Source organism: Anopheles moucheti, chromosome 2, assembly GCF_943734755.1.
Source record: "Anopheles moucheti chromosome 2, idAnoMoucSN_F20_07, whole genome shotgun sequence".
In the NCBI taxonomy this organism is placed as follows: domain Eukaryota; kingdom Metazoa; phylum Arthropoda; class Insecta; order Diptera; family Culicidae; genus Anopheles; species Anopheles moucheti.
The window spans coordinates 35,579,349-35,714,583 of record NC_069140.1 but is presented as its reverse complement, the minus strand read 5'-3'; the positions used below and the strand labels follow the sequence as shown (position 1 = coordinate 35,714,583).

General features: G+C 43.8%; 27 protein-coding genes and 1 pseudogene across 34 annotated transcripts; 15 read left to right on the top strand and 13 right to left on the bottom strand.

Moving 5' to 3' along the window:
• The first annotated feature begins 21,417 nt into the window (after positions 1–21,417).
• Positions 21,418–22,005, top strand: LOC128299533 (general odorant-binding protein 83a-like). The gene is made up of 3 exons (XM_053035527.1): positions 21,418–21,519; positions 21,584–21,659; positions 21,731–22,005. The coding sequence occupies exons 1-3, from the start codon at positions 21,418–21,420 to the stop codon at positions 22,003–22,005; spliced, it is 453 nt and encodes a 150-aa protein (XP_052891487.1).
• Positions 22,006–23,740: 1,735 nt separating this feature from the next.
• On the top strand, positions 23,741–26,627 carry LOC128309428 (uncharacterized). The gene is made up of 3 exons (XM_053045815.1): positions 23,741–23,795; positions 24,194–25,659; positions 26,286–26,627. The coding sequence occupies exons 1-3, from the start codon at positions 23,741–23,743 to the stop codon at positions 26,625–26,627; spliced, it is 1,863 nt and encodes a 620-aa protein (XP_052901775.1).
• Positions 26,628–27,000: 373 nt separating this feature from the next.
• On the bottom strand, positions 27,001–28,241 carry LOC128309420 (deoxyribonuclease-2-alpha-like; annotated as a pseudogene).
• Positions 28,242–30,612: 2,371 nt separating this feature from the next.
• On the bottom strand, positions 30,613–31,235 carry LOC128303644 (60S ribosomal protein L35). The gene has a single exon (XM_053040685.1). The coding sequence runs from the start codon at positions 31,142–31,144 to the stop codon at positions 30,773–30,775; it is 372 nt and encodes a 123-aa protein (XP_052896645.1). The 5' UTR covers positions 31,145–31,235; the 3' UTR covers positions 30,613–30,772.
• A 322-nt stretch (positions 31,236–31,557) lies between these two features.
• Positions 31,558–33,168, top strand: LOC128303636 (26S proteasome regulatory subunit 10B). The gene is made up of 3 exons (XM_053040658.1): positions 31,558–31,741; positions 31,860–31,979; positions 32,059–33,168. The coding sequence occupies exons 1-3, from the start codon at positions 31,648–31,650 to the stop codon at positions 33,021–33,023; spliced, it is 1,179 nt and encodes a 392-aa protein (XP_052896618.1). The 5' UTR covers positions 31,558–31,647; the 3' UTR covers positions 33,024–33,168.
• LOC128303637 (tRNA (guanine-N(7)-)-methyltransferase non-catalytic subunit wuho) lies at positions 33,166–34,437 on the bottom strand. The gene is made up of 2 exons (XM_053040674.1): positions 33,914–34,437; positions 33,166–33,846 (listed from the first exon to the last, which is right to left on the bottom strand). Exons 1-2 carry the CDS (start codon positions 34,387–34,389, stop codon positions 33,189–33,191), a joined length of 1,134 nt encoding a protein of 377 aa, XP_052896634.1. The 5' UTR covers positions 34,390–34,437; the 3' UTR covers positions 33,166–33,188.
• A 460-nt stretch (positions 34,438–34,897) lies between these two features.
• On the top strand, positions 34,898–36,145 carry LOC128307861 (uncharacterized). The gene is made up of 2 exons (XM_053045439.1): positions 34,898–34,970; positions 35,061–36,145. The coding sequence occupies exons 1-2, from the start codon at positions 34,909–34,911 to the stop codon at positions 36,013–36,015; spliced, it is 1,017 nt and encodes a 338-aa protein (XP_052901399.1). The 5' UTR covers positions 34,898–34,908; the 3' UTR covers positions 36,016–36,145.
• Positions 36,015–36,851, top strand: LOC128309412 (uncharacterized). Its single transcript, XM_053045792.1, has one exon. The coding sequence runs from the start codon at positions 36,015–36,017 to the stop codon at positions 36,849–36,851; it is 837 nt and encodes a 278-aa protein (XP_052901752.1).
• Positions 36,852–36,886: 35 nt separating this feature from the next.
• On the bottom strand, positions 36,887–39,748 carry LOC128307848 (DNA polymerase eta). Its single transcript, XM_053045438.1, has 3 exons — positions 39,692–39,748; positions 39,527–39,630; positions 36,887–39,463 (listed from the first exon to the last, which is right to left on the bottom strand). Exons 1-3 carry the CDS (start codon positions 39,746–39,748, stop codon positions 36,943–36,945), a joined length of 2,682 nt encoding a protein of 893 aa, XP_052901398.1. The 3' UTR covers positions 36,887–36,942.
• A 354-nt stretch (positions 39,749–40,102) lies between these two features.
• Positions 40,103–40,891, top strand: LOC128307256 (mpv17-like protein 2). Its single transcript, XM_053045020.1, has one exon. It carries the CDS (start codon positions 40,246–40,248, stop codon positions 40,840–40,842), a length of 597 nt encoding a protein of 198 aa, XP_052900980.1. The 5' UTR covers positions 40,103–40,245; the 3' UTR covers positions 40,843–40,891.
• A 7-nt stretch (positions 40,892–40,898) lies between these two features.
• Positions 40,899–43,648, bottom strand: LOC128307248 (N-acetylneuraminate 9-O-acetyltransferase). The gene is made up of 4 exons (XM_053045010.1): positions 43,470–43,648; positions 43,304–43,400; positions 42,477–43,235; positions 40,899–42,406 (listed from the first exon to the last, which is right to left on the bottom strand). The coding sequence occupies exons 1-4, from the start codon at positions 43,600–43,602 to the stop codon at positions 41,023–41,025; spliced, it is 2,373 nt and encodes a 790-aa protein (XP_052900970.1). The 5' UTR covers positions 43,603–43,648; the 3' UTR covers positions 40,899–41,022.
• A 2,511-nt stretch (positions 43,649–46,159) lies between these two features.
• LOC128310076 (putative OPA3-like protein CG13603) lies at positions 46,160–47,875 on the top strand. 2 transcript variants are annotated; one of them, XM_053046620.1, is made up of 4 exons: positions 46,160–46,521; positions 46,593–46,735; positions 46,799–46,927; positions 46,986–47,875. In XM_053046620.1, the coding sequence occupies exons 1-4, from the start codon at positions 46,211–46,213 to the stop codon at positions 47,042–47,044; spliced, it is 642 nt and encodes a 213-aa protein (XP_052902580.1). In that variant the 5' UTR covers positions 46,160–46,210; the 3' UTR covers positions 47,045–47,875. The 2 variants fall into 2 exon arrangements, with proteins under 2 accessions (XP_052902580.1, XP_052902579.1); XM_053046619.1 differs by having other exon boundaries at positions 46,799–47,875.
• On the bottom strand, positions 47,849–49,005 carry LOC128310077 (protein P54-like). Its single transcript, XM_053046621.1, has 2 exons — positions 48,772–49,005; positions 47,849–48,672 (listed from the first exon to the last, which is right to left on the bottom strand). Exons 1-2 carry the CDS (start codon positions 48,913–48,915, stop codon positions 48,127–48,129), a joined length of 690 nt encoding a protein of 229 aa, XP_052902581.1. The 5' UTR covers positions 48,916–49,005; the 3' UTR covers positions 47,849–48,126.
• Positions 49,006–49,604: 599 nt separating this feature from the next.
• On the top strand, positions 49,605–53,554 carry LOC128309323 (coatomer subunit beta). The gene is made up of 6 exons (XM_053045676.1): positions 49,605–49,882; positions 49,960–51,469; positions 51,534–52,354; positions 52,434–52,707; positions 52,802–52,907; positions 52,983–53,554. Exons 1-6 carry the CDS (start codon positions 49,789–49,791, stop codon positions 53,055–53,057), a joined length of 2,880 nt encoding a protein of 959 aa, XP_052901636.1. The 5' UTR covers positions 49,605–49,788; the 3' UTR covers positions 53,058–53,554.
• Positions 53,555–53,801: 247 nt separating this feature from the next.
• LOC128309402 (transmembrane protein 17-like) lies at positions 53,802–54,541 on the top strand. The gene is given in 3 exon segments (XM_053045779.1): positions 53,802–54,008; positions 54,101–54,214; positions 54,284–54,541. Coding segments are annotated over 3 exon segments (579 nt in total).
• On the bottom strand, positions 54,047–55,719 carry LOC128309391 (uncharacterized). Its single transcript, XM_053045768.1, has 5 exons — positions 55,575–55,719; positions 55,375–55,430; positions 55,186–55,313; positions 54,970–55,111; positions 54,047–54,817 (listed from the first exon to the last, which is right to left on the bottom strand). The coding sequence occupies exons 1-5, from the start codon at positions 55,717–55,719 to the stop codon at positions 54,659–54,661; spliced, it is 630 nt and encodes a 209-aa protein (XP_052901728.1). The 3' UTR covers positions 54,047–54,658.
• Positions 55,720–57,155: 1,436 nt separating this feature from the next.
• Positions 57,156–58,580, bottom strand: LOC128298279 (uncharacterized). Its single transcript, XM_053034024.1, has 5 exons — positions 58,163–58,580; positions 58,015–58,070; positions 57,808–57,935; positions 57,595–57,736; positions 57,156–57,323 (listed from the first exon to the last, which is right to left on the bottom strand). The coding sequence occupies exons 1-5, from the start codon at positions 58,326–58,328 to the stop codon at positions 57,156–57,158; spliced, it is 660 nt and encodes a 219-aa protein (XP_052889984.1). The 5' UTR covers positions 58,329–58,580.
• A 467-nt stretch (positions 58,581–59,047) lies between these two features.
• On the bottom strand, positions 59,048–60,616 carry LOC128297891 (uncharacterized). The gene is made up of 2 exons (XM_053033604.1): positions 59,739–60,616; positions 59,048–59,657 (listed from the first exon to the last, which is right to left on the bottom strand). Exons 1-2 carry the CDS (start codon positions 60,614–60,616, stop codon positions 59,048–59,050), a joined length of 1,488 nt encoding a protein of 495 aa, XP_052889564.1.
• Positions 60,617–60,987: 371 nt separating this feature from the next.
• Positions 60,988–62,711, top strand: LOC128296939 (putative inositol monophosphatase 3). The gene is made up of 3 exons (XM_053032470.1): positions 60,988–61,653; positions 61,709–61,975; positions 62,046–62,711. Exons 1-3 carry the CDS (start codon positions 61,140–61,142, stop codon positions 62,303–62,305), a joined length of 1,041 nt encoding a protein of 346 aa, XP_052888430.1. The 5' UTR covers positions 60,988–61,139; the 3' UTR covers positions 62,306–62,711.
• A 332-nt stretch (positions 62,712–63,043) lies between these two features.
• Positions 63,044–64,103, bottom strand: LOC128297614 (trypsin-1-like). The gene is made up of 3 exons (XM_053033292.1): positions 64,016–64,103; positions 63,752–63,920; positions 63,044–63,686 (listed from the first exon to the last, which is right to left on the bottom strand). The coding sequence occupies exons 1-3, from the start codon at positions 64,101–64,103 to the stop codon at positions 63,044–63,046; spliced, it is 900 nt and encodes a 299-aa protein (XP_052889252.1).
• Positions 64,104–71,897: 7,794 nt separating this feature from the next.
• On the bottom strand, positions 71,898–87,715 carry LOC128298964 (synaptosomal-associated protein 25). Of its 6 annotated transcripts, none has more exons than XR_008287285.1 (9): positions 87,573–87,715; positions 86,041–86,134; positions 85,854–85,895; positions 83,144–83,192; positions 79,498–79,615; positions 79,282–79,410; positions 79,068–79,212; positions 75,600–75,808; positions 71,898–74,768 (listed from the first exon to the last, which is right to left on the bottom strand). XR_008287285.1 is itself a non-coding variant. In XM_053034782.1 (8 exons), exons 2-8 carry the CDS (start codon positions 86,131–86,133, stop codon positions 74,706–74,708), a joined length of 639 nt encoding a protein of 212 aa, XP_052890742.1. In that variant the 5' UTR covers position 86,134; positions 87,573–87,715; the 3' UTR covers positions 71,898–74,705. The 6 variants fall into 6 exon arrangements, 4 of the variants coding, with proteins under 4 accessions (XP_052890742.1, XP_052890744.1, XP_052890741.1 ...); XR_008287284.1 differs by lacking the exon at positions 83,144–83,192 and adding an exon at positions 81,605–81,653; XM_053034782.1 differs by lacking the exon at positions 75,600–75,808.
• A 685-nt stretch (positions 87,716–88,400) lies between these two features.
• On the top strand, positions 88,401–89,193 carry LOC128297551 (SAGA-associated factor 11 homolog). Its single transcript, XM_053033220.1, has 2 exons — positions 88,401–88,829; positions 88,910–89,193. The coding sequence occupies exons 1-2, from the start codon at positions 88,469–88,471 to the stop codon at positions 89,095–89,097; spliced, it is 549 nt and encodes a 182-aa protein (XP_052889180.1). The 5' UTR covers positions 88,401–88,468; the 3' UTR covers positions 89,098–89,193.
• A 960-nt stretch (positions 89,194–90,153) lies between these two features.
• On the top strand, positions 90,154–92,046 carry LOC128297171 (uncharacterized). 2 transcript variants are annotated; one of them, XM_053032766.1, is made up of 6 exons: positions 90,154–90,450; positions 90,637–90,762; positions 90,854–91,033; positions 91,108–91,237; positions 91,332–91,699; positions 91,779–92,046. In XM_053032766.1, the coding sequence occupies exons 2-6, from the start codon at positions 90,693–90,695 to the stop codon at positions 91,832–91,834; spliced, it is 804 nt and encodes a 267-aa protein (XP_052888726.1). In that variant the 5' UTR covers positions 90,154–90,450; positions 90,637–90,692; the 3' UTR covers positions 91,835–92,046. The 2 variants fall into 2 exon arrangements, with proteins under 2 accessions (XP_052888726.1, XP_052888725.1); XM_053032765.1 differs by having other exon boundaries at positions 90,569–90,762.
• A 717-nt stretch (positions 92,047–92,763) lies between these two features.
• On the top strand, positions 92,764–95,849 carry LOC128297167 (major facilitator superfamily domain-containing protein 10). Its single transcript, XM_053032758.1, has 5 exons — positions 92,764–92,902; positions 93,802–94,257; positions 94,327–94,918; positions 95,000–95,167; positions 95,238–95,849. The coding sequence occupies exons 2-5, from the start codon at positions 93,814–93,816 to the stop codon at positions 95,465–95,467; spliced, it is 1,434 nt and encodes a 477-aa protein (XP_052888718.1). The 5' UTR covers positions 92,764–92,902; positions 93,802–93,813; the 3' UTR covers positions 95,468–95,849.
• Positions 95,850–95,956: 107 nt separating this feature from the next.
• On the bottom strand, positions 95,957–100,556 carry LOC128309383 (prion-like-(Q/N-rich) domain-bearing protein 25). The gene is made up of 6 exons (XM_053045756.1): positions 100,481–100,556; positions 99,575–99,853; positions 97,236–97,385; positions 96,709–97,110; positions 96,454–96,599; positions 95,957–96,382 (listed from the first exon to the last, which is right to left on the bottom strand). The coding sequence occupies exons 1-6, from the start codon at positions 100,554–100,556 to the stop codon at positions 96,167–96,169; spliced, it is 1,269 nt and encodes a 422-aa protein (XP_052901716.1). The 3' UTR covers positions 95,957–96,166.
• A 3,557-nt stretch (positions 100,557–104,113) lies between these two features.
• LOC128298476 (hematopoietically-expressed homeobox protein hhex) lies at positions 104,114–110,573 on the bottom strand. Its single transcript, XM_053034226.1, has 3 exons — positions 110,090–110,573; positions 104,552–104,751; positions 104,114–104,464 (listed from the first exon to the last, which is right to left on the bottom strand). The coding sequence occupies exons 1-3, from the start codon at positions 110,553–110,555 to the stop codon at positions 104,114–104,116; spliced, it is 1,017 nt and encodes a 338-aa protein (XP_052890186.1). The 5' UTR covers positions 110,556–110,573.
• Positions 110,574–119,025: 8,452 nt separating this feature from the next.
• On the top strand, positions 119,026–121,001 carry LOC128309372 (doublesex- and mab-3-related transcription factor A2). Its single transcript, XM_053045744.1, has 4 exons — positions 119,026–119,259; positions 120,245–120,488; positions 120,555–120,772; positions 120,840–121,001. Exons 1-4 carry the CDS (start codon positions 119,026–119,028, stop codon positions 120,999–121,001), a joined length of 858 nt encoding a protein of 285 aa, XP_052901704.1.
• Positions 121,002–131,169: 10,168 nt separating this feature from the next.
• On the top strand, positions 131,170–132,251 carry LOC128297387 (uncharacterized). The gene is made up of 2 exons (XM_053033018.1): positions 131,170–131,366; positions 131,689–132,251. Exons 1-2 carry the CDS (start codon positions 131,344–131,346, stop codon positions 132,134–132,136), a joined length of 471 nt encoding a protein of 156 aa, XP_052888978.1. The 5' UTR covers positions 131,170–131,343; the 3' UTR covers positions 132,137–132,251.
• The last annotated feature ends 2,984 nt before the right edge of the window (positions 132,252–135,235 follow it).

The following is a 135,235-nucleotide window of genomic DNA, read 5'->3' as shown; positions in this document are numbered from 1 at the left end:
GACTTCTGTCCGATGATCTGGACATTCTTAGGAAGGAGATAGTAGTATGAATAGTAAACACGAAGTGACTTCTAGTCACGATGTGGACATTCTTTCTTTCGCTTCTTCGCGGATTGCCAACAAATTCCGGTACATCAGCGTGCTTAAAAGATTGGAATGTCTCCCATAACATGTGAAGAGTTGATTTACTCTAACTTTTCCTATAAAATGTAGACCACTAAATGAAGATTACCAATTGACAGGTTGCAACACATTAAATGTTGCTTATTGCTTCACATGTACATTGTTTGTGCTCTGCCACACTTCAACACACTTAAGGCCGACAAAGAATATGGAATCACTACCATTCAACTCAAAACTCGCAATACAAATTAACAGCAGATTCATAATAATCCCAATCAAATTTAAAATTTAGTAAACAAAGATACAAACAATGCTCTAGACAAAATGTGTATCGTTTACATAAAATGGAAAGCAGCATTTACGCTCATTATTATCTCTCATGTTGGATGATTCAGTGCACCGCATTCGCTATTTTTCATATCCACCGACCATAGGTTTACCTTTCCAGCACACGGTACGATAAGAGCCGTTCGGAAGTAATACCAAAAATCCATCACATACATCATTTAAATTCCATTTAAACTTGAAATTTGTCGCAATCTTGCGCATCACTCACGGTGCAAAAGATTTCCACCCGAAAGCACCGCAGAAACGAGAAAAAAAAACCAACAACGCAACATGACCAAACTCACATACACAAGGTGGATAAGCAGGGCAAAAAAATGGGTAAAGTTATCTTCTTGGTCTCTTGGCCAAAGTTGGACAAGTGCCATTTGCCGTAGCGTAGAGCACACACTGCAAAGTTCCAACGCTTACACTTACGTGTAGAATGTCCTCCAGCAGCACACACAGAAAAAAAAAATGTGAACAACTAAAACAACCAAAAAATACCGATGGAATCCTCCAAACGTTCCGGAATGTGCGAAACTGGGAATGCGTTACCTCCCTACCAAAACAGACAACCAAAGCGTGAATCTGTTTTCGGGGGTGCCAGTTAGGCAACAACTTTCAAATTAAAAAGTTTTACCTCACGCTCGAATGTGCTCACTTCACTTACAGCCACTCGGAAAAGCGTACCCTCTGGTGGGGCTTGCTGCTGGTAGCGGAAGCTTTTTAGCACACACACACACACACACACACACACACCAGTAGTACGCTTTCAAGATGTACTACTCGAGAATGAAAAAAAATGGATTGTCAAGGTGCGTAGTTTGTTTCAAACATCTTTTTCAACCACTTACCGACCGTGTGTCAGGTTCGCGTTACAGTGCCGGGGTTTATGTTTTTGTTTTATTCGAACGTGCAACAGCGGGACGTGCGCTGAATTTTTGGCTCTGCGCTGGGAGCAAAATCATTGCCGACTCGATTCCATTTCGCGCGCAAACAATAACAGCACCGCAAAAAAAACCCGCTACACGCACCCATCGTAAGTACATTAGGCGGTGAAAGTTCGACTGTAATTTCTGTGCCTATTTATGGATGGTTTTGCTATCAGCGACGAAAGTTTGAACGATGTTCGACGGCATGCGTCGCGTTCCCACACCCACACCCCAACGGTCGCGAAAGGAGTACGCGAAGTACCCATCATTATCCTTTTTTTTTTACTTGCCCACAGAACGCGTGCTCGACACGTGTTTACGGGGGGTGCTGATTACTCACATTCGGCTGATCCGAGCGCTGGAAACATTTTATGATTCCGTATCAAACGGCCAAACGGAATCTCTTTTACCGGGTGAAACGCGGCATGACGCGGCAATACTCATTAACGTATGGATTTTTCCTGTACGAGTGCACCTTGATAGGAAAAGTTGCATCGTAAAGCCGGATTTACGAGCCGGCCCTGATATGGTGGCTATGATGGTTGTATGTTAAATTTTATTTCACTCGTTTATTGCTTCTTTTCCAATCCGGGTTAGAAACCACGAGTGTGGATATATTTTTACTTTACCAAAACAAGTGAGCAAAAACAAATGTGTGCAATAATCTACCGCAAATTTAAAAAAAAATGCTTTTTTTTAACAAATTTTTCTTAAGCTTCGGAGTATGGAAAGAATAACTTATGTGTTTACGCAAGTTTTTGTTAAAAAATCCTTTTCATTTTCATTTCATGGGCTTTAAGACTTAGATGCACTTTACTTAACAAATTTATTGTATAAACCAACAAATTTTTTGTTACTAGGCTAAATATAACCTTCAATATACTCTAAGGGACCCCCCGCGGCCGCGTAGTCCGCTTGCAGGAAAATCCGCTTCTAAATAAGTTGCAAATAAAAATTGCTTTTTGTTAAGGTAATCCTTATTTTTCTTACGACACAAAGAGATCATTAGTTTATTTCTTATTGTATGTTTGGGACACCCAACACTAACCCTTACTGATGGAATCATCAAATTTTCTTCTTTCTTTGTAACATAAATGTCAAATCTAGTGAAAAATTGGAGCCATGTCTAGATGAAACATTTGTATTCTCGTTCTCTGCTATTTACCATACTTTCCCGAATAGACTAATCTTTCCAAATTTTTCATTCTTGTCCCGACAGTAAATGCATGCTGGACCAAGCATGCTGGAATGACACAACCTTTAAGTCAACGAAAGCTTTGCAGATTGTAAATGACAATAGAGAAAGCTTTGCATAGGACCATTTTCATAGAAAGACATATCTCTCACATCACAGGAACTCGAAACCCCTGTGTCAACATAAAGTGATAAAAAGCTAGTTATATGGGTCGATATTATCGAGATCAGTCAGTACTTTTTATGTTTCGGAATCCTTTTTTAATTAGAATGAAATATGACGTGGTTGATGTAGGATCCTTACCACATTCTGGACCTTGAACAAGTTGAATTTGACGAAGCATGAAGCATTCTCGACTGGCTATCGACTGACTCGCCTTCTTATCATGTACACCTTGCAACGTTGTACACGGTGTTTGAAAAAAAAAACATGTTAAAGATGGAATCATCACTAATTTTTTCTCAGTTGCAATACTTTGCCAAATGCCACATAAGACGAAAGAGTCCTACAAATTCCAGATCAACTCGAAAAGGATCATCTTCCGCCTCCTGCGTCAGGGACTTTTTGGCACCCTTTTTTTTCTGATCCACCCATTTGCAACGCATTTATTATCTTACTTAAATTCATTAAAAGCACGAACAATGGCACATGGAAAATTAACCCCCGGAGTGACTTTTCTGCAAAGATGCATAATCGAACCTAACGAGCACCATTTGTGTGAACATAAATTTTGCACCATACACATGAAATAAATACACATGTTCGGGTCACAAACGATTCTTTGTTTGGGCAGTGATTTTAACTAGATGTGTGTGTGATGGGTGGAATGAAAGTAAAGGGATACAACGCAGTTCAGCATTACATTCCGGAAACCGGTTGACACACACTCACACACACACAATGGCCAAAAAAAGCTTCCATTGCCAACTGGCGTAACGAAAGAAGGGGTGATTTTTTCCCAATTTATCATCGCCACTTTTCGTCCTGACGCGAACGGGTATCAAAATACAATTTACAAGCGCCCAAGCTGCTTGCTTGCAGATGTTCAAGTGGGTGACTTTTTTTACACAAAACCCGTCCTTATCGCCGATGCCCATGATCCGGCACACGGCAGAAGCAATCAGCCGCACTGCCCGCTGCTGCAAGCGCAATGCAAGTTTGGAGCGCGCGTGAAGGAAATATGTACGTTTTGCAAACCAAACGAACAAAAAAAACCACGCACCATGCACGACGGTAAGGAGTGGGAAAACATTGCACGATGTGATTTTTGGCACTATGGATGGGAGGTTGACATGTGAAGGGCAGAACGTGGGGGCGCGGGTGTGCGACCCTGCCATTCCCCAACTGCCCATCAAAAACAACATGCTGTCCCGTGCATCGCGGGGAGTATCTTACGCAGAGAGAAGCACCGATGAAGTGCAGCGGAAATATGGATGACAAAATGTTTTGAAATGATAAATGTTTCATTCTGTAAAAGCAGCTTCGCCCTCACGGGGTTCCGCGGGCGCGGTCTGCCGGGGGAGCTTTTTTGTTGCTGGTGTTGTTGAAGAGGGAAAACCCGTAGAAGCTAACCAAAATCATGCCAAATGTGAGCAGCGTTGCACAAAACGGTATGATTTATTTTACTCCGACAGATGCTGCCGCTGCTTTCGACATGTCAACACGTCACGTGGAGATGTTGCAGGGTTTCTTTTTCTGCATTTGAGCGAGCAAAAATAAAGCTGCACTTGGGCGGATAAGCAGGAAGCGGAATCAACAACAAGGCGCAGGACGATCGTTGGAGGACCGTCGCCCCGTTACCGTCCCTCAACGTCCAGTTCCGCTTAAGCTTAGCCAATTTTAGCGAAAGCTTAAGTGAAAGCATCTCGGTAGAATGTAACCAAACTGTCACTTAGACATGACAACAAATACGAAAAAAAAACAACACATCGCACGAGTATGCTATCAAATGCACATTATTGCTCGCTGCCGGTGTAAGTTGCTAGCAGATGCTTTTTTTTTGTTTTATTGCTACAAGAAACCTTTATTTTTGTGCTTTAACAAATACGACGGGTTGTGACACATACATGCATGGCACATTAGCGCACAAAATTAAGGGAAAAGGAACACTCTACCCAACTGAACCATTGACGCTGTAAGAGTCACATAACAAACAAAGTAAGCACATTAATGGTTTTTATTGTAAGCATATGAATGTGTTTGCCCAGTTCGGCCACTCACACGTTAAGCACTTGCTCTTAACAATGTTTTAGTAAGGTGAGTGGACCATTGTAGCGTTGCGGGTTGCATACCTTTGGGCGTATTTATCATCTGAGCGGAGAGACGAATGTGTATGTGTTATTTATTTATTGTGACGTTCCATACATTTGTCCATTGGCCATAAAGCCTATCAAATCAATAGCAACAATAACGAACTTAACATTTTCCGTCGATACTATCCCATGTGTAAAAATCCCAAAAATCCCAATTGCTGATCCTAACGTATCCTTCGCAACAAACCTTTCATTTCGTACATGTTCTTTATTAAATCACTCATAATCTGCAACAAGAGCTGTACACCTCGCACTACAACACCGGTAGCATGCCGAACATCGGGAAAATTCGCTTGACCCCATCGTTCCGATTTGATTGACTCGAAGCTTGAAATTTGAAAACTTACAATGAACTGTGGATCATATTTCCTTCCGGTGCGATAGCAAAACCTTCCATCGTACCCATCATCGGTCGCACCGTAAGCCAATGTTTGTACAAACAACTCGCACTCCTTCGGTCTGGAGGCGGTGCTGCAGGAAACACCATTCCGTATCCGTTTGCAACTCCGCTCCTCATTCAATATTGATTCGATTTCGGATAAAGTTCAAAACTTAAGATTGGCACCGGCTAAAAGCAAACAATGGAATATATCTCTCGTTTCCTAGCTTTCCTCCTTTCCCAAAGGCCCTTCCAGCCACCAACCCGCCCCGGTGCCGGATAGATCGATCAGCTATATCTCCCGTAAACCCCCGTAAACTGTGCACTATTGCTGCTAAACCTCACTGTGGAGCAATCGTCGGTAGTGGTATACCGGGGCGCCAGTCAAGGATAAGGCAAGTGTTTGTACATCGTCTTTGCTTTGTAGCATTGCACTTACCACTCACCGTCCAACCTGCCGTACGGAATGGAAATCCGAAACCCCGGTACAAAAGCCATCCATCCTTTCCGGAGGAACTCAAAACGATCACAATCCAGGTAAAATGAGATAAGTATTCCCGTACGGGCCAACACGATAGTACTGAAGAGCTCCTCCAGCTGGGCTGGAAAAGTTACTACCGCTTTTCTTAAGCGAAACACACACACACACACACACAGTTTGGCATCAAAGAAAATTGACTCCACTACGGCAAAAGGTTACCCGAGACCCGTCATCTGGCTCGTAATGTCAGCTTCGTAACCAAAAAAGAATACAAAACCGAAAGAAAAGCTCACTCGGAAAAATGTTTGCTTTCCCCGGGAGCATCGCCGCGCTGAAAGTTTGTGTGTTGGCCCTGCCCCTCATCATGTCTCTGCATGCCGTTGGCAACTCGGAAATCGAATGCCGCCACAAAACCTGCCACCGTGCCCGCAATAACTATTTATTTTTTGCTTACCCAGAACCGAAACACCGAAATTGAACTCATCATAATCAGCGTACGGTTTCGGGTGCGTGCATAGTGGATGGAATATCGCCTTGCCTGACGCATCCGTCAGGTGCAAGACGCAAGTTTGTTTGAGCAGATGCAATCATTTATTCTAGCAGGTTTTTTCTTACTTTCGCTCCCTCCCTGTTGTGATGTCGCTTGCTAAGCAGATCTTTGCAGAAAGCGACAGCGAACCGATCAAGAGTTGCGACTGCTACCTCGCAACAGCAACATCACAAAAAAAAAAGAACGCACCACCAATCCAATCCAATCATGCCTTTCAAGTCTTCGGCAGATACGTAATTGAATTCGGGAATTATGATCCATTTCAACATTTTCCATTTTCTTCCAACCCGAGATAGATCTTTGCCGCGATACGTACGCCGAAAGGGCTCAATAACTTAACTGTCGGTGGGAATGTTTCCCAGCATTTCCTTCACCGGCACAGAGTAAAAAAATGAGCTGCTCCCTGGCATACCGGCAGCTTGAAGTAGAAGCAACCGCTTCAAGTGAGGCAAAGAAAGAAAATCCACCCGTACACCGCACCACGATGACATGCGCTGAAATGGATGGTATTTCAATTTCTGCATCCGACGCCATTAGTTGTTGTGGTTAATGGTTGATTAAAAATTCATTCCATCATTCGTTTCGTTGCTGCCGACCAAGAAAAAGCTTTCTAAACGCGCTGCTACCACTATTTATCGACGGTAAGGATGTCTTGCTGCGATGTTCGCCCTGCAAAGCCGGTCGCTTAAGGAGCCTCTCGTGGGTAATTAGCTTTCCACGCGTTCCACCGCTCCGGGCGGATCAGCTCAAAAGTCAATTAGTGAGCGCCGGAGTTCGATTTATCAAAACGCAAACGTGACGAGAGCGCGCGCTCTTTCTCTGGTAGTAGATGAGATGCAATTAACAGTGAACAGTTTGATGGCGGTGGTTCAAGCCCACTTAAGGCAACAGATTCGTGTAGTACCCATTAGTGTGCTGCGAAGTAAGATGCGTTTCAAACGCTAGCTTCAATCAATATTGGCATCCACAACGTTAAGAATCCAAGATGGAGATAGTCATATAAATGATATTACGGAAATTGATATAACGATGCTGGATTATATATATAATCATCAATAAATAGGCTACCAGAAAGGGTTCGTTTTGAAGGCATGGCTTGATTGTTAAAACTTAATGCAATGAGATCGCTTTAACAAATCCTATTGAAAAAGAAATGATATCGATCCAGTGTTTGCGCTAGGAACCCTGTATCCAACAAAACGCCTACAGTTATGCAATTTGCTATTCAACATTTTATGGCTCTTTTTTCGCCTGAATGTATGCAATCAGAAATACAATATACATTTATTCCATGCTCTTTTCTTGACTTTTGCTGCATGAAGACAATTTCTGATGATTTCTGAGGCCCGTTCAGTTGTGTGATTAATGAATTGTGTAAACATAATGTTCAATAAATATGTTGCTCTTCGAAAATGAAAGTATTTACAACAATCGAAAAAGGTACAGAATCCCACAATTTCGGAGTATTGTTTAGTAAAAATTTGCATAAAACTCTAAAACACACTAAAGGTATAACACTCCAAAATAACACACAACCCATAATGCAATACGCATCTACAACGTACGTATTTCGGTTTCAAAAAACTATGATCGAAGCCGTTCGTACCTTCAGGCGGTACATGGAACAGCACAGCATGGCAAAACGTCAGAGGATCGAACACATTTCACTCCTTCAACGCTGAAAGCTAATAGTTTTTCGCTTCAAAGAATTACCATCTTAATAAGACCCGGCGATGCATACCGGCTATCCTTGTAGCCTGCTCGTACGTGGCAGTGCAGCGTTATTAAAACACACATCCACCCACCCGTCACGCTGGGTAGACGTTTCGCAAAAGAAGCACAAATGCTCACCAAATCAACCATCACGACACGAGCGAGCGCAAGGACATGGCGTTTCCGTTCCGGCATCCCGAGGGACGCTGTCCATTCCGTGCTCGGGGTGGTTAGTGCCCGTTCTGTCCGGTCGTTGCTTTTGGGGGGCTGAAGTGCTGCATTTTGCACGACCCAAATGCGACGAGTGCCGGTGAGCAACCGTGTGTTGGCACAGCCCGGTACACTGGCACCTCCGGTGTCTGTCAACGCGGATGTCGAACTTTTTGATTTCTCTAATTAAACGAATAGCGTGCAGCGGTTGCCGTTGTGTGTGTGTGTGTGGCTGTCGTTTGGGTGCAATTCATAAATCGTTGCACTTTTTGAGCGTAACGAGCGAGTGTGTATGTGTGCATTAGGACGCCGACTTGTCTTTTTGCCTGCTTATGGATGCCTGCTAGCTAATGCTTACGCAAGATGATGATGATGCTGTTGCTGATGATGACGCTGACTGTTGGCAGCATGTCACATGTAAGGGGTTGTACGGTCGTTGCCACATCTGCAAAACGATTGTACGCGCAAATCTTCAACACGGCAAATGGTCCTCCGCTAGACAATGCACATGTGCTCCCACATGTTAATGTACGTACGTTTTAGGTGGATCGGGGTCTTTCCAACCCCGGGACACGACATACCTAACGAAACGCACCGGACGGGGTGCAACCGCACAGTTCCGGTGCGGCAACCACAGCACAGCACACGTTTTGTGCGATCTGTCGGGTTTGCCGTGCAGCATTGCATTGATTGAAAATTATTTTAATTGGACTTATTGAAGTGTTAAATTTATTTTCTATCGATGTGACAACAGCTGCGTACGGAGCAGTGCCGGACCCGTCGTGAAACACAGCAAGCGTGCAAAACCCGTACCAAACGGCTGCCGAAAAACAACATCGATCGACATAAATCGATCCGACGCGCGGCACCGGGCCAGTGCCACTCGACTAGGCGTACGAACAACAACCGGGCTACCTCCGGTATCTAACAGACGGACTGTACTATCCGGTGCAAAAACCTGAACTGCCAACACGTTCACACCCGCCCGTACCGGTCCAGTATACAGAATGCAGTTCCAGCAGTTTCGGCTCGTGGGGATTGGGAGTCCCGCTAGCAAAAGGTTCGCGAAAAACCGGGAACCAAAACACTTTCCCCACCAAGTGGTATAGGCTTAGGCCTACGATTCACACGACTGTGCAGGTCCGGCCGCAAAGGCAACGTGATTTTCAATTATTTTAATTTTAATTGAATCCTAAATGGCCCACGATGTCTCCGTCTCCGTTGCCTGCAGTTGGCGACACAGTTGCCACCGACCATTATCGCAAACGCGATGGTAAGTCGACAATTGTAACCGCGTGTGATCGTTACGTGCTGCTGGAGTTTCGTTTTTGCCTTCCAGATTGCGTTGGACAGCGCAATTCTGCCGGGCTTGAGCTGATGGTTTACTGCAATCCCACTCGGTGCTCGAACCGAGAATTGCATCGGGAAGAGTTAGTGCTCTTTTTGCATAAATAAAACAGTAACGTGAAATGTTACAACTAAATGCGAAGGGTGCGAGCGAATGTCGTACTACAGCAACTAAAACGAGTTTCCATCCATCGAGGAAATCCTTTTCGAATTTTTTATATTAAAATGGATTGTAATCTACGATTATTTGCAATGTTCACTATTAATGTCCATTGTTTTAGAATAAAAAAAATAAACATAACTGGAAGAATTCCCTCATCAACTCACCGGTGAATAGTGTTAAGGAAGTGTGCACCTGAAGGTATGCAATAATTTACTTTTTGGTGTTTTAATAATAACAAATAATAATAATTGTTTTCTTACTTGATCTTCACATTGATGATCACACGACAACCGCTTGAAGAATCACCAGAATGTCTGTCAATATCACCGACTAACCTGAGCAAACAAACGGGCGAAGTTGCCAACAAAACTGGTGATTGCATACTTTCAGGCGGTTAAGACAAAAGTTGATGTGCACCGAAGAGCTTTGGCGAACTGGGTGGTTAATTTCCTCATTTAAAATGTTATTTTGGAATAGTTCTTGGGAGTTACAACATACAATTGAATAATCTGTAATCAAGTGGTGGCTGCATATCGAAAACAAACATGAAAACATCATCAATGGTATATTCCAAAAGCTCATCTTTCGTCACTTCCGATGGTTGGTCGATCTTTTCATTTTTATTTAAAATTCCCATCAATAACCCTCATCCAACCACACGTTAATCTCGTAAATGTTCGTCAATCAGCTGGAAAAAAACAGCAAAAGTGCATAGCACAATTAATGAGCCTTTTAAAAATAGTAACCCTAGCCTCATAGCTAAAGGATTCCGTTTAACGGCTCGGCATTCGTTCACAGTTGGAGCCTTAATGGGGAGCTCCCGAAAGGGAGCAGGCGAATGAAAGCGGATGGGTAAGAAAATTAAAATACCATTTAAAAACTTTATCTGTACGCAGTCTCAACAGCAAGCGTCACTACCGCCGGAGGTTAATTTGCTGCGAGTGCGCCGGTAAAACTTGCCGGCTCCGGTAGAACAACACCCATACACGGCCAAGCTCTAGGCATTAGGTAAACCTCGAGACATTTCACACTCCAGGACGTGACAGTCCGGGAAGGTGGGACGGTTTGGATGGGACGGTACAGGTTTGCAATGTAGCATAAAAGTTGATAATCACGAAAACAAGTGAAAGGTGCGATGTTGCTGATGGCTGCACCAAAAACCCCCTCCCACGGGACGGATCGGTCGAAGAGGGACGTGCTGTGGGTCGGGAAAGTTTATGTTTAGCAGGCAGTTTTGTGCTCGCTCGCAGCAAAGTTGGCACGCCGGAGTCACAAAACTGTGACCAAGCCCGGGGACTAGGCGACAGCGATACGATGGTAGGCGCCCAAAGCCCTTGTCGGGTGGCCACATCGCATGTGTGCAAGCGTGGCTTTGGGGAAAGCATAACAACATTAAAACTAGCTTGCAGCCCGAGCACAAGAAAACAACATCGCATATAAGGGCTATCTGGGGGCACTTCCGATGAAGGGCTGAAAATAAGTTTCATAATCTAATTTAAATTAAATGGCAGCCATTTTTTTTTCGGTTTCTACCACGTGTTTCATTGCCGTCTTTTAACCAGACCAGTACTTGCTTCTGCTTGTTTGATGGCTTCATTTCAGGGCACTGCATGGGCTTCACGAAGACACGGAAGCCCGTACCCGTCGATTGGCAAACAGCAGGCGAACGAACGCCGGATCGTTTGCCACCGGTTCGTCTCCGGTTTATTATCCTGTCGGGAAACAATTTCCTTCCCAGCTCGGGCCACTGTGCCACATTCCGGGTGTGTGGTGTGCTGTGCAAAACGGGTTGAGTGCTTATCGTATGGCTGCTGCGTGCCAAAGCTTCCGTCTACGGGCGCCATCCCGACGACGGCCCGTTCCGGCAGCGGATATGGATGTTCGAGCGCTCGATTTTATCCTGATGCTCATGTAAAGAGTGCTGCAACTGGATGGAGCGTCTGAAATCGCAGCCGACTGCTTCGCAGTAGCGAAACACCGCTGCCTGCAGTTCCCGGGCATTGTAGCACCGATTGCAGCGGTAATGCGCAGAAATTATGCATGCAAAACAAGATTAGACATCGTAAATTGCAATCCAATTACGAAAATAGATTTGATTTGCCTGGGCGTAAATGCGAAAGAACTAACTGCGAATTAGTATTTCTTTTCAGTGGAGAGCTGTAGTACGGTGGTGTGCTGTCCACATCAAGTGCAACAGATTAAAAATCAGAACTCTGATTATTGTTATGGATATACAACGTAATCCGTATCGTTGATTATTTGCTAACGTTAAGCCAATTACTAAATAGCAGATCATCATTAAACATAGGGTTATTACGAAAAAAAATAGGTTATTCAGAAAATCCAGTTTGGGGTGGCGGGGATAGAGGATAAAGAGAAGAAGGAAAATTCCTTGAAGAAGCTTTTTAAAACCGCTCACCAAATCATATGAAGTACGATAGAAACCAAATGCGGAAGCTTCACACCATAACATCTTCTTCTCCCTTTTGTGGCTCTATTTTATCTGACCCCTGCTACGAAAAGTGTGTTCCAATTAATGTTGGAAAAAACAATTGAAAAACAATCTCAACTAACGCAACCTGATGAGAAACCAAAGGAACTAAAATCGCACAATAACATCTTGAAACCAGGAAGGATATTATTGACTATCACGAATGAAGCCCAAAAGTATGTAATTAGTATGCATATTGTAACTTACTAGAGCACTGAATGGCAAAAGGACACCTCTCAAAAATATTCATTCCATGATTATTTGCTGAAACTGCCCTTCACATCATAAATTGTAGCGGTGTTCCATGCTGTTCCGCAACTGTATAACTGTTTTAAGCTATTCAAACAGTGAGAACATTTTTTTATTTAAATGCGATCGAATACGATCGATTGTTTCTGTAATAACCTAAAGCTCGTGCCATGCTAGAAGGTTGATAAAAACTTATACGAAAAAAGCGTTATTTGATAATATCTTGCTGTTGTATTTATAAGAATATTAATAATAATATTTGAAAATAAATATATTAACAGCCAAGAAGCACATTATTGAAACATAAACTAGCAGTGTAATCTGTAAAAAAAATTAGTTTTTCGAAAGAAATTCAAAGCAATTTTCTATAATAATTGGCAGATAAGTTTTCCGATCAGTACTTTACGAGATGTTAGGAGACAGCCTTTTTCAATATTGTTATTTCGCATCGCATCGCAATCCGTAGTAAGATGTGACCTGCCATTCAACGTATCACTGTCAGGTGCACCCATCGTATTCACCAACCAGCAATGAGCTGAGAAAAAGTATAATATTTTCATCTACTTTTCATTGGTCCACTTCCTGCATCCGATGTCCAGCATAATATGCTTTAGCTAAATTTGCGAAAATTCATGTCAAATATTTTCCTTATATATCTTATATCTTATTTTAGACTTCCTGACTGCTTCTACTAAAAATTACTCTCCAAAGCGGTTTAATCCAAAAGTAAGCCCGACAAATTTGGAACCTTATAGCTTTCCCGTTTCTGCAGACAATCTATCACGATAATCGTCTCAGTGTTTTGTGTTACCTTACTAATCACACTGCAAAAATAACAATAAAAAAGCGTCAACCTTCTAAAATGGTTCTGTCATCCTATTTAGATCATACGTGTTTGTTATGTGGATTTGATAAAAAAAAGAATCGTGTACCCAACCAGGAAGGAAACCACGTGTTCAAGCGTAACAGACAGTGCACACTACCAAGTTTTAGAAAAAAAACCCCATCAGACAGGGAACCGAAGTTGATGAACATAATTCCAAATTGAATCCGAATACTTTCGGAACAGTGTCCGAATCAGAAGCGGCAGTAGAAAAATTTATTTAGCAAAGTTTCACATTCCCAATCACACAAAAGGCATTTATCTGGAAAAGCACCCGAGTTGACAGTAGCAGCGGCAAAGTGTATATGAGAGGGAGGGAAAGGGGATGATGAGGGGGTTGAAAAGGAGGGTGGGGTATGAAGCGAAAAACTCTTTGCAAATAGTTTTGCACAAAACTTTTTCAGCTGGAAAAGCTTTATAGAGTGCACCGGCATTGTATATCGTTTCATTCGAGCTTTCGTCGTCCGAAAAGGGGTACACGGGGCTGTACCGTTCGGGGACCGGCCGAATGCAAAGAGGTCACCTGCTTCATCAATTTCTTATCTTCACCTGTGCTATTTTACAATGCGAATGCTGTGTCGTGTGCAGGCACGCCATTGTCCTTTCTGCGACCAACAGTCCTTGGGATGCTGCACTATATCTCAAAAGCCTTGGGCGGTACCCCTTCTTCCTGCACGGGGTGACAATGTTTGAGTGAAGAAAAATATTCACTGTACAACCGCAGTGCAATAAATCATCTGCGGTAGGATATTAACGACACGGCCCAAGAAAAAGTGCTCACTTCGCGCGCACCATGGTTGCTAATGTTGCGCGGACGGGTTTCGGCAGCATCCCAGCAATGCTCGATACCGGCGGAACGCGAAGATCGACCTCGGTGCCGGCGGTTTGCCCAAAAGTGCTATAAAACAAAAACTTTTGCCACGCTTTTGTGCGAGACACGGTTGCATCCGAGGCCGCCGTTTGCGTACGCGGGCCCGATAACATTTTTCGGCAAGTGATACAAACTGAAGCCACCGAATGGCAAACGCGCACGAACTGGAAGGACGGCCTTCCGCTTGGCCTTCCTAGGCCAGACCGTAACCCAAAGCTGCAACGGGTGCGGGCTAGGCGCAAACGTGCGCCCCGTTCATTGTAAAAGTGCAGAAGTTAAAATGAATTTCACCAAAGTTTAATGAGGTGTACATTCGGTGGACGGTAGTGTGGGAAAATTCTTTGACAGCCTGTGCGAACCCTAAGCCCGGAAGGAACGGGTATCTGGTACACCATTTTCCAATGCTCACGGCCTGCCTGTATGTGTGTGTATGTGTGCAAGTCGAAAGTGTTACCCGGACCTGCTCCGATCCGCATTCATTTCAAGCCTCGACAAGGCTCACTAGAATAATGCTGCTCACTGCTACCACGAGCCGGCATTACCGGACGAGCGCGCATGGAACGAAACCCGTGCCGATTATCACGACAAAACCGGGCAAAGGAAGAACCACACTACAGTGGAACGGTGGGGGGGGTGGAAATGGGATGCATCCTTCACTTCCGGTACTTTTCCTGGCGTAGCGGAAAATACAATTGCGGTAATGCGGCGGGCTCTAATTCATGTGTGAATGTGCTTTCGTGTGCAGCGCCATCTAGCGCTGGTAAGGAAAAGCTCCAAGTTTCTGCCACAAAACTGGTCCAGCAACCCTTATCTCTTCTTTCGCCTTTCTCCATTCCTATCATCCCCCAAAAACCCCACACACTTACCGAACGATACGAAAATCGGAGGAAAGTGCAATGGAAATGTGCATAGTTTATCTCGTTTCTCAAGCGACTGACGAGGAAAGAACCTACCCTTCGCTTAAGCTCGACAATACCGGCCCCGGAAATGTACCCCACACACACACACACGAGGATAGGATTGGAGCGAGGGATAGGAACCGGGTGGCGATGGGAAAATTGCATTGTAAATTGGAAGATTTATATATTCCATTCAATGGATTCTGCTTCACTGGCAAAACCGGGCAAGTGTATTGCAGGCGACATCATTTTGTTATTCGCCTTTATACGCCTTTAACCGCATCCGAATCTTCGCCTGCTTGGATCGCGGTACGCTTCGGTTCGGCTAGGTAGTGGTGCTTTTTCCCTCACGCTGCTAGAAACTTTTCATCGCCTTTCTCGTGCACCCGGCAAGCAACTGGAGGTGTGCACGTGTGATGGCATATAGAGCCGCTGTTCTTTGGAGATCGTAATTGAATAGATTTAAGTGACACATTTCGCCACATGCTGATAAGAAGTGCTGTGTGTTTCCTTGCGTGCAGTTATTTTTTATTTATTTATATGCATACAGTAAGCTGGTTGCCGGTGCGATCAGGTGTGGTTAAATGTGCGGGAGCAGCTGTGACAAGTGCATCGGATTTACTGTCGGTAGCAAAATGTGAAGTTGCAGCATTGCACCTGCAAACTATGAAACTCGATGCTAAACTTAAAATTGTATAGCTCGAAAAGTGTATTCATATCTCGGTTATCTCAAGCGAAACAAGTCACTGGATTACTGTAACAATACAATCCTATACAAACCTAAAAGATAAATAAATCGAAGCTCATGTGCCGTATTTGGTGGGACTAGCTCGACGTCGTGTATTGTGAACCACAAAGGATAATAGTAGCGCAATATTTAGTAAATTAACCAGGCATCCAAAAGCTTCTCTGAGGCCATTAACAAAAGTGCAGTACCAGAATTATCGATAATAAAGTGGTATTTCATGAGGAGAAGGTGTCGGTAAAGGAAACTGCACAAGCTGATGCAGGTAAAGGAACTGTTGCAAGCTGATCTGATTTCCTGATTGAGCTTTTTCATGTTACGATTTCCAACGCTGAATGCCGCCTGTCAAACGAGTTCTTCACTTCTAGCGAGAAAGCCTACATTTTCATCGATCTGCGCTTTACTTTTTTGTGAAACAACTCAGCTTTTTCCGGAATAATTTCATATCAAATTTCGGAAGAATGATACGCTTATTAATTTGTCACCAAATTTGATCTAATAAACCATTTCACTGCTCGCATTATAATAATGCTCATAATGCTCGTGAAAGCATTCTTTTACCATTGCAATAATCATCACAATCATTTCCTATCATACTTTACCACCAGCAAAACCAGCGTCCAAATGTTAAGCGGGCCTCTTGACTAGATATCTCCAACAAAATTGTACTATTTATAATCCTAATTTATATTCTTTCCCCAAAACGACTCCGACGCTAATCCCAACTCGGTCGGAGAACTACGGGCAACTCTTTGTCTACCAGGCTTTCGGATTCATCGTTGCCGGAGATAATCCTTTCCCGCTCCTGCTCTAATCGGTGGTAATTATTCATTGTCGATCGAGGATTTCACTGCCATCCTTTCGGACTAACGAGTCGGCAAAACGGCCTCCGCCGTAAACGGATTGTCACCGCACTTGGCTGCCTTTTTTTATACTTTTTTTGCCAAGTATCCCTACTTCATCGCACTGATTACAGATCCATTTCGCACCGATCGATCTGGGAAAGTGTTTTAAATTTTCTCTCCCTTTGTGGACAAAAAAACAAGAAACCGAAAAAAAGGGATGGAACAAAAGGGTGGAACGAAGACGGTCCGCCACCACCACTTGTACCGTTTGGACAAATAAAATAATCCGAAAGTAAACGAAATCCTCGGCCCGAAATCGAGAATTGTCAGAAGTTTTAGATTAATTAAAAATATATCCCCATCACAGTGCGCCCAACGTCCGAGGGCTACCCCGTAATCCGTTCGAAAACCGGGTACGAAACAAATGAGGGTTGCCCGAGATCTTGACAACGATTTGTGTTTGGCGCCAAAGTGCCATGGAACGGTTGTGGCTGCGGTCACCCACATCCGATGCCCGCGTCGAGATGGACGAGCGAAAAGATTGATGAATTACAACCACTAATTATTCTGATCGGTACAAATGGTACCCAATGTAAGTTTACTTTTTGCCTTGTTGTCCCGCACCAGGGGAAAAAAAACACGGGGTGAGCTGGAAATGGAGGCGCCCTGTCAGTGGAAGTGGATGTACAAAACATAAACCACACCCAGCGCATTGTTGAGGCCCTCACCCGGGGCGGGATGAAATTGCTGCCAGTAAGTTCGTTATGTGCAAAACAGCAGCTCGAGTGTTTAGCAACAAAAGCCAACGATTGGATTCATCTGGAATGACTAGCGCGCCCACCGGGAAACACCGGAACACTTGAAGCAACCCAATGGGTGCGGGTCGAATGATAAAGACGTTTCCTGTTTTATTGCTCTCGGCTGTAGTTCGCAAAACCCCATCGCTCGATTTCTTTCAATTGGATTCGATTTTTATTTATACCTCCTGCTGCTGCACAGTAGTAAAAGGACGAGCGGTTGTTTATTTATCTTTCTTTTTTCACCCTGTTCCCTTGTTCACCCTGTTCCCCTCTCCGTTGTATTTAATTCCCCTCATTCAACCCTCACAATGCACGTGGTGCACGTTCTAAATGATAACAAAAAAGATCGCTGAAGCAGTTTTTTTTAACGAAACGAAAAGAGGTGGGAGAAAAAAAAATATCAAGGATGCTCGACTGCTTCCGCGATAAGAACTCCATTTCTTCGAGAGTACTGTTCCAGCGTGGTATGTACCACCGCTACCACACGCTCCGGACGAAGGAACCACGGTGCAACGCTTTTGTCTGCACCTGAGAGAACGTAATAAAGGATGTGATTTATTTTTATCGTTGCAATGAAAGCATTATTTGAGCTGCTTCTTTTTTTTTCACATCGCTTTCGATACCGTACGATGTAAGGAATTGTGGTGTTTCTTGCTTTATTTGTTGCTTGCTTATGCCGTCACATCCTGTTCCATGTCGACGAACATGGGAAGGGCATAATTCATGCGCTTGTACACGCAGAAGCCTTGCAATATCCGGCCCTTTTGCGATGATCGAGATTGAAAACCCGACGCAATCATAATAATAAATGCAAATCACGAACGATAAACACGGTTACGTGCAATGATGTGTAACGAGATAAAACCGGGTGGAAGTGGTTTTAATAGATGACAGTAATTAAATGCGATCGTTTTAGTTTAGCTGTTTACAGATAGCGAATTATTTGTACAGTCGTATTAGTTGTAACTTCAAGTTACTACTGCCCAAGTATACTACTATTTATCCACTGTCCAAATCCGCTTATAATTCCAGTTAATACTAAGAGTGGCCCCAACCGATTGAGGTGGGTATCCCTATAACATTGGATAATCTGTTAGCTGAGAAGTACGTGAGGAAGGACATCTTGAAGGCTCCAAGGATGACGGTACAGAGGTCAACTACGAGCGGGGAGACACACGATCCTTTCCACGGGCACGATCAAGTACCTTGAGATTGAACTCTGCAGCAAACAGCAGCACGACCGGAATCTAGAGGAGGTTTGCAGCAAGGCATCTCGTATCACGAATCTAACAAGCACAAAAAGCAGCAGAAGGAGACCTCTGATAAACGATCTCCTAGAGGAGGACATCCGCTGCCACGACGAAAAGACAGCGAGGGGAGGGCCAGCACCAGACATACGGAAGTGGCAGCGCTAGGAAACCATGGAGCGCAAGAAACACCAGTGGACAGCCGGCGTAGAGCAGCAGAGTTCGCCGGGTTTGAAGACAAAGAGGTTGATCCCAGACATGGGATCCTCGTCAACAAAGGCATCTTGGGCGGTTAGTCTAACTGCCCGGTGTACAAGCATGACGTGGAAGATGTCGATCACGAGATGCAGCAGCAAAGCCATATCTGCTTGACGACGGACAGCGCAAATGTGTACCAGACGCAGTACATGGAAAGCAGTCCGGACTGCCGCACGGACAATCTTCACAAAGCTCTAGCGGCGGATCTAACGGTAGGCGGAGCAGGCGTCTCCCCAACACCCCCTGTTCCACACTTTCTTGACAGACACCCCGAATGCTTTCCATATGGTCAAAGTAGATCCAGTGAGCTCAGTAGATTTAGTATTCAAACAACTCTCTAAAACATCGCCACTTAGTCGCATTGGAGAAGAAGAGGCCTGTATATGATCCCAGCGCATCGACTCACTTTTGTTCCGGTGATTGTTTTAAAGAACTATGGAGAAGAATTCATAATGACGAGTTGTGAGCACTATGTTTGATAATTTCACTGTTGTGCAACGACTTAAAAGCTACGTAATCGGGGTAATCGTGTCACGTGTCATCGTGTCGTGACCCATTGCTGTTGTGACCAGTTTTTGAGGTCGCTCAGCTTTTTTTGAACAGTATCGACAAGGATAAACGAGACCGATTTTGTCCTTGTGGAATTGAAGTGTTGCCTTCTAAATTAATTCTAGATAAATTATTATAATACGCCGATTAATATAAATATTATACAAACAAATGAATAAATAATTATATAAATAAATAAATCAATCAATCAATCAATCCATAAGCCTACAAGTCATTCTAACCGGAAGACTACACTGTGTACATGCGTGTGTGCGTGGTCCAGATCAGAGTACAAAAGGGGTAGAATGGTACTATGCAAAACTTTGTTCCTAATTATAGTACATTCATTTTTTTCTTCACTTATCATAATTTTAAACACCAAAAATAGCTTCCATCCGTTTAAGCAATCACTCTCCACTGTAAAATCACCACAAAAGAATAACGTCTTCTCATTCATAACTTATTACGGTTTAATAAGCTACTGATTTAAAGCACACACTACATACTATGCGGAATCAGAAACATCAAAAAAGTTCTAGAGCTGTTGAATATTTGAAATTTATCCTTCTGTAAACCCTTTTCATCTCTGGCTGAACAGATCCTATTCTTGTACCATCATCTATTCCTTCTTTTTTGCTAATCGTACCTTGTGGCTCACAACCCTCTTTGCCATTGCGTCAATCGAGCGTGCCACGTTCCGTATTCAATTTTTACCCCAAAACGGGGAGCTGGAAACTTTTCATCGCGATGTGCAGCAGTAATTATCATTCCCATTCAATCGTCCGTCCGCTAATTATCTTGGCTAGCTTAAGGCACAATTGAACTCGCGCCGTGTGCACGTTTTAATTAAAGTTCTGCCCGCTGAAAAGATGAATTAACGATTTGAGTGCGGGTTTGTGTGTGGGCGTAAATTATTTCGTATGATTTCGCATTTCACTGCACGGTTGCCAGTGCCGGGGTGCGTTGTAATTGCACCCCATTGCAAGGGTCGCCGTGCGCATCATCGCCCAGGCAGCAAATGAGTGTGTCGGCTAAAGATTTGCTGAATCTTTTCCCATTTCCAATGCGTTGTTGTTTTACGGGTGAAAAAAAAATCAACAACAGCATGGTGACATTGCTTTCCCAACGTTTTCCTTCATCACAGAACTCGTGTCTCTACGCTACCCCTTTAGAACCGACCCCGCTCTTAGGGCTAGGCACCCTTGAAGGAAAGACCGGTGTGTAGTAAGTGCGCCGTTTTATGTGGCTTTATTGCGAGCTTTACGCTCCGGCCACCGGTTTGTTGACGTTCAGTAATTTAGAAAACTCATTCCTCCCACAACGGCCACCAACCTATATATAAAGCTCCACAAAACGAACCCGTCCGAACACAACCGAATCTGGCTGCGGTACCGTTTGATGGTGGCGGTGGTGCTGTCTTGCAATTAAATTCGTGTACAGTCAAAAGTGTCCCCGGTAGGGTAAAACAAACGGGACCCGAGTGGTGGCGGCAGATCCTTTAAGTCATTCGTTTCATCTGCATTACGTGCTGTTTGATAGGGATTTTGTGTGCGAACCTTTCGCAGCAAACGCAGCTGCAACGCGGCACCATTATACGTGCCTTGCAACACTTTTGTCCTTCACGGTTACATTTAATATCGCGACCCCTTGTTCTCCGGTGCGCGGCACAAAAGTAAAAGTTTCAACATTTTCCCGTTTTAATTATTGATAACTGCCAGTGCTTCCACCTGAGTTTTGTCGCCAAGGCGTGTCGTATTTGGTCCCGCTGTGTAATTGCATGCACAATTCGCAGCTAAGAACGTGTTGCACCATCTCAAAGGGTGAGAACGTCGGGGTGCGAACAACACCATGCGGGGACGATTTTACTCGAGCAGACGATTGCTAACGCTGCTGATAGTGCAAGGTGCCGCACTAATCGCAAGATCCGAGGAACCGAAACGTGATGCAAACGTAAGTTGAATTAGCGCGCGAAGAGATCGTGATCGTGATCATTTCTACAAGCTTCTCCGTGCAGTATCCTCCACCGGAGTTACTCGAGAAGATGAAACCCATGCACGATGCCTGCGTGGCTGAAACGGGCGTATCCGAAGGTAAGGATCTAAGATTAACTATCCTTGAAGAATCGCCGTCAAAATGAGATATGCTTCACCCACTCACCCAGATGCCATCAAGCGGTTTAGCGATCAGGACATCCACGAAGACGACAAGCTGAAGTGCTACATGAACTGTCTCTTCCATCAAGCGGGCGTGGTCAATGATAAGGGCGAGTTCCATTACGTGAAAATTCAAGACTTTCTGCCGGATTCGATGCATCTTATCACGCTAAACTGGTTCAAGCGCTGCCTGTATCCGGAAGGAGAGAACGCCTGCGAGAAAGCGTTCTGGCTCAACAAGTGCTGGAAAACGAAGGATCCGGTACATTACTTTTTACCATAGGATGTTGCTGGGCTATCGCGATGGACGTGCCTCTTTTTGTACAATAAATGTTTCTAATGAAATATAATCCATTCCACCTAATTTGCACTTCGAACCAGTAGGTATTTAATGCCAAGTACAATTTCCTCATTTCTTATATGTCAAAGAAATTAAATAGGGCTCTTAGTTTACCTGACCTAACATGAGTTTAACTTAATTATTACTTGAAGTGATGATGGGGCATCAATGCAGCTTATACCAAACTCATAACCTTGGTTTTTTTGACTAACATGCTGGCGTTGTTTAGAAAAAAAAAACAACGGAAAATTTGCCAAAAATATCTAAGTACTACGCTTTAAATTTTGAGCACCAGAATGTCTGGAACACAGAAACTCTATAATTTATTTGTTTTGGAGTTGTTGAACTCGACATTAGTTGTATTCGATGCGATTCAAATGCAGATAAGATATAAAGAATGTTAAGAATTGGATTGAAGACAAAGTAGTCTGAGTCTATCAAAGACTCAGTAGACGATAGGGTCCGTTTTGGAGGACAAAGACGGCTCGAAATCTCAAACTAGTTGAGGCACTTTGCTACTGAAACTGAATTTCCATTTGTCTATTTTCCATGAAGCAGTTGGTCAATTATTTTAAATATACACATATATAGCCTAAATGTCTTTCTCAATAGCGCGCCAATGAATCTACACCGGTAGATTACTACCACTTGTAGTAATTAAAACTTGCAAAACCCATCAACCATTCAACGCCATCCCAACTCCCACTTAAGCAACAAAAAAGCGACACAAGCAAAAAAAAAGATGCTGGAATGGTTTTATCGGCCCCGGGACTGCCCACTCTGGGGTACGGTTCCACACTTCCGGCATCAGTATGATTAGAGAAAGCAATCTCCTTTCCGCACCAGAGCTACCTTTTTTTCTTGTTGTTGCTTAATCTTGAGGCGGCCCGCGGGCAATGAGTAAGAAATTAAAACTTATTATCAGCGCCTAATTGCGCCTCTCGCGGTTCTTCGCTTCCCAGCGTGTTGGTGTAGCTGTAGTCCTTAAGTTGAAGTACACCATTCCTTTTTTCATCAGTTCTTCTTCACCAGTTGAAGTACACCACGATCCATTCTTTGCGAGTGCTTTCGACGACAAGGAATTCGATGTGGGTGACAAGAAAAAAACCAAACAGAAAGATCGTGAAGCGATCCAGCAAGCGAAAGAGCAGGAAGAGCGTGAAGCAAAAGTAGCTGCACGTCGTCGTGCCGTGCTGGAACTTATGCTGGACGATGGGGAAGACAACAGGACACATTTTAATTTGCGTGCAATACAGGAGCGTTTGTTCTGTTGGCAGTGTAGTATCAACACTCCACTGATACGGGAATGGATTCGAAGCTTCTAGAAAGATAACATAGACTCTCCATTCCTTATTCCCACCCAATACGTCCCCGGCGTACAGAACGGTAACATGTTTCTCCAAATATCTGAGCTTGGGTATACGAGGAAACCCAACCCCTTGGGAGGGTGTCTGTTCTCCATGTTAGGGGCGGCTGGCTCTCTCTTCGGTCCTGGCTTCGTACGGGACTTTAAACAATTGCGAAGCGTAGGCCCTCCGACGAGACAGGAGGTTGGGGAAGAGGCCTTGCAAGCCACCCCCAATACCATCGCAACGGAAGGACATCAAAATGATTCGAATCGGAATAACGGTAATCGACCCACGCTACGAAATAGGACTAACGATTGGAAACTTGGAACATGGAACTGCAGATCCCTTACGGCACCCGGAAGTACCCGAATTCTTGCGGACGAGGTGAGGGCCCGCGGCTTTGGAATTGTAGCACTTCAAGATGTGCGATGGAAAGGAGTTACGGAGCGCCCCTATCGCAGTGATTGCATGATCTACCAAAGTGGTGGGGAAAAGCATGAGCTCGGTACGGCGTTCCTGGTCATAGGTGTGATGCGAAAGCGAGTGATCGGATGGTGGCCGATCAATGAAAGGATGTGCAGGTTGAGGATCCGGGGGAGGTTCTTCAATTTGAGCAGAGGGAGTACGACCGCTGTCCACAACACGACGTCAAGATTGTCATCGGAGATTTTAAAGCTCAGGTCGGACGGGAGGAGGTATATAAACCCACAATTGGAAGTTTCAGCGCCCACTAGCTGACGAACGACAACGGGCTTCGCCTTGTAAACTTCGCCTCAACACAGATCGGCTGAGGCAAGCTGATGTGGCGAGAGATTTCGCGATCGCGCTCTGGGAAGCGCTGCCGGAGGACACCACTACCGAGGCGAAATCCCTCAACGACCACTGGCGTATTGTGGAGCAAGCCATCAGCAGCACGGCCGAGCGAACAATTGGCCGCGTAACACGTAACCAGAGGAAGGAATGGTTTGATGATGAGTGCAGGCGAGCACTATCCGAGAAGAACGCGGCGCGTACCCGAATGCTCCAGCGCGAGACCCGGCAGAACGTGGAAAACTACAAACGACTGAGAAGACAGCAGACCCGACTCTTTCAGCAGAAGAAACGCCGCAACGTGGAGGGAGATATCCTGTCGGACGAGCGAGCGGTGATCGACAGGTGGAAGTGCTACTTCGACGGACACCTGAACAGAACAGATAAAGCAAACACAGGACGAGGCACAGGTAGCAGAATTGATCAGCAGAATGGCAGCCAACATGATGAAGACGAAGTGCCCCCGCCATCCTTGGACGAAGTCAGCAGCGCCGTGAAGCAGTTGAAATGTAATAAGTCAGCTGGCAGCGATGGACTGGTGGCAGAACTGTTCAAGATGGGGCCGGAGAGGCTTGCCGTTATCATGCATAGGTTGATTCTAAGGATTTGGGACCAGGAAGAACTACCGGACGAGTGGAAACTGGGTGTCATACACCCAGTCTACAAAAAGGGCGATAGGTTAGACTGTGCTAACTTCCGAGCCCTCACAGTCCTCAATCCCGCCTATAAGATCCTGTCCCCCATACTCTTCTGCAGACTTGCGTCCCTTGCTACAGATTTCGTCGGAAACTACCAGGCTGGGTTTGTTGGAGGCAAATCGACCACCGACCAAATCTTTACTCTTCGGCAGATCCTCCAGAAGTGCCGAGAGCACCAGATCCCTACCCACCACCTGTTCATAGACTTCAAGGCGGCCTACGACACCATAGATCGGACAGAGCTATGGAACACCATGCAGCAGTACGGAATCCCTGAGAAGCTGGTACGTCTGTTGAGGGCCACTATGGATGGGGTGCAGTGCAAGATGAGGGTGTTGAACATGGTGTCGGAATCGTTCCAATCTCCCCGGGGTCCGAGGCAAGAAGACGGACTCTCCTGTTTGCTGTTCAACATCGCTCTGGAAGGTGTCATGCGAAGCGCGGGCTTCGACATCAGGGGCACGATTTTTACCCGATCTCTCCAATTCCTAGGCTTCGCGGATGATATCGACATCATCGGACGGACATCTGCGGCGGTGTGCGAGGCGTACACCCGACTCAAACGCGAGGCCGCTAGGATTGGATTGAGGATCAATGCGACGAAGACAAAGTACCTGCTTGCCGGGGGCTCTGATCGTGATAGCACCCGACTCGGAAGCAGAGTATCAGTTGACGGCGACGATCTCGAGGTGGTAGAGGAGTTCTGCTACCTTGGCACGATCGTAACTTCGGACAACAACGTAAGCAGCGAAATCCGAAGGCGCATTGTTCAGGGAAACCGTGCATACTACGGGCTCCACAAACTCCTGCGATCCAGAAGGCTCCAGCAACACACGAAATGCACGATATACCGCATACTGATACGTCCGGTAGTCCTCTATGGCCATGAGTCATGGATAATACGGGCGGAGGACGCCAACGCTCTCGCCATTTTCGAGCGGCGGGTGCTACGGATTATCTTTGGCGGTATTTTTGAGCAGGGAGTGTGGAGAAGAAGAATGAACCACGAGCTAGCTGAGCTGTTTGGCGGAGCAGACATCCTAACGGTGGCTAAGGCCGGAAGGATATGATAGCTGGGGCACGTGATGAGGATGCCGGACTCATGCCCCACCAGGAAGGTGCTCGCCAGTGACCCGTTCGGCACGAGGCGCAGAGGAACGCAGCGAGTTCGTTGGCTGGATCAAGTGGAGCAAGACCTGTCGGAGATCGGGTGCAGCCGGGGGTGGAGGAATGCAGCCTTGGACCGAGTTTCCTGGAAACGGATTGGTGACCTGGCCATGTCAGCACGACGTGCTCAACTGTGAGCGGGCCAAGAAGAAGTAGACAGAAGCGTGAGATTGATTTGGCCAGTGTGTCGAAATCCAAGCGACGTCATTTGCTGAAGAAAAGCCGACGACAGCTCGAGGAACAACGCAACAATAAGGCGGCAGCGGATGATTTTGAAGTGGATGTGGAAGATCCACGATTTAAGGCGATCTACTCGAAGCCGGACTATAACATCGATCCAACCAATCCGCCCTTTAAGAAGACGAAAGCGATGGAGCGTCTGATTGAAACGAAGCTACGAAAGCGTCAGTTGGAGGAGAATGATGTGCGAGAAAATAATGGTAGGCAGGTGCAGCAGGAGCAACCGAAAGTGGCACGCAAAGACGTTGCCACAACAATGCTCGTTAAGAGCATCAAGCGAAAGATAAGAAATGCATCGTAAAGAAGGGTTTTTTCTTTGTTATGGTCTGTTAATTATTGCGGGATATCGTTCGTAATAAAATGATTATGAATTATAAAAGTAATGTTGTTAATTATCCCGAAATTCCACTCCGAATTATTTAGAGTCAGTATATAAAAAATACGTTTAAACTTACCTGTATTAGGCAAAAAGGATGTTGATTGTAGCAAGAAGATTCAGCTACAAATGACACCTTAACAGAACTCGAACTTCACTACTTTAAAATCACACAACTAAACTACATTGTACTAAATAAACACTTACACTACTACTATCACTACAAAAAAGGATTTCTCGACAAACGGGTGCTGCATTAAAACTTCACATTTTTCATTTATACTTTTTTCACTGAATGTTATTCATCGTTTGGCTTCACCTTTGGACACGGTTCAACCGAATCGATCATTCCTCGATACAGTGCGGCAACGTGCACCGACGCTTGACATACACTCCCACCGCCACGTTGCTTTTGATGCTCCTGCCTATTAATGTCCCCCACACAAATCCATTCCTTCATTCCACCATCCACCAGCACCACCAACAGCCCATTTTGAGTGATCCTTCAGCGTGCTAAACCGATCCTCCCGTCCAACGGAAACTTCGCGCACATTCAACACACTGTGCCGACGACTAGCGGAACATTCACTCGGCAAATTGCCGGTACCGTGCTGCCAACTTTCCACCATCAGTCCCGTATCCAATGCCGGTGCAATCCAGTCCGCGTACAGTTCCTTCCCAAAGTGACGACTTTTCGCAAACGTAACAAACTCCACACCGGCTCGCGATCGCAGCGTTTGTTGGTTATTAAATGGGGCTGTTTTGTTTACCGGCGCCATCTTGGCGGCACGGTTCAATGTGGGAAAACGGGTAGCCAGTGTCGGTGGAACACAGTGTCAGTGGAATAAACGGTCACCTCGTTGAAGAGAAGCTGGCGAGCAATTGTTTCCATCTGGGTGGCATCAAGTGAAATGCACAGGAAACTTTGTCCATAAAGCTTGCCGGTGTGCGGATAGCTGTAATCGACACCGATTACGGGTGGAAACTTTGGGACAGAATGAATCAATCAATAGCCGGTGATACCGTCCGTACTGACTACTCCCTTCGTATGACCACGCTCCATATCAACCGGTCCGTTCGTCTGTTCATCGTTGTATCGATCGTGAGAGTAGTGGTTGGATGTTCCGTCGAGGGTATGATCGTGCGCGCTGGTGCGCTTGAGGATTGGTTCACGTCGTATCGGCCAGAGTGCCATTGTAAAGGAATACCCGGTCCAGCATCATCCTGCGATGACACATACGTATAACGCAAGCCATTCGTTGGAGAATCGCGCTCGGAAGACTCTTTCGGCAGCTTGTACTGGTAGTACCTTGCAAGAAGAAAATGCACGCACTGCTTATTGTAACAGGGATACAAATCGGCATTCATAAATGGTATTTACCAATCAACTAGTTCACCCGATTTTAGACGACATCCTAGCACATTATCGATCGAAGATAGTTCGCAATAACTTAACTTTACTATTAAAAACACGTCCAAGCGTGCAAGCGTCCTTTTTGCAGCAGGTATCGAACAAAACTAACACAATACATACAGCATCTTGCTCTAACAGGCATAGATAAGGCCGGGAGTGAGAAATACATCTGTGCAGCTCTGCTTCTAATGCCCCTGTTGCTGTCCTTCTCATGGTGTGCAAACGATCGCCATTGTACGCAGATATATGATTCAATGTTGATCATGTTGTTTTTATTCAATTCAAAAATAGACCCTTTCCATTTTCGTCCTTTAAACATATTATGTATCCAGGATATTAAAGATACCTAGCATTATGAAATTTCTTTCGCTGCATAAGAAAACAATCTTGATAAAATCAATGTACAGCGTCAACATTCCTAATAAATTATTAATTGTACATTTGACTTATTTATGCGATCGTTCATTTTTATTACACATTAAATTTGTTGGTTTTGTAACCCATTTTGCTTTCTTACAGCATCATTTGTTGAAATGGAATCTACCATCACCATCATTCTCATCACTTCGTAGTTGTCCGTCCGTGGTGGGGTTGATCATTGTCGTTATTGTATTCTGCGGCACACACATTTTCAACGACCAACGTTCACCGTACACCGATGGCCACCCCATCCATAGCACGAACCCGGTGAGAACGATGCAAAAATTTGGAATATCATTAATCAAAGTTTCGACCGACGGCGAAAGAAACGTTGGGCCCCAAACGTCCGCGCAGGTCCGGGAAGGATGGATTGCTTCGGGATATGTCTCCGCGTAAGTCTAGCAAAAACTCCAAACTTATCCCGCTACAACAAGGCGCGAAAAGTTAAAGCGAACCAACAATAACAACGTCAATCGTGCAATCTTGCTGGCCGGCTCTGCTAACAAGTGCCTCCCGGTGGGTGCGATGCAACGAAGGAAAAGTTGACACTGGGCCATACCATCACAATAAAGGCAACAAAACGAAAAAAAACACAACAGAAAAATAACAAACACAAAAAGGGTAGTAAATGTATAACAAGCGATGGGAACTACGAGCAATCCGCACCCCGGCCAACTGCAGCACTGCCAAACGAAAACACTGTAAAACTTCCCTTTCCTGATAAAGTATCGCCGTAATCAAGCAAATTAAAATGTAAATGAAGAGCCACGGCATAAGTTTTACGCAAACTTCTTGCTGTTTCTGCCGCGTACCGAGGGCCGCGCTTCAATTGCACATCCATTTGACTAATTAAAAACAAAAAAACACCCCCCGCGATGGACATCATCACATGCACCTTGCAAATGTTCGCGAGTGCATATCGCGAACACAAAGCCTGAGCAAAATCATCCCCATCATTCAAAGGAAAATGTATTCGTCCCCCATCACCTGCAATCTGGTGGCAAATCTGTACCTGGATTAATCTGCGACAGGCATGGTGAGAGAAGGGTGTATACATTTTAAATATTTTAAAAAGCAACCCCGAACACATGCAAGAATTACTTCTATACTACGTCAGTGGTATAAGGTCAGTCCTAAGCTTTGCTATCAAAAAAGATATGTTCCTTCTCTTTGCTCTTGATAACCTAAACCGACTTCTGCATGTAGAAAATAGATGCGACAACGAAGGTGTATAGGAAAATAAATCCCACGTGTTAGTCGCGTTTCAGAAAAGTGTATAACACGTGTATTGTTGAACACAACACGTGTTGCAGATTCATGGCCTATGGAAGTAATCGATGGTGAAACAACACAAGGTACAACCGAAGAGCGTCTTTCTGTGTACTTCTTCCAGGCAAGGCCTTCACTTTCAAACCATCAGGGAACTAATATTTCAACACTGGAGTATACGGCGATTCGAACAGCTGAGATTGGAATTATTCTTAGCTTCGATCAGTGCGGCTGGTTATACTTGAAAAAAAAAATGAAGAACTATCTTCATTTATCCAAAAGCCTTCAGTAAAGCCATGCAATTCATCAATAATGTTGTTTATCAGTTGTGGATGCTAAATGGGATCTATACGATTGATTCCATATGAAGCAATACGCTTGAAGTTACTACAAGAGAGCAGAAAGAACTACAAGCTGCTAAAAGTTACAATATTTACATAAAACATTCCTTCCTGTTTGGTTCTAGATCAGCTAATTTCTTTTACCACAGAATTAACTGCAATAAATCGAAATTTTGTATTCAAATGAATTGATCTGCTTTGACAAAAATAACTTATCCATCCTTTGTACGCCTATGAGTGGATTAGGTTCATCGGAAACCCGTTGATTATTAAAATTCCTCAAACTACTGATAATTTGGTTTCTTTCCGGTGTATCAGGAACTTCTTTCGTGTACCATATTTACCCATTCACGAAGTGTGAAGCAATCCATGCTATCTGTTTTGAAACAACTTTACCGGCCGCTTCGTGTACGTTGCATTCTGAATAAAGTCTACAATTGATAGGAAATGATAAAACACCAACAGATTTGTGGTTCAATAAACGTGGGTTTGTATTATACCGATCTCGATATACATGATCTTCATCCGGAACGACCATCAGCGATACGAACCAAAACGGAGGTATCCACACACGTACACCAGACACAGCTCTTGGGGACGACTTCCCTTCCTCCCGCTCTACCCCCTTAAGCCTTGACGGCGTATCGGCGGCGGGGGAACTTCGCGCGTTTACGCTGCTGCTTCAGCGTCAATCTCTTGGCATCGCGATAAGACAGGGCCTTACGCATAGCACGGGTCTTCTTCGGGCGCAGATCCAGCGGCACGTACTTCTTGCCCTTGTACAGCTTACGGAGGTTCTCCTTCGTCTTCGTGTTCATCACAATGTACACGCGGGCGATCGCCTTGCGGACGACACGGATCTTCGACAGCTTGGACGGAGCACCGCCGGTGACTTTTGCCACACGCAGATTCAGCAGCTCCTTCTTCAGGTCCTCCAGCTGCTTGGTCAGCTCCTTCTTGTCCTTCGTACGAAGCTCGGAACACTTAACTTTCACCATTTTGCTGGTTTTGTGGGGTTATTTGCCACTTTTTCAAGAAGCACGCGATTGAAACACCTCCGGTCACAATCGGCAGAAACGTCGAAAAGAACGGAAAGCACCACACCACGACGGCCCGTTAGTTTATAACTGCACCGGGTTCACTTCAAACTGCCCAATTGCGGCTGTATAACAGTTGAGCACATACCTTTTCTTAGTGCTTCCTAGCAAATGGTACCCGAAGTGGCACACCCTCTCTAGAAACCTCGAAAAGCGTTAACTCTTCAACTCGATCTCCTATTCCGACGACCTATTTCCATCATCTTCCTGTCATTCGCGTTGGTGTAGTTGTCAGCGGAATGCATAATCACCTGTCATTGTGTGCGTGCGTGTGTCGCGTACGTGTGTACGCGACTGTTGTCATCTCAGCTTCATAAACTGTTTTGTCAGGCACTCAGTCGCTTAACTTTTTGGAGAAAAACACCGAGTTCTTTCCAAGCCCACAATTCTCATTCATCGTCAAAATGACTGTGGTAGATCCGGCTCGCGAAAAAGCGCTGGAGGATTATAGGAAAAAGTTGCTGGAACACAAAGAGGTAGAATCTCGACTGAAGGAAGGTAAATATTGGTTGAGGTTAGGGTACCGACGATGACTAGCGGAATAGGTCAGTCATCCCAGTGTGTATACATTTTCCTGCTCTGATTTCTATCTTTCTTGCCTGTCCACTTTTTGTAGTAAGAGAAACTTTGAAGGAGCTAACGAAACAATTCGACAAATCGGAAAATGATTTAAAGGCTCTTCAAAGCGTTGGGCAGATTGTCGGCGAAGTATTGAAGCAGCTGACGGAAGATAAATGTAAGCAAAGCCTTTGTCATTACTGCCTTGTTGTTCGTTCCTATTCTCAGCGTGTTCTTTTTTATCGTTCGTTTTACAGTCATCGTAAAAGCGACCAATGGACCACGGTACGTTGTAGGATGCCGTCGACAGTTGGACAAAACCAAGCTCAAATCGGGCACACGCGTAGCGCTGGATATGACTACACTGACGATTATGCGCTACCTTCCGCGAGAGGTTGACCCGTTGGTGTACAACATGTCGCATGAAGATCCGGGTGAAGTGACATACTCCGCGATCGGCGGCCTGTCGGAGCAAATTCGCGAGCTGCGCGAAGTCATTGAGCTGCCACTGCTTAATCCGGAACTGTTCCTCCGTGTCGGTATTACCCCGCCAAAAGGTTGCCTGCTCTATGGACCACCCGGTACCGGTAAAACACTGCTGGCCCGTGCTGTCGCTTCCCAGCTCGATGCCAACTTCCTGAAGGTGGTTTCTTCGGCCATCGTTGACAAATACATCGGTGAATCGGCACGCCTCATTCGCGAGATGTTCAACTATGCGCGCGATCACCAGCCTTGTATTATTTTCATGGACGAAATCGATGCCATCGGTGGCCGTCGTTTCTCCGAAGGTACTTCCGCCGATCGTGAAATTCAACGTACGCTCATGGAGCTGCTCAATCAAATGGATGGGTTCGATTCGCTCGGACAGGTAAAAATGATCATGGCTACGAATCGGCCCGATACGCTCGATCCGGCCCTGTTGCGTCCCGGTCGTTTGGATAGAAAGATCGAAATTCCACTACCTAATGAACAGGCACGGTTGGAGATTTTGAAAATTCATGCTGCCCCGATAGCCAAACATGGTGACATTGATTACGAAGCGGTGGTAAAACTGTCGGACAACTTCAACGGTGCCGATTTGCGCAACGTCTGTACGGAGGCGGGACTTTTTGCAATCCGCGCGGAGCGTGAATATGTCATACAGGAAGATTTTATGAAAGCCGTCCGTAAGGTGGCCGATAACAAACGGTTGGAAAGCAAGTTGGACTACAAACCGGTATAAAATGCTTCGCCTGCGCACTGTAGTAGACTAACGAATCGGAATGCAAACGCTTGAACGATTCTTTGGCTCGGTTCTACAACAATTTCGTATCATTAAGACCTTTAAGTCACGTAATAAAATCAAGCGAAACTTATTTCTTGTATTAACAGTACGCTGCTAAAGGTTTTATTTAGATTTTTTTGATCCAATCTTTTGCTTCTTACGTTCAAAGTAATCCGAAAGGTTATCGATGCTGTGTTTGAAGAGTGTGGAGTAATCGCGCACTTGCTCAATCGTTACTTCACTGAACTGAGCGTCAAAATTTGTCACTAGTGGATGGTCAGTAATAGCCAAGAATTGTTGTTTGTCGGCAGAAAAATCATAAACCTGCATTCTGGCACGCTTGCTTTCCTTCTCCATCACCAACAGCATCAGTTGTAAAGCTTCACTCAAACCCGCGCTCAATACGATCAAGCTATCATCTACCATTAGCGGATCATACAGAAGGCTAGCATTGGGCGCTCCAGTCCGCACTAGAGCCACCTCGATCTTATTCTGAACGGAACTTCTAACTACGCACAACATTTCACTATCATCCGTTGCTTTTTGAATCGTCAGCCCAACTGCAGGATCCGGTAGCGGTAGCTGGCATATTTCCTTCCCGTCGGCAAAATCCCAAACGCGCAGTGTTCGATCGCCGGACACGGAGACGAGCTTTTGCGAGGGAATTACTTCAATTCCACCAACGTACTCCAAATGACCCAAACAGTAACACTCGATATTATGGCAGTCTGGGTACGAGCTAACTTTAATTTTCTCGTCCCGATCGCACGTTATTATTAAGCTATGGAATTCAAAACGGAATGATTAGTTGACTATCTGTCCACATTCTGACCAGCTAAGCTACCTACCGTTCATCATCACTAACTGCCAGTCCCAATATTTGACTCATATGGCCAAGAATCCATTTAGATGTTTGTCCCGATTTGCCCAACACATCAAACTCGAAACAATCGCTTTTATCCGATCCGATCAGAACACCACGCTGGGACAGGAACTTCATGCACACAATTGTCCTCACCGTAGGAATGCTATCTCCTAGAGGAGTGGAATATAATTTCTCTCCATCCTGATGCAGTGTGTAGCAACGTAGCGTTTTATCGCTCAGCGAAACGGCCAACACATTCGCGATTGGCAAGTACTCGAACGTTACAACGTTTGCCGGCAGGTTAGCAGGTTGTTTACCATTGCCGGTCTCCGTCCCTTCTGGCGGTAACTTCTGCTGTACAACAATCTCATGCAACACAGCACCAGCGGGAGAAAAGAAGACAATCTTCTCCTTAATAGCAGTGACGATACAGGAAGTGTAAACCTTTAAATCGTACATCTTTCCACAACAAAATTGAAACCGTTCTGCTAGCGTGGTTGCACCAAAACACCCTGTTTCGATGACGGTTCATTTGTTTACAACTATTTTCCCCGAATGACGTTTCTGCACAAGGTTATTGGATAGCGAGGAAAATTTCAAATCATTGCCATGGAAAAGCCGCATATGCGTTGTGAATTTCTTTCTTGCACATCGAAAAGCGTTGCCAATAAAATATGCTCAATTTCAGCTACATTTTTATCCGTACATGAAGGATATTTCAATGTGTATCATGAACCCTGGCCCTCCTATCAGCCTATCAGCAGACCGCTCGCTATCAATTTCCAAACAAATTGCCCAGCACACAGAGCAAAGGTTGCTGATTTGGAGCGTGTTTTTTTTCTATTTGGGCGAAAGGTAAACATACAGCACCGGTTTCCGTGGCGATAGCGAAACCGTTATTCGGTGGCCATTGGCTAGAATATTTTGGGAGTCTGTGGGGTGAAGAACATTCTTTCGCAATCACAGATTCGGAATGCCATGGGTTGGCTAGGGAAGTGTGGCATATTGTTGGGCGTGGGAACAGTAACATATTTTGTGCGGTAAAATTATCCAAAAGATTATTTCGATTTCCAACATGACTTGGTTTCTGTCCCGAAAGTGATTTGGTATTCATAAATCCCTTTCTACAGGTGGTACTACATTGGACGATTGTACGATAGTAAAAGGAAGTTCCAGAACGGCGAACTGGTCGTACTGACCGGTGCAAACTCTGGCATCGGTTTAGCAACGGTGCTGGAATTAGCCGGTCGCGGATGTCATGTTGTTGTTGGGACGCGTTCTGCAACCGTGGGCCAAACACTCCGTGACAGGGTGCTTCACCAGTATCCTGCAGCAACGATAGACGCGTTCGTACTGAAACTCGAATCGCTCGTCAGTGTGGCTGAATTTAGTGAAAACGTGCGCAATCTAAACAAACCCCTATACGCACTGATAAATAACGCAGGAGTATTTTATGTGCCACCGAGTCTTACCGAAGACAAGCTAGAGTACTTATATCAGGTGAACTATTTGTCACACTTTCTGCTGACTTTACGTCTACTGCCTGCGCTAAAAGAACAACCGTGCGATAGTCGCATCGTGAACGTTGTTTCGCAAGCGCATCGATCGGTGAGTGAGATACCGACGAACGCCGACCGGTTTTGTGGTGCGCTGTTCCCCGACACAGCTTCCAATCGGTTCCAGGCGTATGCGTACAGTAAGTTCTGCCTGGTCCAGTTTTCCTACCGTCTATCGCAACTGCTAGCAGCAAGCAGCAACAACCCGTCCGTACACTGCATCGATCCGGGTAACGTAGAAACGGCCATCTATCGACACTTTCCACCGTTGGCGAACCGGGTGCTGTTCTATCTACAGAAACCGCTACGAATCTGCCTCATCAAAACACCACACGAAGGTGCCCAGGGAGTACTGTACGCGGTTTTATCTGAACAGAAACCACCATTCTACGTGCGACGATTCTGGGGCAAACGGGCAAGCGATTTTAACGAAATTAATCCACTGGTTCGCAAGGAACGGCTCGCCGATACGCTATGGAAACGGAGCCGGCAGCAGTGCAGTCATCATATGCTCGAAATGACGATCTAATGCCACCGTTGTACGAAGACGCCGCAAAAGGGCTTCGAAAGGAGCGACTTTCCTTTCGTTTTACCACCGCAGAAAAACCTACAGAATTGAGCCGCTGTCTTGTAGCGATCGATGAGGTCGGAGAAACAGGAACACGCGAAACAAACTACCTAACCACGGGAACGGCCACAGAACGATGGATTACCATTGGCACCGCACTAACACCGGTAGATTGTTACGTAGAACAATTACTGCAACAGATGTTAACGAACGAGGAAAGCAAATGTACGATCAGCACCAAACCGGATGGCAACGATATCATCTTCACCATGAAACTAATCCGCATTGAGGATCAAAAATATTACTACGAACTTACTGTCCCGGAATCGCTCGCACTAGCGCAGCGCTATAAAGAGAATGGAGTGAAAATGTTCTCCAAATATCCACGGTTTGCTCACGCGTACTTTAACCAGGCGGTCAAATGTTTACTTTCCTGGGCACCGATCGAACAGCTCGATCCAGCCATCGAAGGTGCCGGTACGGTGGAGCAAATGCAATCACTGCTCGAAACGTTGTACCTCAACATAGCTGCCTGTCTCATCAAACAGAATCGCTTCGAAGAGGTTCTGCACGTACTGCGGTACACCGACCAGCAGGAAGCACCCTCGGCAAAGGCAATGTATCGGAAAGCGTTGGCACAGTTTAACGTGAAACAGTTCACCGAAGCGCTGGCCACACTGGAAAGAATCGATTACGCGACTAGTAAGGAATGTTCCGCGTTACACAAGCAAATCATCCAATCGCGCCAACAGGAGGATAGCAAATACAATTCCATGGTGAAGAAAATGTTCGCATAGTCAGGTAATACTCTTTTATACTTAATAAATGAAATAGTGCAACAACAAAACAGGGTTTAATTACTTGAGTAAGAATCTTGTCGTGTTTTGTTTACAATTTCGTAAAGTAAGACGATAAAGGTTTTAACTTTTGCTTCACCGGTGATGTTGCATCTTCACCTGCAATAGCAGGTCGCTTTCGTTTCGTGCTGGAACTTCCACTGCTACTGGCAGTATTGCCAAACACACTGGCTACAATGGGTTTATTTACAATCGACTGTGATGAAGGTGGTTCCAGCCGGTTCAGTTCCTGCTGTAACCGTTTTGCCACATGGTAATCGTTGTGTTCGGCCATAGACTCCACGTTTATTAGCTTACCACATTCAGAACATTTGAGGTGGTTTTCTGCTTGGTCGTCCACTTTGGTGCTACTGTGAGCAGTGGCCATATCTGTGCTACTGGAACGTACCGATTCCGGAGACACTTTTGATAGAAAACGTGCGATCGATAAATTTGCCGTAGTTCCGTTGCTACTGCTAGCTGAACTTGCTGGTACGGCACCCGAGGATGGGGTTGCTTTCGATGCACGTTTGCTCGGAAACGGTGATTTAGCTGCCATTTTCGATTTTAAATCATTGCGGAACTCATCCCGCTGCTGTTGGCTTAGCGAGAGCGCAAAATGAAAGTCCTGATGTGATTGATATTCGTGCTCCGGAAAATGTTTCCTGCACTGGGGACATTCTACGGTTAAAGGTGCTGGTTCCGGAACGGAAGCATAGTACTCTGCGTATGTATCTTTGTAATCGGACTTCTTTTCCAATGTTTCGTTATCTGGTAAGTGTTCGGTAGTCTTCTCTAACGATGATCGGGAAGTAGATGGATGTTGGTCTGATTTTTCATCTTGTTTAGCTGTATGTTCAGATGTTCCGGGGTCGTAATCATTTTCCGGACCCTCTGCTTGATTCTCTTCACATAAACTGGTTACTGTTTCAATCATATCAGGTCTGTTCTCTACTGTTATCTCACTAGTAGGAGCAATTCCTTTAGAAATGGCACTTTTCGGTTGTAGGAATTGTTCAATTCCTTTCTTCGGTTTAGCTTCCTTTTCATTGAATTCATTTGTAGCATCGGTTAGCGTTGCTGCGCGATTACTTGCAGTATCCTTTTCTTTACGATCACTGTTAGAAGCGAGAGCTAGCGAGGCTTGATGCTGTAGAAAATGTTTTATATTACCTCTCGGATTGCCGCTACTTGCACTGGCCCTTTCTGGCTCATCTTTTGCATTGTCAACCTGTTGTGGCTCTTCATGCGATTCTTCTACATTGGACATATTCTCAGACGAAAGTGTTTCCGCAACACTAGGACGACGTTCCAACACGCTACTAGGTCCTTCGTCACTTCCTTTGGCTGTTTTTGATGAGTAGCTTTGAAACAGTTGCTTTATTCCGCCACCTTTCGCGCTACCATTCGGTTCAAATTTCCCCGCACTTATGCCTAAAAACTTAACCGCATTATACAATGCCGTCGTTGAGTTGGGTTTAAAAAATCGTTCCGTGTTGCGTTTGATCGCCTCCAGTGCATCGACCGCAATGCGTTCCTTGTCGTACGCTACCAAAGGAATACTTCTAGTGCTCGACACGTCCACATTATCTATCTGCTGACTGTAACTAATCGTTAGCTGCTTCGCCGTACGATTGTTCTCATCCAGATCCTTTTCCAAACGTTCTGTCACCTCGGATGCGAGCTCGTTCAACCAATGATTGAGCGTTGCCATCCCGGTGATGGCATTTTTGCCGGGAAACCGTTTGCAACAACCTATGCTTTTCGAGTGAAATTTGGCAGTCACCGCCTCAAGATCGATACCGCGCGCCATCAGGTACATCCAGCTGCCCATCCGCTCGTCGAAATGGTGCTGCAGCACACTCTCCGGAAATTGGACCAACTCAGACATAAACTTTATCTTCAACACCTCGCAGACCTGATCGCCCAGCTTCCCACCGAGACCTTTCACCTTTTTCAACGGCAATGTTTCGTACAGCTTGGAAATGCTATCAATCGGTAGAATGGTCTGCTTGTTCGGTTTGTGAAAGCCGGCCGTTAGTTTGGCAAGAATTTTGTTATGCGCAATACCGGCCGAACATTCGTAACCCGTTTTTTCCTTCACGGCGGCACGTATCTCATTCACAATCGAGGCACCGACCAGCAGTTTGATGTCACTTTTCTTGTACTCCAACCTGTCCGGTGTATTGTTTTCGGCCGAACCGGCATCAAATGTGTTGGAAAGTTTTTTCACAAACTCACCAATATTTTCATACCCGACTGCGAACGTATCTGCTAACTTTTCTGGCAACAGCTGAAACTTTCCCTCGTTCATTTCACGTATTCTACTGAGCACCCGTTCAGTTATGTCGAGATATGCTTCATCGATGCTGGCCCGTTCTAACAGTGGAGTAAAGCTTTTCAAAACATCCGCCACCTCCTTGCCTGCTTCACGATAGCGGGTTAAATCGGCTTTCCCACGAACCTGTGGAACTTGTGGTAGCTCAATTTCTGGACAGTGTTGTTTCGCTTCATCGCCTCGCATGTGGCGTGTAACACCTTCCGCTCTGGCGGGATAATTAACAGCGATAATTCTGCAAAAGGACGAAATATCTTGTCATCTACCACAGTCACAGTTTGTTCACCCTACTACTAACCCTCCACCTTGCCAAGGATTGTACTGCACCACCGCTATTGGCCGACCCCGGATGGCTGGGTTCAATTTTTCCTCCACCTGACAATAGAAACAATCCATATCAACCTAAAATGGGAACAAAACGTTACAATTAGAGTTTATCACTGTTGTTACCAGTATTACATACCAGCACTACCACCCGATCGAATTTGTTCTTAATATTAATCGTCGTTTTACTGCTCATTTTCGTTCATTTACATCACTATACAATCCCTCACCCAATTTCACAACAATCAGGATCTTTTCCGTCGCAATTTCCCGCCCGAAACGTTTTGACATTGCCATGGATACGGATATTTGTAAATAAACCTCTGTTTACTAATGCTAGTTTGTGAGTTGAACATGTAAAATTGTGTTTTATTCAATTAAAACTACTTATTTAGGTCCATTTTGTAGCATTAAAACTTTAATGAGCATCTAATCAAAATACTAATATCAACTTATAACTTAGACTATCGCTCAAAATAGCCGCTCGTTAGCCGGAATGGATTCAAAACGTGCAATGTTGACAGCGCAATGCGGCCCTCAATCACGTGCAGCGTGTGCACTTGTTTTGATTAGGATTTTGTTTCGATTAGATAGATATTTATGGCTACCTCAGTGACAATTTTTACATAATGCCAAACAAAGGATTACCATGAACTGACCGACCGTGGGTATAGTACGAGCGTGTGGTATCCAATGATTGGACTAGTGAAGTGGTTCCGAACAGTTACCAAAACAGCGTTCAGCAAAAAGTACCTGCTGCTAACGAATGTAGCCATCTCGGTCAGCCTATCTGGCGTGGGTGATATAATCGAGCAGCATTATGAAATCTACAACGGTCAACTAGCAGCGTGGGACCGCCAGCGGACCCGCTTCATGTCAATCTCCGGCATGACGGTCGGTATATTCTGCCACAGCTGGTACAACTTTATGGACCATCGGTTTCCCGGCCGCACGATAGGACTGGTGCTGAAGAAGGTACTGATCGATCAAACCGTCGCCTCGCCAATCGTGATATTCCTTTTCTTCGCCACGCTGGCAGTGCTGAAACGTTCCTCATGGGAGGAAACACGTCACGAGGTGCGGGAAAAGTTTATCCGACTGTACACGGCCGAATGGATCGTTTGGCCACCGGCGCAAATCGTCAACTTTTACTTTCTACCGACGAAGTATCGCGTGTTGTACGATAACACGATTTCGCTCGGGTACGATGTTTACACCAGCTATGTAATTAATGAGGATTGCGGTAGCGATCAAACCGACGCACAGACAGTAAGCCATACAAGAGACTAAACCTGTACACCGGGACACACAGCAATAAATGTTAAATATAATATGATTAACCCACCAATGACCATTAGCGTTGAATGAAGCGTTTTTGTTTTTATTCATTTTTAAACCTGGAGACAGATACTTATGCTAGGCGTTAATTGTTTGGTGTGCGCTGAAGTCGGTGCTTTTCCTTTTCCCAACTCAAAACATTCCGTCGTATCGACCCAACGGTATGAGCAGGATCACAAAGAACAGAATATTCCGCAAAGCTAGCTTCCAATCGTTCGGTACCGCGTACGGCAGCAGCACACTAGTGACACGATGTATCTCATGCGATACGCAAACGAAAATAAACGACGTTATCAGCACATTAAGCGTAGGAAAGCCGGGCAACAGTACCAGCACACCGTTCCGATCGGCCGCCAGCCATATGTGGTACTGACATAGGAACAGCTCGAGCGATATTTTGCCGAACCACGCGAAAAATGTTGAATAGCGTGTGCGCAGTATGCCGGAAATGTTGCGCAGCAGGATATACCCCACGATCGGGATGAACACCACGTACGAGTGTACCTCTTCACAGTCTTGCCGATTGCGGCAGAAAAATGTCCACGTCATGTAGCACCCGATGCCGGTGATGGCGGCCAGCGTGGACGTAAGGGAGATTCGTCTCGAGAACAGATTGCCATGATTGTTATCATCCACCACGGCAAACCGTTGCGAAATTTGGAAGATGGCCGCAAAGATCATACCGTATGTGATGGTATACCGATCGAGCTTCCAGCGGTACCACCATTCGTGGATATCATCATCCGTAGTTACGAACAGTGCTTTCCAAGGCCGGGTAACGAAGATGCGTTCGAAAAATACCTCACTCATGTAGAGCACCGTTACGGTGGCGAGCATGGTGATGAATTTTACCACCACGTACAAATACTGGTACGGATTGGTTTCAGCTATCTGTGCCGTGATACGGGGTGGTAGCGATAACATTAAGTACATAATGCTGTACCAAAAGGAAAGCAGCGGTACAAAAAAGTAAAACTGGTACGGACGGTTCATGCAGAGACACAGGATCACGGTGAGAAAGTTCACCCGGAACATGACGTTTAAAAAGCGCACCAAACCGGCATTGCCTGTCTGCCACCAGTAGGTGAAGTGTGCATACCCGGACAAAAACAAAAACCCACTGATCAGCACCTTAATGTGCATGTAGATCGGTAGTATGTGTGAAGCTCCGGTCATGTAGTAGATCAGAATTACTATCTGCATCCATCCCTTCAGTTCGTCCGTCTGGTCGCGGTGCAACACCTTCGTGAGCTTGCTGTCCTCGGTGAAGAAGAGCCCGAGGGCGAACACATACCCGACGGGGATCCAAAAGCTGAACTCCGAGTAGTATTTGTTTTCCTTCATGAAAAAGTTCGTTCGATCGCAAAGATAGAAATAAGTCATAATTACTGCCAGTGAGGCAAGGGCCGATATCGGAGACTGCGTGTCGGTCGGTTGATTCAGTGGCATGTATGCGTGTACGCCGCGCCACTTAACAATCCACTTCCTCACGTACATGGCCGTTGCAATGCTGGCGCTAAAAATAGAAGAACAATTTGCTATCACTATTCGAATTAGGACGCCGGTAATGAGCCACCCGAACTTACCATACTGCTAGAAATGCGTACGTTGTAACCTGTATGATTGTGTACGGTTCCGCACTGCTGCAACACGTACCATCGTTATAGTTCATGTAGTCGTTACAGTACATGTTTAGCAAAATCTGCACATCGTGCTTCAGTGTGAGCGTGCTTAGCTTTTGCCCATCGGCAAACTCGTCCACCAACCCGGACGCTATCATGTTTGACGAAGACCAAATTTTTGCTTCCGAAAACTGCAAAATACTGCTTGCCGCTTGATTGATCCGATCGACATCCTCGTTACGTACATTCTTCCACTCTTCTGGAGAGCTTTCCTGATCGACGGGATCCTGCAGTTTCCAGATTATTTTTGTTTTCTTCGCATACAACCGATCGATCGGGGTAACGAGTCGTGTTAGATTTTTCTCATACGCCTTCTGTACTTCGTCCGTCACGTTACCGCGCTGGAAGGTGGCGTAGGTACAGCTGGCGATGATCAAACTTGGCGGATCTTCGTCGTGCTCCCATTTGATGAATTCATCGATCAAGCTTTTCGATACCTCATTTGCGTAAATGTACTCCACACGAAGGCGCAGCTTGTAGTCGGTAAACTGAAGGTCCTCCGTGTTCTTCGTGGAGGATTGTTTGGAGTTGTTTTCCGTTTCGCTTGATCTCAAATAGTCGATGAACTCGAGCGAAAGCGATCGAAGTCGCTCATCGCCGATGAGTACGAAATGGTTCTGGTTGCCCCAAAACGCAAGATACCGTAGACATTTGCGTGTATCGCTGTAACCGATTGCAAACGAGTTCCAATAAAATGCAACAATTTCCAAGCGTATGCATGAATCACTTACGTTTCGGTGTACTTGTGCAGCATGCACCCATATGGTTGCCATTCCTTGTCACCTTTGAACCGACCAGCACTGAGTAACCATTTGCATGAATCTGAACCTGGGTGGGGCAAGAGGGTTTAGAATAAATTCTCAACTTCGGTGAAGCATACACACACCCGATACCTACCATAGCGCCAGTGAAGAACGGCATGATACACTACGAACCCAAGCACCATTGCAAAGGCAAGCTTTTTGGCATTGCTGGCGTTGAGGTTCTGTATAAACAGCTCCGCTCTGGACAGATTACCATTGTTACCCATTTTAAGATCCGATCACGAACCCCTGCGTTTAAATTTCAGCTTACTTTGCCCTCAAATATTCGTTCATCTCCCTACTACATTGTGAAGCACAGCCAGAACCCGCAGGAAAACACAATAAAAACTTTATTTTGTTGCTGCCATCCCACCTGGCAAAATCCCACCCATACATATACAAAACCTTCTCAATAATTTCTCAATACCTTCGCGAAAGGCGTCGTTATTGAGAAGGTTTTGAACATGTGTGCGTGTTCGTGTCCCTCCGGCGTTCGTGTCCTCTTCGGGTATCGAGACACTTCTTTCCATGTGTTAGTGTTAGTTTTCCCTTTCATTTCTTTCGTTCTGTTCGGCGACGAAGGAAACACAGTAGATACACAACACTTGCAACACGAAATAATTAATTTTATTTTTAATATAAACATATTTGTTACACTAATACTATTATTATACACTTTCACACTATTTTCACTGCACTTTGAACAACCAAAACCAACAAATAAACGAACAAAAATTTTCATTATTACGCCTGTACGAAAGCAGCCTTCCTTCGCTGTGCACATGACTGTGCGGATGACGCTTCCAATGACGCCGTCGGTCGCTCCTGGAATCGTCGTCTGAAACACAAGGAACCAGAAAAAATGATATTAGAAAAGGTCCCAAACATTATCTTACACTTTATCTTACCTTATGCAACATGATGCACTAATATTTCACTGCTCCACGGCCGACTTACAAGCGTCCATCTTGCAAGCTGCTTCACCACAGCTGAGCACAACATTTACCGACGGCCTCACGGACTGTGTGCATGAGTGTGTTCTTCTTTCACTTTCGATCTTTTCCGATCGCGGTTGCAATTGCCACTACACATTGACAAAACGAGTAAAAAAACACATCCGTATTGCTCGATACGGTAAATTCGACACCAACACCAGAGCAAACGCGCTAAATTTCGTGTCCGTACAGCAAAAACCGAAGGCAAACTTCGGGAAATGTCATATGGGATGTACCGTACCTTGCATGACATTTCAACTGCATTGGTGTGCGTGATTGCTACGGATTTTGACCACTAATCGAACGATTGTGACCAGCTGTGAAGAGATGCCGATTATGTCCACTGCTCATTGCAATGTGCGCAACTGTCAATTTAAAATTCTTCGAACCTTACAAAAGTCGCAAAAAAAGTCCCTACCAGTGTTGTGCTTAATGAATCTTTTGCGAAGAGTCATTCATATGAATCTTTAACGAGGAGTCATTCCAATCATGAGTCGATTCGACAAAGACTCATGAATCCTAAAAGATTCATGAATTCTCGAGATTCATGAATGCTCGAGATTCCCTCAGAGATTCATGAGACCTCAGAGATTCATGAATCCTCGAGATTCATGAAATCCAGGTTTCCGATAAAACAGATTTCCAAACTCATCGCAAATGTACTGAAGAAGCATGCTAAAACAAATCCCCTCTTTAGGCAGTATGTGTGCATTGTGCCGAAACAAATCTACAATCGGATCAGCTTGAAGGCGAATATGTGGGCATTGAAACATGGTCAATCCAATATCATGCCCGGCTTGGACGAAGCGAAGACCATCGACCTGGGTACAACCTTTCTTTGCGAAAGTATCATTTACATCATAGCTGCTGGGCTCCTGTTGTTGGACCATCAAAGGTGAATTGCTCCAACTCTGGTTGCGCAAAGGAATTTGTAATACTGATCGTTCTTTTTTTTTCTTCTTAAAGATAAGTCCGTAAAGAGGTCCCCGAAGAGAAAATTATGATGCAGGAAAATCTCGAGGTCCTACTAACTAAAAATGATCTAAAGGAGAAAGGAGGTCCATGGAAACACTGCTGCACGACGTGCAGTGGTAGATCTTCAGATCAAGCTACAACAGGAGGCAGCAGCAAAGGCAAATATTGGTAAAAGTGACTTAAAGCCATCCAAGCATAAATGAACATTATATGAAATCCAAACATTATATTAGATATAATGAAAACTTTATTTTGTTTCTGCGAATGCGCAGCATACCACAGATTTACACGTACTTGCAGCGAGGACTAGAATTTGCGTGACATAAGAGGATCCTTTCGGTGGCTAGCATATTGGCCGGAGCGGCGAGTGCCTGTATGTAAAAATTTCAGAACTTCTCGGTGAAACAATCCAATTGATCATGCCTGCCACTTTTGGCTTACTAGAATGTAACCACGTAGAAACGGAGGGACTTTCCGGTTTTAATTTCCGGTCGGTGGACCGGTCGTGTGGATACCCTGTCATCTACATCATCGAGCCGATATTATGCTATATTCGTAAATAATAGTAAAATATGAGAAGTGTACAACAAAACGAAATCTGCATATTTTTTTGTTTCAGTTCCGGTTATTCTTTTTTGATTATTTGCAACGATTGCAACACGAAAAAATACAAACCATTACGTATATACACCTTAATCATTTGTCATTGTTTGACAAGCGATCGCTTTGCGTACTACAGCTGTGTGGTGTATTGCGTAAATCTATTTACAAGTTTCCCTTCGCTTATCGTGCGTTTTATTTTGCACAAACCGCGATCAATCGTTTATTCTTTCTTATTCCCTAAGTACAGCACCGTACTAGCACCATGGTTGTGGGAGCGTTTCCGGCCGCCAAGCTTGGCGTTCTGGCGATGAAACAGATATCAAAACCAATCGCAAATTTGCTGAAGGAGCGTGCGAAAAATAGTCCCTTCTTCCGGAAGTATGTTTGCATGCCGCCGGCACAGTTCTACAACTGGATGGAAGTGAAGACGAAAATGTGGGCATTGAACCTTGGCAAACCAACCACCGTGCCAGTGTTGAACGAAGCGATGGCCATCGATCTGGGTGCGAACTTGTTGGGCGAAATCATTATTTTCACGATAGGTGCCGGGTTACTTCTGCTGGAGTATCAACGGTAAGTTGCTGAATGGTATGATTGCATAAAGCAATTTGTAATGCTAAAAATTCGTTCCTTTTTCACTTCAGACAAGTACGCAAAGAGGCCAACAAAGAGGAGATGATGCTGCAAGAGAAACTCGAACTACAAGCGACTATAAACGAGCTAAACTTTCAAATGCAACGTTTGGATACACAGCTACGAGAAGTCGCTAGAGTAACGGCAGATCTTGGTAAGCGTACAACCTTCCCATGCAAACCCCTCTCCTAACAATGTGCATTTCAATACATTGCAGAATCAAAATCATCATGGAAACCGAAAATATTAGATGAACTACCGTTCGGTAACAAGAAGAACAAAAATGAACAGGCCCTATATATTCCTGCCACAGTTGACCGGAAGGATCCTGCTGCTAATGCCAGTGGTAATAGAGGTGTCATTACCAGTGCGTTGGAGATTATCGATAATGAAGTTTTTTATAGGGACAGCTCAGAGGACGGTTCTGAAGACGAATTCTCAGACCAACGCCGGCCAGGCCTAGTCACTCGTAGTTTAAATTACCTACTAGCATCCAACACTAGACCATCGAAAGCGACCGAAAGACAAGGATAGAAACCATACACCACCGCCAACGTTAATGGTGTACAGCTATTGTTCATTTGTTGTTAACCGCTCGATTTCAATCCCCAATATTTGTTTTTTTCCCGCCCAGTGTTCCACTTACCATCGTTTATTTTTAATTTATACTATTTTAGGAACCATTTACTGCAATTATGTTAACGTTACACGATGGTTGAACGCAACACAGCTGGCGTGAGGCATGTAGAACATGCGTTAGGTGTATTATGTTCAATACCAATAATACAATCAGCAGAAAAACGCAATTATCTAATACGATCGAAGCTGTTGCATTTCACAGGACATATAATACTGCATCCAGACCATATCTGTTGTAATAGTTAATTACTTATTCATTTTCGACACTCACTTCTATGATTTATCATTTTTTTTACGTTTTAAAAAAGAGAAAAAATGCTTTATCAGATAGCGTCCATGTACGTTATTGTTTCGTTACGCTGTATCAAAATTAAATAGGCACAATTAACTGAAGCTTATGGGGTCTGAAATTCCTTTAACGTGACAAAAGTTTGCTATCAATTGAATCACATTGCTTAACTTGCAAAAAACAAATATTACAATTGAGCTATTGTTGCGTTGTCGAATAACAATGAACAAAACGTGGTGCGCGCCTGTGGATGGAACACATGTTTCACGTAGCCAAACGTGAAAGCTCGTCAACGTACAATGCTGTGATGATGTTATCGTCACCGTGTAAATAATGATACAATGAATAAAATAAGAAATAAAACTTACGCAGCGCTAACCAGCTGCTTTATTCACTTGAATGAAAGAAATGGAAGCGTGTACGCGATCAACAATATATACCACGTTTGCTTACTAAATCTAATCGAATACACTTATCGACGAGGGAAAAGAGAGAAAGGACCGCTTGAAACCAATCTGTCATTGGGGCATGATACAACTTTGTTTGGCCCTGCTATGGAACAAGCGGCGAATTGGGATTGGAACCTTAACCCTAACATAGATCGTTATGTGCTGCGCCTAACCTAACCGTTTTCTAGCCACTTTAGACGAATGAGACGGATTGGGCTGTTTGCGTTTCAAGCGATTCGGTGGTGGCTTTGGAGCCGATGAGCCTGCTTCGTTTTGTTCCCGATTAGTGCTGGATTCTCCCGCTGCTGCTGTATCCGTTGAGCTGCTGCTTGTAGCTTCTTGCGAATCTTGGCTTACACTTTCGTTGGTCGGAATATCGTCCTGTACCCGCGCATTTACCGTTTCGGCAGCGGCACTGTGGTCCGCTGATTCTGTGCTGTTTGGCTCAGTTTCTTGTATCCTTTCTGCCGGTTCTTCCACGGCATCGGTGGAATCAACCGACATGGTTCGCGAGCTAGCTGTGGATTCGGCGGACAATGTTCTCGAGCTTGCCGCTGACTCTGCTGGGGTAGCATTTCGGGCCTGATCTTCATCGCGCAGTTTCACAAAACGTTTCTGCGCTGACTGTATCTGTTCGATCAATCGATGATGGAGCAGAATTTTGTCCAAACAGGCTTCACAGATCGTTTTCGGCAGTTCGTCTTCTTCGTTGATCTAATCATGTAAAAAATAATTAATACTTTAGTTAGCCGATTGCCCTTGGGCTAGCGGAAAAAATCCAAACAGATTTAGCACTGTTCAGTTTTACACCACCTCTATTGGAAGATAGTTGTTGATTTTCTGCAGTAAGTTGTACTCGAGACCATCTGCACCATAAATAAAAATCACCATACGATTCATCTTTGAGCACAGTCTGCATATGAACCCAGTGCAGCATGCCTCCATTAAACTGCCCATGATGGCGATTTTTTGCTTCGGGACACTTTCCAGCAACGGAGAAACACTTTATCGACAAAGACTGGGATCCTAATTATGGGCCTACGAAGAATTTACGTTTACGCTTTTGTTTATTGTGAAAGTTGTCAATTTCGATCCCGTTCGAGATTTGTGTACGATTCGTATAGTTTCGAGGTACGGTTGTGAATCGTATAACAGGACACGATGCATACATATGTTTATTTAGCTGAAATAGTATTTTTTTAACAAGTGATGACAGTCAACAGCAACTTTCACTCATTTTTACTAAGCAAACACTTTTGGGAATCTGCCAAAATAAAATGAAGCTGCAATAATTGATAAAATTTTATAGTTTCACAGCACTGAGTTTCCTCTAGGAAAATGTATATGAAGAGTTGATTAATCATCAAATTTCTAGCATTTTAATAGTGATATAAATTGGAATGATAGCTAATTTTACTTTTCAGTAGATAGTAAACCCAAAATTTGTGAATAAACTGTGCGACGCTAGGGTGATCGTCGAACCTTTGTTGCATTCATCTCGTAGGACAGTATTTTGGCAGTTTTGATTGATGTGGGTGTTTGGATGTGTGTGTAAAGAAATGATTCGCCGCCGTATAAACGTATCCCATGACACGTATTGATAATTGTCATCGCTAAACTGGGTTGAATTTCGGTGCACCAGAGCGCAGAAGGAGTGAAAATAGTGACGAAACCCTGAAATTACTACAATTCTAGTGCAACCAAAGGCATCACGTTACTATTATCCGTGTTTTCCGAGGTGTATGCGCTACTCCGTCTAACGTTTGCATTAGCTGCGCTTGAGAAAAGTTACACCTCTACTCGGTTCGAAAATCCCAGAGCATTGCGGCGATGGCGTCGGGGTCCGAGGGAATGTCGTGCTACACGATAATAAATCCTCCCGAAATTGAGCTGTACAATGAGATGCAAATCAAACAGGATCTCGGTAAGTGATGCATACTCGGGAACGGATCAACAAACATACTAACGCCGCACCCTACCTACCTTTCCGGCTGCTTACAGAGAAGGGTGAAGTGAACGTAAAGATCGAAACGATGAAGAAAGTCATCCAGCTAATGCTGCAGGGCGAACGGTTGCCGAACCTGCTAATGACGATCATCCGTTTCGTGCTGCCTCTGCAAAATCACACCCTCAAGAAGCTGCTGCTAATCTACTGGGAGATAGTGCCGAAAACGTCGGCCGACGGTAAGCTGCTGCAGGAGATGATATTGGTCTGCGATGCGTACCGAAAGGATCTACAGCATCCGAACGAGTTTTTGCGCGGCGCTACATTGCGCTTTTTGTGCAAGCTGAAGGAACCGGAACTGCTGGAACCGCTGATGCCAACCATTCGCAGCAGTCTCGAACACCGTCACTCGTACGTGCGCCGTAACGCGGTACTCGCCATCTTTACCATCTACAAGAACTTCGATTGGTTGGTGCCCGATGGGCCGGAGTTGATTGCAAACTTTCTCGACACACAGCAAGACATGTCGTGCAAGCGAAATGCTTTCCTCATGCTGCTGCACGCGGATCAGGAGCGGGCGTTGAACTATTTGGCCTCCTGCTTGGATCAGGTGAGCAGCTTCGGTGACATTTTGCAGCTGGTTATCGTCGAGCTGATCTACAAGGTGTGTCATGCCAATCCGGCCGAACGATCGCGCTTCATTCGCTGTATCTACAATCTGTTGAACTCATCCTCGAACGCAGTTCGATATGAGGCAGCAGGTACGCTGGTGACGCTTTCCACTGCACCGACCGCTATTAAGGCGGCCGTCAGCTGCTATATCGATCTGATCGTGAAAGAGAGCGACAACAACGTGAAGTTGATCGTGCTGGATCGGTTAATTGCGTTGAAGGAGAACGAAAACATCGAACGCATCATGCAGGAACTCGTGATGGACGTACTGCGGGTGCTCAGTGCCACCGACATTGAGGTGCGCCGAAAGACGCTAGCGCTAGCGATGGATCTGGTGTCTTCGCGTAACATTGAAGAGATGGTGCTGGTGTTGAAGAAGGAAGTCTCCAAAACGCACAATATCGAGCATGAAGATACGGGCAAGTACCGACAGTTGCTCGTACGCACGCTACATACGTGTTGCATAAAGTTTCCGGACGTGGCAGCGGCCGTCATTCCGGTGCTGGTGGAATTCCTATCCGACACGAACGAGCTGGCCGCTGGAGATGTGTTAGTGTTCGTGCGGGAAGCGATTCAAAAGTTTTCCCACCTGCAGCCGCTGGTCATCGAGAAGTTGCTGGAGGCGTTCCCGGCCATCAAGTCGGCTAAAATTCACCGTACTACGCTGTGGATTTTGGGCGAGTATGCCAACTCACTGAAGGACATTATGGAGGTGATCGGTGTCGTGAACCGTGCCCTGGGTGAGGTACCGATTGTTGAGGCGGAACAAAGCCGACTAGCCGGGAATGATACGGCTGAAGAGGAGCAAAAAACGACCGAAGCCGTGAACAACACTACCAATAAGGTTACTTCGGATGGCACCTACGCTACTCAGAGCGCTTTCAGTGTTGCACCGTAAGTATGCGAAGCGGTTCGGATCGGAAGACGATAACTTTCTAACGAATGTTTGTTTTTGTAGGGTTGCCAAAAAGGTGGAACGGCCTCCGCTGCGACAGTACATGATGGATGGCGACTTCTTCGTTGCGGCCACACTTGCCTCAACGCTAACAAAGCTGGCCTTAAAGTTCATCCAGCTGGAATCGAACGAAAAGAAGCAGAACCGTCTGTGCACCTGCGCCATGCTAATCATGAGCTCCATCCTACATCTTGGCAAGTCCGGGTTGCCAACGAAAGCAATCACAAATGATGATACAGATCGGATTTACCTTTGCCTCAAAACGCTCACCCTGAGGACACCCGAAATAGTAGACATCTTTACGCAAAGTTGCCGAAACGCACTGGCCAACATGCTGAACGCTCAGAGCGACGAGAAGGCCCAGGAGAAGAAGGACAAGCAGCAAAAGAACGCTGCCAAAATACAGCCGGACGATCCGATCGCTTTCACGCAGCTGGCGAACGGGAAGAACGATCAACTCGGTGAGAATGTGTTCGAGCTGAGCTTGAACCAAGCGCTGGCTGGCACCAAGAGCACTGCGCTGACGGACGTCGCTTCACCGAACAGCAAGCTGAACAAAGTGACCCAGCTGACCGGATTCTCCGATCCGGTCTATGCGGAAGCGTACGTGCACGTAAACCAGTACGATATTGTGCTGGACGTGCTGATCGTCAACCAGACTAGTGACACGTTGCAAAACTGTACGCTTGAGCTGGCCACCGTTGGCGATTTGAAGTTGGTCGAGAAGCCCCATCCGGTCGTACTGGCGCCTCATGATTTCTGCAACATCAAGGCAAATGTGAAGGTATCGTCCACGGAAAATGGTATCATTTTTGGCAACATTGGTAAGTGTGTGTGTGTCACACAACCAAACCACCAACCGCGAAACCATCTTAACCATGGAACCGTTTTTATTGCTTTCAGTGTACGACACAACATTCTCATCGAATGTGGTCGTGCTGAATACTATTCAGATCGACATCATGGATTATATCCTGCCGGCAACCTGCACCGACACCGAGTTCCGCACGATGTGGGTCGAGTTTGAGTGGGAAAACAAGGTGTCCGTCAACACGACACTTACCGATTTGCACGATTACCTGCGGCTGCTGCTCAAGTCGACCAACATGAAGTGCCTCACGCCAGAGAAGGCACTTTCGGGACAGTGTGGTTTTATGGCGGCCAATATGTACGCGAGGTATGTAATACTGCATAATGCTATGACGCTTGGTTACAACAGTGGTTATAACAAATTTGTTACCAACTAATTCATGTTGTTTATTCCTAATAAGGTCGATTTTCGGTGAGGACGCTTTGGCAAACTTAAGCATCGAAAAGCCCTTAGATCGTCCGGATGCTCCCGTGACCGGGCACATAAGAATACGGGCTAAGAGCCAGGTAATGAATACATGTAGCCTAAAAGTAACTAAACGAATGGGTAACGAGCTCTCTTTCTCTCTCGATCATTTCCAGGGTATGGCACTCAGCTTGGGCGACAAAATCAACCATACACAAAAGTGTTTGCAGGAGAAATCGGTTGCCGCTTAATACACTCCACCGTTCAGAGCGCTCTTAGTTTTGTGAGAGATTCTAGTATTCTTGCCCCATGCAGTTCGCGGCCAGATATATCCACATTAGCGGTGGTTCCGTGGGTCAATTGGCGCTCGCAAGCCATGGACCGTTTGTCCAGGAGGCATTGGCTTTAATGCGTGGTCGAAGAAATATTCAATTATAACAAAACTCTCCTACAAACACAGCATTCATATGCATTGGGGTTTGCTTGGTTAATTTTCTGCACTCCTTTTTTATGTATGTGACACCAGGAGCTGCATTTGTTTGCCACTGCGTGGGGGTAAGACCATGGGGTATCGAGTCTCCATTCCTATATTTTATCTTTATTTTTTTAAATAGTAACAGTTATCTATTCATGCACCTAATTCATAGCGGAAGAAGGTTTTTCGCTATGAAGTCTATCGCAAAATAAATAAGAAAATCTGTTTATCCATTCACGCGAGCGAATGTGTTGCTTTTCGAAAGGGCAAATATAGAATTAAATGAGAATTTTGTTTTGTTTTATTGTGTATCAGTGTTTGGGAAACTGGCGGTAAAATTCAAATTATGCTACTCGCACACGTCTTCAGACCACGTGTGTCAGAATCGATTCAGTTTTGTCAGGTTGTCAAGTGCGCGCATACATTCGGTAACCATGGTGATACACAATAACAAAAATGCTAGCATTAATGTTTATCGTTTAGAGAACATCAAGCATCACATTACCAGCAATGAAGACGAATGTACAATACACATCGAAAGGAACCGATTACGCAGGTGAATATTGTTATCAGAGCTTCCGTTTAATTATGCATGATTATCGCTTTCGTTTCGTTTCTATTAGAGGAAGAAGTAATATCGCACCTGTGGGTACAGCTGCTGATTCACATCAATGTTTACTTCTACGGCGTTTGGCTTGTAGTGGCAGTAATCTTTCTTAACCATGAGGCGAGTATACGACTTGTAAAAGATGTAGCAAATTACATTATCTATGGATTATTTTATTCTCATCTCACACATATACAACACAAACACTGCAGTTTGCTACCATTAGCGGTATAGAGAAAATTCTGTCTATCCTTTCACTAGTAGTTGCTATACCACTGGAAGTTATCCGGCTGTACCTTGGCCACACGGGAAATCTGATGAGTGCAGTACAATCGCCTACTGAGTGTGTTTTTGAGAGTGTCTGATTAATCATTTCATTTTGCTCATTGTTTTAGATACCGAATTTTGCCGGATTCCTTATACTGTCGTTACTGATTCAACTGCCACTGCAGATTTACCTATTACTGGCCACGCACACTATTCATCATACGGTGGCAACGGTCGTACAGTCCATCACGATCGCGATGCTCGTGCTGCAGATCATCGTTGGCATACCGGCAATGCGGAAACTGTCCGCATTTCGCAGGAAACAATTTCAAATACAACGCTGGCAATATATCGGTAGGCGAACCGGGAAGAAAGAAGTAAATTGAAGTAGCTGTACTAAGTGTATGTTCCTTGGGGATCGCATCGATCGTATCTTTCGTAACGTTTGTCTAAAGCCGACTTTACACTTGAATTATATAGTCTTGCGTGTCCAAACTAAATTTTTACGCTTTATCATTTCGGTGCAAGTCATGCTCGGTGTAGAATTCATTAAGATGATCCAAATTGGCACGAAACAGCACTAAAAATTCTTCAAGTGCCTTCAAATTATCCGCATCCGTCCCAAGTAGCGATGAACGCGTTGGTAAATATAAATGCAGCAGCTGAAAGAACAGTAATTGTGCAAAGTATATAAGTTTGCGTATACAAATTCGCTTCAAGGTAACTATCTCACAGTATCTTTGGAAGGGTCGTGCGCCTGGGACATGAAGCAAACAATTGTTATGGTTTGCCTGTGAATTGGATGGAATCGTACCTGAAACACTGTTTGTCCCAGAACTCGATGATACGGCATCAAACATTGCTCGTACGCCTTTCTAAGGTGCGGCTTCACCTGTTCGCTACACGTCTCGTCTTCAAGCATGTTGGTAAAGAATTGTTCCATCATTTCAAAGGCTCTGTAATATGAGAAAACACCAATTGGAGCGAATTATTTCTGTGAAAAGTCACATAATCCTTTGCGAGAACGCACCTTTTCAACCAGAGCAAACTATTCGTTACCCCATCGAAAGGAAGAGTTCCACCATCCTTGTCCTTTAGGATTAAATCCTCCAAGTACATGAACAACGCTTTGTTCTGTCTATATTTGTTCGCTATACTCTGCGGAAATATGTGCTCTTGTTTAAGTATAATTTAAAACACTACACTACCTCTACCATACTTGCAAGTTTTGGCGCATATCATTAACGATGGGAGAGAACAGCTTTCCGAAACATGCTGCGAGGAGTGTTAACGTATCGTTAGTAGTGTTGTGAAATCTATATGGAAAACGTAGACAGATCCTCGGCTGGATTCTTGGTACATCTTTCTTACTGTAATATCCACAAAACCGATGGGATGCATCAAACAAACAATACATACCAATTGCATCGATGATTTGATTGGACGATTCGATAAAGTGTTCGGTTGCAATTTTAAAATTACTATTCGCATCGATCACCGGGAATGGTTTCAGATGACGAAATCGTATCTTCGCTTCACAGACACCCGCACTTGTGTTACTCATCGTTCGTAAATTTCGTCGCTACACGTAGTTAACAAATTTACAATTAAATCGCTCAAATGGCCCTTTTAAAACATGGGAATATCACATTACAAGAAGGCAGCTTAGGTTGATGTTTCTGTGGTAAAATCCGAACTGAACCAAGTGAGGCTAAAATGAACAAACGAAGCTTGCAACTCGCTCATAAATACCTTGCCTTGCCAGCTCACACTCATTCGATGATTTTTTGTGATTCCCCAAAAACCGGCTTCTATTCCATATTCCGTTCCTGCTTGCACTCACTAGTAAGATCGGCACGGCAAGAAAACAATTATGTTTTCTATTTATGTATGTTCGTTTAGGGGTGATCAGGCCCTAATACACGATTGGATTTTGCCAGGATTATGAAAAGAGGTAAACATTGTAATCATATTTTTGTACACTTGCAATAATGATTATATTTCGGAGATCGCGATCGGCAATCATACACCTCGATGATGTGTTCAGTTAATCGAACTTCCACCAAAAACTGAGGGGTCAACTGGCGAACTAAAGATAGGAACGGCATGTGCGTTCATGGAAATGACACGGACGTTTGGAAACGAATCTCAAGCGTCACGGTTAGTCATCGGTATGAATTCCTTCTGCTTCTTCATTAATTCAAGGTTGATCATGAGGAATTGTATTCACCCTTTCACTTCTGATCATTTCTTAGTTTCCCAAGCGAAACCCAATTAAAAAAAAAAAAACCGGTTAAAGTACGGTTTTATATGCGGGATTATAATTTGCCACATTGACATTCGTCCACAAACGTAGAATCCCTCGACATGCACGTCAATTAACAAATCCGACTCCGTATCATGAATCATCGCATGTTGATTGCACAGCCATGATTTGGATTCGGAAGACGATTTTGTTTTCGGCAACGTGAATCTCTAATCTGTTTCGTACAATTTTAAAATGTGTATAATTTTAGATTTGTGGTTTTAACTATTCACTCGCAATTGTTTTTCCTACGTAAATAACTAAATTGGCACACAAAATGAAATGCTTTTCTTGTGTATCTTAGCATGTTAAATAAACATAATTCCTCAGGATGTTTGCAAAGAACATTATTTTAGTTTCACAATTGCTTACACACACGGTGCTGTAGAGGTGTGTGTAACCCAAATCCGGACTCGGGAACCAGACGACCCAAAATCTGGATAGAGATCCCATTGCCCAACACTAGCACAGTCCATTGCGATCGCGCTACACGTGCTGAATATCATCGTTGGCATAGCGACAGTGCGGGAACGATCCGCACTTTTGTAGGAAACAAACACAACAATGGCCAGAACGGAACAAGTACATATTCCTTGAGGATCGCATCGATCGTCTATTTCGGAACGCTTGGAAAATAGCAGGCTCTGCTGGGATTTATTATAAATTATGTATTCTTGTTCAGCCGAACATAATGTTTACGCTTTGTAAGTTCTATGTAACTCATGCTTGGTGTAGAATTCATTAAGATGATCCAAATTGGCACGAAACAGCACTAAAAATTCTCCGAGTGCCTTCAAATTATCCGCATTGGATTCCGCCGTCCCGAGAAGCGATGATCGCGTTGGTAAATATAATTGCAGCAGCTGAAAGGACAGTAATTGTGCAAAGTATATAAGTATACCTATAAAACAACACAACAAAATTACTACGACAACAGTATCTTTAATCTCCAATGTGATTGGTGTTGTTGTATATTTTGGACATACAGGCCACAATTATTATGGCTTCCTTTTAGCGATCCCACTCTTGAAACATGATACCTTCGAGTGCTCCGCTTTTCAACGGGCCTCGGAGTAAAGCTGTTTGGCACTAAGTTATTGTGCCATGCGACCTGTAAATAGGGCAGAATCTTACCTGATACGCTTTCTGTGCCACAAATCCATGAAACGGCAGCAAACATTGGTCGTACGCCTTTTTAAGGTGTGGTTTCACCTGTTCGCTGCATGTCTCGTCTTGGAGCAGATTGTGAAAGAATTGTTCTATCATTTCGAACGCTCTGTCATATGTGAAGAAACAGAGTTAATATTTTGTTTAAAGAAAGCCACATAATCCTCTTGATATACGCACCTTTTCAGCCACAGCAAACCATCCGTCACAGTGTCAAACGGAACATCGTTGCCATCCTTGTCCTTTAGAATCAAATCCTCCAAGTACTTGAACAACGTTTCGTTCTGTTTGTATTTATCCGTTATTTTCTGCGATCCGTTTCGATGGAAAGAATATAATATAAATATACTTGTTAAACCATACTTTAAAACACTTTCACTGCCATACCTGCACATTTTGGCGCATATCTCTAACGATGGGAGAGAACAACTTTCCGAAACATGCTGCGGGGTATGATAACATAGTGTTAGACATCGGGACATCGGTTTGTTTTTACCATCCACCCAACTCTAGCGGTACAACACACCATACATACCGATCGCAGCGATGATTTGATTGGACGATTCTATAAAGTGTTCGGTTTCAATTTTAAAATTGTTATTCTCGTCGATCACGGGGAATGGTTTTAGTTGGCGAAATAGAATTTTCGCTTCGCAAACGGCCTCCGGCGTGCTGGTTGGTGCTGCAGTTTCTTCACTCATCGTACGTACAATAAGTTGCTTCTTGCAGCGAACAGATCGAACTGTGGCTAGTTCGTTTTCACCGGTATTGAATGGACGCTCTCGTCCCCGAATGCGTAACAGGTTTCACCGTTTCGTTCGTGGCACTTGACTGACGGTGGACTGGCGGAATAGGGCTAGGCATGGTTGGATTTTAATCTTATCTACAAGTAGCGTTGGTAATGTTTTTATCAACGTACATCAGCCGAACTCGAGGTGAGACCGTAGCTTATCGCCTTATCGCTATTGTCCAACTACACCACATACACACCCGGTATTCGCGTTTGACATACGTGCGTAATGTGTTTGGGCAAGAAGGATGGATGTGGTGTGAATTATGGGTTTGCCTCAACGGAGATCCTTCGGCAGTTGATATCTAGGTAGAGAAAGACGTACAAAATACTTTAATCTCAGACCATATTTCGGTACGATTGATGACGGACACGAAAGTGAGGGGAAAACAAACGGCAAGATACCTTGCTTCTAGCAGGAACGCCCTTACATTTTAATGTTATCCAAAGCACTTATTTAAAATCGTTCTCTTATCAGCAAATCGTGGCAATTCTGTCTGCAATTCAGGAACAATTTACAGTCATCATTATAATGCAACATAGCGTCATTTGAAGCCATTTCATCGCTATAATATTAATGGATTTGCTTTCTTTTCCATTAGGAATTCTATATTTTACTTTTGTTTTTATTTAATCACATATTTTTGCTGAGCTAATACTGCTAAGATTTGCTTTTAGTATATTCCCATCGGTATCCATTACAAACAGCGTAAGGTGCTGTAGGTTGGGTAGCTTGGGAAGCGTAAATGTGCTTGACTGTGACGGTCCCACTGGATAGGTCCAACACTTGTGCATCATACCATTCTCCGTAGAGCGTAACTCTGCCAGAACGATCTTCGTACTACCGTTGCATGATGTGACCGTTTGGGTGATGTTATCGAAATACAACGATTCACATAAAAACCGCTTTGTGTGATTAAACCACCGATGGCAGCTAAGCGTCAGTGCACTGATGGGCGCAAAAAAGACACCATCATTTTGCTTTGCATCTAACCGTTGCCGCAGTACATCACCTGGACGCTTCAGCTGGGTAAGCCTACCCGCCAGACCGTGTGGTTTGGTATCGATGATACGTTTTGGCCCGTTCGCACAATGGTGACCGTACGATCCGACAAACACATTATCAATTGCATCAAATCCATCGCCCATGATGGAACTATCCGGTGTGTGACCAAGATCGAATGTATGACCCATCTCGTGACAAACTGAACCGAGCGTTGTGGCAAAACAGCCGCCGTACCTAAAAAAAAAAAACGAAAGGACGGATATCGTTTTTGCTTACTACAATGAAACCATTTTTAGTTTTGTTTCAGCTCATTACGTGCGTCTATAGTTACTGTCATCCAACAGTTTGCCACAGTCCACCGGATGCTTGCTGGTAAATGCACCACAAACTGCCTCAAGCGAGGAAGGCCACGTGTAGAGACAGCCGGTACCAAAAAGAGCTAATCCACCACCACCGAGTGCAGCATGGCCGGTGGTTTTCGTCCGGATGTTCTCGTACGAGTAGTCACCATCGGTGATACCAGAAAAGTGTGTGCTGCTGAGAAATCCAACCACCTTTACTCGCTGCATGTCGTAGCATTTGTTTTGTATCAACTCTGCAGCGAACTGGTGCCAAAGTTCATCCTCCGTCATTGTGGTCGATCGTTCCCATTCCAGTGCAGAGTGGAACGGTTTGCATGGAGATTCGAGTGTGAACGTTTTCCGTCCGAAGCCATGTTCATGTAGTTTTTCCGCGTATAGGCACTGCAGCAACTCGATCGCAAGTGTTATCTTCCGACAAGCATGATCACTATCGTTGTGGGAATCGTGTTCGGGCGACTGATATCGACCGCTGTGCCCTTTGCAGATAATGTACAGTGGCACCACCGTAAAGGTAGTTTCCGGAATTGTGCAGGTTAAACTTATGCATGTTTTTGCCTTACAATATTGCACCTCGTACACGCTTTCACCGCCTATTAATCTTAGTAGAACACGAAACTTTCGAAGAACTTTTCGCTTGCTCTCAACGTTACCTTCGTCTTTCTTCTCTACGGCGAATGAGAATGGAACTGGTTGATTGTTGTTGACGGTTATACACAACTTTCCGCTGCAGCATGGATTTGTGAGTTCACCCTTGAGCAAAACGATAGAGTAGTGAAATACTTCACCTTGTTTTATATTTATTAACTGGATGTTATGCTCTAAATCGCACATTTCATGAAAAGAGGAGCTGAGCTGACACGTTTTTCACGTGTGACTGTTTGTTTGTTTACCATCGCATAACTGCAATGACGTCAGCTTCCAAACAGCTGATTTGCACAAGGCTGCTAAGTAAAGGTGTGATATGAATATTTTGTTCACTTTGCTCACCGTTTATTGCTAATCTTTTGCCTTTAAGTTTTTAAAAGAAAAACAAGACTTCCGGCAATTTTGTTTAAATCATTTCCCGCAACATGTAATTCGTATGATTGAAAGTAAATTTGTGTTCCATTTTTCCCCCGTTGCTCAAGATCGATACATCGAAAACGTCAAAACTGTGTTCGTCACAAAAGGGCTTTTGTTTTGAACTTGTTTCGCAAAAATAACGCAAGCTGAAAAATACACCCCATACGTGCTCATCAAATATATCTCCCGCAAGGCAAACGTTTCACCAAAGAGTACATACTGCACTAAATAATGAACGGTTCACCATACGGATAACTCTATCAAATCGACAACTTGCCGCGAACTTGCTAAGATGAATTTGGGTCGATCGATACGTATCAATAAGTGCGGGGTCGTGATACTGGGGCTGCTGTTTATGTGCATTTTGTACTACCTCTGGAACAGCAATGGTGCGAACGGGGCAAGCTACGCGTTCAGCAAAAACCCGAACGAAATCAATCTCCGCAAATTGCTGATCGGCTCAATACAGGCCGCCCAGCATGGGGGGTTCGAGGTGGTGGCTGTTTCGAAAATGCGAGATCTGCACGAGCAAAGCAAAGGGAAAACGAAGGAAGGTGCAAACAACCCGGTCACTGATGCCGACTATCGCTCCAACTGCGTGATGAAGAATGGGTTGTTGCGAATATTTCCCAAGCTGAAGGTCATCTCCGAGGAGGACGATAGGCAGGAACAGTGCGCCGAGGTACAGCTGTTCGATCTTGATCCTACCGTTCTGCCCGAGAGCGTGACCGTGCCGGACGAACGTGTCAACATAGATGATGTGGATGTGTGGATAGACCCGCTAGATGCCACACAGGAGTATACCGGTAAGGTCTTTCGTTTGTGCTGAAAAATTGAGCCGCCATTAACGTGCCTTTTCAGAACGACTCCATGAGTACGTCACCACAATGGTATGCGTAGCAGTAAAGGGCGTCCCGACGATTGGCATCATACACAATCCCTTCACGATGAAAACAACCTGGGCCTGGCGCGACAGGGCACTGTCAGAGTCGCTGGCCAATCTAAAGCACGATGCCGACGTGAAACATCCAACGATCATCGTGTCCCGATCGCATGCCGGTGCTGTAAAGGAACAATCGAAGCAAATTTTTGGCGAAAACGCACAAGTCATTTCGGCCGGTGGAGCCGGTAAGTAACGAGCGGTACCGGTATGATTGCGGTAGAAAACAGTTCACACAAAGCTCCGATTTTTCTTCAGGTTTCAAAGTGCTCCAGGTGATACAGAACAACGCTACGGCCTACCTGCACACGACGCACATAAAAAAGTGGGACATTTGTGCCGGCGATGCCATACTCGGTGCGATCGGCGGTAGAATGAGCGATCTGCACAATGAAAATATAGTGTACCATCGCGATACACCTGCGCTCAACCCGAGCGGGCTGCTGGCTACTGCCCTTACGGAAACACATGAAGCGTACATTAAACGAATAGTGGAAAGCAAACGTTTTGTACGGTAAGACGTATTTGGTAACCTTTCGCCGACATATCTTCAACACGGTTGATATGGAACGTGGCGCGTCGTAGGGCATGCATGCGCGCGCCTCTAAGCAGAAATGTAATTGTTTTCATTCCAAACTTCAAATTCTGCACAACATCACCTAAGCGTAGTTGGTTACACCTAGAACACGCCGTATCGATGCCCGGCGAAAGACATTATGCTTGTTTAAGTATTTGATCTCAATCGCAATCGAATGCGTCGACCACGGACACAAGTGCGTTACTTGACCAGTACGGGATGCAATAAGTAAACTTTGGTTAGTTATGATTTTTAGAAGAAGAAAAAAAGGTGTTTCTCGTTCTCTTTGTTACTACTACATAGTATGAAATAAAAGCATCCGTAGCATACCATTTGATATAGATTAATATACTAATGTGTGGTGTTAGGTTATCGTTGTCCGATGACCCTATTGAAAGCTCTGCCGTTTGGCAGAAGGCGTTACCACGTGTAACGCTTTGTGCCAGTGCTACTCAACCTCCACGTGGCGGAACATGGTAAATATATTGAAAAAGTAATACTACGTTTTAAATATTTTCATTTATTTTTATCTACTTTTAAACTTCAAAAAAGGTAAAATAAATTAACAGCATCTATTTATAAGCGATAAATGCACTATTATGGTACAGGAATGTGACTAGAGTGATGTTGTTTGTTTTAATTATAACGTCTGAGTAAATACGTGCCCTACTCTTTCGTGTTATCTTGCATTGAATCGATCGACCACCGTTACGATCCAACCTGTATACTCACTAACCCGTGTGTAAATTCCGGGAAATCCGGGCCGGGCACAACCGATACCGGTTGAAACGATCCCAATCAGCACATTGTCACTCGTCACCAGCGGACCACCGGAATCGGCCCAACACGCATCGACCCCACCCGCTCCCTTACCAGCGCACAGTTGCGTACGGGCGATCGTTCTCGATCGATTGCCGCGCCGGTACATGCTTTCGCATTCCTCATTCCGGAACACATCCACCACAGCCCGCTGGAGTGTGTCCGCCTTATCGGCAAGGTTGCGGTTTTCCTGCTGCCAGCCCCATCCGGCCACGATCGCCGTCCGGCCCTCGACACGTGCGGAACCATCCGATCCGCTAGATAGACAGATCGGCCGAACCGAAGCGGTAAAGTCGATGCGTTTCGCAAGCTCCAGCAAAGCGATATCGTTCGCCGGTTTGTTGCAAACGTATCCTGGATGGGGTACGATCGTCCGAATCGTCACCTCATATGCACGGTCGGTGAACGGGTCTGTGTCGAGTTGATTGCTACCAAATTCGGACCTGCGGTAGAGCCCCAGCACGGCTTGAATTTGATTGGCACGCAGCACCTTATTAACGCCACTTTCAAGAGTAAAAGAATACCGTTTAAGATACAGAATACGGGAGACGCTGATCGTTATACTCACCTGCACACACAATGTCCCGCCGTTAGTAGCCAACGTTCGTTAACGATCGATGCACCACAGAAATGGCCGCCCCGTTTGGTCAGGCTGGCAATGTACGTTATTTGGCCCCGGTTGGAGTTCACACCACCGACGATACGTTGCTGCTGCTGACCGCACGGTACGGATGATACTAAAATACCCACACAGTAGTGTTCCGCAAGGACACAAAGCACACATTAGAATCCAGAAATTAGCCGCGTCGTGCAAACACGTGGTACCACTTACGACTTATCTGCCCTTCGATGGTCGTCAGCTGGCTGAGGGTCAACACAACCGACGCTAGGTACCAACGGTTCCGCACCAGATGCAACATACTGAGCCAGTCTAATTATTCTAAGTCGGCAAACGAAAATAATCGATCTGCTTCTGAAACCTTCACCACCGTGCGTGCTCTCGACGGTGTGGGATTTGACGCGTATGTTTGTTCCCTTGCGGTGCGTTGCCGTACTAATTCTACCCGCGTCAAATCCTCCGGAGCTACACGCGTGTGGTGAGCGACACAGTCTACGATGAACTCGCCATTGTTGTTCTTCCGCGTGCACGTTTTATAAATGCACGCACGCACTGACAGGCAAAGTTTTTGGCGCAAAGAAAACACAAAACCGCCAGCAATAGGAAACGTATTTGTTCTCCACCAGCTCACAGCATCGTTCGCACAGCCGGCATATTGTTTATCTCCGCGTGTGCCCTGCTCATGCTGTGCACACCTTCAGGTTCGCACGTGTATACGAAGCGTTGCTCACGAGCGCCCATGCTCTCGCTCTCAGCGAAACGGAAAGAGCGTGCTGTCACCTTCGCCGGTGTCAACGCATGATTAGTAGCTATAGCAACGCTCCGGCTCGTACACTTACAGTAGTGTGCGACGAGCGCGCCATTTCCGCGCATGCTTGCTCATCCTGGTAGGCCGCAGCAGCAACAGCAGCACGTGTTTTGGGACGACGACGCCTTCGACATCGCGAATCGCTGCTCTCCGTCTCTGGTGTTGCTGAAAAGATGAGTAATCGGCAACGTTTACGGGGCAAATTATCATACCCTGGTACTACTAACACTATCTGCTAGTGTGAAACAGTCACCGCTAAACATTTGGGCTCAGACCGGGGTGCGGTTTATGGGGATGTGGATAAGATCGGCGCGTTTGCTGCAGTTGCACCTTCCAGTGCGAATGTGCATAGGATCGTAATCAGCGGAAGTGTGCACTGTGCAACAAACCGCACGATCGAGGGTTATTGCCTAGCGTTGCGTTCTGTGTACCAATCGATGCGATGGTTGAAGGTTTCTTATCGGTCGTAGTGCTGCAGCACCACGGTATGGACATTAGTTGACATATTTCTCACTTTTTTTAAGCTATTTGTTTAACAGTGCAATAATCCTACATCGCTGTCTTCTATCTAAAACGACGCGGTCTTGCTGGTGTTCCCCCACGATCGCTCTAAGGTCAACGAAAAAATCAGCTGCCCATATGTTGGTGGTGCTAACCACCCCTGGGAGCGGTGATTTACACAACCCGATACGGTGTGGAAGACGACGTTGGCTCTTGGAAGTTTCTACCACTTGTTTGGCAGTTTAATTTACAGGTGCAACACATCGCGCGGACACACCGACACACTGACCCTCCGGAGTGTCGTTGACTTTCCGACCAAATGCCACGTCACGCGCCAAGAGTTCAGCTCCAGTGCGTTTGAACTTTGGGTGGGTGGCTCTGCACGAAGATGAATCTGTCACATTTACTGCAAACAACAAAAACTTCCGCAAAGATGCTAGAGGATTTTGTGGGTCAATGGCATTCAACGGCAATGATATCGGTTTAGCAAACGGTGCAATATTGTCCCGTCTATTGCACCTGGCAAATTTTAATAACCTTACCCTGTAGTGCATCAACTGTATTACCAATATCCTTCGAGCATTATCACCACATCCCGTTCAGCAGTTCTCGGCGCTAATGTGCGTAAATGGTTCGTGCTAACATCCCATTTGCTGTAGTAATAGTTCTAAATAAGCACGTACCCTCACGTTACTCAATCGGAATTGTTGTTTCGCCACCAGATCGAGAATGTTTACGAGGGTGTTACGTTTTCGTGTTGTTTTTGCCACATCGAATAAATTGATACCTTTTGAGTGTGTTCACAGCACAGATGACCCAATGCCACCGACATTCAATAACAAATTTGCTCAATGCTTTTGTTTCTTTTCTTGTAACGAATCTAACGATTAATACAGTGATACCTTCAGATCCGACTCCGAATCCCTTCCGTTACGCCAGTTTTTATTGTAAATATAATTAAATTACCATTAATTCTTTTCCAGTCCAAAAACATCACATCAGTTAAATTTGTTAAATATTTTTGAAGAAGCTAACAAGGTTATTTATAAGCAGAAATTCGGAATTTTGCAGAAATTCATTCAGGACACTCTTCAAAACTGATTTACTGCTGGTGCAAACTGCAGCATTTCCCTGATTGTTAGTTTAGATCAATGAGAACGTTCACATATCTCTCATCCTGCAATTCTTCGAAGGATCTTTCAATTACCTCAACCTCAGGCCACCAAATTGTAAGATCCTCGATTGTTGGCATAACAAAAGGTGAAAGAAGTTAACTAATAAAAATTCTCAAAAGGGCAAGGTTTGTGTTTACCATCTCCCGAAAAGCAATACTACACATCCGGCCGGCTTATCGTATCTCACATCTTGCTCATATTTCAAAGCAAATTATCGCTCGCTCACCAGCTCGTATCTCGTGGTACCACCGTACACAAATTCACCACACATCTTTCTAGGGTCGTTCAATTAAAAATCTTTCACGTTCGCTTAACAACCGCACCCATTCAACCGGTGCCACCATTTGGTGAAACAAAGCTCGGCCTCCTGGTCCTCCTCGGTTCCTCTCAGTCGATCCTACCAGCCACCCCCATACCGTCGATGGGCAAACAATTTCAAGTGTAAGGTCATACTCGATGTCAACTTCGTCGCGGTCATAGCCATGTGTCGCTGTTAGACACGTATGTTTTTTTTTTTTTTTCTTTTTTTCGCAGCAGAATAGTTTCGATTGATTAACGATTCTCCCCGTACGATCGCTGGATGGCTATCGCGGGCATAGGAAGACAAAAAAACTACATCTCCACGGTCTCACGACGGGTTCATCTGTCAATTTTCCACCTTCAAAAAAATGGAAGACAATCGAATAGCACGCGCACACCACCCCAGCTAGAGACACCGAGCGCAATGAACTCGATCGATCGGTTTGACAGCAGCGGGGCGGTTTATGATGAGTGATCTTCATTTGTCACAACGTGCACGTGACTGCACAACTCATTTGAACCCCCCGTTGATGTAGTCACGTGTTTTTCCCCCCCTATTCGCTCGATCGCGGTCTGGGTGCACCGAACTTGCACATTCTTTGCCGCATTCTGCGCACCGTACGATGTGCCCGGGTGAGCCGGTGGTGGAGGCGCCCAGTCGATGAATTTATTATTTCACAATTTGTTCCCATCGGCACAGGGCACAGGGCGGCATCGTTCCCCGTATCGTATCGGAAACGTGTTCGTGTACGCGAGGAAGTTCAAGGCTGTCGTACGGTGACGCACGGTACATTGACATCGTGTCGTAGCAACGCTGGTCGCCACGTCTCAACCAGCGCCCGACCGCCGGGCTGGGGGTGGTTATGTGAATGTTTGGAAACCAAGCAAACCCACACGGTGTGTCGTACACTTCTTCCGCCCACAAAACCACTCGAGATAAGAGCTTCCCACCGCTCGGCCGGATGAGCCTGGCCAGGACATGTTTAGGCGCCGATGTGCTTCACTGCAACAAAAGACAACTAGACGCGCACTTGTTGAAATTATGCGCCGCCAGTACCAGACAACCGAGCGAAACGGTACCAACAGAGTTGGCTGACTCCACCACTGTTAAGCCCGTTCCATTGTTGCTGCTGGTGTGCTTCATTTAAATTCAGCGTCAAAAATTGCGCGACTTCAATCGTCAAAAATCGGCCGTGTGTGTGTAACGGTGGTGTACGCGCGCGCAAACCGGTGCCGCCGACGCGAATGCAATTGAAATGCAAATGCGGTGTGAATCATTTACGGACAGATAAACGAGTGGATTATCAGTGTTTTGCATTACGGTGAATGAATAAAGCAGCTGGCGCTTACCGTTAGGTGTTTGAATGTTTTGTTTTCGAAACGCTACGCCGATGTTACGGAATTCTGATCGTCGTTGTGTAGCTTAATGGCGCGCAAGAATAAGTAGTCGATCGTACCCCCCCCCCCCCCCCCCCCCCCCCCCCCCTCATAAGTGATATCCAGGTTAGAGAATCCAGCGCCCAAAGTCCCCACCCAAAGCTAGGTTTGTTTTAGGTCCATTATAATCATTTTATTTTTACAGGATACTTGAAATACATTTTTAAAAAGTATTAACCGTAATACAGTTTTTCAATTAATCTGCAGCTAGTTTATACGCATTGTTTTTGTTGTTTTTTTTTTCTTTTGGTTTTCTTTCTGTTTCTTCTCTGGTTTTGGATTAGTAAATTTTGAAATAGTGTCTGTTAGTTGGGGTTTTTGGAAAATGTTTCTTTTACGTTTTTGTTTTATACGAAATGTACCAAAAAAAGCAATTTACTTTTAATACTCGTTTCGTTCGCTCTTCCTTCCCTCTTTTTTTGTCGCGCCTATTTCCTACCCATTTCGCTCTCTCCTTCTTTCTCTGCCTTTCCTGCTGCTTCCTGCCGTTCCCTGTTCCCTTACCGGTAAATGCATTGCATTGTCAATATGTGTGTGTGTATGTGTGTGTGTGTGTGTATATGTTTATAGTAGTGTGAAAGGTGGTGCAGTGAGCGAACAGTGAAGTGAAAAGCGAATCAATTGGTTTTCGTTACTTCGATCATTGTGTGAAAGTGTATATGTATAAATGACTGTGTGTTTTGTGTATCACGTGTACAACACGTGTGTCCTTTATGCTGTAACCGGACTCTGGTGCGCAAGCGATGCAGTTAGTAGCGAGAAGGGGCTATGTGCATTGCGCATCATGCAGCCAAATTAACTCCAAACTCGAGCTGGGGATGATGATCGCTGGGGTGTGTTTGGATTGTTTTGCTTCAAATCCGCGTGTATTTACAAACAGTTTGCTTTTCCTTTGTCACTCAATTGTCATCGCGCACAAACAAGCTACGGCGCCCCGCCATATAAAGTGGAAATGTACACTTTCAGGACGTGGCTTTCCTTTCGCACTCGGTGCCACGTTGACACAGAAGCAGGTGGGAGAGATGGGAAGGAATGGAGGGGGAGGGTGAAAGGTTGTAAATATTTGCAAAACAAATAAATAACCGCTTACCAAGCTGGACACGTGCGTAACAGGTGTACCAACGCTAAGCGCCTAGGCCGGAAAATAGATTTAAAATCAAATAACAAACAGTTTTATATGCAACATCAAATAGTGCATCGTCGTGCATAGTTTTGCTTTTTTTCTGAGTTTTGTTCGCTGTATAACACATCTTTTGGCCGTTGTAATTGTGTGTATGTGTGTGTTTCTTTTTGCGATAAATTGTTTAACTGTTCCCCTTTCTAGGTATAGCTGTTCTCCACCGTGGGTCGGTGGTTTGCTACCAATTCCGAACAACGCGCCAAGCGAATTGGGGGGGCGATAAAATAATCAAATGCATCATAAATGCTAAAAGAAAAACACAGAAACAACGGCATATAAAAATATAATCGCTAATGCAACAAACTTAAATGCGAATGAGGCAACACTTAAATATACGCACACTTGAGCCGCGCGCGCCGCTGCGATGCACACACTTGTGATAAAACTATACATCCGAAGCACAACAAAATGGCACACAAACCCACAACGCACGGCATGTTTGGAGGGCTCGTTCACTAGTCACTTCATTTGGAAACAAATCAAACAAATGCAACAGTGGTTTCGTTTTGCTCACTTCAGTTTGTGTGGTTATTTTTTTGTCTCTGATAACCAGCAACAACAAGCGTGGACATTTCTCCACATGCATTTCTCCATCCCCCACAACAGCGACCGCGAGGGGATGCATTCCCTTTGCACTCCTTAGCGCAAGTGCGCCTTATTGCTCGCCATGCACTCGTATGCACGAATGTTTCCACATGTCCGTTGCTGCGTGTACGTGTGTACATGGCTGTATTTGTGTACGTTTGTATTTGTTGTATGTATATATATATATATATATTCTATTTACAAATTTTCGAATTCATTTACGCTAAGAATAATTTTGTTTGTTTGTTTGTTTGTAGCCAAACTTAACTAGATAACATTTCGTAAACTTTTGCTTTTTTTTCTTGTGTTTCCTCATCATCTGCGCCCCTTTTGCGTCTTCATCATATGCGCGTCGTTTTTTATGAGTTCCCAACCATTTTTTTCGCTTCATTCAAACCTCACAATATTTCTTCCCGGTTTCTGCTCTGCCTTTTCCAATCATTCCACTGTATAGCACACGCTCATCATTTTGTCTGTCATTGTAGCTGAAATTGTTGGATACTAGGGCGTACCAAACAGAGGGTTGGGTTGGGGTTAGGAATTGGGACATTTTCCCTCGCAACAGATTGACTTTAGCAATAATAGAATGGTACGGACACGGGTAAGAATGCAAGAAAAGCAACAAAAGACACAACAAGAAGGAAAATACCCACCAAGAGAATACGCGTTTACTAAGCTACTCATGCGCATTTATGCTGCCGCTAGCAGCTAATAGTGCCTAGTAGTTATTACTTATTTGCTCGGAATTAGTAGCAATTAGTTTTGGAGTTTTGTCTTTTATTTGACTTTGTTTTATACACATGTAGAGCTTTGTTTTTTAGGTTATGTTTTTTGTTTGTTTGTTTAAAGACAACAAGAGATGGTACGAGTGTGTTTTTCAGTTACGATTACGTTGTTTTTCGCCCGTTGCTACCAATAGGGGGAAGAATATCAATCGCTAAGGGTAGTATAAGAGAGAGATGATGCTGTTAGCTGTTGTGCTGTAGTGTTGTAGTTGTTCTGTAAGTTTGTTGTTTGTTGTGCCAAACCACTCATATCCGTTACCGCGCTGTCACATACGCATCCGTTCCGGGTTCATCCGACTTTTGGTAACATTTATCTAACAATAAGTCCTTCTGACCATTTGCTATTTCGCTCCGCAGGGTTCGGTACTCATTGCGATCGTGTACGTAGTGCGCCCACAACATTCATCCTAGCGCAACGTTCTGCTAACGAAATGGATCATTTACAGTTCAATGCAAGGGATCGATCGGTCAATACCGATGGCAATGGATGGAAGAATGGAGTACGCTTATTCACCCGGGAAGCAAAGTGGTGCTGGTGGAAGTTTGTTTTGGAAAGGGGGGGGCACCGAATCACAGCGCCACTGGTGGAAGAGAAAATCCACGTGTCTGTTTATCGGTACGAAAGCGAACGACAGCACTTATACTGTTGCAGGTTTGCAATTTAGACATACTAAAGTTTTGTGTTTCTGCTTTTAATACGTCAACTGTTAAGGTAATGGCAAACCTTTTCATATGGTGCGAAAGTAAAGTAACGCAATTCATTATCCTCACCGTTGTGGGAGGAAAAACAGTTCGGTCGATTGTTTTGCTTTGTGTCTTCGTTCTTGTCCGGTACATTGCGGTGAGACCGAAAATGAGCGTCTTCTCTCATATCTTTCCCTCCACTGCCTAACCTGCCATTGTTTTAACAAGTTTTGTTACCATTTCCTTTACACGTTCAATATACTGTCAAGCGCTTTACATACACAACTGCTGTTTTGTATCTGCCTGCTAAATGCTCATACCATTCGAGATTGCTTCTTAATGCTTGCCCCACTTCCGATCACTGGATCACTGACTTTATATCTTGCCTTGCGTGTGTTTTATGTTTACTTCCCACCTTACCGCCATGTTGTATGTATTGTATTATCACAATTGTTTATTATTGCTGATGAATCTATTCAATCAACGGTCATTTTGTTCAAACATAATAATGAGTGTATATACTTGAGAACGCGTGTGTCCTTTTTTCTTCTTCTTGTGTTCAGTGTGTCCTCGCTGTCTCGCTGTCTGTAAGCCCAGCAGTATTGGTATATGATAAAGTTTCTTGCTTTTTGTTCATTACTGGACTTTGTCTATAATATAGCCTTGGATTAATGCTTGTTTGTTTTTTTTTTGTTTTTTGTTTGCGTTGCTTTCCTGTTGTTTCTCTCTCAATAGCATTTCCGAGCATTTCCGATCGGTACGATACCACAATAATATTGCAATCTTTTATCTTTTTTCTTTATCTATTACACTGTAGCCTCCATTTGTGTGCAAGTTTGCTTTTCTTTTCTTTGCCACAATGTTTGTCACACAAATGGAAAGTGTCGCAACACACGTTAACGCCTGCACCTACTTTGCTTCTTATTAATTAGCTTTGCTTTGCGATACAATTCACTTCGGTGTTTTGTTTTGCTAGTTTAAATTTTCCTTCATTTTTCGTTTGTGTGTTTGTTTGATGCTTGCTTTTTTTGCGCAACCCCCAATTACATGGTTTTGTAGAATTCTTGGTTGTGTGTGTGTTACGTCTGTATTACGTCTGCCTTGCCTTGATATGATATAAACGCGTCCCTTGCACATTTACTCGCTCGTCACTGCTTTTGCTAAGTAAATAATGTATCATTAATAATGTATAAGTTTTGTATATTTATATTTATTATTAAAGTACGCGCCCTTGTCTTTATTTTTTTTTTTGTAGTAATTTTCACTTTTCACTATTCCAACGTTTGGTGGCTATTGGTTGCTGTTTCGTTTTATGCAGTTTTATACTACACTGGGTTTTTTTTGTTTTGTTTGTTTACGTTATAATTTGAGATTGAAGCTATTATCGAGATAAAAAGTTGCTTGCAAAATGAGACCAGCAAGTGCCACCCACAGGACAATCAAACATTCTCGGCGTTTTTCCACGGTTCGATTTGTTGCGTCCTGCCGCTTGAAGGTGGGAGAAGTTGGAAAGCTAATCCAAAACATTAGCAACCCACCATTATCATTCCGTTGGATTGAAAAATGTCTTAGCAATTGGGTTTCATCCAGGCGATGCAGTTGACAGGTTTCTTTACTATATCTGTGGCATCTTGTTAGTGAACTAGCGTACGCCAGGTGCTGGGCTACGGTAACAAGAACTGATCGATGATTGTGGGGATGAGGACCCCATCCTAAATGCACAACGTCTAGAACACGTGAAAGATTCAATTATGCCGATTACCGAACTAATGCTTTACTGCCACTATGTAACGTCGCTAGTTTAGCTAGGCATGTGAAGCATTCTGTTTATCAATTAACAACAACAAAAAAAACGAGATATCTCAACGTTAGCCACTGCTGAGAACTAAAGCTTTAACGACACGGAGTAGTGATTAGCACACAAGAACGGTTCGTGAATTACAAGAAATTTACACGAAAACGATTTGCCTAGCAGAGAGTAACCGCACTTGATACGTCAGAATCTTTCTTTTTTTTTCAGACGAAAAGAGTAATGCACATTTTTCGTTTATTTGTCCGGTAACGTTCATCAAAATGGCATTTGCAACAACGGCCAGCCAGCATATCGCCCAGTGATATGATGCTTACGCTACATCTTGACTGGACTTATTATTCGATCACTCTCGCTTACCGGTCTCGGTGGGAAGTAAAGGGAAACCACTCGAACGTAGTGTTCGCGTTCCGAACATAGCCCAAGCAAAGGAAACGTTAAAGTGTTGTGCACATTGTGTGCTGTAAGCGTCCAACAGCCCTAACCATTCATATGGCATTAGGATGGGAAGATCTACACTATACTGCAACGATTAAAATGCCTTCAACGGCTGACTGATCACTTTCACTTTGAATGATCCACAACGTAACTTTGCCCACTTCGGGATGCACCACACACTGGGGGAAGCAAAACATAAAACAGACAACCGTCCAGACAAACATGGGAGAAGATTGTTATCCTATCCTACTGTGCCTAAAAGCTTTTTTTTTAACGGACAAAACGAACTGTATGTCTAACGCTAGTTACGGGGCGGGTAGTGCCAAACAACAATTGTGTAAGAATAATATCGATCATTACCTTTGCACCGCATCAAACCAAGGACGAGTCAAAAATCGTCCGACATAAATGAAAGCATTTGAACGGAAGGGCAGGATACTTTGGTCCCGGTAGCGTAGAAGTGGAAAGGAATGAAACAAAAACCCAAACATCCCCAAACAGCTCCGTGCTGCAGCACGGCGCGGCTCAACCGTTTGCCTTTTCTTTGCTGATGCAGAGAGTATAAATGGAATCTAAACGCAAAAATGCACAACCTAATGAAACCTAAGAGTATCGTTGTAATATTTTCACCGCCCACCATCATTTATTTGTCGCGCGGCTTTTGTCTGCCGTGTCGACTTGTCTGCAGTTCGCTGTCTCATGTGTACCTACTGCTCAGGGTAATGGGGGGGTAAAATTTATGCGCTCGATCCGTACCATTACGGGCAAATGACCAACGGTTACTCGTTTAAGCCTAGAACGTCCTTACACTAATCAGCAAGCGGTGGCAATGATTGACACACTCCCATTTTTTGATTCCCGTCTCGTCCTTTAGCGCTCATTTAAATGCAAAGCAGTCTAACGTCCGGTTGCAAGTGTGAATTTTGCATCTGTGTATGCCGTTTGGTTTTTTTGTTTCGTTTTGTATTCGTGTGTCCAGTTTTCATGCTTTTGTTGTAAATCGTAGGTGGATCTCGCTCAGCGCATTTGATTCAATATCGCTATCCTCTAAGCCATGCACCCACAGGCAGGGCCACACACATAACTCGAATAGATTACACTGCTCAACCACAAACGCATCTGCTTGTCCTGTTGTCTGTGTGTCGCTTGACGTCCTTCCGTCGCTCAAAAACCAACAGCGATAGTGAGTGCGTAAACAGCTTATTTCAGCAGATCGTGAGCCCGCTCGTTGGCCGCTGCTATCCTGGTGGCGTTGGATTCTCCCTACGGGAAGTCGATAGCATACAAGATAAGATCACTCACGTACACAGGTTTGGTTCGTTTGGCGATGAGTAGCAAATAGTTATTGATCGGTGTGGAAAAGTTGGAATAAAAGGTGAGGTATTCGAAAAATCAATTCGCTTAATTATTCGACTAATTTTTTGGCAGTAGTGTGGAACTACACAGTGAAAGATACAACGGAAGGCATATTTTTGGGGCGGGTGGGGCGATTGTTTGAAAGATAATAAAAAGAGGCATAAAAGGCCGAAAAGTGTACGAAAGTAATACAGTAAAACTAGCAGGCAATTATTTACTTCCAATTAACAACCATCCGCTCAACCGCATTTCGGCCAAATGTTTCTGTTTCATTTACGTCATTCTCAGTGCTTTTGATAACCCTTTTTTTCGATGCCATGCTTTCCGCACCGCATAATTGCCTACATTTTTATTTGGTTTATTAAAATTTCACATACGAACGTAAGTTGAAAATTTTAACGTAGAAGATTTAAAAAAAAAGAATAAGGTAAAGAGGTTTTGTATAACGATAATAGAGTTAAAATAAAAGCAGTGATCAGATTATTTTACTGTTTCATAAACATTGTTTTTTTATTCTTTAATGTCTTTGTGTGAGTCATATTCCTGTCCTGTTTCTATTAATTCTGCAGCATAATATAATAATATCACATCCTACATATATATTTAAAAGAACGAATTGACATAAAGAAACTTATACTTAATAAATATATTCCATTACACGCACAAATAGTAATATTAGAAACTATGAATGAATATACATATATATATGGTAAAGAAGTAAGAAAACTACCAACTTACATTTTTCGTGTTTTGTTCGTTTCGATATCCGAAATTGGAGGAGGTAAAATAATAACGATAACCATACAAGTATATGTATATATATATGTATAGATAGGTGTGTATATTGTATATATGCACTGCTATATATATACTCGGTACCCTTTTTATTTGAGAAGCGAGTGCGCTTTTTCATTGGCCGCCTTTATCCTGTCCTCATTTGATGCGCCCTAGATTGTTGGAAGAGCATTAAAATAACGATCATGTCACATGCATAAACATAAACAATAGGTATTTATATAGTAGAAGTATAGTATAAGGAAAGAGTAAGAGAGAGAGGTAAGAGCAATTGATTCTCAGATCAGATTATTCACTGAAGTTGTACGCGCGGTATTACGGGAATGGTGAAGAGAGGAACAAAACGTTAAAACTAACGCAAGAAACGCTTATCGAGTAAAACAAACGCAACAATGAATATAAAACGATGGTGCGCGCAACGGGTTCCTCTAAAGCAGCGAACGTGAATAGGAGGCACGAGGTAACAGAAAAGAAAAACATAACTTAAAAACAAAACACTACTGGCGGCATTCGTCTCGAGCTTTTTTTTTGATTTTGTTCGACATGATAGTCATGTTGATCGATGCGAACAACGGAAGATCAAACTAGGAATAATTCAAGGTAAACCAAATCACGTGTCCGATAGTCTTCAGCAAGTGATCATCACGCAACGGGGAGATTTGCCACGATAAGATGGAGAAACGGAAAATTTGGTAAACAATATCAATATCTAACATTCCATCGGATGGAGACGAATTCTTATATTGGGGCAGGGTAGTCAAAGCATTGTAAAAGCTTATTAAAAAAACTTTTCCACCGATGCAATGCACTTTTCTCACGCCTTGTAACTCCTTTGTAAAAGAACGGCAGTTAAGTATCCTTTAATAATTGCAAACACATCTAGAAGATTTTCCCCATTCATTAAACAACGCGCAGAAGCAATGAGAGCAATGGAGGTGGTCGCTACCGCCAGCGTCCTTCTTGTTGCGCAGCTATTACCGCGAAAAAACAAGCGGTTGCAAAGCACAAATTAACGACATTTAAACAGTGAAACGAAATGGATATGTTAGAAAAGAATAAAAATAAACTTAAACAAAAAAAACAGATCAATAGACATACTAACGGTTGTGAATTACGAATTATTCTGTATCCACAACGGGTTTCCCTTATTCGGGTTTCCCCCATCCGATGTATCTCACTAGCGGAGCGGTAGAAGAACTTAATTATCAACTTTGGCACATAGAAAACAGTGGGCGCTACCTACCAAACGGATAGTATATATGGGTCACATAACGATACTTACTCCCATCACATTTTTGGTAACGTTTCATAATATGGTTGGTAAAAAAATTCACAATACTCTACCGGTTTGGTTGCGAAGAAAGTTTATCTGCCATGTCATGTAGCGGAAAACTGTCCCTACACCGTAGCTTTTGACGTATCTGTGCTAACAGTGCTAACACCGTTAAAGTGTTTTAAATACATATATAATAACATAATAATGAAATCAAGCATATATCGGCTTATAGCTGCGCTAAACCATATGTGAAATTTTGGGTAACTAACAACACATAAAATATATCAGAAATAAACAATTTAAATCGCCTTTTCGCAAAAAAAGCAAATATACGTCAAACCCTACGGTGTTCTTTTTCCGCCCACACTTACGACTACCGTTGGGAGCGGAAGCAAGATCGCTTCAAGGATTTCATTTGTCTCTCTTTGTTCAGCAAACGATATTTCTAATCATTCCACGACAGTCCGCGTGGGGAATCACGGCCCGAAAATATGAATTGCAAATCGAACATTGATAACATCGGTTTGTCGGTTTTTATATAAGGTTATTAGAAAAGAACAACACAATCAGCTAGCGAACAAGGATAGCAAAAAGGGGGAGAGGCGGTTTAGAGAGAGAGCTTTAGGATTATTATAAATCGGAATATGATACAAAATCATAATGAAGCAATAAACTGAAATGCGAACAAAGTAAATTGGTCCCTTGTTGGAAAACTATCAAAGTTCCACTACGCTTATAGTTGGAAAACTACTCCTATCGAGTAGATCAATAAAGCGATAACTTTTCTGTCATTTGCGCCTCCCGTAGGAGGGTGCAAAAAAAACTAAGCGCATACTAAAAATTACACTTTAAACACAAAAACAATTCTATCTGCAAACGGAAAGGAGGCCCAACCGATTCCTGCGCATCAAGGAAACGAAATATATAAATGAACGACAATTTTGGTTTGGATTTAAAATTTTGTAAAATTAAGGTCCTTGAATGAAGGAACCTTCTTTCTGGTGCCAATAGTTTCAATAGCGAACAAATTTCTCAAAATAGACGCAACTCATTTCCGTTTATGCCTTTTGCAACTCTGGAGCCTTTTTTAAACAGTAAAATGTCGTACACACTGAACTTGAAAGCTACACAAACATGTACTAGACACATCTTGATAGATTCAGGCGCATAGAAAATGTAACATAGGTAGACAGAGAGAGAGAGAGAGAGTTATCACAGAAATGACAAAAAACAGTAGACAAACGAAAGAAAAAGTATTACACAAAAACATGAACAGCGCTCTGAAGGGTTTGTAATGTTTCAGAAGGTGGTTGTTTTGCAGTTTGATCGAAAACTCAGGTTTGTGTTGTGTGTGAACGTGTAACAAACAGCAAACCGGACACAACAGTACACACAAAGAGACCACAACAACGCGTTTCAACGACAGTACATAAATACTCCACCGCTACCTTGATAATAAAGTAATGTAATGAAGGACAAATAAACTAGAACATAGTGGTACGAAACGTTACGTTTAAATACCGAACGGGATCTAATCCAGAGAGAACTAAAACTAAAAACTAACACAGCGAAGAAACATTTTGTTTGCGAATGTTTCTTCAACGTAAATCCAAAAAACTAAATCGAAAAAAACACAAAACTAGATGGCGCAAGCAAAACACCGCTGGTTATAGATTATGTTATGTTCTTATGTTTATGTTTTCTGATTGTTTGGCACATGTGCTGCAGTAGTGGTATTGTTTTGGGGGTTGGATTGAAAACACCAACATAGAAAACTCATACGCACAAATTAACAAAAACGAACCAGTTAAAAATGGTAAAACGAATGCATGTTTAACGATGTAATAATCTGATCAAAAAACTAAGAAAGATCATTCGGCTAAATGGTATGAAAGTAGAAAGTAGAAGGGTCTGTAACAAGATGCTTCGCCGTTTCTTTCTCGTTTCGTTTTCACTTTCTCTCACACTCTCTCACTCTCCGCACTGCTCAACCACCCCGCCGCGCTTCGGCGGGTGCGCAGATCGGAGCAGAAACGCAGCGAAATACGGATCGAAAGTAACCGTCCGTGGCCACTGCCGGCATATAGGTGTGCGGCGAGAGAAAGCCAACGAGCGGAGTGAAACCGAACACTTACCTTGCGATTGATTCTGTCGATCTGTCGGTTCTGATTCTCCAGCTCGGAGCCCATATCGAGCGCCATGTTTCGCAGATTACCGATCATCGTATTCACCTGACCCATGTTCTCCTCCATTTCATCTTCCCGGGCATCGTTCGTGATCCTGCGGGGAAAAGCGGAACAGTTAATAAAAAGGCACCACTTTGACACTTTGACAGCAAGTTTCTATTACCTGCCGATGTAACCAGCCTGCGGGCCCAATCCATTGCGATCGTCCATTACTCGCTGGGGCTGATTGTTCACCACCTTACCGTCATCATTACCCTTCCAGGTACCATCGTCCTCTTTAAAGGATGCGCTTCTGCAAATTGGGTAAAAAGGCAAATGTTTATAGTACAAACGATTACTTTTGAGCGGTAATCGTTGCTTAGCGGTGCATTATGCTTACTTGTTGCACGGTAAGACACAGATACCACAGCATTTTTCCATGCCACTCAGATTTTTCTCAGCTTCACGCATGTCGGCATTGATCTGGTCCATGCCCTCCTCGATTCGGTCCAATTGTTCTATGGTATTTTAGATAGGATTTTTGTTTTGCATTCGTTTAGATGGGTTTAGATCGGTACGCAACGCATGAATCGTTCAATTGCGTACAAAATTCACACCGATCACGATGATTTAAAAAAGGTGAAGACAGAAACAGAGAGAGAGAGAAAGAGGGAAAAAGAACAAGCCAATTACATTTTGTAAATAACACAGACCATATGTGACCATGATCGTTTTGTAACAATGAATTAGTAAGTGATAAAGTGAGCTGCTTACTGTGGCGGGGAGTTATGAAATGCATTAGTGTATGATTGTAGATTTAGAGGATAATTGGATCGAAATCGCGGACGGGGGTGGAGGGGGTGATTTAGATATTTTTGGATATATTTTATGTGGATCGTACTGTGAAAATTGTGCATTCCATACAAGGGTAACGGCATACATAATTGGTCGGAAAATGTGACACTTCATTTTCTGGCTATGAAATGAATTGAATTGTATGAAATGATCGAACAAAACTTTAAACAGAGTTAGGAAGTGATAGCATAGATAGTTGACGTGTTATTAGTAGTTATAGTGATGATAGTAATAGTATTAGTAGTAGGTAGAATATTAAACAGTACTATGTAGCGATAATATTTATTAAGTATATTGAAAGATAAGTTTAGTAACATTACTCGAATGTCATGCAACGTTCTACACGCTCGGTAAAGAAAACAAACGGAAAAGTATAACAAACAGTTGAACAAAAAACGGAACAAAAACAAACAAATGTAACTAACAGATGTAATATGCTTTACCGGGTTTAAGAAGATTAACCGGGGTATAGGAAAGTTACGGGGCTTAAATGGTTGGCAGGGTAATATCTCAAAAGGCAGTCCGAGCAAATAGAGATCATTCAAAATCAAAATCTTATTCATAAGGATTGTGAATGTTCAACCAAAATGAGTTAAATCTACAGGAATTAAGAATTTAAACAAAACTTCAACCACCACTAACGCCTTTCATAAAGACATTATCGAAAACTATCAACAAACAAACGAAAACTTTGCGCGAAGGAAACTTCCTGAGGTGTTTTAAAAATTAAATTCAAAACAATAAGGTGATGAAACGGGCATCTTTTATGGCGCAAATCTTGACAAACTAATGTTTATGTAACATTCTATTTCTTAATGCTATATTGTAGCAATATATCTCTTTGAGCTGGAGAATAAAACATATAAATAAAGACGAGCAAACAAACGTAAGAAAAATCTAACGTAAATTCAGACTTCCGAGCTCATGTTTTAGCACCCTGGAGTGTTATACAACAGAAAACAATGTATTTTAAAACAAGAAAAGTTTATAAACATATGTACGATTGTCGCTTTCGGGTTAATGTTTTTGCTTTATAATATACCTGTTTGTTGTGTTGTTTTATTGATGCAGATGCAGAGTTTAGAGTGAAAAGTGCTGTGCTCATTGGTACGTTTGTTTGTTTCCGATTGGTAAGTACTTGTAAGTATGTTTTTAGTGGGTGAATCATCGTTAGTTTTGCTTGGGGTAAGTTAGTTCGTAGTTTGGTTTTTCTTTGGGGTGATTTGTGATATTTTCTTGACTGCCTTCATTTGTTGTTTTGTTTCGTTTTGTTATACAACATCTTATGACTTTCTACATTAGTTATGAGTTCTGTGATTTTAATTCCGTTTCGCCACACAAAACCGTTGCACAATGGAATTGTTATTGTTCTCGTTCGAAGCGTAAGAAATATAGAGCTATATGTTAAATTCACTTAAACTGTTGTACAATTCGTGATTGGTGGAGTTACAAGTCCAGATACTTTTGAAAAATAAAAAACAAAGATTTGCAAGCAGAGGTTAGTTTAGATTTTCTACTAACGAAAATATGATATCTCTGTTATTGTAGCTAGCTGTTAGATTGTTTTCAGTAGTGTGTAGAAGTTATTTCTTTTTTTTTGTGGGTTATTGTTATTGGTTTGGTCTTGCTAACTCAACAGTGGATAAGCTTACCTCCTTGTTCATCCAGCATTACGATGGTTCGCATTCCCACCTCAGTGCTCTAGATCAGAAAATATCACAAATATCATCTTAGCATCGTCTCACGTTCTAAACTGTGCGACAATCCGTCGCTAGTACAATTCTTACGTGTACAATATCATATGTATCTCTTAATCTTATGGCTTATTTAGTACGGTTTATCTTCTGTTTTACCACGATCCTTCAGCAGACACAAGCACAAGTGCCTTCATGTTCGCGTATCAAATCGATCATTAACTAATGGAACCCAGTCATGTCAATCAGAGTGCCTTTGTTAATAATTGTGTAACAAAGTACATTGCAAATATTGCTTCCTTGGTTTACCCAATTTGTTCGAACTTTCAGTTATATTAATACTCTATCAAACGTATATAGAACGGCAATCTTCCAGTTCCCATTTTTTTGAGCAGTGAGCACGACACCACAAATTTACGCTTTTTCTACACCATCTATAATGAGCGAATTTTATTTTATGTTTTTTTTTTGTCACAACACAGCACGGAAACAGTCACAATGTTAAAAAAACAAATCATAATCAATTGAAGGCTTTAATCAATTCATCATGGAAGGGCAGATGAAACAGAATTAAAGATAGAAGTAAAATCACGTTACACATAATACGAAGCAAACCTACGCACGGAAGTGAAGCGACAAACGAACTGAAAGATAAACGTTAACTAGTTAACGAACCAAAAGAAGCTTACACTAAATGGAAAGCAGTTTTGATTTAACATAACTAACTAAAGCAGAGGATGGAAGAATTAAACGGGTTCTAGTTATTGAGTAGAAAGATCATGAAAGAACAAGAAATAAAAATCTGAGAATTAGATAAATCAACCATGAAATGATTGTTAGCGCGATGCCGACTAGTGCAGAGTAAAGTAATAAAGATGAATGTACATAGTATATGCTCAAGATACAAGATACGTAAAGCAACTATATAAGCAGCAATTAGTGCGTCTGCATCTGTGTTGTGTAAAGGAGCGCAAGTGCGAGCAGTAGTGGAGAAAAAGGATTAAAAGGATAAATCGTATAAACGTAACGACATAAAACAAATATAAGAAGCGATACTGAAATGAGCTAAAGTGTAACATCTTAATGTAAACCAAGTTTTGGTGCTTCAATAAAGGGAAAGTGTGACGGGGGGTTGAGTTAGCAGTATCTTCTTCTTCTTCTTCTTCTCCACAAACATAAGGAGCGGACGGAAGTCGAAATAAATTGAACCATCATGACAGTACATTGCGAGAGAAACATTACTGTAACATTAAAGCTGATGATATAAATTGGAGAGAATGTAAAATGTTCAAGACTTTCCGGAGTCTTTTAAATGATGAATAAACCAAAAAAAAATATGAGTTTAGATGTGGTGTTGCGGTTTGAAATGAACAGTGTAGTCAATACATTCAACATTTGTCGTTATGTAGAATTAATTATGATTGTTTGTTTGCATTCCAAAGGTATTACAATATAATAGAATATGTATAGAATGTGTCCAATGATATGATGACTCACCTCCCTGATCGTCAAGGGCCACCAGGGTTCGAATCCCGGCTTCCTTGCTCTATTTTTGTATGGCGGCATTTGGAATAATCAGTAATAAGTGTCATTTGTTAATTGTTCTGCGTATACTGTAGTGATGGGCGTAACGTTTAGTTTGGAATAGATGGGTTTCTTCTGGGCTGCTGGTTTGGTTTGCCAAAACGTAAAACAGACCTTTGCTCGGCAGAGGATAATTGGTAGAGGTGATTTTTTTTGCATTTTCTTGCATAGACCAAATATTGTTATCCTGTATCGATTGATCTGCTACGTATATGTTTGGTATATACTTTTGTTTGAACCAAAATGTTAATGCTAATGGTGGTTTTCCTAATTGATGTGGCGGTTTGTTGTTAGTATAATCTAGCGCATATTTCGTTTGGAATTTTTAACCTAAAGCTGGATAAGGCTATTACGAGGATAATCTTAAATCGATATAATACACCATTGCGTGTCCCACGTTTTATGTATGCGTTTTACTTGCAAAAGGCACTATACCACTGTTTAGGTATATAGCCAAGTTGTATAAATTAAAAATAAATCACGAAAACACTGAACATAAATTCAACTTATACGATGGTCAATTTATGTTGTGCTTTTGCATGTACACAAACCAACAAAAATAAATTAAAATCAAATTTGTTTCATATATATAAAACAACATTTTATCTCGTACTCGCGGCAATTATGAACAAAGGAAAAATGAAGAATTTCTTACTAAGGTATAAATAGAAATATATCATTATTGAACCTTTCTTTATGAGAAGTAACATGTCAGAATGTTTAAAAATCTAAACACAGCTTAACCACTTTACAAGATTGCTCCATTTGAGTGCTTGTTATAGTGTTAATGATTTAAATAGATCATATATATATATATATTTTATACTATTAGCACATTGCGTACAATTTTCAACAAAACCAAAACACAACACATACATTTACATTCATTTCAAAAATAAAAATCGTAAATGCTAAGGGAAAATTGTTTAGTAACCGATACATTATGGTAAGCTTTGTTTAAGTTATTGAAAACGTAATTACTACGGACGGGCAAATAGGTAAATTTGTGCACGTCATACACAGAAAACAACAAATTGTAGAAAAGATACTGTTTCAGTTTGAGTTAAATGCTTGGTGACTATGTATAAATTAATTGCCACACCTTTTATGTCCTCATAATTTTACATCTATTCACAGATTAATTGCAGGAATATCGTTTTTCAGCAATTGCATTATTGAATTTATGTTTGAAGTGTTGTGAAACGTTTTTGCTGCTCTAAGTTTCGTGGGTTAGATTAAAACAGAGATTTGTAAAGCTATGTATACAACATATCAAGACATTTCCACCAGGTTATTGCTTAAGGAATTTTTTCTCCAAGCACAGTGGAAATTATAACCAGTAGATACTCATGCATCTGTTTTCATTAAGGTAGGATAGTTATGTAAAAAGGTAGCATAATAGTAGTGATAGTTTTTGAAAACAGCTCTATTACAAGTGATCAAGGTTACAGAGACGTTCCAATAACAGAAAAAAGACAGTAAAAAATTAATAGAAAATCATTGTTCTCTGTTTGCAAACTTCATCCAACCTCAGTTTCATTCTGGAGGAGAAGAAATTTTAGAATATGTGATGTGACATAAGTAAGTAGTACGATCGAATGTTTGACGTAAGTATAAGTCATAGGCATGCAACATAGATCGGGACATACAAACACACGCAGCCTCAACAAAAGTATTAAGAAAAAAACCAAAGGAAGTAAAGTACCAGACAAAAACAAACGAGGAATAAAATAGATTAAAACTCCGGTTCAATTTGTTATTTGTTACGGCAACCGAAAAAGGAAACTGGAGGAACAGAGCATTGCTGTTTTTTTTTTGTTAAAAGTATTGCAAATAGGTTGCAGTTTTACAATATCTATAGGAGAGCAAATAATTGACCGCAATCGACCTATATTAAGGTTAAGAAAGATTAGTTAATAGATCGTATAATTAAAACATCGAATTTCCGTTTGAATTCATTTAGGACTATATTAAAACGCGACGCAAAACAAACATTCATGAGAAATTGGAACATCGATAAAGTATTAAACGGAAACACAACATTTATTATTACAGGGAATGAAGAAAAACAACGTAAACTTTCTATTTTTGCGCCACGTAGTTCAAATTAAGAAAACCAAAAAGCACATTGGTAAAGAAAATTAAAAAACAGCTATTGGACAATATGGCAGGCTATTGAGTACAGGACGATTTAAATTGACATGACTTCGTTGGGATTGTAAATCGATGACAGTATCGACATTTTGTTTTCGATCGATCGAATAACCATGAGCAAAACATAGCATAATAACGAACTAAGAGTTACTATTTTACTTGTTTGGATGTAGTAAAACAAAACGGTTTTAATGACACAACTTTACCGGACCATTTTAGGAGGCGTTTCGAGCATTTTTAACGGAACGTTTCGCTATGGAAGATAATATTTTTAATTGCTGGCGCCCGGCTAAGGTAATCAGTACTAATTTACGTAGCGAAGGCACCTTCTCCAATTGTATGGAGTAGAAATGCAGTTCCTCTACCAAAAATTATTTATCGCATCCATCGCCAACGGTTCTAAGGGAGCTGCCAGTATTCGCAGGACAAGCGCATACATGGTAATGCATACAAAATGGATTGTTCTTACCTCCTCACATAGTGCCAGCATACGGCGGGTACTGTCCAAGGACTAACGATGACAGCGGCCATGCGAAATCATGAAAGTGTACAGAAAGCACAGTAGAAATGGTTTGAATACAAAAGTACGTGTTGCTGTCTGCATTTCTGGGCGGAATCGAAGCCTTTAGATGATGTATGCAGAGCATGTTCCATACCTCATCGACCACCTGCTGCTGTTTAATTTGGAGCTCCTGCAGCTCGGTTTTTGGTACGCCCGCACCATTTTCCGGGGGTGCTGCTGCCGGCATTCTGTAAATTAAACAGTTTATAAATATCATGTTTGCAACATCGGTACACAACTAAAAATGAGTTTTTGCAACTAATGCTTCCACGGTGGTAATGTTTCGGGATAGGAAAGTATTAATTCGTCAGCAAGAAAAATAAAATCAATCATCATAATGCGTCAAACTACGCTTTTAATTACTAATTCATCCACTAGATGTGCGCGCCGTGGAATCGTCCATCTGAATATGCATAATGCGTATTAAATGTTTAAACATTAGCATTTCACACAGATTGAATTAGATCAGCTAAAACACTGTTGTGCTTCAAAATGCTAAAACCATACCAAGCACGACGTGCAAACAAAGACTTTCTTCGCATCTTCGCTTGATCAAACGATATTCACGCATCATACAGACGAAAGACATTGACCGAGATGATTTTTTCCTTCGGTACATACTACCTTCAGTACTTAAAGGGACCTTAGGCAACCTCAACGTGAAAGGGCAAACAAACAAAACCGAATCGACGGGGAAACTCCCGCTGCTTTAGAGCTAAAGTGACAAAAATCGAGCATCATCAGCACATCTTCGGAACCTCCAGGGGGTGTCTTTCTAGGTGCGTACTCCCCAAAAAATCAATATCATAAGGTTGATACGGTAAAAAACAACAACCGGGAAGGGCCGATTTGAGTATGCGCCAAGCATCAGCTTTATCTGTGGTGTGGCGTTGCATTGGTCCCGCTCTTACGCCCGCACAATAAACGGTGTGTCTCATCCTTTAAACGCAATGACTGCGGTCTTCTCGTCCTGTCTCGAGGATGTGATGGAGCACGGCATGAAAAAAGGACATAAATTAGTGCTGGGAATTGTCTCGAAGGGCAGCCCAACACCACCGCTGCCCGCCGTTTGTCTGTATCCTTTTTTGTAACAAAATGACCAACTGACAATTTACTAGGATTGACCGTTCCAGATTGGTACGGCCTGAACCTCGCGCTTTCGCCTTTTTGCTTGACCCTGAAATAATGTCGCTGCATATGTGTGTATGCGTAGCGCGCGGCCACCCGCATAAGGACATGTGTGTGCCAAAACAGTGCCAATTCTAGCACAGTGCTGCGCTACATGCGTGCGCCAAGAAAGGGCGTAGCACAACATCATACACCGAGGGGGTACTCTTCTTGCAGCGGGCACACCTTCACAAAAACCGAGGGAATTCCGTACAGCTTCAGCACCTGATGACTTCATCCCGAACGGTTCAATTAACCCGCAACGTTTTCTTATTTCTGAGTCACGGTTGAGCCTCACAGATCACCGCTCAAATCATCACATGCCACCATCGGTTTACTCAGGGGCAGACGACACAGCACCCACCAACGGCACCAAATATTCCCTGCATCGATTTTTCAGCGAATGCCTTCCCGAATTAAAGAAAAATGCACTAATTTAAACAACGTTTCACCATTTACCTGGTTTAGTTTGGGGTGGTTTCGAGGAGAGTTAAAGTGTTGAAGAGATAACGAACAGCTTCGGAAAGCGATCGACAGAGGTTTTTGGAAAAGCTTGACGCAGACACACAATTTTCACTCTTCGATTCCGAGCACCAATTCGGTTCTAACATTAGTTTCGTTCAAAATAGCGAAGGCTTTGACGTTTCGTTAAGAAATAGCGATGGGTTTGACGTTTTCGTCCAGGGAAATCAACGAACCACTGGTAATTCAACGAAACTATGTCGCTTTGCGGGCTTTTTTTGAATAATTGTACATACGAGAGAAAATCGAAATAAAATGCTAGTATTTTACAACTATTGAAAATATCCATTCTTTCACATTAAAAGCAGAAATATATTTTTTTTATTCTCATTCCTGCTTTTACATAGACAGTATGTGACAAAAAACTGCCATAGAAAGAAGCCGGTCAAATGGTATGATAATGAGATAAACAACGCTCCCAAGTTGTTTTAAAATCTGGACTACATTGGACTGGCAAAATACATATTTTCTTTGCTCTTGCACTAGATTTGAAGCATTAGTTACCAATATTTTTGCTCGTTCGTTCAGATTGCTATCGTTTTGCGATCTAGTGTAGAAACGATGGACGAATCGCGTACAACACAGATAATTAATTTCGCTGGAGTTTTTTTAAGCAACCGTTCATCTTCAAAATAAATCGAATTTTGCTAGTAATTTTCAAAAATTTCCTATTTATCCAACAACGAAACAAATTTTCCTGATTTATTTATTGTCAGAAACGATGACCGTGAACCATTCGCATTTGCTTCGCCGACAGCTGCCCGTGAATGTTTTGTTGTGTATTTTTTAGTTGATTACTATCGGCATTTTCTGCAAAAATTGGCACGGACAAAATGAGTGAAACCGACGGGATCCACATAGAATACGCCAATGAGCAAGAATTGATTCGAGAGTTTCGACGGTTTATGAGTGATCCTGAAACCAGAGAAAAGGCTGCCAATTATCTTTACGAATCACTGGTGGACGAAACCATCCTTGGGATCGCGTACGAGGTGCACCATGCCTTCAAGACCGGCTCCGGTGCGGCAGTGGAAGGTGAACCCGAGGACAGTAAACCGTACACAATCGTCGATCAACCCGACATGGACGTGTTCGGGTCTTCCAACACTAAAAAAGCTATAGACTGCCACTGTCCGAACTGCAATCGTATCGTAGCCGCGTCCAGATTTGCACCCCATCTGGAAAAGTGCATGGGTAAGCCCACCTACATGCCGCTGCTGCTTCTGCATGAATTGATGAATGTTGTATCTAAAATGCACTGTGTAATATTACAGGTATGGGCAGAAATTCATCACGCATTGCCAGTAGACGTATCGCGAATACGCGTGACGTAGGAACCGGAAATTATTTCGGCGGTGATGAGGATGACGAAGACGACGCGGACTGGTCCGGTGAGAAGAGGAAAAAGAAGATCTCACAAGTGCGTACTAATGGGAGCAAGAAAAATGGCAAAACCTCATGAAAGTAGGTGCGCGTATGGGGTTGATAAATGGTAGTGCTTCTGAGCAATCTGCTGCGTGTAACCACATACATGCGCGATGCTGGTGGACGGAATGGACGGCAACAGGGCAACCCCTTACGAATGAGAGCAAATGTGGGAAACATTCAAAGTTTGACGATTTGAACACAACCAACGGAACTAAAAACGCTCGTTTTGTTTTAACTAAATCGTTCGGTTGAATCTCACCATAACGTTGTACCATGCACATTGCCAAGGTAGCAATTATTGCCAAATCAATTTCACATTACACTAGACACGAGTGTTGCAAAGCATATATGCAAATATCGTAAATTGTTATGTGGAAAAAACCGTATATCCTATAAACGGCAGGGGCAAACGAATTGAACATAGCTTCCAATTATCTGTATATCTTTATTACACAACATTAGGCTAGGCAAAATAAATAAACAATGTGAAATATATCCTCCTACTCGCACTAGATTGTGTATGTCTGTCGAACGAAGGAAGAGGTTTCCCGTATGTTTGATCTTCGCTTACTAACTGCAAGCGTTGATTTATGTAAATAAAGGAAGATTTTCACAACGATAGGATCGTCATAAGTATAGCGTGTCGAGTCTTCAAATAATATGATCAACTGAACTGCGTTCGATCCACTTTATCCACTAGGACGCAACAACGAATTCTCTCTAAATCGTAAATAGATCTAGTGCAGTTCATGTATGGATGTGTGTCGCCACCGCCACCGCCGTAAATTATACTCCAGAATTGATGTGTGTTTATTTTTAAGATCTGTCTACCAGATGGACCGACCCAGCCTCCCAACAAACCGCCGAGTATACATGTTGTTTACTTTTTGTTTTTGCCGTATTTTCTCTCATTCGTCCGGCGTACATTAAAACCGCGCGGTTCGTGATCGCACAAACAATTCGATACCGCGCAACGGCCACTCTCTCGCGGTTTTGTATTGCGGTCTCTCTCGTTCATACCCGCCCCCAACATGGGGGTTGTTTCGCGCGTTGTTCATTGCGCTAGTATTTCAAAGTTGGTGTCAGCTGAGTGTAGTTTAATCTCGGCGCACACGGGTCCGTTGGTTCGTTGCTATGGCTTCCGTATCCGGCTCACTGCGCTCAAGTGATAGTATAGTTTTAAAAAAAGCACAATAGAACAGACTGTTTTTGAGATATGTGGCTTCTTCGACTAGTGGGACATCAGAACCAGTTTAGTTTTTGTCTCATCCACGATCGCTTACCTTCCATATCCGTGTATGTTTCCAACATGATTCATTCGAACGTGCCTGTACGATGCTGTGTTTTGATGAGATCATAACTTACTCGCCGAAGCATACGCAATGAGGTAATGCGTTATTTCTAAGTCACACAGGAATGCATAGCTTCGCTCCATACGACCATCAAGGACGGGCCAGTTTTAATTTATTCATGGTGTGCAGCTGTGTTTATTGTTGATTTAGCAGGCTGGGCCGAATAATACAAAAACAGGAACAAATCAAAGCATTCGCTTGTGTTCGTTTTTTGGTTCAAGCACATCAATTCAAGCGCTTGATAGAGTGAAACCCCGTACAGCTCACGGACCGGACCATGACCGTGCTGTGCTCCCATCATCGGATAGTTGAAAGGGAACCGTCCAAAGTTAATCCCTGCTGGAAATGTAAGTAAACTAATGCGTGCTAGTAATTAATTTATTTTTGGCACAAATTATTGTATCATTCGTTATATTTCTTTTCGTTCCATCCTTCCAGCATGCACTGTTTTCTCCTTGCTGCTGATAGTTTCCTCGTGTTTAGTGGTTAGTTTCAGCCTGCATGGATTAATTGTAGACTACAAAAATCATTGTTTGCTCAAAGCAAACTTACATTTCATCGAGATACCAGCCGATAATGGAACCATTCCCAACGGAACAAACCAAACGGATGTTCAGTGTAATGTTTTAAAGTGCACAATTTAAAAGCACAAACATTGTTATCATTGTTTATCTTGCTTTGCAAACCTACAGACGGAATTGACGAATATTGGAGCAACTGGAACAGCGATACCTATTGTGACACACTGAAGAATATGCCACTCTTTCAGGGAATTTGTTGTACTATATGGCTAGCGATTTTCCTCATTCACGGTCCAGGAGGGTGAGTAGAAAGACAGTCAAAGAATCCTAACTAGTGCACTTCCAGTTCTGTACCATGGATATATTTATATAATCCAAAATGTTTTGCCTTTCAGAATTCTACCACAGCCCTGGCGTATAGTGTTTCCATCGTTAATATTTTTCCTGGGCTGTGTAATAGTGTCCCTTCTCACGGCAACGTTCATCACACAAGGGCTCACGCATCTGTGTGCCGAATTTCAAAAGGTGAACTCAGTGCATGGTCTTAGCTGCGCCCGGTTGATTGTTTACTTTTCATTAGTGCACGAAAACACAACTCTGGTACAAGTAGATAAGAACTTTTTCCTAACGCTTGTCTTTGCCTGGGTATGGTTCGGTGCTACCGTTTTTGGTTTCTTCATAATACTGCTTCGAATCCTGCTTATGCCCGACTTTGAACTGTGCCGCGTGGTAATTTCGATGCACGGGGGACATCGAAGGAAAGGTTTGTAGCCCGACGGATGGTGTCATGAATGGGTTATTTCTGGTTCAATTTTATTCATTTTCCTTTTCTATTTGTATAGACCTGTCCATGCTGCCGGTAAAAGAACATGCTAGTTGTGATAGTTCGGAACTATGATGATTGGTTTTGGTGAATAAATTTGTTCAAGTGAAACCGTGTATCAAGGGAATATTATAGTGATACTAAAACACAATCCGGCACACCTTTGCAATTTGCATTAATTTTTCTCTTCTGTTGGTTGGTGCAAATGGGTCAGGTTTTACTGATCTGGTTTTAAAAGTGTTTGGTAATCTTTTAAAAAATAACATTAAATAAACTTTCAGTTATCGCTAAAAGCATCGATGCTTCGTTTGTTTCGAATTCAATGTAGTGTGTAAAAAATATATAACAAAAACTGATAACGAATAAAAGTGAAAAAGGAATAGACATCTAAGGTAATGAAAACTATCAATAACATTGCTGTTGATAATATTACTTCGAGGTTGCTTGTCGTCTGCCGATTCATTATCCTGCCCTTATACCCTCGCTTCATCTCAATTTGGGTCTATGACGCCTCTTTGGTCCTTGGTTTAGACGACCTAGAGGGACTTTATAGGTTGGTGTCATTTTTATGACATGATGGAGCCAGACGAGTATAATATGCGACTCCTCTATTGTCCTTCCACACATGCGAGACCAAAAATCCACAAACGCGGTTATTTTCACATCGATGTAGTTATCGGACTGGCCAAGTTAAACATTTCATCATTTGTAATTTTTATTCGTTCATAATCGAACACAGCCATGAGAGCAACAGCTATGGAAGCCTAGAAAACATTTGAACACAGGACGGCCTTGCCTTGTGTGTTGCTGAACGCTTCAAGAATCCCGCCAAAGGATTTAACAACGTTTAAAACCCGGTATCGGTTTAAGGCTAAACTTAAAATGGATGCATCGTTTTTAAATTCCTTTTTTAAATATTGACACGATTGATCAGCTAAAAGCTTTCCTTTCGAAATATGTAAATTTCAAAAAAATACATTTTACAAACTGTCAACCTGCGGTGCCGGTCATCACTGTGCGCTCCCTGTGATGCCGGTGGTTGCTGTCAAGGTTTGTTGTGGCTGCGAAACAATCCGCAACAACAACGTTTCCAGCTGTGCTGGTGCATTAATCATCTACACACACAAGCAATGAATCCAGCAGGTAAATCATTTCAAGTAATATTTGTGAGTATTAGGGCACAATATATGTGTCGCGGAAAAGACAATGAAGGGCTATTGCTATCGACAGCATAAGCACACTCAACATGCGGCACGTAGAAGTGATTATTTGTTTATCATCAACGAGTTGATTAGTGCCACGAATGGATAGCCACATCCGTTGATAATGCCCCCATACAGCCCATTGGTACGCGAACAAACATTGCCAGTGTAAGTTTTCTTTTACCACCCACTGGTAGATTTGAAATGCGTTGCATTGTATTAAATCGATGCATTGAATCTTACCTCGAGAAAACAGCATCACCTCAGCTGAAATCATCACCACTACAAACCCACTTATGTTACGCTGCCACCGGTGGAAGATCGTTGCGGATAGTTGAGCGGCCCGCGAAGGTTCCGGTGGCTTTCTTTGGGATAGAGCAGCGGTAGATGGCAAAACACGCCGTCAAACTCGACAGGGTGGTAAAAGTGAAAGTACAATCCACATAGCCGTTGCGATCCGGTTGTACGTTTTATGTGTTGGTCTAGACATCTCACGCAGCTGTTTTAATACCATCTTGTGATCGTGCCTGTCGAGACAGTGCTGAGACGGACACGCGTTCAGCCCTTATTGGTTTGCAAGAAATATAGCGAAACATACAACGTAACAGCAGTGCCTTATAACTGTTCATATAATTTGGTGTGCGCATTGTATGGTTAAAGTGTTAGGGGAACTTGATCGTTCGTTACGATCGAGCAAATCGGTTGGCATTAGTGAACAGAATTGTGAAAAAAGGTGATCATTTTTGCGCGATTTATGTTTACTTCAAACGATAAGCGCCATTGCAGCCTCCACTGAGCATCAGCTAATTGATAATTTTGTTATATGCTCTCTCACTTCAGCCCTCCATCAACATGACGTACAACATGGATGAATTGAAAAAGCGTTCCGCCGTAGCGAGTACTTCACACAACATAATCAACAAACAGCAACCCGCGCCCAAACATGAAAAGGTGCCAGAATCATCGAAAACGATCACGGACATCACCCGTACCCATCGAACAGCGTACGTCATCTTCTTTTCGCTACTGTTGGATCTCCTTGCGTTCACGATGATACTGCCGTTGCTTCCGTCCCTGCTCGAATATTACCGGAAGAATGACAACCAGCTGTACGGATATCTGGCAAACAGTATTAAACAATTCCAGGTGTGGATCGGTGCCCCGGAACGATTTACCAGTGTCCTATTCGGTGGTGCGCTCGGTTCCATGTTTAGCTTCCTGCAGTTCCTGAGCAGTCCGATCGTCGGAGCACTGTCCGATTATTACGGTCGTAAACCGCTCATGCTACTGTGCGCGGTAGGTGAAAGGTGAAAGTGGTCGAACGCACCGAATCGTTTAACGTTTCCTGCTTTTTCTCACTTTTAGACCGGCATTGCTGCTTCGTACGGAATTTGGGCGTACTCGGAATCGTTCCTGCTGTTTGTGATCGCTCGTTTTGTCGGTGGCATTAGCAAGGGCAATGTTTCGCTCTGTATGGCCGTGATCACGGATGTTTCAAACCAGCAGAACCGTGGCAAAGCGATGGCCCTTGTAGGGATTGCATTTTCGCTCGGTTTCATCGCGGGTCCAATGATCGGTGCAATGTTTTCGCGGTTTTCGGATAAGACAGGTACGCTGTGGTTTTTCGCACCGGCTATGTTTGCGATGCTGCTAGCCGTGGCAGACATTCTTTTTCTGACGATGTGTCTGAAGGAAACGCTACCAAAGGAGAAACGATCGAACCGTATCATCAACTCGTTGTCGCATGCTATCGACCATATCAGTATTAGAGCGTTGTTTCGCTTTTCCGCGGTGGAAAATCTGTCCCAGAAGGATGTACGCTCTCTGCGCAGCTTGGGCGTAACCTACTTTTTGTACCTTTTTCTATACTCCGGACTAGAGTTTACGGTGACATTTTTAATGTACCACAAGTTCGGCTACACGTCAATTGATCAAGCGAAAGTGTTCCTCACTACAGGTGCGTACATGTACATGCAGCTTCTTAATAATAATATTTAAAAACTACATTTGATTCGAAAACTGATCAATATCTCTACAGGTGTACTGATGGCGCTGCTGCAGGGTTCGGTTGTGCGTCGGCTTCCTGATCGATTGGTAAAAGCTTCGGCAGTATTTGGACTGTATCTAATCATTCCTGCCTTCATCATCGTCGGTTTGGCCGAGTCTTCCCCTATGCTTTATCTGGGCATGATTTTATTTGCCATCTGTAAGAATTCTATCTTCTCTTCTGTGGTGTATAATACCACATTTCATGTTTTTTCCTCAACTTTTTCTAGCCACCGCCTTCGTGGTAACGTGCATGACTACAATCACATCGAAGTACGGCGACTTCCACCAGAAAGGTACCGTGCTGGGAGTGTTTCGCTCCCTGGGAGCGCTTGCACGAGCGGTCGGACCGATCGTTGCGTCCGTAGCATTCTGGGGTGTCGGTGCTCGGTTAACTTACATCGCCGGTGGTTTGCTGCTACTGTGGCCCGCCCTTATGCTGCAGTACTTAAAGCTGTGAATTGTGTATCCCACCGTAACATACGTTGTTTTTTCCGTCTTTTGTATTGTTATATTATGCATATATTTATAAAACTACAAGATCCGTATTGATATTCTTACAGTATTCTGTAAAATTTCCTTACCAACAGACTTTATAAAAACAATGGTCTTGTTGGGGTTTCGAGTCTCTGATGTAGTTGAGTAGTACTTTTTTCTGAAACGATTATAAAAATCTCCATCGTGAGAAAGTAATGTAGAAAAATCAAAAGTTAGGGAACATAAAAAGGAATAAAGCAGTATTCAATCGAATAGTTAAAGTAAAAGTTGAAGAGCAATATTGTGAAATAGATAAGCAAAGTACATTTACTAATCATCACCGTCACCATCATGCAACATTGATAAAGTAACACTAAAAAGATACATTTGAACATCACTTATAACAATGTGTTTATTTCCTACTAAGTATAATACGAATGTATAAACCATTTTCAAAATTAGTCGACGTAACAGTGTAAACACAGTTCATTGGTTTCCATTTGGTAAGAATGAATGAGGTGATTTTTAAAAATTAGCATCAAATTTAATGTTTTCAGCGGAGCTTCATGTTTACTTTATCTACTGAGTATTTTAAGCTACACACTAGGAAAGTAGGTTTGAGATTGTTTGATGTTTTGGTGTAATATTCGCGGTAAGCGGTAAGCAACCTCCATATTCATGGTCAGCTAATGCGATACCAGTTGCCCAGAACGGCAAGCACTACCACACAGAACACACTGCTGCCTCGTTGCAGTGCTGATGTACCGGAGCATATGCCATCTATCTCGATCATGTGATCGATACAGCGACAGCGCCCATGAAAGCAACTAGTGTCCCGATCGATGCAGTTGTCGTTCACCTCACAGATTCCATTCAGGTGTACCGATGAAACACATTTCTAAAAGATAGTGATAACGGTGTTAGACTGGGAAATGGTATGGAAATGAAAAAGAGGTTCAATCAACATACAAATCCTGCCTCGTGAAAACGGCTAGCGCAGGTGCACCGTCCCGCAGTTATACCATCCGTGCCGGTTGTGATACGACACTGCGAATGGGGAATGTTGTACAGACATTGAATGTTTTCCTCGCAAAGGTCGTAAATTTTGCTCGCAACTGCAATAAAAACGAAAGGATAAATTAGACAATGTTGCATGCAGCATCCACCACGATCAAGGCATGGGTTGCGACGAATCAAAACCACCATCACGTGAATCGTACGTACTAGGCAAACAGCGATTCCGCATTTCGTTCAACACGTGACTGACGCGGCACGTACAGATGTCCTGCGAGCAGCGCGAATTATCCGTCACGCATTCCTCGTCCCGGAAACATTGATCGCCGAGTTTGGCATCGCCGAGGCACCGATTGCGGTCCGTGTTCGGATGCTTGCCCGGAGTGCACACGCAAATCCCATCGCGACAGTACGTATCGTTACCGATGCAATTGTTTGTCAACCGACAGTATTCGCCAAGGTAGCTCGTCTTGTAGCAACGCTTCTCCCGCTCAACGTAATGCGCACCGTCCACGCATTGGCAGGAATTGTCCCGGCATTCCGAATTGCCGGTACTCAGCGTATACTGGCACTGGTCGTTGTGTAGACAATAGTCTCCGATGTCGGTTGCCGCTAGTAGGAATAAACAAAGATGAGATGTGATTCAGTGAGTGACGGTTTTTAAGCATCGTTCTACCTACACTTCGTGAGAACGCGCTGTGGGCAGTGTTAGTAAATGTTAGACAAAACTGTGTTACCTCTTAAGCACCGACGCGTGTTATTACTGTCTGTCACGGCGAAGTAACCGGCCATGCACGAACAAACGCCATACTCGTGGACCGAGTTGTACCGTTCGCAGTATGCCTGCACCGGACATTCATCGTCCGTGCGGCAAACATTCGCCGTTCCTGTAGGGTAAGTACGTACATTTTAAATAGAAGCACACTACGCCGTCATATTTTCGTCTGATTCTTTTCGTATCGTATGTTGATCACTAACTGTTGCTTTTGCTAAACGAAACAACGATCAACTACTTTACTATATTCGGAGGGTTTTTAACCTCCATCGAGTGCGCTCACTCTAGCCACTAGCGTTACTACCATACGAGGTTTCAATTGCGTGTATTATCTTCATGGCTTTGAAGGAAGGAAAAATGAACACAGATGCTTCAATCTCACGCACGCACTCCAGAGGCATCGTGGTCATTGTGAAAGGGATAAAATAGAGGGATTTTTTCCTATCTTATCTTTACGTGCCTAAACACCTCCGTAGCGCTCTTAGCCTCATTCGATATGGAGTTAATGCTTCGAACAGCTTCCTCACTCGCTACGCCTCTTCGAAAGCGTATGAAGATCTTCATTTTCTCGTTCTCGTTCTGGCTTTGCTATACCTTCTCGCTTCCCATTACTCAAAGTTAATCATTTTAAGTACGGCAGCATGGCATGCCGCTGTTATGTAAAACCGGGAATAATGAACCTCGAATCCACACTCCACCGAATGACTTTGCTTTTCCACGCGTTTCCCACCCAGAAATCCATTCCGCATATGGGTATCTCCGGGTACTTCCGTCCAACCGAGAGCATCGGCGCCTGGAAGGGTAGATCGGACAAGCGGAAGTGCGCGAAGGCCATTTGTGCGTGCAGTACACACCTTTAAAGTGCAATCCATAAGGGCGCAGTCGGTACTGTGTTATGTATTTTTTTGTTTTGTTTTCGGTACCGATCGATAGGTGGTACACCCAATGTGCGTTTTTTTTATTCCCTTTTTCAGCGGCAGCTAGTTATGGAGTGGAGCATCTTTTTTGCGTTTTTTTGATACGTGAACCGTGAAGGCTACGAAGCTGGTTGGTACTCCGGTCTGTTTTTATGCAAATAGCGCTCTTCTTCTACAAGATGCTACATTTACGGATTGATCCAAATACGATGTAGGTCAGATATACTATTTATAACCCCTAAAATGTATTTAAATTGTTAAATCTTAGTATCACAAGCCCCTGAATCACTGAATGCTTGGTTAATTCTACTTCGTTGCCATTTAAGCCATATGGTTCATGAAACAAGTCTAATCAATTCCTTACATAATCCACATTTTCGTTGAGTGTTTCTAGTTGGCCACAGAATAATGTTGGAGTTCGTGGGTGCTTTTCATGATATTGTAGCAATATTTTTTGTAAGAAGTTTTGGAACATTGTGTACATAAATGTCTGCATGTTTTAACCTTAGGATGATAACGTTAGGGTGAACTGGAGAACAACTTGGGAATTCTCTAACTTTTCAGCACAAAATTTATGGTTTGGTACCAAATTTAGCATTTGGACTCTTTAAACCTTTAAAACTAATTTTATGTGTATTTTTGTGATGATTGGCGCGTTATTCCATAGAGATTACCGATCACTGCGTTAGGCGTATCGACGAAATGTATGAAATAGCACCTATGTATTGCTTCCCCTGTTAACATACAGCACGTAGAACCGAATGTTGATCGGTCGATTGACCGATTTTTAATCAGCCCTTAGGGCTCTCGATCACTTATAATTTTATTGTTAGCCCATCCAATCAATTTCCACCCAAGTGCCAATCAATAATGATTAATGCATGGCGTGGCACAAATCGGTTTGGCTGCGATAGCCCATCCTTGATAACACACCCCCAACAGCACAGAGGGTGTGCTAGACGTGCCAGTAGTGTGAGCTCGCAATCGGGACCATATTACATGCCCAAATCGCACGCGGTTTTGATAGATCTGACGCTGGCATTCGAATTACTGCTTGTAGACAATTGTTCACTGCACCTCATTCGATTGGAATTCCGTTTCGCGTGTCGCACACTGATCGTGGTGTGTTGTTAGTGTACAATTAAACGATTCTGTCTAATATTTACCAACACACACATTAACGGGCATTATCAGTTTGTGAGCATAAATTGGTTCCCTTTTTTTGGTTATTATGTGTCAACTTTTGAACCATTTCGCGCAACGCGCAACGTGACCTCGAGATCACTCGATCGATCAAACAAATGTGAACTGGCCATTGCAAACAGAAAACACACGCACACGGAGGGTCACAGCACAACAAACAACAAACCCGCTCTCCACTTACGCCGTATAAACGTTTGACACTGCACAACACTTCCGATGGTGGCCAGCAGCAAGAGCGCGGCAACGCCTACCGTCATCCATCGCAGACTTCCGGGCGTCGACGACGTTCGTTTGTGCCGACCGGTTGCGTCGAACGTGCACATGGTCCACACGTCTATTGCTACGGCGCGGTATGATCGCGTGGCACCGACAACATCACGCCCCGGAATCGAATAGCACACTGATCCACATTTTCTCTTTTTGCGGCCCTGGTCATCGTACCCCACGTGAAATGAGAGGGCTGGGAGGAAATTTGTGGGTTAGGATAGGGGGAGGTGAATTTGCCTTTTATATTGCTGCAACAACGCTTGGGGTAGAGGATCAGAGACGCTCCGAAAAAAAAACAGACATCAAACAACCCCTCGATGCTGCGCACCGAACAACAATGGAACGTGATGGAATTGCGCGGTCAATCTTTTTTTTTGTGAATTTTCCTCTCACATTCTCGCAACCCTCCTGTGATGGCGTTGCTTCGTTTCTCATTCCGATTCATTGGTCTTCTCCATTGTGTGGGTGAACTATGGTAAAATAGAACTCATATAAACACGGCAAAAAATTGGAGTAAAATACATTCTATTATTAATATTGCGATTGTCATTTAAACACTTTATAATTTACAATACAGTACAGGACAGTCAAACAAGTTTGTACCGTATACTCTCCTAATGATTTCACATCTCAAATCTCATACATATCTCAACATATTCCTATTCTATTTGATCAAATTTAAGTAATGGCTCATACTTTTCCAGACGATCTTCTTGACCCTGTAGTAGAGACAATGAAGCTAACAATTTTGAAGTAGATTTAAAGAAGATGTAAAAAACAAATATGTTGTATTTTAAATGCCCATTGGAACAGTACTTACCAAAATTACTTATCTTTACTACCTTGTACTCGTATTTTTTATTCCTACCACGCCTACCACGGCCTACCACGTCCATGTGGGCGACCTAAAAGGGCTTTACGGGCTGGGTCGTTCGGTGTTATTCTCATGATGTATCCAATCCGCCGGAGCCTGGTGAGTCTAATCCCCTAACCGGTACCCTAACACAGTCCACTTTCAATAAACTTAATGTAATTTTGATCAGTTTTATACACGCTAACGCTTTTGTACAGAAAAAAATCCATTCTGTCCCAACCCCTCGACCAGCTGACCCATTGTGACAGTGGCCTTCTGCTGCAGGACGGTGCGGAAAGGGGCAACGAGTTTTCACGGTGTAATCAATCGACAATTACAGCGCTTCGGGGCTGGGCCGCGGAAAAACTCGAAACAGTACAGTTGTTGATACACACGGATTTGGAACTTGGATTCCGCGGCTCACTCGCACACCCTCTCTTGGGCTACGGGGTAACAAATTTGTGGATACCAGCGCATGAATCTCACCACCGTTCAACCTCGAAAATGATGAACCACTGCAAAACGCAGCATGCCATTGTTTTTCCCCCCACGGGCAGCATTATGAAGAAACACAGAACAAGATGAAAATGGAAAATTGAGAAGGAGAGAGAGAGAGAAAAAGAGAGAAAGAGAAAAGGAGAGCGAAAGAGAGAAGCACTAAAACAAACGGTGGTAAAATGAAACACGCGCGCTTACGCGTGGAATAGGTCGTGCTGTATGGGAACTAAGCGGAAGCTGCGCGATTTTAAATTATAATAAAAGCAGAAAGAAAAAAAAACTAAATCATTGTGTAATCGCAATCCCAATGAATTGGCCGACAACTTTTATTTTGTGCGGCCCCATTAGAAGAACATTGAAAGAAGAGGGTTTTAATTAGGGTTTGTCAGACAAAATCAACGATCAGATTGTGGGTTAAATAGGCGAAGAGGATCGGTTTGTTTTAACCATCCGCTGAATGACAATAATGTGGGAAAATTGCTATTTACATGCAAACGCGTTAATTGATGCAGGAAAGTTTTTGATATTATGCACCAATTATGCAACGGAAAACTTGTCATTTAAATGAAAAATGGTTCAAACTCGATTAGCATTGCACTGTGGTAAAGTGTTATTGGAGTGTTAAACATTCAGTAAAATCTAGCCATAAGAATATTATACGTAAAAAAACAAAAGTATTGTAAACTTTAAGATGATCGATCGAACATGACGAGGGCAACTTCGCACATTTCATCATTACGTTCCAAAAGCTTCTGTGAATATCATCAGGATGTTTTGTACGTGCGGTGGTACAACACCTTCCATGTAATCATTAGACGATCCTTCAATGTACCTATTTATGAAATTCAATTACCTTTATACCCCGATTAGACGCGGACCCGTTCGCTGACACCACACATCACGGATGTTGGTGATTAAGCGACTGTCAATCGAACGGATCGAAGGGTAATTGGTCGGCCTCGACCGCTGAAAACAACACCAGTAATGAGCCTCTTTAAACCGGGCGGAATTGGGGCGTACGCGGCACTGGTCAACATTGCCCATCGGTGTGCGATTTATCAGCGGGTGATTATGATAAGCGGTAGCGTTCGATAACATCATCCTTTTTCTACGGTGATTCGTAGATTCGTCGAACGCTGATGACTGTTGGCTGTCGAGCGTGCTGCAGTGAAAGCTACGAAACGATCAATTAACACGGTTTACGGAAAAGGAACCCTGTTGCCTACCCCGGGGCCGCACACCAGCTGGGGCAAAGGTTGGTGTCGCATTCGACACAGAAGCCAATAATGCAGCACTCAACAGGTGGTACTACAACGTGCCAAGATGGATGTTACCGATGCCATCGTACGGCAGTAAAGGTAATTGTGTGTAGCGACTGTGAACAATTTCAAAATCGATGCCAATGATAGCGATCGGTACCGATAGGCGATGAAGAATTTTGTGAGGAAACATCAAAAACACGCGGACATCGATTAGTTATCAAACCGTTACCATCCGATTAGAAAGATTGGCTGCACGGGTGTGACGATTTAATCGTGCCATTGATGTGCTAGACCGAGCATTGCTCCGCGAACAGTTCTCGAATCCAAACGATCAAAGTGTTGACGTCAACTTCAAACCCTCGTAGACAGACGAAAATCAGAAGGCAAGGATTATATCAAATGCAGTCTTTGATCCGTGCGTTGCTCAAACCGCGTCGATGATACACCTCGATAGCAGCATGAGCCATGCCCCGACACAAACGGGGGTTGATTTACTAGAATCATACCGAACGGTTTGGTGTTATCGCATGGTGTCGACCGGACCCGATGACGTTTTATGCGATCAATTATTGGGCAAAGGTCGTCCAGGGTGTCGCCGCAGGGAATTTCGTAACTGTAACAGCTTTTAAGCCTTATTCAAATACATAATTGTTCTGGGGCGATCTGCTGGAACCAATCTACGTGAGTTCACTTCGCGATGGGTCCGCAAATTGTCGTAATATAATCCGTAATAAAGGGAACTTTTAGTAGGATTAAACAGAACATTCTGTTAACTAATACCTTCCAACCTAGGTTAAAATCATATATGGATGGCTTTTTTGACATTGTTTCGATGTTTTGTTAGAAGGTTATGGCGTGTCACAGGGTAACAATTATGACTCGTTACTTTTCGCACTGTTCGCTAACGACCTGATTTGAAACAAAGGCGATCTGTTGGTCTGCAGATTACGTAAATGATTACTCATCGCAATTAACTACTTAGATTCGTACTACCAATATCGAAGGACTTTAAACAACAGTATGCGTCACACCGAACCGAAGAAGTTTTACGACCTCGGTCGATCTGATTTCTTTTATATCTTCCAATCTTAAGAAAGGCCAGGAGTGCCAAGTAGTAGTCCTGGTCCCCTTAGCAGAGAACGGCGCGATACTAGAGTAAAGTGTAGTAGAACCTGAGTATGAAAATCGAAGTCAAAATGATCCCTGAGGTCTCCGAATGTTGAAGCAATTGTAAAACTAGATGGGCTTTGTTTTCTATAGTCTGCATGCCCTCAAATCCTTGATAAATGGATAGCTTAGAGTCTATGCAACGCAGACTCGTCCCTCACAAAGTAACGCTTGCTTCCTTGACCTGGCCGCAAATATCAGCCTTACGAATCTCGTCTAATGCGTCTACAACAAATGTCTGCAGTTGTACTCCTCACTGGGAGTATCGGTTGGTCAAGAATCAACGCGATCTCGGAGTTGAACTAACCTATGTTTCTTGCAAGCCTTCAATTTCAATATACGTGGCTTTCAACGACATTTGTAATCTCTTCGTCTTCATGTCTTCATTTACCACTCAAAAATTGCTTGAAAAGTAAAAGATCACCAATAGTTTTTAAATCAAAGTCTAGACTGCGCTTTAAAGCCATAGAAACATTTGAAAAATAATGTCAAATGAATATAAAAAAGTGATACTTAAATGAAAATTCTTACATTTATTTTAACCAGCTGTAAATAGAATCAACTAACACATTTACCTAGCATTTAACTATATTGGTTTGACACACGCTAAATTCGAATTCACTCAACACCCGTATGTACACGTGGATGGGCTAATGGACACAACGGACACCCGCTAAATTACATCGATCGGTGATGCCCGATCGTCTTCCTCATCATCCCGTTCTTCACTCGTGCCACGGTCCGAGTAGCTGTCGGTGCTCTTTCCATCAAACTCCATCGAAGATGACGTTCTCCGGCCATACCGTGCCACTCCTTCATCCGCACCCTCGTCTTCATCGTTTTCGCTCGTGTATTTATTATGCACAGCACGGGTTGTTGTCGCTGAGGCACCATTCGTCCCAGTGGCAGATGACATTTTGGTCGTATCTCCCATCCCATCCGCTGATCCAAGACCGTCCGTCGATTGGCTGCCACTGTTGGCTCGTCGCCACTTAGCGCGACGGTTTTGGAACCATGTTTTAACCTGTTTTTGGGCAGGAACGAACGAATAAAAAATACATGAATACACATCAATTTGGAAATTAGAAACTCATCACGGCTAGATACTAACCTGCCGATCACTGAGCTTCAACTGAATGGCCAGATTTCGACGATCTTCCGGCGAAAGGTACTTGTGATTGGAAAATCGCTTCTCCAAACTTTGCGTCTGCTGGGGCGTGAACCGTACCTGGCCACCTTTACGTTTAGAACCGCAGGTTGGCAGCAGATAGCTGTACGGGTGGGGATAGAACGGCCAAACACGTGGCGATGCTGAAAATAGGAAAGTAAAATAAAAACAAACCATAAGCAACGGGCGATGCGAGTGAACCGAATACTGGAAAAATGGGGCCACTGTTCTATTTGTGCAGTATTATACGATTGTGTGATGCGGAATGGAATTGTTTCCTTAATTCAATATGCTGGCAAGGGATAGGGACGCACTGGGAACAAATACGGTACCATTTCCTGTTCCGCATACGTAACGAAGTCTAAGAAGTGGTGAGTATACACCACGCAAATATGTAGCACCGTGCCGTGGGCGGTTGCGCTATTTATCTTATCCTTCTATCCGCTGCAACCAGTGCCGGAAGCGGAAGCTTGATTTAATTTGTATCAATTATCTCACATCCACATCGTCGACCGCAGTGTTCCCGATGAAAACCACGCACGTTTGCAGAAAGATGAAGAGTATCGCATTCTGAACGCACGAACCACACGAATGTAAACGGCGCGCATTTGGTGCACTCAAGCAGGAATTCATCCGTCCTCGACCATCATGCACGGCCATGGAATCGGGATTACCGACGGGAGACACACGTGAGGTTGGTGTGTTTACCCGGTGGCAACAAAATCACTGTACATTTAGGGTGCAATTTTCGCTAATCGAGTGAAACGATAATGCCAAAGGCGAAAGGTGGGTAGTGTGGGGTATCCAGCGCGGACAAGCAGCTCAATCAAGTTGAGGTGATATCGGCGATCGGCGGAGTATATTACACCCAGGGGGGGGGGGAGATTGCTGACAGCTGTTATCTATCGGTTGCCGGAAGAGATTTTGGGTGTAACGGGGTACGTAAAGCACGAGACAATGATACGCCAATATATTTATTACTTAGCGTGAAACTGCAACAATTGTGGATGTGAATTCCAAATGCTCTTTGTAGGATGTGTCAGGACAATTACCGGTAGTTTTACCATAGCTATTGCACATTATAATTTTAGATGTTTTACCTTTATGGTAAACTTTCGTAAATTATAAAGAAATGAGCCAGTCATGTTGGTATAAACGGGAAGATTCTTCTTAGTATGCATCATTACGGTTTGCGCCTGCAATGTATGCAATGCGAAAGCACGTACTAAGTGAAAGTGTAACGTTAGGCGTTACGACTGCAATACATCCATGAATTGGCGCGTTAAGTTCTCTAGTATCCTTTTCAGTAATAGTTTTATGAATGTACATCCGAGTTCAACAGAATTGTTGCTGCTATAGTCGTATTTGTTTAAAGTGTCTTCAATTATCTTCAATATTAAGGTATTGGGCTTTGAAATGGTATGTAAAGCAAACCAATTAATGTTTTTCTATCGTTACTAAAACTAAACCCCTGTAGAACCCATGTCTGCACCTTTAGAAGCAGCTATTCATTGCACAGCTATCCGATTACGATCAAGGTGAACGAAATGTCAAATTGATAATCGTTTGTCATTCGAATGGGGAACGATTAGGGACCCGGATCGGGAACATCGGCCACTTCACAGGCCTTGATCTCGCCTCCCGACACATTAGAACGAAATGCCGCAAGTCACACAACCCACTCTCTGTGTCCCTGTGTGTTAGCAGTACGCTGTTGATGAGGCAAGGAAACAACGCACCAACGGGAAGGCGAATCCTTAATCCCTGATAGCGCAACCGGAGTCACCCGTGTTCAGTATAGATAAACGACGGCCGCAAATAGCGACGATGCCGTGATTTTGATGATGAGCGCTTGTGCGAGACATTTGTGTGGAAAATAACATGATCTATCCGCACTCGATTGGGTAACGTTCGCTCGTTCGCTGTTTCGCCTCAAGTACAGGTGAGACACGGCAACCAGGGACAGTTTGTCGAGTAGTTTACCCCTTCGTCCATTACTTGTGCCCCTATCCTCATCAAATCGGGGTGTGATTTGAGGATATAAAGGAGAGAAGGAAAAAAACACACACACACATAATTAAACATAATCATTGGTCGGTGTTTTCTTGTACCCTTGTTTGCTATTTAGTGGCCAGGCGTCTGTCTGGCGTACCATCGGGTTGGGTTTTATCAGCGATTGGAAGGCATTTTGGGCCACATCAACCTTATAGATGACAGTGGATATGGGGGTAAACTGGATCGGCGCAAGGTGATAATTTTTCTATCAAGTCAGCGTGCCCAAAAGCAGCCTCGTGGTTCCCCGAAGCCAAATGGCACAAAAGTGTCAGAGGGTGGAAAGCGCCTGCTCATACATTCCCCCTCCCCCTTTGGCTGGGGTGAGGTAGGTGGGTTTTGGGGGGGTGCTTGAGTGATATGTGATCTATGATAAAATGAAAACAGCACTTAATCCTTTGCGTCTATTGGCGGCTTCACCGGTGCTCCACCAATACTCCGCGTTTTCGAACCCTCACCGCACGTCACACGGTGACCATAGCGCGTACGAATGACTAGACCCATGCTGTGGTGCCTAAATGCCCTCTCATAACACCATATATGAACAGCCTTAAAAGGGTTGTTTGAGCTGGGGATTTCGGCGTTGGCGCCAGGAGCCTTTATTTAATTTTAGATTGATAGCCACTGACGATCGCCGTCCAATCGTTTCTTTGCCGAGCGGCATGAGGTTCTGACGGTCGCGACCCACCGCGAACACCCGAAAACAACTGGCGATCAAATAGTTTGACGACGTGGCGTCAGTGACAGAACGCATCAGACAGCGTTTGTTTGCATATTGCATTTGCTTACACGGTTGTAATACACGGCCCGGTCGACAGTTGAGGCAACCGATGGCGACGGGATGCGATCCGGCACCACATTGTAGATCGATCGATCCGACCGGCTATAGGTGCTAGAGGGGTTATCGTAAAAGACGGATTACTTCGATGGTGTAATCTTTTTTTATGGTTTACCGTTTGTCCAGCACTTAGTATGAATTTATGTCTGGTCTTTTTTCACGGTGCCACAATTTGCCGTCGGATAAGCTGAGAGTTCTAAGATGCTTCCATCTTCATGCCATTTGGGGCAAAAATCTGAGCAAGGAACGTTTTCTAATAAATACAATGCATTACAAATGTTATGGCTTGTCCTATCCGTCACTACAACCGGTCATGGCCTGCTGCAAGAGTCCTTCAAACCGCGCAGGGTCGAACAACACCGTCGCCTACACAAACATGATGTATTGTACTTCATGGGTTGTAGATTCTCTTTAGGTTTTGCGTGCCCTATTTCATATTGATTTTCTTTTATCTCTGCTTACGCGATGCCTCTTCTTGCGTATTCTTTAAAATTATGAAAATTATTTATGCAGATTGCTTACTATTACTTTTAAAATACACGATAAAAACAACTTCAAATCAAATAGATGCTAAGAACAAAATGCAGCAGGACGTCTAAGACAAAAATTTAAGGAATTCAAATAGGTGGCGGTCTTGAACAAAGGATTTAATGTGTAACAGGGCGTTATGAATCACTTATTGTGGTCAAGTAAACACGAATCAGTTGAGAGTTGGACCCGTACAATAAAACGTTTTGTTGAATCGTGCCTTACCGGTTAGGGTTTCGATTCGGTTTATCAAACAGACGTTTAATGACAGTTTTAAACTATCAATTAACCTCTCATATGTTTAACTAGGTAAACCAATTTACATTACAATTACCCAAAGTTCAACAGAATTAAACAAATACCTAAAAATGTTGAGACATAGGTTAATGTTTGAATAAATTATACGACTGTTTTCTACTTTTATTGCTCCAATCCAGTGGTCAATATCTACCAGTATTAAAAATTAGTTTATGCCTAAACCAATATATGGAGTATTGCTGTATCAGTTAGGTAGATTATCATGAAGGTATTACGGAATTGTCCCTAAACCAACTAGGATTTCTTCCACACTCATCGGTTCCGCAATGAAAACAGATTCTATCGGTTTGAGTCAGAACCCTTCCGCAAATGTCTGCCGTTACATTTTCCCACACTTTCACCGTCGGGCGAGTGTGACACACGGAAGTACACCACCCAATAGCGCTATAAAAACATCAATCTCAGGCTCAAACCATCGCACACCGGGTTTTTGGCTTCTGGAAAACCGGCCTAGAACCGCCTGCATCTGGCAGCGATCTACCGGGACCATCATTCCCTTTCGCTTATCACACCAGCGCACAAAACCGTGCAAATATCAAACAACCCATTTTGTCGCTACATTCACACTCGGGTGCTCGGAAGCAAAGTGGTTGCGGCCGATAGCCGTAAATCAATTGGCAGCTCGATTAGTGACCGGGCGTAACGGGGGGAGCGGACACGGACCTTAATAAATCTTGCAGGTGAAAGATTACTCGTTCGATGGGTTCGTTCGGCGGCTTCTTTCATGTTGCGTGCCGAGTACAAAGTGAATTCGGCACCAATTGCCCCATTCTTGTAGGGTGCCAAACCAACCGAATGGGCCCATATTACGGGAGGATTAGAAACCGGTGGCCGCACTATTATGGTACCAGCGTATCGCGCTCGGAAGCTTTCACACATATCAAGCAGCACTTCAAAACAACACAGAACCAAACCGTCAGGATGTGGATCGAAATTGCGGCGGAGACGAGCTGACGGTGACGGTCTGCTGGTGGGGCCGGTTGATGGAACTCTTTATTTCACGATTTGTGCCGTATCGATAACGGGGGCAATGGGTATTATCAATGCTTTTGATCGGTGGTTTATGGCCGTGCTTAGCATGCTTACCACCGCTAGGGCTTTGTAGCTTATTGGTTTGATTTCGCAAATACTCCTAAAAATAATTATTACACATCTTCGATAGCACTGATAATGCGAGCGGGCGATTGATACACGTTTGGCGAAGGGATTAATTACCGCCCCAAATTGAAGGTGAAAGTCATTTTGCAGCGCTTCACCGTTCACCGTTTTTGGGGTGTAAGGGATACTTGCGCCATAATGACGCAGCTGATTACCTTCACGTGTAGTAGTTACTAGTGATTGTGATGTAAAATGTCGCGTCTATTTTGCGATAAAATGTTGTTTAGTATTCTTTAGTGACGCTACATCCTCATGAGGTCTAGCCTAGTCCATCTAGAACCTGTCACTTCTGGCTTTCTCTAGCTTTATTTCCCCGTAATAGGATATGAAGTCCTGCGGAGTACAAGGGATTGCCCAGGAATGGATTTAGTATCGATCCGGTCGTGTGGAACCGGCGCCTCTACCAAATACACCAACATGTGTTGCTTAGCCGCTCTTATCATTTCAAAGCTTTCCATTTGTTTCACCTCAATTAGCATTGATATATTGTTTGCTAATGAATGAACGCAAATTTTGCCAATAAATTTCAACCTCCTACTCATCTAAACGGAGACTCAACATTCCCATTAAAATCATCTCAAACCTACCTTTGTGTAACACGGACGCGTAATGCTCCAGATAAGCGGCATTGAGCGGATTGAATGCCGGCATGCCGAACTGTAGCGGGAGCGGTATAACGTTCTTGGAAAAATCCAACAGCCCCGGGTACATGGCGGTGGGTTTTTTGGGTGAATCCGACCGGACCGACGCACCATTACCGCCGGAGCTGACGGCCAACGGTGACGCAAGTACGGGCGAACCCGGTGGCGTACTGCAGTCCGGCGGCACGGTATGGCCCGGTAGCGTACTGCCGTAGCTGCTACCGGTCGCGGAATGTCCCACCGAAAGCACCGAACCGGTGTCACTGGACAAACTGTTGGCGGTGCTGGTACCACCAGCTAGACGCCCTGCATGATGATGCTGGTAGAGCAGATTCTGCTGCTCGACGCGCTGCTGGTGTAGTATGTCATCGATCCGGAACGATGATTTGCGTTTCGACGAGCCCATTTTCATTTTCTTTCAAGCTTTTTTTTGTAACTATTTGTATTGCTACTATATTACTAACTGTATTATTTGTATATTAGTCTACTCGTGCTCAACGAAGGCTTGATTTTGCTATGTTTTGTTTGTTTGTTTGTTTGTTTTTTCTTCTTCAACACATCACAGCATCAATTAGAATGCAATCACATATCACCCAACAAGGATCACCCAACACGGGCAATAACCGTAGAAGCTTTTCAATGAAACCGGGACAAAAATCCACACTCCACAACACCCTACCGAGCACAACTCAACCGGCATTCAAACACTGCTACTGTGGACGATCGGTAACGTTCCGACGTTCGGGCTACCAATCTGTGACTAACGAGTTTTATCAATCCGACGCATTATATACATTAATACTGTTTATTAGAATTCGAATTCGAATTTCGATTTCGGCTGATAACGCGTACCCCCGCGGTAACGACGATAAAAAAAGCCAACGATTTTGGATGCGTATCGCGGTAGGTACCCATTTTTCTGTGTTTGTTTGCTTTCCTTGTCCTTCTCCCGGTGGGGAGTTTTTTTTTTGGTTTGTTTGTTTGATGTAGTTGGGCGAGTTGGTGATTGGATTGGTTTTGCAGTTTTTATCACCTCCATTCCTGCACCTCCTGCCGTAACGGTGCGTTTGCCGATTGCCAAAGGATCTGGCTCTAAACTGGCTAATGCTGTTTCTGGTTGATCGGGAACGTGTACTTTTTTTTTATTGCCAAATTTGCTTTGAAAGCTTGCTAAACAGGTAATGCGATAAATATGATGCAATTCATTGGGTTTAGGGATGGGGTGGGGAGTGGGAAACAGAGTGTTTGCAGAAGCGAAAAATGGAAGTTGGCGAGCAAAATGGATACCTTTTCCATTCTATGTCAAAATCGAAACCAATTGTACCAATCAGTAATGGCTTAGTTTTAAACAAAAATTGGAAGAAATATCTAGCAAACGAATTATACTAAAGAGAAGTAAGCTTCAAAAAAGTAAGTAGTAAAAGCAAGAAGTAACTTTAAATCACACGTCATTTTCGATACCATGATACCATGATCTAAACTGAACAACATAAGCAATTAAATGAGTTTAAAGGTAGATCGAGGTAGAAAGCAGCATATAACAATAGATAATGTTGAGCAGAATATCTTTATCGCGCTTAACCTATTGAATATTTACGATCTAATACATCTTATATTTATATTTAGATTAAAATACCTAGCTCTCTCTTTTTCCTCTTGGTCTAACGATCTTCTTGGTTGTGTCTGTCATTTCTGGCTTGTTAGACTCAATTTTACCACACAGCCCGATAGTCAGTCCTTGCTACGAGGGTTTTGGTCCGAATGGGATTTTGGGCCGGTCCTGTCGTGTGAAGGGATTAACAATGAGCCTTTTGACAAAACGACAACAGTGACAGTGAATTAAATGACCCAATCCGGGGAGTAAACATGAGCGTTGCAAACAATGAACGATCCTTCCAAATGACTTTCAAGTCATTCCATTATGCCTCACAAACGTGGACATCCGCAAGCCCTTCAAGGGTCTGTTAAGTGCAGCGTGATCTAAGTGGATGCAAAGATTCGATTCCAAACAGACTCATTCTAAGTATACTCAAAATACCCTCCGTTCTAGAAGTCCGGTGGAGGACCCATCTGAATCTTTCAATTTTTTTCAAAGAAGTATGCTACAGCAAGTCAAAGAAATTTAGTGATTTTCGTTGATATAAGATTAAAGTTTCTTTTAAAAAAAAACCGTGTAAGAATTTCCAATATACCAGAAAAGTAATTCATTAAGCAATAATGTTGCACGAACAAACTCATAGTACTGACTATCCGACCACGTTATACAAAGAAATCTTGTGAGATAAGATATGCTAATCTTTAGCTAAATACGTAGATAAGCCATAACATATAGAAATTGCTAATACTAGTGTTGAGCAGCCTCGATAGCGTCGAATTAGTATAAAGGTATGGTACCAGAACAATGTCTTTCTGCCTGACTGATTATTACTAACTTGTGTATAACAACTATCATGAAACTCCAGTGTTATTTTAGTTAATCATGTAAACTATAAATTTGGGTTTATGGCTTGTAAAATTATTAATCGTCTGTTCCTTGTAAATGAACTGCACAACTCACTCTCCGATTCTTCGAAATACAATTACACAATTGTCCCGTTCCAAAGAAAACTTGCGAAATGAGACTGTTACCTCGCCAAACACCAATAGCATTAGGAAATTCCTTGGCTTAGCGTACCAAAAACCGGTGCTGCTGAAAATTTCCACCAGCCAAATGTAACCAGATGTGGCCCAAACAGTGCCCCGGTATTCATTCATATCAAAGAAACATGTTTCATTACAATGTATTGAACCATTGAAAGAAGAGAAAAAAAATCTCCCAACATTATCAAGAACAGTTTTCCCCAGCGGCGGTACGAAACGGCTTAAGACGCCATTTAATTTAAACATCGTTTTTCGGTGAAATTGTTGATCGAAATATACACACTTTTTCGTTGTTGTTGGTGCCGCTTTCCATGCGTTGTTGTCTACGTTTGATTGATCGAATATCGGAAGCGGAATAAACAAATATACGAAATAATCATTTTTTTGAGGCGGGCGCACACGTATTGCGGTTTGTTTGTATGTTTGTGTGTATTTTTTTTTTCTTGACATTTTTTGCCTTTGGAACTCTCCAATCGGTAAACATTTGGTAAAGGAGATGACGGCTTTGGGTTGTTAAATACGGGAAAAGCGGATTTCTCGATGGTGTATCGAAAGGTTGTATATTAGTTACGACATCTTTCGGGGAAGTTGGTAATCACAGGTGATGGAATTATGCTTTGGGCTTTGTTGCACCTCGATTCCAACTGAACGATCCTGTCGTTCATCAATTAAATGATCATTGCAGCAATTCATTCATCAACGATCGCCACAACCAACGTAACGGATCGTGTCATCTACCGCAGCCAGCATCTTAAACGATCTCAAAACTGACTCTTCCACAGGAAAACGGCCAACATTACCACTCATCTCACGCACGGTGTTCCGCACTCGTTATGCAAACAGAATGTGACACAAAATCAATTAGCTCTAAGATAAATAAATAAATATACCGCTTGGCCCATGTGCACGCAAAATGGTTGGAGGCCCCCGGCGAAGCCGTCACCCGACGCACCACGCACTATGAACCATCGCTAGCAGCGGACAGGCCCCGGGAAAACTACCGATCGTGTTCGAGATCGGTTTGCCGCCGATCGCGTTCTGCCATGATATGTGAATGTTTTCATTTCGAATGGGTTTTCCCGGTTCATCCCTACCGGGAGCACGGTGACTTTGGGAGCATATCGTCAGTGTGTGTGTGTGTTTTTTTTCTCCCATTTTTTCATGCTTTGTTTTACCTAAAGCAAGTAGTTGCATTGCGGTCGAACCTGTCACACTTTCCATATGGGTTCGGTTACGGATCGGTTTCCTTGCGCGGTTTGTCGGTAAACTTGCCGTCGGAGGTAACGAAAGCGGTAACGCAACCATGTGGATGCTGTTTGGCTATGGGTTAAAAAAGAAAATAAATATCTGACACACAACCGACTAGTGTAATGTGTGTCCGTAACGAACGGGGTTTACGTTCCTAAATGGATTCCGTAAGCTTTCGTTTCGGGTTTGCAGATTGGGAAACAATTTTCTATTCGATGGGTTTCCAACGATCTACACCGAAAGTATTAAATGATCGGTTAAATGATGTAGCTTTATGTAACTGATCAATGCTTTAAGTAATTAAATAATGATTTATTTATAATTGACAATAAATACTCTCTTTTCAGTAATATTAACATTTATGTGATTGTACACACTATTGTAACATGTAAGTCATCTTAATGATTTGACTAAATGCTACTAAATTATATACCCAAAACAGTTACTTGAATTTTAAATATGATACCACAACAACTCCGAAGAGTGAAAAATATTGCCCACAGTATGCTCTCGAACCATTTCACCACTTCTCGCTGTGGTTGCGTATCGGTAAACGCCGTAACACCGGGTCTCAGATAGAAAAATATCCATTAGCCGTTACTGGAAACCACAGTGTCAATAGTGCAGTCTCGTAATCGATACTGTTAATAGAATAATCGCTGCCCCGAAAATGTTGTGCCGCTTAGGAACGTTTTGACACATTGAGGACAAAATCCTACATCGGTGTTGCGGATTATGGATAGCCGGTTCGGAACGTATTGGATAATGGAAAGTGAAGAATGATCGCCCAATAGGACACTTAACCCAGTAGAAGGATAGGAGAGTAAAAAAAAAGAAATATTAAATAAACAAGGCCACACACGATGCGTTGGAAATTGATTAAACATAATTTTTAAACAGCTTTTGACAAAGGTAATTCTATTACAATAAAGATTATACAACAAACTAACAAATAACAGAATGATAAGAACAAATGTGATAACACCACCGATCACCGATCACGACACATTCCACCACGGCAAAGACCACACACAGAAGTCCCGCCAAAGCTTCTACCACGGCACAGGGCAGCCTCTGTGGCCGCAGTGAAGAGCCCGGCGGGCCATTAGCCTTTGCACACCACCAACCAGTATTTATGGCGGGTAAAGCAAACAAATCACGCTTGTTAGCTTTAGATGTATCGGATCTGTATCGGATTACGCGCAACATCTGCTTTGAAAATGGGAAGCAGCAAGAGATGTATCCTGCAGTACAATGTACTGCCCACAAGCAAGCTAACAACTGTAGCATTAGGTTTAAGGGTAGTAGAGGCAAAAGGCGAAGGGTAGTTTGTGCGGAACCTGTCACCCCACCAAACAAACTTATGAAACCAAGGAAGTGAAATTTATGTGGAATGTGTCATATGATGAACATAAAGCAAAACATATCCATCAAACCAAAGCCAGGATAACGATAGGATAAATGTTACTAGTTGAAATGTTGTAATTCTATAAAAAAAAATTTTTTTTCAACAATAAACAACAGTAATAACTTCTTACCATTAGAATTTTTCATTATTATTAATTTATTCTTCACAGCATTACCCTTTAGTTCAATTAAATAAATTTTAATGATGATTTTACAGTGAATTTAAATTGGCAAATTTAATGTTGCAGCACTAAATTTGCAGTTTAAAATGTTAATAGCGTCTGATAGATGACTAGACTTATTAAACTTCAACTATTTTTCCAAACAAAACATAGAATTTTAAATTTGTTACACAGATTAACTGCATTTTAATGTGTAATCGTACAAAATTCAACGATTTCTTCCCCCTCAAACACTGTTTTATTTCCTAAATTATATTTTATAGTTTTCATAAATTAGAGGTTTCGTACAATTTTGTTTATTACTGTTCAGATGTTATATGTATCCGTACAGTTGAATTAATAGCAACAATCATAAGGTACATATTTTTCACAATGGGAAAGGAATCTTATGTGATGAACCACGTGGATCTTCTACGATTTGTTGCCGCTAGCAATAAGGTCGGCCCGTTGTTCAAGAGGCTAAATGTGAACAATTTTGTGGCTACTTTTGCCGTTTTTATCCAAACATTATGCAAAAACTTGATCATTTGATCAAATTTAGCTGTTTCTGTAAAAGAAAATTCGATGCGCATAAGCCACGCCCCCTTTTCTCGCGGCAATGGCGTATACAAAATGGCTAGCACTGAGGGAAAATTTTCCTGTACACTTCAAACACTGAAGGAAAATGCACGTATGAATCACGTAGAATAACGTATTTTCTTTCTCTTCGTTTTCCCTGCTTTTTTTACAGCACAGTGATAAGCTACTCCATTTGTCCTTAATTGTTTTATGCGTTGTCATAGTTATAAAGCGTTTTATTCGTCTAGCTACTCAACACAATATACGTTTGTTCGTAAGATTATCCCTACCGAGACAATGCAATTCAGGGCGATCTTAGTGGTACGCTTGCGTGAAGGTGACGAATATGCCGTGGCCGGTGCATGATAAGTCTAATTAAATTTCGATAGCGGCTAAATCCAAACAAAACGGATTACTGTCTGTTCCCCGCCGGTAGGATTAAATGGATTGCAAAAGATAACAAAGAAAGTGAAACATGTGTGCGGCTGTCCTTCGTTTGCTAGTAAAGAATTGATTGTACACCGTGTGTCAGAAAAAGAGTTTAACAATCGGAAACGATACGTTGGATGCATCTTGCAGGAATCTCACCCTTTATTAGAGTTGCGCTATTAATGATCACATCACACCGGTGTAACGGCTTAGCGAAACAAGTTACCTCAACGTAACTCCACCTTAGTATAGTTTATCGTCACTTGGAAGCACCCGAAACGTTGCCCGTTTAAAATATCACGATTGGTAGGCGCGCTGCTTGCTTATCGACACGAAATGTTCACTCCCGAAACCCACCGATAATACCCATCGGCCACCGGATTATGGACAAAAAAAAGATCCATCGGTGTTAGAAAATGGATTTGCCACCACCGTTTGTACAAATATCGGCGCGATAAACGTGAATGCCCGCGCAGGGATGTACGGTCTCTATTTGACAATATACGCCCGTGTACGCTCGATTAAAAATGCCTCATTGCGCCCATGGTCACCGGCCGCCCCACGTAACCCATCCACCATGCACAGTTTGACGTCGATGTTTAGTTAATTCCAAAAAACGTATCTATTTATATTGTATATCTTATCGATCGTTCCCGGACAAGCGTCCGCTGTCTTCCTGCACGGCGTTCACCGCCATTCCAGCCCTCCAGCCAGGGATTTCAAGCACCCTAATCCACCCGAACAGTCCACTCACGGGCACAATCCGACACAATTCGTGGATGCGTGTTTGCAACCGTTAATCGGGCGCATTAGCACAATCGCCGGTATCGTGATTTTGTAGAATCGGCCAACAGCGGAAAATAATTTGCCGAGCTACCGATCCGCGCTTATCTTGTCCCGATGATCGCCACTGACTCGATGAAGCGTGTTTCATGTGCCGAAGAATCGAAGGACAGCGTATACACATGTGGCGTGGCTATCGTACCGTTCAGGGCAGGGTGCATTTTATCGGAGCCGGGATTTAGCGGAGTGGACAGGTAGTGGGTCTGAACGGCCAGTACAATGTGCGTATCGGACGTGTATATAATAATGGTTGATCCCGCTTTATGACGTGCCTATAAATCATCGTTCCTTTCGGTTGGCCCATCCTTCTGCTTATCTCACAGCCTACTAACTGATGGGGCACTCCTAATCCCGAACCTTCTTATTTAAAATTCAATCAACATTACACTTTGTGCGCTAACTGTGCATGATTGCTCCACAAAATGAGTGTCGGAATCGATAATCCGGCAAAAGGAAGCGCAAGTAGTGTGTCGAGTGTGACTAGTGACGAATACAACAATTTAAAACATCAAGATCCACCATTGGTTCGAATTTTCACAAACGTTTTACAGCTCATAGAGATTGAACTCACGAATGTATGAATGTAATGTAATCACATAATGTATGAATGAATTAAGTTTAAACTCATTGCGATCGCACACCGTGAGTGTTGTATGTGGTGTTGGGTTAATCTGATTCTGATTCCCGAATCTGAACGAATCTTTGAAATGAATGAATGAATCTGAAACTCTATTCTAAAGATTCATGAATCCTCTACGACCTAAGATTAATCACCTGCAAGAATCTTGTCAGTTATAAACTCTCACTGCTTTGAGGATTCATGACTCGTTTGAGAGTTGATTCCTAATTTAAATGACTCCCCGATAAAGATTCTTATGAACGAAGCATTAAACAAAAGAAGCATCAAATATGGCACCAGTGGAACAGCATCAGAAGTAATTTAGAAAATAGAAATAAGTTGGTTATAATTATAAGACACTCACAGAGACTAAATCTTTCTTGAGTTATAAATTGATGAGTTTGTTGATGTTGAGATGACTATCTGTATTGTTGCTCACGCTGAATCGATACACCAAAGTACGTTGTTATTTCCATTCGAATCTCAAATGGACAGCTCTATTGAGTTTGGTATCGATTGAAATAACTCCTTAATGAAGATGCATGCATGATTCACATCCGTACATATAAACACATCACAGGTTATTTTTTTCACTGTGCCACGGTGCACAGTGAATAAAGGACGCACAAAGTACATAATAATTCTCCGATTTGCTGTAAACTCCATGTGTATCCGTACGTATCGTATCTATTTTTGTGCTGGCGTTGCTGGATTCTTGCCTTCGCCTTTATGTAGCCAAACACCGATGGAGGGCGGTGATGAGCTGGGAATGAGCAAATGTTGCTGCGCACAACAGCCCTTCGGATAGTGCCTGCGATGCTGCGGTTGGTGAAGATCTGTTCCCATGTTTCATCTTTCAGTTCGATATCCGCACGCGTCGAGAAACGTTCGGTCGTTCGACTCCCGGACGGTGTGTGTGTGTTCTCAGCGTCGTGCATACATTATACCGCACCAATATGAGTGGCAGTGCGTCCGGTAGAGTTAGCAATAGCAGACCATGCGGAGGAACATCGTCCAACAGTGGAATGGGTGTCGTGGGTTCGAATTTCCGTGTGCCCAAATGTGCCCGCTGCCGCAATCATGGTGTCATTTCGGGATTGCGCGGCCACAAGAAGCTGTGCTCGTACCGGAACTGCCGATGTGCCAAGTGTGAGCTGATACTGTCACGGCAAAAGATAATGGCTGCACAGGTTGGTGTGAATCCGATGCTGTGTAGTGTCCGTGTGAGGTGAAAATGAGAGACAGATAAGAGTTTAGATTAATTTAAAAAAAAATGTTTCAATTAATCCAACTGACATCTCTGATTCCCGGTCCTGTTCGGCATTTTATACCACTTTCACTAGATTTATGTTCAAAAAGCTAATAGAACTATATACTATAGCTTGTGTATTGGAGTGAAATTTATAAACTGAACTGCAAAACTCCAATAATACCCAATTTGCTATTATAATACAAAACTTAAGTGTTTTTTTTTTCGAACGATCCATTTAACTATTGAGGGCTATATCCAGTTTATCGAGCTTTATTTATCAGATTTTTTATTTGACTTAAGTGTTGCAAAATGATTAAGACAACCTTTTCCACGGATATCACAAACCAACTTATTAATGGTTATTTTGATGTTGCAAGACCCGAAAGTATGTTAATAATAATTGGGAACAACTGTTATGTTTGTGGCCAGACATTATTTGCCTGCATTTCATATTTAAGACATCGTGGAAAATCTGATAACTCCATCCAAATAACGATTAGAACTGCATCTTGCATAACTTTAGGCGCTTGTGTGTACCTTTTGAATATTTCAACGGTGAACCAGCAACAGAAAACAATTTGTTTTCAACATCACATTAAGCCGACGTGAAGGAGGACGATTTTAATGTTGTAGTTGGTGTGAAAGATCACTTATACTGATCGCAATAGACGATAAGTGAACTATCGTACCTAGCGTCGAGTTGCACGGTCGCCAGAGTCTTTGCCCGTACACCTAATCGCATACTGACAAACTAGCCAAAGCATAAGTTTAATACTAATCAGTTTATTTTTTTTGGCATAAAGAAAATCTTCATCTACCAAAATCAATACACCTCAAAATGGAGTACGAAAGAAAGCAAATATTGCAAAGGTTAAATTTATAGACCGTTAAATGTGTATCGTTTCGATTTCATTCTACTACAGGTCGCCCTAAAACGGCAGCAAGCAGTGGAAGATGCCATAGCACTGCGTTTAGCTTCGACCGAAACTGGTACACAGCTTGAATCACTGCCACCAGGAAAAATTTACGGTATGACCGTCACGGAACCGTGCCCCTCGCCATCACCCTCCTCCTCGACGGCCTCGGTTGATGTTATCTCATCGACATCATCGGACGGTCTCGGATCATTCGAAACTACCGAAGAAGTGCGATTGGGTAGACCAAAAGGTATGTGTTACTAGTGTTTCTCCTAGTATGATGCACCGTACATCATTTATGCGCTTTGCCATACAGCAACAGGAAATGTAACGGTCTCGCAACATGCGCTGGACATGCTAGCAAAGTTGTTTCCACATCGCAAACGGTCCGTACTGGAGCTTATCCTCAAACGGTGCGATTCCGACCTGCTGAAAGCAATTGAACAGTGCAGCCAGACGCAAAATATCAGCGCCTTTAAACCACCAACTCCAGCAGCAGTTTCCGGATCAGCGCCAAGTACCAGCACACCAATGGTACGTATTTGGACTGATTGAGTATCTTTAGCCAGCTAAACAAATTTCCGTTTTGCATGTGTTTCAGACGCAACCACCGATCAGTCCGACTGGCTATTCCCCATTCATTGCGTATCCGAAATGGCTGCTACCGATGTCCATACCAGTGTCGTTTAGTCACATTGCACCCAACCTGGCACCGCGATGCACTCTCCCAAACTGCGTCATGTGTGTTCATCATCCTATGTAAAGCTCTCGTTTTTATGCTAATGGTGTTTAACTATATGTAATATTTGCATTTGACCTTTAAGATAAAGAAAATGCCAAAGATTGTGATTGGATTATGTTTTGAGTTGAAACAGTGGGCAAATAAATGTTTGAATACCTATTTGGCAATGAATGTGGTACGACCTAACATTATATGGTATAACGTATAATTTCAAACATTTTAAGTATTTAACTATGTCACTTTGATGTTATGAAATTTTATCAACATTAATAGGCAATTGTGGAGGTCAAATCGTGGTTGAAAAATCCTTTTTAGTTACGTGATAAATGGTTGATTTTTATCCGAAACTGATGAGTGAGAAACATAATTGTAAACGAGCGCAAAAAGCAAGTTCTCCCATATGACTTTTTTTCAAACAAAATAAATTCCTCACATACAGGCGTTTCTCAACTAATGCGTTTAATCTTTGCACATATTCCAATCGCATTTGGCAATTGTTATTTCCAGGAAAAGTATGATTTTACAAATAATGAATAATTTCGTACAAAAAAACATGGGAATCATTAGGGTTACCTATGTAATGGAATCAGCGGCGGATCAAACGGTAGGCGGAGTAGGCGGTCGCCTAGGGCCTCGCCGTGTTGGGGGCCCCAAACAACTTGTGTCGATTGTGCGATTTTTGAAAATTTAGCAGCAGAGTTAATTTATAGCATAAAATCTTATTAAAAAGGTAGAAAATTGGCTATCCTTGGTTAGATAATTTTTTTTTATTTGATTAGCTATATCGGCCCGGTTACACGGCTACGCAAGAGAAGTATGCAGTGTATTCAAACTCCTTCTTCGTTATCGGCACGACATCTTTAGGATGTTTAAGCCTACCATTTTTATTTTTATTTTTACTTTATTTACCCGTAGGATAGTCAGTGCTGTGTACGTAGGTTTGGTGGTCCAAATTAAATTTTTCCGTGGTCCTGTCTTGTGCAGACCGACTGCGCTACCAATACACCATCTGGCCGCCCCGTGAACCCTTATATGCCCTTTTACTTCAACCTATTCATGTATTCTATTTCTTGAACGGAATTTTTTCATCTGTTCGTAAATGATTCTACCGTTAGATGCTAGAATAGAAACCATGCTTGTTTTCACTTCCGCAATATTCGCAAGCTATTGCCATTGCGATACTCGTGGTGTGGTATTGTTTTCTCTCCCCGATTGAACCGTGAAAATGTCCAGCCTACGTGTTTCGAAACAGTATTGTGGTGGAGTATTGTGTTTAGTATTCTGATTGTCACAATTTCTGCAAACTTGCAGCCGGTAATGATGTTATAACCGACACAATCTGTCAGTGTACTACGAAATAGCTAGCATTGTCATAGAATATGAATAAAATCATATTACAATCATTAGAACTCTCTTTACCGTTTGATATTTCATACCTCATGATTCTTGGAATACCATTTCTGTCTTTCTTGATTATTACTTAATCGAAGCTGGACTGTAGGTCCAGCTTATGTCCACCCATCCCAAACTGTCCAAAAACTTCATCATATCCCCGTGTAGAATACTGTTCAAACTACATTATTGTAATCTCGGAAACAATTGCATCGTTGTTAGACTGATATTGTTTTAAAATTTCCATTTCGAAATCCATACGGTTGAAGATCATCGCCGCGAAATCGTTGATCTAAATTAAAAAAAGAACACGAAAAAAGATACTTGAAAAAATCAAGTATGCATTGATATAAAAACGATGTGTTCAGTGAAGAACCTATCATAATAGTCTTGCTAAAATATTGTAGTGCGTGCTGAAAGCGGTCTCGTTTTTTGCATTGAAAACTCAGGTTGTTTGAGAAAAATTAGTGAGTGCTTTGTGGTGTTGTATCCCTATAATTTGCTACTGACTATCAAATTGTGCCTGAGGAGCACATAGTGTGTTTCATACTGATGTAAATGTGCAAGTGTAAATGTGACGAAATGATCGCAAGTGTCTTCACAATGAGCGAAGAGATCGGCCCAGAAATTCTTGGATTTTTTGACGCACGGACAACCGACCTAAAATTGGAGCATCAAACTTCATACGCGAAGATCAAGCGAACGATCGAAATTCACATTAATATGTGCCACTAGAGTTGACAAAATGCTGACAAATTTGCCCAATGACAGAATCAGCTGGGCAACTGTGAAAACCACTATGCCGTAGCCGCGCACACAATTGTTTTCAGATTTCCGATACCAGGAGAGCATGGTTTCCCAGAGGTGACATCTGCAGCTTGGGACAAATTTGCCCATCACAATTGCTATTGCATACTATCAAACACGTGAGAACGATCGCTAATAAGTAATATCAATAAAACGGAAAGCATCCTTCATCTCGCTCAAACTTTCCGTCGGTTGGTACGAATTTCCATACAAAACCAGCTGTTTTCCGATTTCCGATACCAGGATAGCATCCACGGAAGAGGTAGCACCTTGTACAGCAATTTTGGTCGAAAACCGCCGAAAGATATGCAATATTTAAGCACTAACTTTCCCGTGGGTCGAGTAAAATTTTGCAGCAATTTTGCTCGAAAACCGCCGAAAAGTATGCAATGTTTAAACACTAACTTTCCCGTTGGTGGAGCAAAATTTCTTCAAAAACTACCAGTTCTCGAATGTATAGTACCAGGAGAGCATGCACGGAAGAGGTAGCTCCTGGTACTGCGCCGTAAGGTATGCAATGTTAATACACTATCTTTGCAACTAACTTTCCGCCGTAAGGTATGCAATGTTTTTACACTACCTTTGCAACCAGTTTTCCGCCGTAAGGTATGCAATGTTTATACACTAACTTTTCATACAAACCAGCTGTCAGATTTCCGATACCAGGAGAGCATGTTGTTCAAGAGGTAACATCTTCCATCCCCCTCCTCCCCTTCCCCTAAAAGATAGCGGCCAAGATGGCGGCCACAAGATGGCGGCCAAGATGGCGGCCAAGATGGCAGACAAGATGGCGGACACAAGATGGCAGACACAAGATGGCGGCCAAGATGTCGGCCAATATGGCGGCCAAGATGGCGGACAAGATCGCGGACAAGATGGCGGCCAAGATGGCGGCCAAGATGGCGGCCAAGATGGCGGACAAGATGGCGGACAAGATGGCAGACAAGATGGCGGACACAAGATGGCGGACAAGATGGCGGACAAGATGGCGGACAAGATGGCGGACACAAGATGGCGGACAAGATGGCGGACAAGATGGCGGCCACGATGGCGGACAAGATGGCGGACAAGTTGGCGGACAAGATGGCGGACAAGATGGCGGACACAAGATGGCGGACAAGATGGCGGACACAAGATGGCGGACAAGATGGGGGACAAGATGGCGGACAAGATGGCAGACAAGATGGCGGCCATGATGGCGGCCATGATGGCGGACAAGATGGCGGACAAAATGGTGGACAAGATGGCGGACAAGATGGCGGACAAGATGGTGGACAAGATGGCGGACAAGATGGCGGACAAGATGGTGGACAAGATGGCGGCCAAGATGGCGGACAAGATGGCGGACAAGATGGCGGACAAAATGGTGGACAAGATGGCGGACAAGATGGCGGACAAGATGGCGGACAAGATGGCGGACAAAATGGTGGACAAGATGGCGGACAAGATGGCGGCCAAGATGGCGGCCAAGATGGCGGACAAGATGGCGGACAAGATGGCGGACAAGATGGCGGACAAGATGGCGGACAAGATGGCGGACAAGATGGCGGCCAAGATGGCGGACAAGATGGCGGACAAGTTGGCGGACAAGATGGCGGACAAGATGGCGGACACAAGATGGCGGACAAGATGGCGGACACAAGATGGCGGACAAGATGGGGGACAAGATGGCGGACAAGATGGCAGACAAGATGGCGGCCATGATGGCGGCCATGATGGCGGACAAGATGGCGGACAAGATGGCGGCCAAGATGGCGGACAAGATGGCGGACAAAATGGCGGACGAGATGGCGGACAAGATGGCGGACAAGATGGTGGACAAGATGGCGGCCAAGATGGCGGACAAGATGGCGGACAAGATGGCGGACAAGATGGCGGACAAGATGGCGGACACAAGATGGCGGACAAGATGGCGGACAATATGGCGGCCAAGATGGCGGACAAGATGGCGGACAAGATGGCGGACAAGATGGCGGACAAGATGGCGGACACAAGATGGCGGACAAGATGGCGGACACAAGATGGCGGACAAGATGGGGGACAAGATGGCGGACAAGATGGCAGACAAGATGGCGGCCATGATGGCGGCCATGATGGCGGACAAGATGGCGGACAAAATGGTGGACAAGATGGCGGACAAGATGGCGGACAAGATGGTGGACAAGATGGCGGACAAGATGGCGGACAAGATGGCGGACACAAGATGGCGGCCAAGATGGCGGATAAGATGGCGGACAAGATGGCGGACAAGATGGCGGACAAAATGGTGGACAAGATGGCGGACAAGATGGCGGACAAGATGCCGGACAAGATGGTGGACAACATGGCGGCCAAGATGGCGGATAAGATGGCGGAAAAGATGGCAGACAAGATGGCAGACACAAGATGGCGGCCAAGATGGCGGCCAAGATGGCGGCCAAGATGGCGGACAAGATGGCGGCCAAGATGGCGGACACAAGATGGCGGACAAGATGGGGGACAAGATGGCGGACAAGATGGCAGACAAGATGGCGGCCATGATGGCGGCCATGATGGCGGACAAGATGGCGGACAAAATGGTGGACAAGATGGCGGACAAGATGGCGGACAAGATGGTGGACAAGATGGCGGACAAGATGGCGGACAAGATGGCGGACACAAGATGGCGGCCAAGATGGCGGATAAGATGGCGGACAAGATGGCGGACAAGATGGCGGACAAAATGGTGGACAAGATGGCGGACAAGATGGCGGACAAGATGCCGGACAAGATGGTGGACAACATGGCGGCCAAGATGGCGGATAAGATGGCGGAAAAGATGGCAGACAAGATGGCGGACAAGATGGCCGACAAGATGGCGGCCAAGATGGCAGACAAGATGGCGGACACAAGATGGCGGACAAGATGGCGGACAAGATGGGGGACAAGATGGCGGACAAGATGGCAGACAAGATGGCGGCCATGATGGCGGCCATGATGGCGGACAAGATGGCGGACAAAATGGTGGACAAGATGGCGGACAAGATGGCGGACAAGATGGCGGACAAGATGCCGGACAAGATGGTGGACAACATGGCGGACAAGATGGCGGCCAAGATGGCGGACACAAGATGGCGGCCAAGATGGCGGACAAGATGGCGGACAAGATGACGGACAAGATGGCAGACAAGATGGCGGCCATGATGGCGGACAAGATGGCGAACAAAATGGTGGACAAGATGGCGGACAAGATGGCGGACAAGATGGTGGACAAGATGGCGGACAAGATGGCGGACAAGATGGCGGACACAAGATGGCGGACACAAGATGGCGGCCAAGATGGCGGATAAGATGGCGGACAAGATGGCGGACAAGATGGCGGACAAAATGGTGGACAAGATGGCGGACAAGATGGCGGACAAGATGCCGGACAAGATGGTGGACAACATGGCGGCCAAGATGGCGGACAAGATGGCGGACACAAGATGGCGGCCAAGATGGCGGATAAGATGGCGGAAAAGATGGCGGACACAAGATGGCGGACACAAGATGGCGGACAAAATGGCGGACAAAATGGCGGCCATGATGGCGGACACAAAATGGCGGATAAGATGGCGGACAAGATGGCGAACAAGATGGCGGACACAAAATGGCGGATAAGATGGCGGACAAGATGGCGGACAAGATGGCGGACAAGATGGCGGACACACGATGGCGGACACAAGATGGCGGACAAGATGGCGGCCAAGATAGCAGACAAGATGGCGGACAAGATGGCGGACAAGATGGCGGACACAAGATGGCGGACACAAGATGGCGGACACAAGATGGCGGACACAAGATGGCGGACACAAGATGGCGGCCAAGATGGCGGCCAAGATGGCAGACAAGATGGCGGACACAAGATGGCGGCCAACATGGCAGACAAGATGGCAGACAAGATGGCGGCCAAGATGGAGGACACAAGATGGCGGACAAGATGGAGGACACAAGATGGCGGACAAGATGGCGGACACAAGATGGTGGCCAAGATGGCGGCCAAGATAGCAGACAAGATGGCGGACAAGATGGCGGACAAAAGATGGCGGACAAGATGGCGGACAAGATGGCGAACAAGATGGCGGCCAAGATGGCGGACAAGATGGCAGACAAGATGGCGGACAAGATGCCGGACAAGATGGTGGACAACATGGCGGACAAGATGGCGGACAAGATGGCCGACAAGATGGCGGCCAAGATGGCAGACAAGATGGCGGACACAAGATGGCGGCCAACATGGCAGACAAGATGGCAGACAAGATGGCGGACACAAGATGGCGGACACAAGATGGCGGCCAAGATGGCGGACACAAGATGGCGGCCAAGATGGCGGACAAGATGGCGGACACAAGATGGCGGACAAGATGCCGGACACAAGATGGCGGCCAAGATGGCAGACAAGATGGCGGACACAAGATGGCGGACAAGATGGCGGACAAGATGGCAGACAAGATGGCGGCCAAGATGGCGGCCAAGATGGCGGACAATATGGCGGACACAAGATGGCGGACAAGATGGCGGACAAAAGATGGCGGACAAGATGGCGGACAAGATGGCGAACAAGATGGCGGCCAAGATGGCGGACAAGATGGCAGACAAGATGGCGGCCATGATGGCGGACAAGATGGCGGACAAGATGGCGGACAAGATGGCAGACAAGATGGCGGACAAGATGGCCGACAAGATGGCGGCCAAGATGGCAGACAAGATGGCGGACACAAGATGGCGGCCAACATGGCAGACAAGATGGCGGACAAGATGGAGGACACAAGATGGCGGACAAGATGGCGGACACAAGATGGTGGCCAAGATGGCGGCCAACATAGCAGACAAGATGGCGGACAAGATGGCGGACAAGATGGCGGACACAAGATGGCGGACACAAGATGGCGAACACAAGATGGCGGACACAAGATGGCGGACACAAGATGGCGGACACAAGATGGCGGCCAAGATGGCGGACAAGATGGCGGACAAGATGGCGGACAATATGGAGGACACAAGATGGCGGACAAGATGGCGGACAAAAGATGGCGGACAAGATGGCGGACAAGATGGCGAACAAGATGGCGGCCAAGATGGCGGACAAGATGGCAGACAAGATGGCGGACAAGATGCCGGACAAGATGGTGGACAACATGGCGGACAAGATGGCGGACAAGATGGCCGACAAGATGGCGGCCAAGATGGCAGACAAGATGGCGGACACAAGATGGCGGCCAACATGGCAGACAAGATGGCAGACAAGATGGCGGACAAGATGGAGGACACAAGATGGCGGACAAGATGGAGGACACAAGATGGCGGACAAGATGGCGGACACAAGATGGTGGCCAAGATGGCGGCCAAGATAGCAGACAAGATGGCGGACAAGATGGCGGACAAGATGGCGGACACAAGATGGCGGACACAAGATGGCGGACACAAGATGGCGGACACAAGATGGCGGACACAAGATGGCGGCCAAGATGGCGGACACAAGATGGCGGCCAAGATGGCGGACAAGATGGCGGACACAAGGTGGCGGACAAGATGGCGGACACAAGATGGCGGCCAAGATGGCAGACAAGATGGCGGACACAAGATGGCGGACAAGATGGCGGACAAGATGGCAGACAAGATGGCGGCCAAGATGGCGGACAAGATGGCGGACAATATGGAGGACACAAGATGGCGGACAAGATGGCGGACAAAAGATGGCGGACAAGATGGTGGACAAGATGGCGAACAAGATGGCGGCCAAGATGGCGGACAAGATGGCAGACAAGATGGCGGCCATGATGGCGGACAAGATGGCGGACAAGATGGTGGACAAGATGGCAGACAAGATGGCGGACACAAGATGGCGGACAAGATGGCGGACACAAGATGGCGGCCAAGATGGCGGACAAGATGGCGGACAAGATGGCGACCAAGATGGTGGACAAGATGGCGGACACAAGATGGCGGACAATATGGCGGACAATATGGCGGACAAGATGGCGGACAAGATGGCGGACACAAGATGGCAGACAAGATGGCGGACAAGATGGCGGACAAGATGGCGGCCAAGATGGCGGACACAAGATGGCGGACAAGATGGCGGACAAGATGGTGGACAAGATGGCGGACAAGATAGCGGACAAGTTGGCGGACAAGATGGCGGACAAGAAGGCGGACAAGATGGCGGACACAAGATGGCGGCCAAGATGCCGGACACAAGATAGCGGACAAGAAGGCGGACAAGATGGCGGCCAAGATGGCGGACAAGATGACGGGTGGTAGGTGGTGACTCGTGGGAGGTGGGTGGGGGCCCGTGGGAGGTGGGTGGTGACACGTGGGAGGTGGGTGGTTGCTTATTGGAGGTGAGTGATGGCACGTGGGAGGTAGGAGGTGACACGTGGGAGGTAGGTGGTGACACGTGGGAGGATGGCGTTGACACGAGGGGGAGGTGACACGAGGGGCGAGGTGACACGAGGTTGGTGATGACTGCTGATTGACGGCTAATTGACGGCTAATCGACGGCTTTCGGCGGTTTTCGACCAAAATTGTTGTACAAGGTGCTACCTCTTCCGTGGATGTTCTCCTGGTACTATACACTCGGAAACTGGAGTTTTCGAAGAAATTTTTCACGACCAACGGGAAAGTTAGTGTTTAAACATTGCATACTTTTCAGCGGTTTTGAGCAAAATTGCCGTACTAGGTGCTCTTCCGTGGATGCTCTCCTGGTATCAAAAATCTGAAAACAGCATCTTCCTTAACCGTAGAGTTGTCAACCAAATTTACACACGTAAGTTGGCAACCGGCATACCCGGGTATTCCATACGTTTTGACGTATACAATTAACGGTTTTCGTAGGTAAACAATGCTTCCTATACATTTAAATTCTTGCAAATCTGTGAAAATCGGAACGTTAAATGAATATAGAACTATAATGCAATATTATATACTTTTTTTTATATCTCACATATTGTAATACAAAAAAGAAACAAGTAATAGGAAATGCGTTGTATTACAATCCATTGTTTGCATTTTCGCTAATTCAGCATAACCATTGTCTTTATACTTTTAATTTTATGTAATGTATTTATTTACAATTTATTCATTTATTCTAGACTTTTTGTTGCTTGTGTGTATCTAAAATCTATTTCATTCATTAATTATGTTGTTCTATGTTATGATTAATCTAACGATCCATTTCAAATTTTAAATCGATTGAATTTGAAGAAGAAGAAGAAGAGAAACGTCATTCTCCATACAAAATGTATGGAATACCCGGGTATGCTGGTTGCCAACTTACGTAGTACAGTTTAAAATAAATCAAAATAAAATACTTACTGCTTGTTGAAAATTACAATTTATGCACCAAAAAATCGGAAATAAAAAGTTGGGAGGCTACAGAAATTTTTAGGTCAATACAAGCAATGAATCAAAAGTAATTGCAGTTTAAAGTTGAAAAAAATACCCGGGTATCCGGTTGCCTACTTGAAGGTTAAACTAGTGAACGCTGTCACGGGTTTGATAGTAGGCAATACAATAGTGATGGGCAAATTATTTATTGCAATAGTGATGGGCAGGTTATTTATCAATAATTACTAACCGCTTAAACTAGAGACCAACAGTTACAAACAAACCTCCTTAAATATTTTCTTCCCGTATGAAAAAAACATGAACTAACTAATGGAAACTTTTGCGTTGTAGTCTTTCGCATTTATTTTATACAGTGAGTTATTAATTACATTGCTTGCTAAAATGCTCTACTAAATCGCCACATTACTTCATATTTTATGTATGTAAAGTTCTTTACTTTGGAACTGTTTGGCAAAAATAGCAATTAATATTTTTGCATCGACACTTCCCACAGTGCCCATCCTTGCGTTTCGAAAATGGACTGGATCGAAAATGGATTCGATCTTCGAAACACCGCAACTTCGGCTATATTCGGGCACCGGTGTTTAGAGAACCACGAGTCCAGTACTGGAAAGCGACGCCAAGCGACGCCATCGAAAAATCGGCCATTTTCAAAAAGTCGTGCTTGCGAACGGACGGTGTTTCGTACATGTGAAAGCTAGTTTCTAAAGACTTGGTGTGTCGGTTCTCCATAGCGGTTACAGTTCGCAAGCGTCGCCCTCGCTCTTCTTGTTTGACCAAGTTCTTGACATCTAATTGTACAAACACTTTTATAAAAATGACGGATGTTTCGGCAAAAACGTAAGTTTTCCCATGTTTCGTGAATCGTTAGCGCGGATAGTATGGTGTGCTCTTGGTACCTTTTGGCGTGAGCGCGCTTTTCTGAGAGTGATACAAAATAGCGCGCTCGCGCTTGTGTGCGTGTGTGTATGTGTGTATGAGTGTGCTTGTGAGACGCGAGCGGGGGGAGTTCGTTTTTCTGTTAATTTGGTTCTTTACCTTTACCTCCCCCAAGTGCAAACCATCTTCCCCCCCCCCCCCTTCTCCCCCCCTCCATATCCTCCCTACTGTATCCGTGTGTGCGGAATTCGCTAACGGGCCAATTTGTTTTCTCTTCCGGCAGTGAAAAGACCCCAGTCACCACGACCGAGAAAGAGGTCGAGTCGGACGAGGCGACGCCACAAGTAGCGCCTGCCGATGCGACAGAGGAATCTGCAACCACCGAAAAAACGGCCGTTGAAACCGAAGCCGCCGCCGACGCCGCAGAAGTAGCGGAAAAGAACGGTGAAGAAGAACCGGCCAAGGCGGATAAAGACAACGGTGTCGGTACGGAGGAGGAAGCTGCCGTAGAGGGCGAACCGAAAGAGTCCTCGACCGAGGAGGGTGAGGATGGCAAGGAACTGGACGGCGCGGACAAAGCGGCCGAAGCTACCAAGAGGAAAGCCACCGCCGACGTGAAGGCTGACGGTGCGGTCGTTGAGGTTGATGGTGCCGAACATACGACGCCGGAAAAGAAGGCAAAGCTAGACGACAGCAGCGACGCCAAAGCTGCCGAAGAAGTTTCCACTTAGAACCGTACATAAACACACTTAAATTTATAATTAATCATCGTCAATATCTCGATACAAACCTTCATACATTCAATAAACTATTCTTTTCTCGTGTAACTAAACACAAACAAACACATCCATACGTGTTGGCTTTTTCTGTAAGTGCGCATCAGTAAAATTGTGTCGCGAGGGTGGGTGGTGTTGATTGAACCTTTTTCTTTTGCGCCCAAATGGAGTTGTGCGTTTCGGAGTAGTTCTTGGAAAATGCGAATCGAGAAAAGAGCAATAAATGTCGTTTAAGAAGCTACCACAAGTGTACGAATCGCGCCTGATTTGTTGGCTTCAAAACAAGCTAAAAGAGCGCTTTTCTGCTGTTGTATATACAACAATGTGTCGTTAAAAATATGACGCTACGAGAGATACTAAAAGGAAACGGAGAAAAAGAACCGCATGCATTAATCCAAGTAAGCTGCTCTGCTGTGCAGTGGCGCTAATGGCAACGGAGCGAAGCCGAACAGAAAAGAAAAAACAAATCGGAGGGAAAAAAGCGTCGCCTGCTTTCTCATCCCACCGCCCTTTTCTGGGTTTTCGTGCCTGCCTGCCTGCCTGCTTGCTTCACGCATGCAAAAGAATAAATGAAGCCGAAAGCGAAACACGGTGTCAAAGGAAAGAACGAAACCATAAAGGAAGCTAAGAGCACCAACAGACACCGGCCTCAGGAGACACGGAAGAAACGCGGAACAAAGAAATAATGCGCGGTTTTACCGGTAGACAAGGGCAGATGTTACCTTAACCGGGACCGGTTGAAGTGGACCCAGATACACACACCGGACCGATGAGAAGGTGTACTTTTTTCTAAGAACGAATGACGCCCTACGCCTATATGAACTATAAAAGCAGTGAGTTCAACACGGCGCACCATTTTCAGGAAGTGGAATTAAACCCATCCAAGTATGCGGTGGGTTCTGCAAAGGAAATGGTAAATGCCAGCATCTCAGCATCCATCAACAGTTTTCTTTCATGCAAGAACCTTTAAATGGATTTCCCGTAAGCATTCTGTCGGATTGTCAGAGTGAAAAAAGTACATTCCACCCAAACGTTGTACATTTAGGTAATACCAAAAATAACTATACTTTAAAAGCTTGTTGCTATGTATAGGAACAGACATATGTGAAGGTTGATAACATTAACTAAACTATTGTTTAACAAACATTCGTAAGGGCGCGAAAAAGTTATCAAGTTTTGTAAAGTTGGTGCTCCGGCGCGGCACCGCAAAACCGCTGGTGTGTGCGTGTTTGAGTGCGCGGGTGCGTGTTTGAACATATCTGCGGGTGTGTGAGTGGCAAAAGGTGGCATTTATGGAAGGGGAGAAATATTGGTTCTGTTTCCGCGCACTTTTTTTTCTTTTCTGTTTCGAATATATTTTTCACCACGTTTTTTATTGCCTGACGCGCACCGGTGTTACCAATTGAAAACCTTTCTCAACCTTTCAATTCATTTTACCGCAAAGTGTCCGCTTTTAAAATCTAAAAAGGTTTTCCATTTCATCGCACTTCAAGTGGAAGATTTTGTACGCCATTTCCGTCGGTCTCCAGTTGCATTGCCTTGGTTCCCCTTTAGGGTGATGAGGCGAACGCGCTCCGGTATAGTTTCGGGAACGGAACCCGGATCCGGCCGTGTATCTGCAACTCGGTACCGGTGTGTGGTCCCGTCAACCGGCCCGGGGGTGATGGTGGTGGGTACGGTCATTTTCAAGGATTATGAATGGCCTTGAAATGTAGTGTATGAGACAAGGCGGTGGCAAAGGGGTGCTCCGTTCCAGACGAGGATCACATCTTCTCAGCACGCTTGCAGGGTTTTCAATTGGCAGTAACAATGTACAGTGCTTTGCTAAGAACCGGATGCGAGATAAGCGAATTTAAAAAAATTGAAAGTATGTTTTGATTGCGATTTATAATATTTCAACTATTCCCAAAAACACGGTACATTTTATTAGTACAAAAAATACATTTGGTTCAATTTTACTCTAATTCGTTAAAATTTATATTAATCATACAATCGTACAACAAATATCAATTTAAAACATGCTTCGCAACGTGAAAATAAGTATTTGTCCCTTAATACGACACATAAACAACGTGTTCAAGGAAATACGGCGATAATAAGCTTATATTTATGAAAAGCATTACGCACTTCAATCGGAAAATGATAGTATTGCCGTAATTCGTAAAAAATGAACGTTGGATCAATGTACTTGTATGATGATTTAGTTTAAATCGTCAATCGTTAAATCAAATCATTTAACATTACAACATGTGACTCACCGTTTGTCTCATGTGAAAACCCCTGTAAAAGCAATGGAGAGAGTACCGCGTGTGCGCGTGTACTCTCCTTCTCTATCATACACACGCTCTCTCTCCCTCGCTTGCTCGTTCGCGCTCTTTCGCTCGAACTGCGAAGGAGGAGAAAACCGATCGAACCGTAGTAATGAGATGTCATCGAAAAAGACCGGCAAATGAGAAAAGAAGAAGAATGTTCTGGATTCACAGTCGCACACATACACAAAGGCGTTCGCGCGCGCACTCACACAAGCGCGGGTATGGCAAACGGTAATAGTGTGTACATATACGCATATGATCTGACAAAACGCCTTTTTCCGGCGAACGGCGAAGGATATTCAAGTGATCTATACCCCCCGAATCGTATCCCTTCTCATCATCAACATGCTGCTGTAGGTCAAAGGCGTCATGCAGCTGTCCTAGTGGCAGCTGCAATAAATATGTTGTTTTTTCTTGCTTTCTTTCGGAAGAAGAAAAGAAGGCACACAGGGTTCAATTGCAGGAAGTTAAAATTAATGGTTTTTCAGACAGCCATTACCATTCTGTTGCAATGAAATACTTCAATTTAGTAAGGATCGGAAGGAGCAAGATAGTATGAAACACCGCATGAGATTTTGAGCAAGCTTTTCGCAAATTCTTTGCACATCTGTACAAACAGAGCCTTTCGATTCATTCGAATATGCTCAGTTTGCAATGTGTTTCTTTTGGCGAAGATTACCCCTAGTATATGTAGTTTTTCGGTTAAACCATGCACTAAATTTCCCCAATACGTACGCTCCTT

Excerpts from the sequence above, each read along its gene's own strand:
- LOC128299533 (XM_053035527.1), top strand. The coding sequence starts at position 21,418 with ATGCGGGGACGATTTTACTCGAGCAGACGATTGCTAACGCTGCTGATA. Across the intron at positions 21,520-21,583 it reads AACCGAAACGTGATGCAAAC|TATCCTCCACCGGAGTTACT; the intron begins GTAAGTTGAATT and ends TTCTCCGTGCAG. Across the intron at positions 21,660-21,730 it reads TGAAACGGGCGTATCCGAAG|ATGCCATCAAGCGGTTTAGC; the intron begins GTAAGGATCTAA and ends CCACTCACCCAG.
- LOC128309428 (XM_053045815.1), top strand. The coding sequence starts at position 23,741 with ATGGAACTGCAGATCCCTTACGGCACCCGGAAGTACCCGAATTCTTGC. Across the intron at positions 23,796-24,193 it reads CCCGAATTCTTGCGGACGAG|ATCGGCTGAGGCAAGCTGAT; the intron begins GTGAGGGCCCGC and ends GCCTCAACACAG. Across the intron at positions 25,660-26,285 it reads TCGTAACTTCGGACAACAAC|CGACGTCATTTGCTGAAGAA; the intron begins GTAAGCAGCGAA and ends TCGAAATCCAAG.
- LOC128303644 (XM_053040685.1), bottom strand. The coding sequence starts at position 31,144 with ATGGTGAAAGTTAAGTGTTCCGAGCTTCGTACGAAGGACAAGAAGGAG.
- LOC128303636 (XM_053040658.1), top strand. The coding sequence starts at position 31,648 with ATGACTGTGGTAGATCCGGCTCGCGAAAAAGCGCTGGAGGATTATAGG. Across the intron at positions 31,742-31,859 it reads AGAATCTCGACTGAAGGAAG|TAAGAGAAACTTTGAAGGAG; the intron begins GTAAATATTGGT and ends CACTTTTTGTAG. Across the intron at positions 31,980-32,058 it reads GCAGCTGACGGAAGATAAAT|TCATCGTAAAAGCGACCAAT; the intron begins GTAAGCAAAGCC and ends TTCGTTTTACAG.
- LOC128303637 (XM_053040674.1), bottom strand. The coding sequence starts at position 34,389 with ATGTACGATTTAAAGGTTTACACTTCCTGTATCGTCACTGCTATTAAG. Across the intron at positions 33,847-33,913 it reads GCAGTTAGTGATGATGAACG|CTTAATAATAACGTGCGATC; the intron begins GTAGGTAGCTTA and ends TGAATTCCATAG.
- LOC128307861 (XM_053045439.1), top strand. The coding sequence starts at position 34,909 with ATGGGTTGGCTAGGGAAGTGTGGCATATTGTTGGGCGTGGGAACAGTA. Across the intron at positions 34,971-35,060 it reads ACAGTAACATATTTTGTGCG|GTGGTACTACATTGGACGAT; the intron begins GTAAAATTATCC and ends CCCTTTCTACAG.
- LOC128309412 (XM_053045792.1), top strand. The coding sequence starts at position 36,015 with ATGCCACCGTTGTACGAAGACGCCGCAAAAGGGCTTCGAAAGGAGCGA.
- LOC128307848 (XM_053045438.1), bottom strand. The coding sequence starts at position 39,748 with ATGAGCAGTAAAACGACGATTAATATTAAGAACAAATTCGATCGGGTG. Across the intron at positions 39,631-39,691 it reads TCGATCGGGTGGTAGTGCTG|GTTGATATGGATTGTTTCTA; the intron begins GTATGTAATACT and ends TTCCCATTTTAG. Across the intron at positions 39,464-39,526 it reads AATCCTTGGCAAGGTGGAGG|AATTATCGCTGTTAATTATC; the intron begins GTTAGTAGTAGG and ends GTCCTTTTGCAG.
- LOC128307256 (XM_053045020.1), top strand. The coding sequence starts at position 40,246 with ATGATTGGACTAGTGAAGTGGTTCCGAACAGTTACCAAAACAGCGTTC.
- LOC128307248 (XM_053045010.1), bottom strand. The coding sequence starts at position 43,602 with ATGGGTAACAATGGTAATCTGTCCAGAGCGGAGCTGTTTATACAGAAC. Across the intron at positions 43,236-43,303 it reads CTGCACAAGTACACCGAAAC|CGATACACGCAAATGTCTAC; the intron begins GTAAGTGATTCA and ends AATCGGTTACAG. Across the intron at positions 42,407-42,476 it reads TACGCATTTCTAGCAGTATG|CGCCAGCATTGCAACGGCCA; the intron begins GTAAGTTCGGGT and ends TTCTATTTTTAG.
- LOC128310076 (XM_053046619.1), top strand. The coding sequence starts at position 46,211 with ATGGTTGTGGGAGCGTTTCCGGCCGCCAAGCTTGGCGTTCTGGCGATG. Across the intron at positions 46,522-46,592 it reads CTTCTGCTGGAGTATCAACG|ACAAGTACGCAAAGAGGCCA; the intron begins GTAAGTTGCTGA and ends TTTTCACTTCAG. Across the intron at positions 46,736-46,798 it reads TAGAGTAACGGCAGATCTTG|AATCAAAATCATCATGGAAA; the intron begins GTAAGCGTACAA and ends AATACATTGCAG.
- LOC128310077 (XM_053046621.1), bottom strand. The coding sequence starts at position 48,915 with ATGGGCAGTTTAATGGAGGCATGCTGCACTGGGTTCATATGCAGACTG. Across the intron at positions 48,673-48,771 it reads ACAACTATCTTCCAATAGAG|ATCAACGAAGAAGACGAACT; the intron begins GTGGTGTAAAAC and ends TTACATGATTAG.
- LOC128309323 (XM_053045676.1), top strand. The coding sequence starts at position 49,789 with ATGGCGTCGGGGTCCGAGGGAATGTCGTGCTACACGATAATAAATCCT. Across the intron at positions 49,883-49,959 it reads GCAAATCAAACAGGATCTCG|AGAAGGGTGAAGTGAACGTA; the intron begins GTAAGTGATGCA and ends GGCTGCTTACAG. Across the intron at positions 52,908-52,982 it reads GAATACGGGCTAAGAGCCAG|GGTATGGCACTCAGCTTGGG; the intron begins GTAATGAATACA and ends GATCATTTCCAG.
- LOC128309391 (XM_053045768.1), bottom strand. The coding sequence starts at position 55,719 with ATGAGTAACACAAGTGCGGGTGTCTGTGAAGCGAAGATACGATTTCGT. Across the intron at positions 55,431-55,574 it reads TCAAATCATCGATGCAATTG|CATGTTTCGGAAAGCTGTTC; the intron begins GTATGTATTGTT and ends CACTCCTCGCAG. Across the intron at positions 55,314-55,374 it reads ATATGCGCCAAAACTTGCAA|AGTATAGCGAACAAATATAG; the intron begins GTATGGTAGAGG and ends ATATTTCCGCAG.
- LOC128298279 (XM_053034024.1), bottom strand. The coding sequence starts at position 58,328 with ATGAGTGAAGAAACTGCAGCACCAACCAGCACGCCGGAGGCCGTTTGC. Across the intron at positions 58,071-58,162 it reads TCAAATCATCGCTGCGATCG|CATGTTTCGGAAAGTTGTTC; the intron begins GTATGTATGGTG and ends CATACCCCGCAG. Across the intron at positions 57,324-57,594 it reads TGGCACAGAAAGCGTATCAG|CTGCTGCAATTATATTTACC; the intron begins GTAAGATTCTGC and ends CTGTCCTTTCAG.
- LOC128297891 (XM_053033604.1), bottom strand. The coding sequence starts at position 60,616 with ATGTGCGATTTAGAGCATAACATCCAGTTAATAAATATAAAACAAGGT. Across the intron at positions 59,658-59,738 it reads GACAGTAACTATAGACGCAC|GTACGGCGGCTGTTTTGCCA; the intron begins GTAATGAGCTGA and ends TTTTTTTTTTAG.
- LOC128296939 (XM_053032470.1), top strand. The coding sequence starts at position 61,140 with ATGAATTTGGGTCGATCGATACGTATCAATAAGTGCGGGGTCGTGATA. Across the intron at positions 61,654-61,708 it reads TGCCACACAGGAGTATACCG|AACGACTCCATGAGTACGTC; the intron begins GTAAGGTCTTTC and ends GTGCCTTTTCAG. Across the intron at positions 61,976-62,045 it reads CATTTCGGCCGGTGGAGCCG|GTTTCAAAGTGCTCCAGGTG; the intron begins GTAAGTAACGAG and ends ATTTTTCTTCAG.
- LOC128297614 (XM_053033292.1), bottom strand. The coding sequence starts at position 64,103 with ATGTTGCATCTGGTGCGGAACCGTTGGTACCTAGCGTCGGTTGTGTTG. Across the intron at positions 63,921-64,015 it reads CATCGAAGGGCAGATAAGTC|TATCATCCGTACCGTGCGGT; the intron begins GTAAGTGGTACC and ends TGGGTATTTTAG. Across the intron at positions 63,687-63,751 it reads GCGGGACATTGTGTGTGCAG|TGGCGTTAATAAGGTGCTGC; the intron begins GTGAGTATAACG and ends TACTCTTGAAAG.
- LOC128298964 (XM_053034782.1), bottom strand. The coding sequence starts at position 86,133 with ATGCCGGCAGCAGCACCCCCGGAAAATGGTGCGGGCGTACCAAAAACC. Across the intron at positions 85,896-86,040 it reads AGCAGCAGGTGGTCGATGAG|TCCTTGGACAGTACCCGCCG; the intron begins GTATGGAACATG and ends TGTCATCGTTAG. Across the intron at positions 79,616-83,143 it reads GGCCCTTGACGATCAGGGAG|AACAATTGGACCGAATCGAG; the intron begins GTGAGTCATCAT and ends AAAATACCATAG.
- LOC128297551 (XM_053033220.1), top strand. The coding sequence starts at position 88,469 with ATGAGTGAAACCGACGGGATCCACATAGAATACGCCAATGAGCAAGAA. Across the intron at positions 88,830-88,909 it reads CCATCTGGAAAAGTGCATGG|GTATGGGCAGAAATTCATCA; the intron begins GTAAGCCCACCT and ends GTAATATTACAG.
- LOC128297171 (XM_053032766.1), top strand. The coding sequence starts at position 90,693 with ATGACCGTGCTGTGCTCCCATCATCGGATAGTTGAAAGGGAACCGTCC. Across the intron at positions 91,238-91,331 it reads CTCATTCACGGTCCAGGAGG|AATTCTACCACAGCCCTGGC; the intron begins GTGAGTAGAAAG and ends TTTGCCTTTCAG. Across the intron at positions 91,700-91,778 it reads CGGGGGACATCGAAGGAAAG|ACCTGTCCATGCTGCCGGTA; the intron begins GTTTGTAGCCCG and ends CTATTTGTATAG.
- LOC128297167 (XM_053032758.1), top strand. The coding sequence starts at position 93,814 with ATGACGTACAACATGGATGAATTGAAAAAGCGTTCCGCCGTAGCGAGT. Across the intron at positions 94,919-94,999 it reads GAAAGTGTTCCTCACTACAG|GTGTACTGATGGCGCTGCTG; the intron begins GTGCGTACATGT and ends ATATCTCTACAG. Across the intron at positions 95,168-95,237 it reads CATGATTTTATTTGCCATCT|CCACCGCCTTCGTGGTAACG; the intron begins GTAAGAATTCTA and ends AACTTTTTCTAG.
- LOC128309383 (XM_053045756.1), bottom strand. The coding sequence starts at position 100,556 with ATGGACGTGGTAGGCCGTGGTAGGCGTGGTAGGAATAAAAAATACGAG. Across the intron at positions 99,854-100,480 it reads AGTAAAGATAAGTAATTTTG|CCCTCTCATTTCACGTGGGG; the intron begins GTAAGTACTGTT and ends ATTTCCTCCCAG. Across the intron at positions 97,111-97,235 it reads CACGCGTCGGTGCTTAAGAG|CGGCAACCGACATCGGAGAC; the intron begins GTAACACAGTTT and ends TATTCCTACTAG.
- LOC128298476 (XM_053034226.1), bottom strand. The coding sequence starts at position 110,555 with ATGAAAATGGGCTCGTCGAAACGCAAATCATCGTTCCGGATCGATGAC. Across the intron at positions 104,752-110,089 it reads CGCGTCCGTGTTACACAAAG|CATCGCCACGTGTTTGGCCG; the intron begins GTAGGTTTGAGA and ends TCCTATTTTCAG. Across the intron at positions 104,465-104,551 it reads TGAAGCTCAGTGATCGGCAG|GTTAAAACATGGTTCCAAAA; the intron begins GTTAGTATCTAG and ends GCCCAAAAACAG.
- LOC128309372 (XM_053045744.1), top strand. The coding sequence starts at position 119,026 with ATGAGTGGCAGTGCGTCCGGTAGAGTTAGCAATAGCAGACCATGCGGA. Across the intron at positions 119,260-120,244 it reads AAAAGATAATGGCTGCACAG|GTCGCCCTAAAACGGCAGCA; the intron begins GTTGGTGTGAAT and ends ATTCTACTACAG. Across the intron at positions 120,773-120,839 it reads CAAGTACCAGCACACCAATG|ACGCAACCACCGATCAGTCC; the intron begins GTACGTATTTGG and ends CATGTGTTTCAG.
- LOC128297387 (XM_053033018.1), top strand. The coding sequence starts at position 131,344 with ATGACGGATGTTTCGGCAAAAAC. Across the intron at positions 131,367-131,688 it reads ACGGATGTTTCGGCAAAAAC|TGAAAAGACCCCAGTCACCA; the intron begins GTAAGTTTTCCC and ends CTCTTCCGGCAG.